This window comes from Procambarus clarkii, chromosome 80, assembly GCF_040958095.1.
Source record: "Procambarus clarkii isolate CNS0578487 chromosome 80, FALCON_Pclarkii_2.0, whole genome shotgun sequence".
Taxonomy (NCBI): domain Eukaryota; kingdom Metazoa; phylum Arthropoda; class Malacostraca; order Decapoda; family Cambaridae; genus Procambarus; species Procambarus clarkii.
In genome coordinates, this window is record NC_091229.1 from 23455584 (window position 1) to 23599762 (window position 144179).

Genomic DNA, 144179 nt, shown 5'->3' on the forward strand with positions numbered 1-144179 from the left:
TGTTAACATTCTTGTAAAGCCACTAGTACGCGCTGAATCCAGTCTAAAGTCATAAAGGAACTGGCAGAAGAATTATGTCTACCGGTGAAACTACTTTTCACAAAATCTCTGGACCAAGGGATAGTTTCCCTAGATTGGAAATATATAAATGTCACCCCTATTAAAAAGAGCAAAAAACTACAGTCTGATCAGCTTGATCCACACCTGGGGCTTTGTCCGGCTTCATATACTCGTCGAGGCCACTATTGTTAGTGTCCCTCAGGTAAATTCAGGTAAAGGGTGTTGGAGCGCCTGTGTGGGTCCTTTGTATCAACCCAAGTTACAAAGAATTAAAACTTTTCTTTAAATTGTTTGACGAAAAGTTGTGAATTTTGTCCCTGAGAGAACTTTCCTCGGTAACTACATAGTCCAATATAAAATATAGCACTTGCTATTACACTGCTTCAGACATAATACGAGAACCAAATTCAAACAAATGTATCACCACTAAATAAAACCAATTTCAAATAAATACAATATTCTTGTAAAGAATAGTTTTCTTTGGTAAACTAGTAAACTGTAATAGAAAAGTTTTATTTTTGCCCGAAACGCTATGCGTACTAGTGGCTTTAGGTATTGTATGTACTACCTCTATCTTTAAATCTAACAGAATGTCTGTACTGTAACGCTGCAACTATGTATGTACTGTTCCTAAATAAATTATTATTATTATTACAATTTATCCTAAAATTGACAACCAAAGAAAATGGAAACCTAACATGGCCTCACAAGCGAGCGTTTTTATCACAACAATAACAATCTTGGCCTCAGATCCCTCTATCATCGTCGCCTCTCAACCTACAGCATCACGTTCTTGGACATGGCTGGTAGGAGGAAGACCTGAATTTACCTGAATGTACACGAGGTCCATTAATACACTAGTGACATCGACGAGGCTAGGAACCCGGCAGCATGTCTAAGGTCTCCCCATTTGCCCTGAAGACTTATATAACAATATATAACAATTTATGCGTATAGCTGATAACAATATCAGTGCCTAGAGAGGTGGGGGGGGGGGTCTTACACACCAATAAATTTGTTTTTAATAGTAGTATTACCATTTTGTCAACACATTACTGTATTATGACATGTGCATATCTGAAATAATCTGGTAATTAGAAATACAGTTTAAGTGGGACAAAATTGCAATGTTGTGGCTATTGGATTTGTTTTTAAATTGGATCATATACACATTACTGTACAGTACCATATAAGTATGTTCGGTATCTCAGTCATTACCTATTAGTAAGAAGCACTATCAGGTTGGTTGGCTCATGTTGACTCAGCCATTTTAGAAGTGGTTAGCTTGCAGATAGCAGAACATGCAGGGTTATAAGTGTGATAATATTTTGATACTACACTGTTAATGCATTGACAGTAATAATGTTGTTTTAAATAAATGTAATTATGGTAATATTATATACATATATATAAAGCTTGATAATCTTTTTTTTAGGCACGGCAAGCACCAACTATTTGAAGGTCCTCGTTCACCTGCGTAAGACATCTCAGACAGCATACAAGTTAGCCAAGTTCAACAAATGCATACTGGACCACTTAGGACTTTCTGGTGATGGATTTGTTGAGTGCACTTTAGAGAATAATCAGCTCCTGCTTCAGTGTCCAGATTCAGAGAATAGTAACAATACTGATTCTTCAGGACCCAATGAGAAGTCTGTGCAATACAGGATCATGGTAAGTATTACCTGACAATGGTCATGAAATCAGTGTTACAAAACATGCTAAAAGTAAATGTCAGTTGTGAGACCAGAGACTCATCCAGCACAATGAGGAATCAAAATGAACTTTATGCTACATGGCTTCCCTCTAACTCCTGATGATATACTTCATAGGATGCTGACTCCTCAGCACCATCATAGGAGTACCTGTTTAACAGAGTACTCATCCACGTCTTGAGGGAACTGTTCTGATTTGTCCAGGCCAAACAAGGATCAGAGCATGGCTCCAGCATCCCACCGAGATTTCATTCTAGTGCCAACAACTCGCCTAAGCAGATTTAGGTCTTGTCCACAGCGAGACATTAGATTGTATCCTTAGTTTTGACACCGTAAAGTGTCCTATCTATAAGAATTACAGTATTATTTATACTGCAAGCCACATCTGTTGATCCAGAACAAAACTAGCACAAGAGTTCTGCTGGGTGAATAGGTGTACAGCTAAGGATTTGTGCTTAGTCGATCCTTCCCTGCCAGGATATGAACCCAGGCCAAAGCGCTCACGAAATGCAGGGTTAGTGCACTATCACTGCACCACAGGGACTGCTATTAAGCCTTATCTCTCTATTTCTGTAGCATATAATCTATTCAGTAAAACTCCTTTAGTCTCATAAGTCTAAACTACCGAAGATCTAAAATATTTTAGTAATTCTTACTTAATTTTTTTTAACTTGTATGGTCAATTTCATAACGATAGTAAATTAATACAGTTAACAGTATGGCACTCTTCAAATATGTCTAATAATGTTTTTTCTCTGCAGCATCCACCATTCTGCCCCATTCAACACCTGGATGAGGAAGGCTCCGCTGCATTGCCACACGAGATAATCACACGAGGGGTAGATGTTGGTGTAGCAGTTCTTCTGGAGTCCAGCGACAAACACCTGCTGCTAACCAGAAGGGCGGCACACATGCGGACCTTTGCAGGATTATGGGTACCTCCTGGTGGTCATGTGGGTATGTTGTAAATTTGTTCAGTATTAATATTTCTAAAGTGAAAATTACTATAGTAACATTAGCCAGTACAGTACATAAAAGCATGATGTATGAAATTCTGTGTTCTTTATAAATCAAGTTAAAAACAACTTATTATAATTTTGATCCTATTTTATGGGATAATTAAGACTGAGTACTACTGGTCACAGTGAGCACTACACTACAAACACAAATTGGCAGCAAAAAGTAGAAAAAAATATAAGAAAAAAATTGTGAAAAAAGTAATTGCTGAATGGAAAATTTAAGTTTTGTTTTTTTGTATCTTGTTCTTCATATTCTTGTAGTCTGCTCCAAGATGCATAGCAAATCTAGGATCTCAATGTATTCAATATTTTAACCAGTGTGGCTTCATCTTGAAGGATCCACATTGATGAAGCCTTAAGCAAATTTGTTCCTTGCTCTTGTCTGCAATTTTCTTTACATTCATTTAGCTTCTGTATTGTTAATCTAAAATTGTGGCTAATTAAAATCAAGTTGTATTGCAGAGAAAGGAGAGACATTGGAAGATGCAGTATTAAGAGAGCTGGAGGAAGAAACAGGTCTCTTAGTCACACTGGAAGAACGTCAGAATGCTCACATCTTGGGTCTTTGGGAGTCGGTATATCCCCCACTACTAGAACTGGGTCAACCAAAAAGGCACCATGTTGTTATATACTTACATATAACCCTTCAGAGAACCTCAGAAGAGCTTCAAAAACAGTTTAAGGTAATTTAACAATAAAAAAACCTGAATTTATGCATTATGAGCTAATTAAATGCAGTACAAATTTATAGAGGAATATAGAGTCGAGTTGTATTCTAGAGGCCTCCCAGAGTCCCATTTACTTTTTCACTCGTCTAAAAATAATGTGTATTCTTAACAATACGGTATGAATATTACTGTAACTGTTCAAAATGTATAAATATAGTACTTATGTACAATCAAATCAAATCAAAAATCATCTCTAAGAGATGCAGTTGAGGTGATTTTCACATGAAGACTAGGTAGTGACTGTGGAACATTACCGTTCAAGGGTGCAAGTGGTGGTGGATCATTGGGAGTCAAACTCGCCTGATTACTGGCTGGTGTTTGTGGCAGTGTTGCGTTGAGTGGATTTAGCTTTATTGGATTAAAAAATGAACATAAATTGGCTGGTAAGTAGGTGTTTTCGAGCTTGTATTCATGCTGACCAGTGAGTAGTAGACAGGTGATATGGTGACCAGGAAATATCGTTTTAAGGTGAACTGCTTTTCTGTGAATTGTTACTTCTTGTAGGCAACCAAAACAGATTCTAAATTCCTCCCAAACTTTAAATGTTACTCCAAATTTGAATCCATTTAAACCACTGCCCCATACTAGATTGCCAGCTAATGTGAAGAAGTTAGCCATATTCTTTATGATAATCTCATGTAATTCTATATCATTCACATTGCATTCTGTAGCAATATATGTACAGTATACTGTCACCCCTTCTTGTGTGCTATTCAGTCATTCCTTACTTCCTCTCACACTCGCTATGTCTGTATATCTTCTTGAACTTCCTCTTTTCTTCTAATCTTCAGTTTTTTTTTTTTCAAAAACACTCATTGACTACAATCATAAATTTATTCAATATGTCAAAACCATATTTAATACTCAACATAATTTTTTGATTTACTAAATTTTGCAACATGGTTTGCCATTGTTGAGGGACCGGAAAGCTGTTAGATTAATCAAGTTCCCTCTATGCTCGCAACTTGCCTTCCCAAGCATTTCCCACACAACCGTTGAATAACCCACAGATACTTATTTAGTCAGTAAGCAGAGACATCAAGAGCATGAAAATGTACCCAAATGCCTCCATTCTACACACAAATTTAATTCACGACCATTTGGTTGTGAACCAACTGCACTGGAATTCAACAGTGCAGTCAGGTTTACAACCCAAGGTTGTAAATCTGGCTGCACCGACTCGTGTATCTTTTATACCAATGCTAATGATGCACTGGAGAAAAGCTCAATCTAGTCTAGAGTGATCTTGAAGCTTTTGAAGCTTATTAGTATAGCACCTTGAGTGCTTTGCATTTATTAATGCCCTAATATTTAGATAGCTTAGGTTAGTTTGCTTAAAATATATACACACAAAACTGGAATTCAGCTGTATTGGTTTCTAGTAATATTAAAAGAAAATGATGTAGAAAAGCTAGTAGAGTGCACGTTCAAGAAATAGGCATAGACAGTAGAAAATAAAGGTTGATTAAAGATTTTGGGATAATAAGTGTGATTATGTAAGAGTACCGATGGATACTCGAGTTATTTGATTATGAATGTATTGAAGGACAGTATGATGGGGCACACCCTTGGGAAAGCAAGGTCTTGGAGTGGAATATAAAAAAGGGGAAGAAATTACCTAAACAATTATAGGAGTATTGAGCATAGTTAGGAATGCATATAACTATGTTTTTGGATTCCATTCATAAATTTAATTTTCTTAACCAAAATAACATGCAAGTTTATCATTTCTAAGAGAAAATGCACATACTAATTATTTGTTAAATAGCTTACATAAATCAAGTAATCAATTGTCAGAAGTTTTTCTGACAATTACTTTATGACAAGGTACTTTTATTCACACTGTAAAAATCTTTGCAAGTTATGTCCAGAGGAAGTTGATGCTGCTGTATGGATGTCTGTGGACCTCATCAAGTTAGCAGTGTGGAATACCAAGTTTGCAGAGCAATATCAGAGCCAAAGCACAGGGAATGTCTCACAGGATGAAGTCTACATTACACTTGTCAATAAGGAAGGAGGTGTGTCAATAAATATACTTTGCTTGCTGTATTAGGAGAATGTTCTTGGGTTATAATGTTGAAATTTTTTGATATACTAAAAGCAGGAAAGTAATGTTCTTTGATTTTTATGGTTTGATGCTTTGATAGTCTTAATTAACTTTTAGGAACGTAAATTATTGTAGTTGTTATTGAACATAAAATTTTCCAATTCAGTTATTTTAAGTTATTAAGCCGACATTATTGTACTTGTACAGTGATGATAAAATCTTTGAAGTCACTAGTGCATAAAAGGAACACTTTTTTATTTTTTATTTTATATCAATGAAGTCTTGAGTTTGAGGAGGGAGCAAGATATCAGATAATACTAACTACTTTAAATTTTATTTTTGTAGAACATGCTGCAAGCACCATAGCAGCATCTATTCTGAAAGAATCAGATGAAAGCAGTGATCTGAATTTTGAGAGAATTACCACAGGAAGCAGGTTAGTCAATATATTTATGCACCATATACAGTAGGCTCTGGTTCTACATGGTTGAATTTAACAGTCTATTTTTACACATGCTAAAAATTATGCTATTTTTGGGGAGGTAGTTTGGTAAATCTTGAGCAAATATTGAACATGTAAGTTGGGATCGAACCTGCATCCCTGAACTCCGCAGGCACGCACACTACCAAATGGGCCATGATGGGCCAAATGGATATCAATCAGAAGTACTGTACTAGAGTACTTACATGGAATTTGGAAGGCACCATCCAGTAACACAATCCAAGTTTTGAAGTACCAGCTCACACTTGGGTGTTGGCAGTGATGTCTCCATTTTTTTTGTCCCTGTCAATGCACAAATATTATATAAATTGAATTGTGCACTGCATTTTGTTGATAATAATTAACCTTAACATTTGACTGTAATTTTAATTTAAAGGTTCTGTAATTAAATTCTTGGTCATATAATGTATCCTGATTTCCCCATGAAATTCTTAACAGAACACTGTCTTCTGGTTTGATGCGAGGTGTAAAGTGACACATCCTCACATAGAATCAGGAGTTTTCTGGATTCAGATTTTTAATTGCATTAAAGGAAAGGGATATCAGGGTTCTTCCCTTTACTCAAGGTTATATACTGTCTTTGCTCGATAATCTGAATTATATGAGGGCCCACCCACTATTCGAGTTAGCTGGACATTAGGGTTAAATACCTTTTTACCTAGAAAAGTCCAAAAATGAAAAAATTATTCTGATTTTTGATTGGCAGAAGAAATCTCAGTACAATAATCAAAGTTTTTAATAGAGTTGAACAGTCAAAAATTCGAACTCAAATTTATCTGGTTTGCCCGAAGAGTTGGGTTACCGTAATTCCGATTACCGAGCTCTCACAGTATATTTTAGTATAATTCTTGGTCGAGAAGCCAGGTATGCTTTGTCTTTAGTCTACTTCATGCTGTTCTCTTAATCTCTTAACTACCATCCAAAATCCGTGATTACATCAACAATAACCTCATACTTTAGAAACAAGCCAAGTGACAATGTTTTGATCCATCCTGGATTATTATCTGTCAGAACTTATCCAGTACATACCAAATAGTATATCTCTACTGTTTTTTAATGTTTGGATGTACAGTATTGTTTATTTCTGTTACTGTGACTAACTCTACATGATTATGGATTGTTTGGTTCAGTACTTGGTCTTTAGTTTTCATTGATTCTGTTTTTTCTCTTATATGCAATATAAATCCAGTGTTTACTATAATGAAACATGTCTTACTGGTCTCCTCAATGGCTTCCCGGTGCTAACCAGACAGCTAGCATCACAGAACCGGTGAGGGGGTCCATCCCAGAAATACATTATTCAATTAAAATTTCTGGGTTATTCATAAAGGGCTACTGTATAACATTTTCCAAACATTTAAATCCAGAAGTAAGGTATTTTTTTGTTATATTCTATTTTTTTTTAATTTAATGTCTAATTTTAGTAAATTCATTTTGGTTTTGCAGGTTTGCACTGTCCATGTGGCTGGAACAACACTTGAAAGATTCTGGTTTACCTGAAACATCACAAAAAGAGTTGTATAGTAAATATATTTCTCATGTAGTGACTGAAGACAAGTCTACCGATTCATTACCAAAGTTAAGGCCAAAAATGTAATTCAGCAAAATTTGAAAGAATAAAGCATTGAAAGAATTGAGACTTTCCTTTGCTCCAGTACTCTCTCATAAACAAGGACACAAACTATAGTACCACATCCTCTGCAGGTGACACTACATGTTTTATAAGCGTAGACAGTATAGAGGACACGGCAAACCCCAATATGATGTAAGTCAGGTCTTTCAATGGGCCACAGAAAATATGATGTTTAACAAGGATAAGTTACAGCCCCTGCGCCATTGAAAAAACAAACTCTACAAAAATGGAAAACACATAAAACACAGTAAAATCATACTATAAAATGAAAGTGCAATGTAAAAGATCTAGGAGTTGTAATGGACGATTATGTTACGTTGTTGGGTAGATTAGATACACAGAGTTTAGTAGGGTTTCATATTTATTTAGTAGTCTTGGATACAGCAGTGTTGTAGACGTTGAGACGGAGCTTGGAGCAGAGCCGAGTGAGGCCGGAGTCGCAGAGCTCAATGTCGTCAAGCGTGGCGGCTCGATGGGAAATCGTGAGTGTCTAAACTCGATGGGGGTGGCGAGTGTCTAAACTCGATGCGGTCGTAGTCTGCTGTGTGTAGAAGCTGGAGCGTCTTGGGGTCGATTAGAACTGCATACACCGAGTTTTACATTCTTGAGGTTGAAGAGGTGTGGTAACTCCAAAGCGTCTGTACTAAAGTTAATTGAATCACTGTGGAAATTAAACTGATGCCCACTCGCCGATTGATCGATGAAGATTAAGCCACCCGAAAGGTGGCACGGGCATGAATAGCCCATAAATGGTGGCCCTTTGAAGCCATTACCAGTATCAATAGCTGATACTGGAAATCTGTGGAGGCCTACTTGATTGATAAAGATTAAGCCACCCAAGAGGTGGCACGGGCATGAATAGCCCGTACGAGGCCTACTCGCTTCTTGACTGCTTATATTATTGGACAACACCTCAGTTTCCTCTAATAGGATGGAAAGAATGTTACCTGTAATTAGGGAAAGGATTTGAGTAGTCATAATTAGTGCTAATGAGTCTCATTAAGGTAATGAGAGACTGGAGTGAGTAATGTTTACTCGCTATAGAGTAATCATGTAAAAAAAAACTTTTAAAAACACAACAAATAAATCCCAGTGTCCTATTTGCCTTATTTTGAACATTTATGCATTGATTTTTTGGTTTGAAATTCTTGCTAATCATAACTCCTAGATCTCTTTTGCAATCTAACTTCGCAATCTCAACACCATCTAGCTCGTATCTTTTGACTATCATCATTACCAAGCCTCAAAACCTTACATTTGTCAGCATTAAACTGCATCTCCCAGTCTTTTGACCATTTCAAAACTATTGAGATCGTCTTTAAGTGATAGGGAGTCTTTTTCCGATTTTATTTCCCTTCCGATTTTTGTATCATCGGCAAATTTGCAAATATTGCTGCTTAAATCTGAAACTAAATCATTTACATATATTATGAATAACAGAGGCCCCAGGACAGAGCCTTGAGACACTCCACTTACATTTTCCCACTAACTTAAGTCACATTTATACTAACTTTGTTTCCTTTGGTATAGACAACTCTGACTTAATCCCATTTATTTATACTAATCCTTTGTTTCCTTTGGTATAGTCATGCCCAAATCCAAACTATTATAGCAAAAGGGGGCCTGGCACCTGAGTGGGCAGCACTTAGGATTTGTAGTCCTGAGGTTCCGGGTTCGATCCCCGGTGAAGGCGGAAACAAAATGGAGCAGAGTTTCTTTCACCCTGGTGCCCCTGTTCACCTAGCAGTAAATAGATATCTGGGAGGTAGACAGGTGCTACGGGCTGCTTCCTGCGGGTGTGTAACAAAAAGGAAGCCTGGTCGAGGACCGGGCCGCGGGGACGATAAGCCCCGAAATCATCTCAAGATAAAGGTTCACGGTATTAGCGGTTATCTTTTTAATCAATCTTTCATGTGGCACTGTATCAAAAGCTTTGGTAAAGTCAAGGTAGACAACATCACAATCATTACCACTATCAACTGCCTCAACTATACTGGTTATAAAATGATAGCAAATACATTCTCGTCACGTTAAAAGGACATGCTTTCGCTGGTTTTAGTTTACCTAGCCACGTTCGTTGATAATTTTCCTGGAAGGAGTCAAAGGACATTACAAACCTTTCCCAGTAGTGTGACGCGTTCGTCATCTGGCTGGAACCAGCCCTCAAGAGTTGCCGGTGACGTCAACCTTCCCCACTAGATTAATACCACTTCTGTTATTTTTCCGTCTTGCTCATTTACCAATTTATATTCTTTGTTTACACCTCGGAGTCCTTTTCTATTTAATCGCGTAATCGCGCTGTGTTTTTTGTTTATAATGTTTGTATGAAGGATATATTGCTCTCGTTAATTACAGTTTTGTTGGTTCAGGAAGGTTGCTTCCGGTTAGATTCCGGGGACTCTTCTCACGGCCGCCCTTACCAGACACTCCGGCGCCTCTGCCGGGCCGGAGAAAGGCAGGTGCTTGGGAGAGAGCTGGGTGTTACCAAGAGGATTAGAACGTTGCTTCATATCAGTAGGGTGACTTGTTTTAGATTCAGCTACTTGGAACTTTTGTTCCACGTATAGAACTTGGGTAGAGTATTATTACTGTAGCTGCACCCCTCACTACCACGCATCATCATTGCCATGCTCCCACTACATAAGAACAAAGGTAGCGGCAGGAAGGCCTGTTGGCCCATATGAGGCAGCTCCTATTTATAACTACCCAATCCCACTCATTGGGTGGTTATATAATGGGAGTGGTTACTCCCTCTCTAGACGACCAAAGTCAACAAATATCCTCCCGTGATAGCCGATGAATTTCCCATATAATTATCTTCCTCTTATCTCTCTTTATCAGTGGTGTACCGAACAAGACACAGCCGGGGTGTTATCAGGAGGTCCGGGAGGCAGTCTGAGGGCAGGGTACCAATGTCTTGGGGTTTACTGATAATGCTGAATCTAACGACAGCAGTGGACTGGTTCCTCTGGACCAGTCATACGCTAAGTACGAATTCCTGGGGCAAAGGACTGGTGTACCGGGACCGTCCTCACCATCTGGTCACCATTTGGTCCGGGAGACATCTCCCGTCACGCAGGGTGCAGTCGCACCTCCACAGATCTCCAGTATCATCTATTGATACTGGTGATGGCTCAAAAGGGCCACCACTTACGAGCTATTCATGCCCGTGCCACCTTTTGGGTTGCTTCATCACATTAACACATTCATAAGGGAGACATCTCCCGTCACGCAGGGTGCAGTCGCACCTCCACAGATCTCCAGTATCATCTATTGATACTGGTGATGGCTCAAAAGGGCCACCACTTACGGGCTATTCATGCCCGTGCCACCTTTTGGGTGGATTAACCTTCATCAATCATCAATCGGGACCGTCCACATGTCGTAACGGAACACTATAGGGCAGGGAGCTATATAAGGCATTTCCTATTTAAATCTATCCATTTTCTGTCACATAAGTTTTACAAATAGGACAAACAGTTATTTAACTGTTAGCCTTAGGAAAGTTAGCTGGTAATTTCGAACCAATTACCGCGTAACGTGGTGGAGGTGGGGTCCCTCGATTGTTTCAAACGTGGGTTGGACATTTATATATGAGTGGGACTGGGTGGTTATAAAATGGAGCTGCCTCGTATGGGCCAATAGGGCTTCTGCAGTTACCTTTGTACCTATGTTCTTAATTTGGCCTATTCATAAGAACAAATGTAACTGCAGAAGGCCTATTGGCCCATACGAGGCAGCTCCTATCTATAACCACCCAGTCCCACTCATATACATGTCCAACCCACGCTTGAAACAATCGAGGGACCCCACCTCCACCACGTTACGCGGTAATTGGCTCCACAAATCAACAACCCTGTTACGGAACCAGTATTTGCCCAAGTCTTTCCTAAATCTAAACTTATCCAATTTATATCCATTGTTTCGTGTTCTGTCTTGTTTTGGTCTTGTACTTGATACTCAAGTCGATTGTGCACTCATGAGAATGAGAGCACAATCACAATCGACTTGAGAATGGTCCAGGACAGTCCGAAACGTCGTCGTCCCTTCATTTTCTAGTGTGTGGTCTGGTCAACATACTTCAGCCACGTTATTGTGACTCATCGCCTGCATTATATAGAATGGACAAAGACTCCAGAGAGACAAAACGCAGAAATTAGTTTAGTTCATTACGTACCACGTGTATCCGTTCTGTGGGTGGTGGTGAAAGGTTACAGAGGCACGCAAAGGTCTCAGCAACTGAACCCTATTCTTCATTGGGTTAAGCAAATTGCAGTCTTGGTAAACTATAGTTACATAATTTAATGTATATATCAACAATAAGATCACGAGCTGAACCACAACAGTCTCTAAGCTACGCAGTTTACATTTACGGTGAGGTAGCTACATACAATATGATGTTCTTATAATGCCCCCCCACACACCCAGCTGCAGCGGTGGAAAGTCCAGACTCACGTCCATACACTCCCTAAAGTAAACAAAGTTAGGATATTTGGTCACGATTTCTGGTAGAACAAAATTTAGAATTAAATGCACAATTGATTTCTAGTATCGGGGACCTTTTCTACGAAGATTGAGGTCTCATTATGTACTCGCTAGAGACGTAGGATAGGGGGAGATATGATCCAGGTTTTCAAGTGGATTAGGTTAGCGGCATAAACTAGACATAAACAGAGGTCTGAAACTCTCGACACTGACCATCTTAAAACTCTCCTCCTAAGAGGAGAGTTTGGGGGAGCTGGGCATTACATCCCCTGCAGACGAGGCGGGGGAGATATGATCAAAGTCATCAAGGATGTGGGGAGGCATCAACACGGGAGAGAGAAGATCAAGGTCTTGAAATTATCAGATCAAAACCCGTACCAATGACAATAAGTAGTTCAGATTCAGGAAGGACATGGGGAACACTGATTTAAAACGGTGTAAAAGACGAGTGGATTAGAACACAAGAATGAAGAATGAACTTAAGAACGAAAATAAGAGGGGATATTAATAGGGTATTAAAAGTATCAACACAAGACAGAACACGAAACAATGGGTATAAATTGGATAAGTTTAGATTTAGGAAAGATCTGGGTTTCGGTCACAGGGTCGTTGATTTGTCAATTACCGTGTAACCGCGTAACATAATAGAAACAGGATACCTTGATTATTCCAAGCGTAGGTCAGACATATATATGAATGAGATTGGGTGGATATAGTTGACCAGACCACACACTAGAAGGTGAAGGGACGACGACGTTTCGGTCCGTCTTGGACCATTCTCAAGTCGATTGTGAGAATGGTCCAAGACGGACCGAAACGTCGTCGTCCCTTCACCTTCTAGTGTGTGGTCTGGTCAACTTACTTTAGCCACGTTATTGTGACTCATCGCCTGCATTGGGTGGATATAAACAGTAGCTGCCTCGAATGGGCCAATATGCCTTCTGCAGTTATAAGAACATAGAACACAAAATTAAAGGTAACTGCAGAAGGCCTATTGGCCCATACGAGGCAGCGCCTATTTATATCCACCCAATTCCTATTTATATCCACTTAATTGTTTCAAGCCTACGCTTGAAACAATTATGGAATATATTATTCTTAATATATTAGACTATATAAATGTATATATTATATATAATGTATACATTATATGTATATACACATTATATTATATACGAGATGCACCATGCACTTCCATGTATACACACACAAACATCAGACACTGTACCTGTTATCAGCCTCTTGCGACAAGTCCGACGTAACTGATATAAGCACACAATGTAAAAGCTTAGCTTGTGTGTACAATCCCAAGAAAATCTTAGCTCTCCAATTGATCAAATTCCACCGGGCAGGAAATGCTGGGCGTCATTGTATTCATTGAGTCTGTGGAGTTTCCATATCCGACAGTGACTGGTTTTGTGGAAGGTGGTGTGGCTCGCGCTCCGGTGAACAGCAATCACGGCGCGTCACTACACAGGTTCAATTTGAACGAGTTATTCAAGAATATACAACATTCTTCATCCTTGCAAATACATTAGTCAAAGGGGGAAAATTCCGTTAATATGTGTTAAGCTCCCCGAGTGTGTTATCTCAGCGTCTGAAGTCTGTCTGGTAAGCCATGACCGGAGACTTCAAAGTCCCCGGTCACACGTCACCTTGACGTCACAGAGCCGGAGGATTTCCACCGGCTAAGGCCAATATAAGCCCCGGCCGGAGTGAGGGAGCGTACTTCACCTCCTAGAGTCAAGCAAGTCGGACGAGCTATGAGCATATAGCTTTCATCCAGACTCTGAACATACCACCCACCATCATCAAACTTCAACATGGTCTTCACAGCCGAGGACTCGGTCGACAACGTTATGGAGGGACCTAAGTAAGTCAACTTACTCAACTGTTCAACAAACCCAAACTCTAATTAAAGTCCCAGACCCTCACCTTGTGAGGGTCTGGGACTCTATAACTTGAAGATATTTCTTTATAACTTGAAGATATTTCAAGTTATAAAAGTATTATAATAGAGAAAACTAAAGCTTTACAAGGCCTATTGCAAGGCAGCCCATATGTATACCCATCAGATGTTGGAGTATTTTTTATTGTAAATATTTTATGTAAACATCTTAACGCCCACACACTAAAAATGTTTTATGTACATATCTTTCATGTCAAACGACATAACTCTCATTACTTCTTGGTAATGAACTGTAATTTATTACTTGAATTATTACTGTTTTTATAACTAGAAATGTCAATGATGAGTCTCAAACGTGTTACAAGTTTGCTGGGGCATGTAATATTGAGTTAGGAATGAAGTAACCCCTACTGGGGCCTTCGATACAATCGGTTACTCTATTAAGTAGGAATAACACTTACAACGGGGATTTAGGTTGCTAAACATTCGTGTTACTTTGTCTCAGGCTGAATAGCGTGCTGATCGAGGCCTCCAGGGTGGCTTCCCAGGCAGCTAAAGTGAACCTCGACATCGAAAGTTTCGAAATCCTAGTCATCCAGGGCCAGCTCTCTGACCTCAGCTCTAAGGCGAGTCTTTACTTCAAAGTTCGTCCCTCAGTCAGTCTGTTACTTTTAGTCATGTCTGGGGCAAGTCAGATTATTTACAAGTTTTACATTAATTTAAATAGTTTATCGTTATCAGAATAGTGGGATTTTTTTTCGATCAGCGTATTTTTTATACAGTATTTTGGTAAAAGAATTGTGAAGTGCAGTTTCTGACCCCTACTGCAATTCTGTAAACTTCCCACACATTGAATAAGCTATGGAGGCTATAATAAAACTCTCATTTAACAGGTAAGAAATTTCGTGGAGGTGAGCGCCCGTCTCTGTCGGCCGGCGAACTTGCACATCTGTGATGGCAGTGAACGTGAGATGAATCACCTGCTGAACGTGATGCAGCAGGCCGGCATGATCGAGTATCTCCCCAAGTACAAGAACTGCTGGTTGGCCCGCACTGATCCCGGAGATGTTGCTCGCGTGGAGAGCTAAGACTTTCATCGTCACTAAAGACCGAAGAGAGACCATCCCAACACCCAAGGAGGGCGTCAAGGGCCTCCTTGGCAACTGGATGTCTCCAGAGGATCTAAAGACTGCGGTACAAGAGCGTTTTCCCGGGTGTATGGCCGGCAGGACCATGTACGTAGTGCCCTACTCTATGGGTCCCGTGGGTTCTCCACTCTCCAAGATTGGCGTCGAGGTCACGGACTCTCCCTTATGTTGTGGCCTCTATGCGAACCATGACGAGAATGGGCAGTAAGGTGTTGGAGGCTCTGGGCGAAGATGACTTCGTCAAGTGTCTTCACTCCGTCGGCTGCCCTCTGCCCCTTAAGAAGCCTCTAGTCAACAACTGGCCTTGTGACCCTGCACGAACCATCGTCACTCACGTGCCTGACACTAACGAGATCATTTCCTTCGGCTCCGGTTATGGAGGTAACTCCCTGTTGGGCAAGAAGTGTTTTGCTTTACGTATTGGTTCTACCATTGCCAGACGGGAAGGCTGGTTGGCTGAACACATGCTCATCCTGGGCATAACCAATCCTGAGGGCGTGAAGAAATACATTGTTGCCGCGTTTCCTTCTGCTTGCGGCAAGACCAACTTGGCCATGATGACGTCTTCACTGCCAGGCTACAAAGTGGAATGTGTGGGAGACGACATCGCCTGGATGAAGTTTGACGAGGACGGAGTTTTGCGTGCCATCAACCCCGAGAATGGGTTCTTCGGTGTGGCTCCCGGCACTTCCATGCAAACCAACCCTGTGGCCATGAAGACAGTAATGTCTAACACGATTTTCACCAACGTTGCCAAGACAAGTGACGGAGGCGTGTTCTGGGAAGGGATGGAGAAGGAAATATCTAACAATGTGACCATCACATCATGGCTTGGAGACTCGAACTGGAGTAAAGAATCTGGCAAGCCAGCTGCTCACCCTAACTCCAGATTCTGTACTCCTGCTGGCCAGTGTCCCATCATTGACCCTGCATGGGAAGACCCTAAGGGCGTCCCCATCTCTGCCATTCTGTTTGGAGGAAGACGTCCCCAGGGAGTGCCTCTAGTGTACGAAGCTTACAACTGGAAACACGGCGTGATGGTAGGGGCAGCTATGAGGTCAGAAGCAACTGCAGCAGCAGAATACAAGGGCAAGGTAATCATGCACGACCCCTTCGCCATGCGACCATTCTTCGGCTACAACTTCGGCCACTACCTGCAGCACTGGTTGAGCATGGAGACTCGCACAGACAAGCCTCTTCCCAAGATCTTCCACGTGAACTGGTTCCGCAAGAGTGAGAAGGGGCGCTTCCTGTGGCCAGGTTTCGGGGATAACGTGCGTGTATTGGACTGGATCTTGAGGAGAGTTGACGGAGAGGAGGTGGCCGAAGAAAGCGCCATTGGACTCTTGCCTAAGGCGTCTTCCATGAACTTGTCCGGGCTCGAGGAGAGTGTTGATATGGACGAGTTATTCAGTATTCCCAAGGAGTTCTGGGAACATGAAGTACGCGACGTCGCTAAATACTTTGACGAGCAGGTTGGTGACGACCTCCCGAACGAGATTCGTGAACAACTCATGTTGCTGGAGAAGAGGGTGGAAAAGTCGTAATAAGCTGTTGGGGCTCGCAGTGGACTCATCACTGGATATGAGTTACTGTACGGAGCATTTATTTCCTAACGCCAACCAAGTTTTCATTATTTATTTGAATCTTTAAACTATTTTGAAAACAATTTAATACTTTATTCACCAAAGAATATGATTTAAGAATATATCTTTGTATTTACATATTTGTAAGACTATCATCGATATTTATTACATATTAAGATATTGTTTACGATATTTGTAAACTGAACGCATATGTGTTCATGGATTTGTGTTTCAGCTGTGCTGGACATTTCGGGGCAATGTGTCAATATATATTTTTGTAATAACCGAGGTTTGCTTTTCTTATTGCCTATAAATAAATACAACTAAATATACGTCGATAGTAAACTTTGACTCGATACTAAATCTTCATTGATGATGTATTCGACACTGAATCTCACTGATGCTGTGGTAATTCAACCCCGAGATAGTATTGATAAAGAGAGTTTATCTATACATCAGATAAGCTATATCTGACTATATACTTCAGGATATAAGTGCGAACAAGCCTTATAGTATAGTATATTATATAAGTATATAAATAAGATTTATATAAGATAATTACGATTTATCTAAGATAAATAAGATTTATATAAGTATATAAATTTACATAAGTAAACTATACTTATGTATATCAGTATTATGTATGATTTAAATTATAATTTAATCTAAATTAGTATAGTATATCTAAATCTAGATATCTAGTATATCTATACTGATGTATATATATACTAGATTTATCTAGATATACTAGATAAATGCGATGCATAGAGATGCAGACCTCTGTAAAGAGCCTCGGTAGAGAGAGGGAGACCCCGGGAGACCAGGAGGGGCCGGCCACTAACGTCACAATGAGCGCCTCTGGGCAGTTGCCAGGGCCGTCTGGCGCTCGTACCCACCCAACACCTTGGCAAGCTTCACTATCCTCTCTTATTTTTATTTAGTTCATTTTATGCACCCGATACCCATCCTGTGGTCGATAGTGGATCCCATACCCATCCTGTGGTCGGTAGGTGATACCATACCCATCCTGTGGTCGGTAGTGGATCCCATACCCAGCCTGTGGGCGGTAGGTGATACCATACCCATCCTGTGGTCGGTAGCGGATCCCATACCCATCCTGTGGTCGATAGTGGATCCCATACCCATCCTGTGGTCGGTAGGTGATACCATACCCATCCTGTGGTCGGTAGGTGATACCATACCCATCCTGTGGTCGGTAGTGGATCCCATACCCATCCTGTGAGCGGTAGTGGACGCCATAAACATTCTGTTTTTTTTCTACCGTGGTTTTCTACAGTGCTAACCAGCATATATAAATTCTTATGTGGACCTACTAACATTTTCTTATGTTAGTAAACATTTTCTTCCTACATACCCATCTTGTGGGAGGTAGTTTCGAAGGTTTAGAATGAGCTCAGACTGAACCCCAAAATTACTCTTTCGAGAATCTTGCTAAAATTCTCGAATCTCGAGGCAACTTGCTAAGCTAATCTAGTTGCACATTTTATTGTGTATCTAGTCTTTCATAACACATGTCAACCAGCCCCTCTCGTGTTCCTCATTCTCTTAACAGATTCTTTCGCCGTTTGATAAATAGCTACTTTGTGTTTCACAGCAAATTAGGTAAATTGCTGCATATTGTTAGAGACTAACTTAATATATAAAAAATTAAGCCAGAGTATACATAGTTGTACTGAATTATTAAGGTGGTTTACTATCAACAGTCTCAAGGTCATTGGTACTACTCTGGAGCGGGGGTTAAAACATATCTCATAATCTATACAGTCAATGGAAAACACTCCAAGGTCTGGTTCTAATCTACACACCAAATGATTGGTAATACAATCGGTTTTCTCTACCCGCAATCGAGAATTCGGGGTTCGAATCCCGGGCGGGACAGAAATGGTTGGGCACATCACCTAATGCCTTTCTTCACCAAGCAGTGAGTAGGTACTCAGGAGTTAGTCAGCTTGTTGTGGGGTTGTAGCCTGGACGGGGTCAGTAATTCGGTGGTGAGGGCGAGGGGGGGGGGACCGGGGGGAGGGTAAAAGCCAAATGTCTATGTATACACTTTGGCTTCCTGCCCCCTGACACAATGAATTATTATTCAATTTTAAAAATAAAAACTTATTATAGATATGGTTGAGAACAGGCCTCGTGAGGGGGTCCAGGTGAATATATGCATCAGGGAAAATATAGTCCCAGCTCACAGGGTGAAAATTACAGTGAATTTTCTTCCTATTGGTGGTGGTAGTGGTGATGGTGGGGGGGGGGGTTGTAGATGCTGCTACAGCTTAACATTAGAAGCTATTGACAATCATCTTCAAATTCTCAATCCGACTGAGCCTTTACTGATGGCTTTGTGCAGTATATAAAGGGAATGAAATGATCATGTCTAGTTCACAGAGATTGAACAATTGGGCAAGCACGACACAGACCGAGCTATTGGGCATTTATCTAGCCACTGAATACCTTAAGCTCAATGGTGGTAATAACAATGGAGTTATTTTCTGTGACTCTAAAAGTGCTCTGCAGTCCTTAAATAACCCATCACAATGCATGTCGGAAGTAGTTTGTAATATTAAATGGAATGTAATTTTTGCCAATGATAATAACTCTTGTATAAAATTTGTGTGGATCCCGTCCCATGTTGGAGTTGGACAACATGACTTTGTAGATCGATTGGCCAATGAGGCTTGCAGGAAAGAAAACAATGATTATGACTTTGGATTATCTAATGCAATTATTAGAAACATACAAATTAAAGAAATTAATTCAGATTTAGAAGAACTAAGAAATGCACAGAGACCTGAAAGCTGCAGTATTAAAAGTTATGACAAGTTTTGTAATAATAGGTATTTGTATGGTCAGCACAGTAACCGGACCAGGCGGTTGTCTATAGCGAATTCGCCTTGGCTATAGACACATCTGGCAGGTTAGTGAGGCTGAGCCACTACCAGAATACTCAGATTGTAAACTCTGTGATAAACCTTTAATGCATTCACTAGAACACTATATTGTTGAATGTGAAACCGTAAAGGATTTTAGACCTCCTGGCCTCTTGTACCACCAACTGTGTAACTATTTTATTGACTCAAGTGTTCTGGACGACATCCTAGCAATGTATCCAAAATTTTCTTGTCCATTTTAAAGAATGAAGAACAATTTTTATTTATATTACTTCTAAGCTGCATCACTTATGAACCCATCCCTGCCCTTGTGTGGCAGTGCGCAATAGAAAGTTTTCACATATCCATACAGTAAAACATTGATTGTAACCATGATATATGTACCTCCGCCTACAGTCTAGACCTATTGTCTTATGTATGACCCTCTGTCCTGCGTGACAGTGAATACCAGCATTATCCTCACTTTAATAAGACTTAATCGAAATCCTCAGATTAGGCAAAATTGTAATTAATTTTGTCAATAAAGATGTTAATAATAAAATAATCCACCTGTCACAAATGTGGCTCCACCTGCCACAAATGTGGCTCCAACTGCCACAAATGTGGCTCCAACTGTCACAAATGTTGCTACATATGCCCCTCGAATGTGGCTTCAACGTTCAGTGTATGAGCTTGTCTTGGCATCATTCACTGACGGGTCGCCAGACATCACGGCGCCTCCTGCATTAGGTGGGGTCCGAGGGAAGGCGCCCGCCACGCGATGGGGAGGAGAGGGGGGGAATGTGCAGGTGGTCAGCAGGGGTAGTGCGCGTTGGGGGTACTGCTACCTGTTGGGGAGGGGGACGGTGATGGAGGGTGGGGGAGAATGTTCTCACCCGTGACGGTTGTGTGGCATCATTACTATTACAACTACCTACTAATAATTGCATCGTTTTAACTCTTTTTGGGAGCGGAAGCCAAACGGACAGGGACTTAACAAATCCAACAGCCTAGTATATTAGTCACCTAAGTACCACAGAGTCACTATGTCACTTAGCAACCCAAGATCTCTCATATAAATCTCTCCCCAGTACTCCCTTCCCCACCTTCACTATTATCCACAAGTTACAACTGGAGACGTGTCGGTAATACAGGTTGCAACTGTATGCAATGGATAATGCAAATAGCAACTGCACCCATACATATATTAGCGTAGTTGCTATATTTAGCCACCAAGATATATTTTTTTTTTTACATGCCACACGGACATGATTTTTCTTTACTAAATAATGCAGCATTGATATAGTGCCTCCGGCTCCATGGTTCTCTTGGCAACAGATACTTGTTCTCCGGTTTAGTGGTGCGCAGTCCCTTGGCCAATCACAGCACATCTCGTGGTGGGCACGCCGCCTCGCCAGCCAATCACAATCATTCATGAATATCATGAGTATTTTTAGTACAACGGTGCAAAGTCATACAAATATATATATCTGAGATTCAATTGTTTTTCCTATTTTCATCATCCAGCCATAAATGAAGACTTAGGCTGTATTGCGTAATAACTGAGTGTACCATTTCATAATCTCTAGCCGGGTGAGATAGAAGCATGGGCGAGCGCGCAATACACAAAGTTCATCCCGGGCGCGCGTGACGACAAGGGGCCGAGGGCGTCACCAACTGGAGGCCAATATAAGGTGGGGGCAGGCGACCGAGCGTCACTCTACCACCAAGAGTCAGACGAGGCAGAAGAGCTATGGTCATAGCTTAGTAACCAACATCACTACTACCTCATTTCCATTCATCTCCAACATGGTGTTCTCCAGCAACAACTCCGCCAACAACATGCTCGAATCAAAGTAAGTACCTCATAAACCTCCAATGTGTCCACATTCATGTGCTATCAGGTGTTTGCCATTTAAATGTATTTCAGGCATTGACTGCTTTTCGCAAATTTCTGATGCAAATATGTTTTTTGAAGATACCCATGTAGGCTATGGAATATTTGCAATTCCTGCAGAATGTTCTTTGTCTTTATTTGCAATTATGCAAATAGAGATAAAGTTTGTTGTCTTCAACTTATTAAAGTTGATTGTCTTTCTCTCAGGTTGACCAGCGTGCTGAGTGAGGCCTCCAAGTTGGCCTCAGAGGCCTACAAGAAAAACCTTGACTTCAGCAGTCAGCGCCTCTCAGTTGCTTACGGCAGACTTTCCGACCTCAAGCCCAAGGTTAGTTTTAAAAGCTACAACTGCATTTACTTTATGTATAATACATATTCTTGATATATGTATCCGATGTGTAGCTTCGTCAAAAACAATGACAAAACTGCCTTTAGCTATTAAACTACTTTGCAACTTATTTGCTTTGTTTAGTGAAATTAATATTTTGTTTATTGTCAACAGGTGCGAAGTTTCGTGGAGGAGAGCGCCCGTCTCTGTCGGCCAGCGGACGTGCACATCTGTGATGGCAGTGAACGAGAAATTAGACACCTGCTGAACGTGATGCAGCAGGCCGGCATGATCGAGTATCTCCCCAAGTACAAGAACTGCTGGTTGGCCCGCACTGATCCCGGAGATGTTGCTCGCGTGGAGAGCAAGACTTTCATCGTCACTAAAGACCGAAGAGAGACCATCCCAACACCCAAGGAGGGCGTCAAAGGTCTCCTTGGCAACTGGATGTCTCCAGAGGATCTGAAGAGTGCGGTACAAGAGCGTTTCCCCGGGATGTATGGCCGGCAGGACCATGTACGTAGTGCCCTACTCTATGGGTCCCCGTGGGTTCTCCACTCTCCAAGATTGGAGTCGAGGTCACCGACTCTCCCTATGTTGTGGCCTCTATGCGAACCATGACGAGAATGGGCAGTAAGGTGTTGGAGGCTCTGGGCGAAGATGACTTCGTCAAGTGTCTTCACTCCGTCGGCTGCCCTCTGCCCCTTAAGAAGTCTCTAGTCAACAACTGGCCTTGTGACCCTGCACGAACCATCGTCACTCACGTGCCTGACACTAACGAGATCATTTCCTTCGGCTCCGGTTATGGAGGTAACTCCCTGTTGGGCAAGAAGTGTTTTGCTTTACGTATTGGTTCTACCATTGCCAGACGGGAAGGCTGGTTGGCTGAACACATGCTTATCCTGGGCATAACCAATCCTGAGGGTGTGAAGAAATACATTGCTGCTGCGTTTCCTTCTGCTTGCGGCAAGACCAACTTGGCCATGATGACGCCTTCACTGCCAGGCTATAAAGTGGAATGTGTGGGAGACGACATCGCCTGGATGAAGTTTGACGAGGACGGAGTTTTGCGTGCCATTAACCCCGAGAATGGGTTCTTCGGTGTGGCTCCCGGCACTTCCATGCAAACCAACCCTGTGGCCATGAAGACAGTAATGTCTAACACGATTTTCACCAACGTTGCCAAGACAAGTGACGGAGGCGTGTTCTGGGAAGGGATGGAGAAGGAAATATCTAACAATGTGACCATCACATCATGGCTTGGAGACTCGAACTGGAGTAAAGAATCTGGCAAGCCAGCTGCTCACCCTAACTCCAGATTCTGCACTCCTGCTGGCCAGTGTCCCATCATTGACCCTGCATGGGAAGACCCTAAGGGCGTCCCCATCTCTGCCATTCTGTTTGGAGGAAGACGTCCCCAGGGAGTGCCTCTAGTGTACGAAGCTTACAACTGGAAGCACGGCGTGATGGTAGGGGCAGCCATGAGGTCAGAAGCAACTGCAGCAGCAGAATTCAAGGGCAAGGTAATCATGCACGACCCCTTCGCCTATGCGACCATTCTTCGGCTACAACTTCGGCCACTACCTGCAGCACTGGTTGAGCATGGAGACTCGCACAGACAAGCCTCTTCCCAAGATCTTCCACGTGAACTGGTTCCGCAAGAGTGAGAAGGGGCGTTTCCTGTGGCCAGGTTTCGGGGATAACGTGCGTGTCTTGGACTGGATCTTGAAGAGAGTTGATGAAGAAGATGTGGCCGAAGAGAGCGCCATTGGACTCTTGCCTAAAGCATCCTCAATGAACTTGTCCGGTCTCGAGGAGGACGTCGATATGGATGAACTCTTCAGCATTCCTAAAGAGTTCTGGGAACAGGAAGTGCGCGATGTCTCAAAATATTTCTGCGAACAAGTTGGTGACGACCTTCCCAACGAGGTGCGGGAACAACTCAAGCAGCTAGAAAAGAGGCTAGAAAAGTCGTAACCGAGCAGCGAAGCTCATCAATATCATTCCACGGAGCATCCGACATATACCAACACCGAATCTGATTTTTATATGCTTCCCAGCTATTATAATTTAATGTATTTGTTGGTTTTGCTGACTGGATTCATCACGTCTTAAGCAAACATTTTACTGGTGTTCATGCCACTTATCTCAGCTGTGCTGGGATAGTTTTTTGCGTGGGTTTTACCGCGCTCATTTATGTGATATCAATTATATAAAGAGTAATATATATTTTGTACATGAACGGAAGTTTTTTTTTTCTAATTATTTAATATATTGACTAAAGTTACAAGTCTTGCTCGGGTCACTCTCGCCACACACAAAATACTAGATACGGATTATTATAGTCACAAACTTAACAGATGGCAGTTTGTAAGGAGAAGCTAACACGAACCAAACAAACTTTCCACTTAAGGCCCTTGAAAAGGTAGCTGGAGTAACTACCGGGTTACGCCAGGAATGTCTAGTTCACGCTAATCAACGACCAAATTACCCACGAATATGTTCAAGCAAGCAAGCCAGCGTCTATTAACAACATTGCTAGGAAACGCATAATACAAGCCAAACTAAATCATTTGCGTGACTTTTGCAATAGAAAATATATCTTTTTATATTGTAATTAACAGCGTGAGACAACTCCCAAAAACATGGTGAATGTTTTACAAGACTTGGACAATATTTATATATACAAATCTTCAAATAATCTCAGAAAATAACTAACAAGAGGAAGAACGAAAATACAATTAACTGAACTAAATAATACAAGTAGTTTTATCGAGACAATAAAATATATCTCAGAGGGACACAGTAGTTTAGGGTATTATACCCACTATTACGAGTCCTTTAAGGGGCTAGTTAAGTACCGAACTCTGATTGGTAACTATGAAATGTTGGTCAACGTACAGGCGAATATATGACTATTCTGAACAAATCGTCAGATAGTTGTTACTACTCTTCTATTACAAGTCCATCAAGACACTCAGATAATCCTAAAGAGTGCATACATTCATGTAAATAATAATTATACATTTCTTACTAACTAATTTTGTACTATACATTACAATTACATAAATTCATACGTCCACAACATCTAAGGTCGTCCAAATCAATAATTCCGGTTCACACTCCACCTATAATCAGTTACTGCTCTCCGTCCGTCACGTCTTCCCAGACACTCAATATAGACTGACCTGGGAGGTAGCTTAAGTGTTATAGACCAAATGGTGTGAGGTAGTTTGAGCTCTGTAATTAATACATTTACGAATATTGGAAGATATTCTTGTGCTCTACCCAGAGTGTGTTAGTGCAGGCTAATAGCCTCGTATCTGTCATTTTCTCCTTATTCCATGTATTGATGATTATAATTGTTGCCGTCAGAGGCAGCTAGTTTATTGTGCACCCCATACTCCTCCTGAGAGCACTAGCGCAGAAAGGAGAGTTGTGATACTTTCCACTAACTCTACTGACGGTCTAACCAGGTCACCTTCCCACTGAAATATGCCTCCATAAATTCCAAAGTTACTAGCAGATACCTCTTCTAGTTTCCTCTTATTTCTAACAGCGTCACCCACCAAGTCACTCATAAGTTGTCAGAGTTTCAAATTACCGGCGAAATTGCTGTTGCTAAACTTAATTACTTCCTTTGACCAGACCACACACTAGAAGGTGAAGGGACGACGATGTTTCGGTCCGTCCTGGACCATTCTCAAATCGATCGACTTGAGAATGGTCCAGGACGGACCGAAAAGTCGTCGTCCCTTCACCTTCTAGCGTGTGGTCTGGTCAAACTACTTTAACCACGTTATTGTGACTCATCGCCTGCTTAATTGTTTCCATTTCTTTGGCGAATATAACGCTGCATTATCTAATAACGCCTCACTTGACAGTAACAACCCGCAAGTTGACCAACCTTGATAGCCTGCGATGCTGTAGGAATACTTGACAACAAGAATGTATACATCCTTGGCAACAGCACGTTGGGACGCTGCTGGCATTCTTAACAGCCCTCACGATGGGCAACAACATCTACAAAGAGTAACATTGACAACAACAACACTCCACGACAGGCACGGGTGTAAACAACAGCTTAGCTAAACGAACTATGGGCTCTATGTGCCTCTGTAACCCCTTTCCACCACCGCCCACAGGATGGGTATGGGGTACATAGTTATGCCAGCAGAGCAACAGCCGCAGTGGTCAGCCAGTTTAAGCCGGTGTAAGGAGCTAACTGCCTCTGGGCTGTTGCTAAGCCTCGCTGGTACTGGCTAGAAGAGCGCCCATTTTTAGATCTGTTCTGTACTTAGCTTGCTGCATTTTACATACGATTATTTACACTATATTCCTCGTTTTTTTATCATTTCCATCTGGTTCTCTACTTGCTGTACCCAGTTTTCTATCTTTTGTAAGTTTTTATCTTCTATCGTTTGCTAACTTTCATGTCACTTTGCTGCCATTGTACCTTTTTTCTCTTTTAGCCTGTTCTGTACCCTAGTACTATCTGCCTTCATTATCATGTTCCTTACCTGTATAATCAGATTATAAGCAATTTGTACCAAGTTCCTTGCAGAATATTTTCGGTTATCTGCTATATGCATTCGGTTTTGTAGTATTTATATCAGACACTGCTATATGCATCCTTTATATCAATTCTCTACTAATTGTTTTTGGTAAACTTACTGTACCTCGTAGTTTGCTCACAAGGCTTTTTTTTAGTTTGCGATTGTTGAAGAATGTCACTAGCCAATTCCTTAGTGCCAATGACCCTGATGCCTGTGTCTTGCGTGCCACAGCGCCACCTGGCACTGAGAAGCTCCGTGGTGTAGTGGTAAGACACTCGCCTGGCGTTCCGCGAGCGCTGTCATGGGTTCGTATCCTGGCCGGGGCGGATTTACTGGGCGCAATTCCTTAACTGTAGCCTCTGTTTACCCCAACAGTAAAATGTGTACTTGGATGAAAAAACAATTCTTCGCGGCAGGGGATCGTATTCCAGGGACCATAGGATTAAGGACTTGCCCGAAACGCTACGCGTACTAGTGGCTGTACAAGAATGTAACAACTCTTGTATATATCTAAAAAAAAAACAGCAGCAGCCTGTGGCCCCTCATCACTCGTCATTGAAGCTTGTGAGGTGCCTGGCGGTCACCTGGCACAGACGTAGCCAGCAGGTGTCCTCCAGCACTTGCTTGAGGGACGTGCAAGGGGTTCTGAACTACTCGAGACATTGGGAAGCGTGATGACGGAAGTCTTAACGGAAATGCTTGATATAAGCATTACGGATGTGTTCTCGGTTACTAGTGAATGTGTGAAATAGTTTATATATTCACACGCACCCGCGCGGAACTCATCTATAATGCTGAAGGAACGTTGATGTTAATATTCTGAGTGTGTGCGAGGTGGTCCAGAGTTACCAGAACCCGCCCAGCAGTAATACCATTAGTGATGGTTCAGGGGCGGGAATAATGTGGCGATTTCGAGAAAACCATTTTATTTTGCATGCCTACACATTGTCTTATGAGCAGCGCTTAAAAAAGTGTTTCGTGCCATTTGTCTTTAAAATATTTTGACAGAAACAAGAGGAAGTCGACCTTCCTTTCCCAGAACACCGAGCTGTGGCCGCGTTCTTCTATATATATTCTTTCGCGATGAAGGCTAAATATAATTCAAATCTCTGAAATATTCTCGACCTGCAAAAGAGCAATGTGCCGGTGCAAAGTTGCTCTGTGGCCACACGATACATGCAATATGGCCGAGCGATACTTGGTATTACAATCATAATCCTTGACCAGTAGGAAAGCGCAATGAAAGCTGCCTAGCTATTGGCTACGGGGACCGCGATAAGTTTTGCTGGTTCCCTGTCCCCATTAATCTGACGCCGGCGTCCGTCTAATTACCCAAAGCTTTCTGGCATTACGTAAGTAATGAAGAAATATATTTTACTCTAATGTTGGTGCTCAATGAAGAACATGGAAATGACATTTTTTCTCTGAAATAATTTCCATTTTATAACGAAATTAGACGAAACTAAGTGGGAAGTGACGCCACAGGAAGTCGACGATCCGAGCGACAATGTTGTGGCTTTGGGTTATTAGATGGACCCAATTTCGTTATACAATTATATTATTTCAGAGTAAAAATATGTTATTTCCATGTTCTACATTCAGAGCCAACATTATAGCGAGTAAAGATATCATAGTTCATTACTTAGAGATTTGATATGAGCATCCTATACTAATCTTGCGAGCGGTAGTGCAAAAAGGATTACAGAGGGCACAAATGGTCTTTATCAGACCTCGACGGAGATTATTACATTAATAATTTCATCTATCCTTCACACCTTATAATTACAGTGTCAGCTAGTTACGGAGAATTTCAAGAGCTGTACATTTACAGTAAATCATTATACAGTAGGTCTTGTCGCTAATACATTATAATATCTCCATTGCTCAAACAATTGAGTCATAGAGAAGCTGTTGTTATTATTCACAATACACTACTTGCTTCATAACCTCTCATGTCGTTTATCTACTGGAAGCGAGGAAACTTTGGGTAATTAGACGGATCATAATACGTAATTAGGTAGGACAGAAAATCAACTAGGATAACTGCGACTAGCCAGTTACACAGGTAATGCTAGCTACGACAGGTACACCAGGTAGGGCTGGCTACGACAGGTAAGGAAAGCTACTGGCCTGCCTCTCATTGAAGGTTGAGACACCAGCCAGACTCCTCGGCGCCTGTGACGTTGCCAGGGCGGGTCCCCAGCCCGTCCGCCTAAGGTTTGGGGGGTCCCAGGGGTGGTGGTGCGTGTGTGGAGGGCAGGGGTGGTCGAGCTGGCTTCCACCAGTGATGGCGGCTCCGGGACGTGCGGGGGCCGCGCCTCGACAAACTTTCCTTGTGTTACCAACTTATAACATCAACTTCAAGTTCAGTCCACAAGGATAGCAGGATCTATATTTGCTTTCATGTCTAATGGGACTCTGTGCACTTGCGCACCTCAAAGATCAGAGCGGAGGCTACTGCCTCAGCTTATGGTTGTGTATGTTAATTGGACTTTGTACAGAGGGAGATAATATAACATCGCCCTACGCATTGCGATGAGAGTTTAATTACCTATAACCACTTTGCCATAAGTATCGATATCCCAGCCTAAATCTTGCAAATTCAATGTCACACTGGTAAATGTTGTGTGCAGCCCGTACATAGTTCTTAGTCTGCCACCAGGAGGTCGTCTGCTCCCGCCGCCAGTATCAGAACCAACTCTAGTGTATGTACATAAGAACATAAGAACAAGGTAACTGCAGAAGGCCTATTGGCCCATACGAGGCAGCTCTTATGTAACAAACTTGGACAATAACAACGGCAGTAAGCGCACCATGAACCACTGAGCGAGGGAAGACAATGTCCAAGAGCATCGGCAGCGTTGCGAATATGGTTAAAGTCCACGACCCTTCACCGTGAGAGGGGCACAACCTTGACTATCTCCTGCTTCGTCCAGTCACACTGCCTCAGGTTTTTACCACACTGCCCCACTCTCAACGGCGCTAACTTGGCTTTTATCATGAAGCTTTTCTCTACTGTATTAACCCTGGTGTTCCTCTTATGATGCTGATAGTTCTCCATTATCTTTTTCCTTAAGACACCGGAAACCAATTTATTAACATACATAGTACATGATCAATTGTTTGGATCAGTTTGGTTCTGACTTCTAGCAAGACGAATATTAGGTGGTTGGTTGGTTATACTGGCAGTGCTTGCATATTGTTCAAGTATCATGTGATAATTAGTACAACAAAGTTTATGATAAGTAGAAGTTATGTAGCCAGTTGTATTATTTATGAGCCCCGTTGAGTGAGCACTTGCAACAGAGCATTAATAGCCTAAGCTACTCTGGTCTTATGTGTGTTTTATCATCTCTATGAACCTACTTAAAGGCGAACGTTGGCTGCAGGCGACTGCAACCTGTCATCCTAAGAGAGTTAGTTAGTTTAGTTCATTTATTATGCACCCCATACCCATCTTGTGGGAAGAGAACGTCCCCTTTTAACAAACACTTAACCTCAAGATATGTAATCTTGAGGTAATTTCGGGGTTTAGCGTCCCCGCGGCCCGGTTTTCGACCAGGCCTCCTATTTGTTACACACCCCAAGGAAGCAGCCCGTAGCAGCTGGCTAACTCCCAGGTACCTATTTATTACTAGGTGAACAGGAGCATCAGGGTGAAAGAAACTCTGCCTATTTGTTTCTGCCTCGGCCAGGGATCGAACCTGGAACCTTAGACTACGAATCCCGTGCACTGTCCACTCAGCCGTCACTGACAGCCAAAAGTACTAGAAAATAGAAGATAAGTGTCCTTTAGTACAACGGTTTCTTGACGTCGTGAAACCTTAGGTGGACGGTTGGCAGGCGAGTCAAGTGACGTGAGACGGGCTGCCTGACAGCTGAGTGGACTGCGCATCGGATTCGTAATCCTGAGGTTCCGAGTTCGATCCCCGGTGGAGGTGGAAACAAATGGGCAGAGTTTCTTTCACTCTGAAGCCCCCTGTTACCTAGCAGCAAACAGGTAACAGGTACCTGGGAGTTAGACAGCTGCTACGGGCTGCTTCCTGGGGGTGTGTAACTCAAAAAAAAGGAGGTCTGGCCGAGGACCGGGCCGCGGGGACGCTAAGCCCCGAAATCATCTCAAGATCAGCTGGAAGATAACCCATGGCAAGACCGAACACCCCTGGTAGTCTTCTGTCAAAGTTACTCACCTATATGTAGTGTTCCAGGTTATATGACTAAACCAAAAATGTAAATAAAAATGTAAATAAATGTAAATATGTAAATAAAATGTAAATATGTAAATGTAAAATGTAAATATTTATATTTACATATAAATATTTATATGTAAATAAAAATAACACTTGAAAGTGTCTACAAAACTCTACAATGGTCGGCCGAGCCGGCCGGCCGAGCGGACAGCACGCTGGACTTGTGATCCTGGGTTCGATCCCAAGGCGCCGGCGAGAAACAATGGGCAGAGTTTCTTTCACCCTATGCCCCTGTTACCTAGCAGTAAAATAGATACCAGGGTGTTAGTCAGCTGTCACGGGTTGCTTCCTGGGGGAGGAGGCCTGGTCGAGGACCAGTCCTCGGGGACACTAAAAAAAAAGCCCCGAAATCATCTCAAGATAACCTCAAGATATGGTCAAACACCATCACTAGGATCTGACTATGACCTTTTGTGCCCTCTGTAATCCTGTTGACCTACCAATTACAGGGTGATTATGTGAGCTAAAATTAATTAACACTTTATTGGAGAATCAGTGTCTTAGAATCTTATTTTCAAGCTATATCTCTTATGAACCCCATCTCATCCCGAGTGTGGCAGTGTACAATAGAAAGTTGGATTTACATATTCATAAATTGAAACATGTATCCTGTCTAATGTAATTGATTGTAACCATGTTGTGTACACACATATGTACACACGTACATATAAATAACGAGTTTCAGCCTACAGTTTAGACCTATTGTTTTGAATATGATCCTCTGTCCTGTGTGACAGTCAATACCAGTATTATCCTCTAATCAGACCAAATTGAATTCCTCAGATTAGGCAAGCTTGTAATTAATTCGTGTAAATAAAGATGTTACTAATAATAACTTATAACACAAGACTTATGCTCTCACATGAAGGCGCTACGGAACCTAAATGACAGACTCATCGTCTCATTAAATAAAGCATACAAGGCTGTTGCATCAACACAACGCAATGAATTGCATAACGCAGTAACGCAACGCCGCGTGTTGCTGCGTTAGCGTTCGTTATTTATAACTTCTCCAAGCAGTGAACAGCTTGTCAGGTCGCTTGTGAGGTGCTTAGAGGGTCAACCGGCCCTGATGGTTTATTAAGAGTGACGTCAGAGGTCAGGTTAAGTGAGGACACAACACATCTTATGATTTAGATCAACAATTTTTGGATTTTGAGGTTTAGAGTGAAGGAGAGAGAAAGAGCAAGAGACTGATCTCAAAATAGTGTGGTACCACATCAAATTATATGGCTGTGTGAAAAAAAATCAAGAGCTATTTAAGCGTCGCAACGTGAGACAACAGAAATCAAAGTTAAATTCGATGGGATAATTCTCACACGAAAACGATTGGACTTCGGTGACAATACTAATCAATCGTTCTCAAGAGAATACGTGAGGTTATGAACACTGAGCCTTTCCCGGTTTCAATTTCAATTCAATTTCCCGGCTTCTGTGTGTTTGTGCATTTGAGAGTATACACAAGTCCTGAAGATAATCCAGCGCTGAAGTATATATGTTAGTCATTGTAATTAAACTTCGTTCACAAAGCGTCTCCACATCACACAGGCATGGTACCAGTGCTGTTGGTGGAGAGACGCCTGGCGGCCTGAGTTCGAATCCTCTGAGGGGGGGGGGGGTCACAGAGTTAGTGATATAACCACCATATCGTGGATAACATTTCATCCACTTTGACAGCGTATATTAGCGTGTTGACACTACACATGCGTGTGATCACTTGACCAATAGCTGTACCTTTCTCTATTACATTGTACACCCCGAGTGTACAAGGTGTAGGTCGTAAGACAGCCCTGACTGTGACCGTCTGGGAAGCTGTCCCCGGCTTAGTGTCCCCGACCTGACCTCCGACGTCTTGATGGGGGGGGGGATGAAAGTATACCTGTATCCTAGTGGAATAGGATGACATCCTAGAGCTGAGAATACTGTGCAACCCTCTACCCTCGTCGCTACTTGTTTAAACAAATCTAACCTAACCAATTTCAGTCACCAACCCAACCTATCCTAACCGAACTGAACGAAAAGAAGATATAACATTATGTTTTATATAGTGTATATATTGCAGGAGTCTAGTGCTGTCAACGTCGGTGCAGGTTGTGCATCCTGCTGCCCCACAGGCCACCTATATAAGCTTCCCCTCCCAGGCAGGACACCAGTCGTCACCTGGAGCTGCCTAGCAATGGTCAGTGTTTCTCTGTTCGTACACCACAACAAGCACCAACATCAGTCACCGCCAACATGGTTTTCTCCACTAGTTGCTCCCCGGTGAACATCAAGCAGGAGGAGAGGCAGGTGTATGGCTTTATTATTGTCTCTTAGTTCCTTCAGAGAACCGCCATCTTATACTCGTGTCTTAGTATTCACATAGTTGTGTTTTCCTAGTTGCGAACACTAGGAACGGATTTTTTTCCCCCCCACACACCCCCCAAGGAAAGCAGCCCGTAGCAGCTGTCTAACTCATAGGTACCTATTTACTGCAAGATAAACAGGGTCATCAGGGTGAAATAAATTCTGCCCATTTGTTTCCGCCAACGCCGGGGATCGATCCCCGGCTCTTAAGATTACAAGTCCCGAGCTCTGTCCACTCAGCCGTCTGGCCCCTTAAAATGTGTTTAAGCTAATTGGCTGTCACAGCCATTAATTATGCCTGCAATTTTACTTTGTAAGGTTAAAGTGTACATATATTATTGATATTAGAAGAACCACATTTGATCATGGTTTGTGTGTGCATGTGCTGTGTGTTTTGTTTTTCGTCTGTGTGTGTATTACATGTATGAGTATATTTTGTATATCTGTATTAACTCACTCGTATGGCTCTTCTATTTTTCAACGTCACATTCTTAACTTTTACCCTCTTGTTCTATTAAAATTTACTGTGAACGTTTCCTCTTTTCCCTCTATCAATTCGCCTAAATATTTATGTCTATCATGGTATAAATTTTTCTTCCTAGTGATGCTAGCTACAGCCCAGTCCTCGTAATTCTGGGAAGGTCAATTTTGCACGCCTCTCTACCTTGTCCAGTTTCCTTGCGGTTTTTGAGATGCATGTTGGGGCAGTAATTTCCAAAACCTGTCTCACGCAAGTGGTGAACAGTGATCTGAATGCTTCCAAATTCATGTTTTCGAGTGATGTTCTGGTTTGCCGGTGAAGAATATGCTGCTGACGTTGTCTAAATCCTCGAGGGACTCGAGGATTCCTTATGTCAGACTGCTCGCTCTGTGTCACTGTACGTCACTATGACTTATCTATGCTCCTCGCTTTCTCCCTCTTCTCTCACAGGTTTTAGAAGTCTCTTGCGAGGAACTGTCAATACCACGTTAGTGGTAATACGCACTCTGCCCATTCTTTCGTCATGCTTTAATTTTCGATGCTTTATCATAGAACTTCAGTAGACACGTTAGGCATGATTTAACTTCCATAAAGCTTGTTTATGTTCGTATATGTAACCCTCTGTTTAATGCGCGGGACAGGCGAGCGAGGAGGGGAAGGGCAGGCGAGCGAGGAGGGGAAGGGCAGGCGAGCGAGGAGGGGCGATTTATGTCCTACAGTGTTCGAGGAATCTTTTTACATAGTGTCATTAATGTACGTTTACAAACGATCAAATTCCACAGCTTGTAATGAAAGCCTTGTTATCCATCAAATTTATCTTGTCATTATGATGAGTTATGAGTTATTGTGTAGTTATGAGCATCGTAATATAGTTTGGATTTAAACTGTCTTGAATGTATAGTGTTGTAAGACTGTTTAAATCATCAGAGGTCTGAAACTTCCAATTTAAGAAACATTTTGCATAACTCAATTTATATTCTGTAGACCAGCGTAGAGTAATGCCGGACGTGACTAGAAAAATTAATGTTAACACCGACTAGGAGGGACTCGTGGAACAAGTCAAGTGTATCAAACTCGCTGACAAGTTTGAAACATTGGCTGGTCAAATACAGGAATGTGAGAGGCTGGCTATAGACAGGATGTTGCCTCGCATGGGTCAAACCGGCAACTGCTCATGTTGACACCTTAAATTTTGCATCATCAAGTAGGTAATTATTGCTATAAACTTCCGACACACAAGAACTACCCGTTGACGCAATAATGTAGTTGGACAGGATGGATAAAAATACTTTAATAAGAAAGGAAGGTCCCGCTCCCCACGTCCCAGACAACGAGGTCCCAAGAGCCAACAACTACCACACGGCAACACCTGACCCTGCTGATGTATGCCTTGTAAACACCTTCCTGCGATTCCTGCTGTGTTAATATCGAGCCGAGATAAAACAAGTTGAATTTTGTAGTTCGAGAACTCAGGTGTAGTGGGTTAGGAAGGCGCCCTGGGTACGTGTCAGCGACGGGGCTGGAGGTTAAGTTGCACCAAGTAGCTGATAGCGGGTATCAGCAAGTCCCCATCCCGCCATTATCCACATCAGTGATCTTTACGCCTGGCTGAGTGTCGCGGGGGAGAAGGTTCAGTCAAGAAGCTAGTCTCACCTGGTCAGTTGTTGGACTCCCGCGCCTCCTGCCGCTGGTGTCGCCCGTCGCCTCGCTCACACCACTTCCTCTACACACCCCGGGTTCACTTCTTGAAGAACCACCAGCTACCTGCCGCTATTTCTTGACGAATAGTTTAAGCAAGTATCTGGAAAGTCTGTAGGTACCCAGTGGTACATAAGTGGGTGCCAAGTGGTACAATACAGTAGGTACCTAGTGGTACAATACAGTAGGTACCTAGTGGTACAATACAGTAGGTACCTAGTGGTACAATACAGTGGGTGCCAAGTGATACAATGCAGTAGGTGCCAAGTGGTACAATACAGTAGGTGCCAAGTGGTACAATACAGTGGGGGCCAAGTGGTACAATACAGTGTTACAGTCAATACTAAGTGATAGAGAGCACGCTGAGCAGTACGGTGGACGCAAAGTGGTACAGTGGAGGCTACAGTGGTGCGGACCGTTCGTGTACCCTGGCACCGCCCATCAAATGCGCACACACTGGAGGCTCCAGCTTGCGAAGTGACGTCATGAGTGCGGACGTGCAGGTGGGGTAGTAGCCTGACCAACGCTCGGGTGAGAACAGCCGACGATTATCAGTTGTGCGCAAGCGCGAGTGGCTTCACTGTGGGGCTCCGGGATCTCACAAGCTCGTTTGAGGCTTCGTGCTGTGCTCTCAACAACACCTTGAGGCTTCATTGCTCACTCACAAGGACCTCACAAATAAGTGAAGCTTTAATTTGTATCCTCCCATCATGATGATCTCCGCCATGCGCAATCGGACCTTCTTCTGCCTCAGGTAACTGGACGCTTAGTAACACCCAATGTGTGTTTCGAGTGTTGATTTATTTACTTTTCTTCTCAGACGCAACCGGTGTGTTTCTTTAAACGGGGGTCCGTGTACCCTGCACCAACTAGCAGGGTCATTATATAAATAGCATTATGCAGATTGCTTCTGCATTATGCTATTTGACAAATAGTTTTTGCTTGAAAGCAAATGTTTCATTGAATATCTTACTCATTATATTTCGAGTGGTGTCAAATATTTGTTGCTTTGTTTATTTCTATCTTTTGTGGGTGTGCTTTGTTATCTACTGTTTGGTTATTTATTTGCTTGTTAGATACGTTTTTGTAAGTCAAATACTTTTTTTAACTTTGATACTTTTTTTGTAAGGTAGATAAGAGGTATTGGAAGTATTGATATTGAAGTAAATAATGGAAGTATTACCAATGTTTCCTAAGCTTATCTTCACTTAACAGACTAGGGAGCGTGCTGAATGAGGTCACCAAGACGACCTTTGATGCAGCCAAGAACATTAGAATCCTGAGTAGAAGTCTGTCCGTCTTATATGGCGAAACCTCTGATCTTAAACCCAAGGTCGGTACCAACATCTTTTGATCATGTTTTTGTTCAAATATTTACGAGTGAATTTGACCTTCGATAAGAAGATTAGATACCAGATATAATTAAAGTTGTTTTATGGTTAACAGGTGCAAAGCTTCGTGGAGGAGAGCGCCCGTCTCTGTCAGCCAGCGAACTTGCACATCTGTGATGGCAGTGAACGAGAGATGAGTCACCTGTTGAACGTGATGCAGCAGGCCGGCATGATCGAGAATCTCCCCAAGTATAAGAACTGCTGGTTGGCCCGCACTGATCCCGGAGATGTTGCTCGCGTGGAGAGCAAGACTTTCATCGTCACCAAAGACCGAAGAGAGACCATCCCAACACCCAAGGAGGGCGTCAAAGGCCTCCTTGGCAACTGGATGTCTCCAGAGGATCTGAAGAATGCGGTACAGGAGCGTTTCCCCGGGTGTATGGCCGGCAGGACCATGTACGTAGTGCCCTACTCTATGGGTCCCGTGGGTTCTCCACTCTCAAAGATTGGCGTCGAGGTCACCGACTCTCCCTATGTTGTGGCCTCTATGCGAACCATGACGAGAATGGGCAGTAAGGTGTTGGAGGCTCTGGGCGAAGATGACTTCGTCAAGTGTCTTCACTCCGTCGGCTGCCCTCTGCCCCTTAAGAAGCCTCTAGTCAACAACTGGCCTTGTGACCCTGCACGAACCATCGTCACTCACGTGCCTGACACTAACGAGATCATTTCCTTCGGCTCCGGTTATGGAGGTAACTCCCTGTTGGGCAAGAAGTGTTTTGCTTTACGTATTGGTTCTACCATTGCCAGACGGGAAGGCTGGTTGGCTGAACACATGCTTATCCTGGGCATAACCAATCCTGAGGGCGTGAAGAAATACATTGTTGCCGCGTTTCCTTCTGCTTGCGGCAAGACCAACTTGGCCATGATGACACCTTCACTGCCAGGCTACAAAGTGGAATGTGTGGGAGACGACATCGCCTGGATGAAGTTTGACGAGGACGGAGTTTTGCGTGCCATCAACCCCGAGAATGGGTTCTTCGGTGTGGCTCCCGGCACTTCCATGCAAACCAACCCTGTGGCTATGAAGTCTGTCCTCTCGAACACAATCTTCACCAACGTTGCCAAGACGAGTGACGGTGGCGTATTCTGGGAGGGATTGGAAAAGGAAATCTCCAATAATGTGACCATCACATCATGGCTTGGAGAGACTAACTGGAGTAAAGAATCTGGCAAGCCAGCTGCTCACCCTAACTCCAGATTCTGCACTCCTGCTGGCCAGTGTCCCATCATTGACCCTGCATGGGAAGACCCTAAGGGCGTCCCCATTTCTGCCATTCTGTTTGGAGGAAGACGTCCCCAGGGAGTGCCTCTAGTGTACGAAGCCTACGACTGGAAGCACGGCGTGATGGTAGGGGCAGCCATGAGGTCAGAAGCAACGGCAGCAGCAGAATTCAAGGGCAAGGTAATCATGCACGACCCCTTCGCCATGCGGCCATTCTTCGGCTACAACTTCGGCCACTACCTGCAGCACTGGTTGAGCATGGAGACTCGCACAGACAAGCCTCTTCCCAAGATCTTCCACGTGAACTGGTTCCGCAAGAACGAGAAGGGGCGCTTCCTGTGGCCAGGATTCGGGGATAACGTGCGTGTCTTGGACTGGATCTTGAGGAGAGTTGACGGAGAGGAGGTAGCCGAAGAGAGCGCCATTGGACTCTTGCCTAAGGCGTCTTCCATGAACTTGTCCGGTCTCCAGGAGAGTGTAGATATGGATGAACTGTTTAGGCTTCCAAAGAATTTCTGGGAGCAGGAAGTGCGCGATATTGGTAGGTACTTTGACGAACAGGTTGGTGATGACCTTCCTAACGAGGTGCGGGAACAACTCAGGTTGCTGGAGAAGAGGGTGGAGAAGATGTAAATATTCGTTGGGAATGAAATACGGTTTACGACTCAATGGCTGTGATCTTTTGTTTACACTGAATAATGCAACTATATGGATGAACTTGCCTTCTGATATTATGCTGCCGTTTGAAATATAGCAAGAAATCATTGAATAGCTATCATGTATTTCGAAGATTTCAACCCATTCAATTTTCATAATATCAAAGATTTTTATATAATGTCCTTCATATCACTAGATAATGCAACAAATATATTTTATATGTAAATAATCTGTTGCTCTCTTGTATGCATGTCTGGGTGAGCTGTGTTCTTGTTCCTGTATATCATGGGAAAATTCAGGAACGGGTCTTTTTTCTTATTATGTATGTGGCATGGAAAAATGTTTTATTTTGACCAGTGAATAGCTTAATATAATTTTTATAAAAATGGGATTTGTTTTATTTATATTTATTAAAGAATAGTTGACCTTAGGCTAATTGAACCAATTTGACCCAGTGTGGCCCCTAGGCCCACCGTTGGACCCCTAGGCCCACCGTTGGGCCCCTAGGCCCACCGTTGGACCCCTAGGCCCACCGTTGGTCCCCTAGGCCCTCCGTGGGACCCCTAGGCCCACCGTTGGACCCCTAGGTCCACCGTTGTACCCCTAGGCCCACCGTTGGACCCCTAGGCCCACCGTTGGACCCCTAAGCCCACCGTTGGACCCCTCGGCCCACCGTTGGACTCCTAGGCCCACCGTTGGACCCCTAGGCCCACCGTTGGACCCCTAGGCCCACCGTTGGACCCCTAGGCCCACCGTTGGACCTCTAAGCCCACCGTTGGACCCCTAGGCCCACCGTTGGACCCCTAAGCCCACCGTTGGACCCCTCGGCCCACCGTTGGACTCCTAGGCCCACCGTTGGCTCCCTAAGCCCATCTTTGGACCCACAATTAGGCTACGTTGAGAAATAAGAAATGCCTTAAGGAAAAAGTGGGAAGACGATCTGTATGATCATTGACATAAATAAAATTCACGAATATTAAATTATCCTACACAGTCTTTACTTATTAATCTTATCGATTTCACCGGCAAGATAGACAGATAAAGAGAGACTATAGTATTTATGTACTTGAATCTTATATATTTTTTTATTAAATAATATACTAATATGAATTTGTTTACAATCACAATAACCAAACAAAGAAATGTCTAAATATTAAATAACTTGTATACTTCAATTTCACGTGTGACTTAGCTCATTAAATAACATTAATAATGGTTATTAAATAACTCTAAATTTTGAAACATAAATACACTAAGTAATGGTTGCATTTATCAGCCAATGCCAGACCTTCATATAGTATACAAAGTCTGGCATTAGACAAGTCTTAATTGGTGTAAACCAGCTTACGAATGGCTGAAAAAATTAAGAATTACTAAGAAAGTTTGAAAAGACACAAGATACAAGTTACATATGGTTTCACTGCTGATCCCAGGGAAGTTCACATGGGTCACTGTTGTGATCCATGTCTTGTACAGTCTTAGGGAAAAATACATGATTTATTTGGGTCTTTGAATGTCAACACATTCTATAGTAGAAGTGACAAGTTTATATATATATATATATATATATATATATATATATATATATATATATATATATATAATATGATGTCGACATAGCTGCAGACATCGACATGACTGCAATTGTTGATATAATTCCAAGCATCGAACCAACTGTTAGACATCATTACATATGTAGGTGTCTACATAATGAACTGTCCGTCAAGAGCATCTCTCCTGTCCCGTTCACACCATCATAAACACGCCACAACCCGTGTCTTTGGGCTTCGTCAGCTGAAAGATCAACGCAAGAGGCTCACTTACATATTTCTTGACTACTTGGAGGAATTATGACGTCTAACTACCACAGGTATCTCTGAGAGCACACAGACACATCCTCTCCTCCACCTCTTCCCTCGCACCTTGGAGATCAGTTGCTCGCATCGACCGGCCATGAAATGTCCGCATCTCCCGCAAGACACGCATTCCAGTTGAGGCAGCCGCCATTTGCCCACCTTCAGCTCCCCGCTTATTTTGACGGTACACAAGGAGTTGGCGTTGTGGACGTCGACGCCGTCTATGGTGGCGGTGTAGGGTGCGGCCCCGAGCACGGTGCCCAGGAACACCAGCCACCCCAACACAAGGCTCTCCAGGGGTGCAGTATGCATGTTGTCGAAGGTAATGGCTTCTTCGAGCGGTTCCTCTTCTATACTTCCTCTTTCGACGAGCATTCAATCACGTGACGACCCGGATATTCTAACAGGGTGGACGAATGGCTGTTTTATCTCTGCCTATTTTTGAAAACTGGCATGTAAGAGATTCGCTGGCAACAATAACTGGCGCTTCACTTCCAGAAGTAGAGTCGTGTGCAAACAATGTTTTCAAGTCCGCTTTCTCCAGCAGTCTATGGCTCTTGGCTTCAGGAAGGAACTACTCCAGCGCCGCGTGTGGCCCTGCGATTATATCCTCGAGACACTCTCTTGAGATGGAAAATATTTCTCGACCGCGACAGTGTTATGATCGAGGGTCAAATGGAGATCTTTTCCTTGGCCACAGCCTTATATATATTCATTCAACAACACCGGGAAATGCTGCGAGGGGAAGAAGCAAGAATACTATGGGAAAGGAGTAATGTCTTTCTGAACAGGAAGCAGGGACGTTGGACATAAACAAAAGGTCACAGGAAAGCTAACTCTTCCCACAGTCACAGGAAATTAGTTCTGCTAAACCCGCCAAACACACACCGAAACTACGACGTTGGTACAACGTTCGAACAAGTTTTAACACCTCCTAACCAGTTATAACAACCAATATAGCAAGTTGTAACAACGTTCTAATACGTCATAAACACGTTAAGCCAAGATGTAACAACTTTATTGCAAGTTGTAACAAGCGGAAAATAGAGACAGTTTCGGTTTGTGTTTCCAGGGAATGGAGTTGTTTGGTAAATGTTTTTTACATATAAAATTCCTCTCCAAGGAATGGCAAAATGTCATGCGTGGTGGGAGAGTCACTATAGATGATAAAAGTGCTTTTCCGCTTGTTCCCGGGAAGTGAATCATGACTTTGAAGCGTCTCGTTGCTGCTGTTGATCGACTACCCACTCTCCTCCAGTGCCTTGTCATATCCTCTTTTGGAGTCGAGGTTCCACTGTTTTTATTCAGGTTATTCCACTAATTAACTCTTCTCCCACTGAATGGACTCCTGCCAATACACCTGTCTGTAGTTGCCACTTGTGTGATCGTTAAAGTTTCTCGCATTCTAAATACATTGTCTCATCCTCCATAAAACTGTAAATTTATTCCTCCGTTGACTCTATAAAAGGTCACTTCAGACCAAGTAATATGCAGATATATAAGTTTTCCAGGTATAACAACTATATGAATCTAGTGTTGACCAGACCACACACTAGAAGGTGAAGGGACGATGACGTTTCGGTCCGTCCTGGACCATTCTCAAGTCATTCACAATCGACTTGAGAATGGTCCAGGACGGACCGAAACGTCGTCGTCCCTTCACCTTCTAGTGTGTGTGGTCTGGTCAACATACTTCAGCCACGTTATTGTGACTCATCGCCTGCTTATATGAATCTATAAGCCCCACAACTGATAATCTATCTTTACTCAAACTTTAAATTAATACTTACTTCCTCTCGGGTGGTTGGTCCAAGTTCCCCAGGCGGAGAGTGCGGGCCTAACACAAAGGGACCAATTTTTTTTTATTATGCACCCAATACCCACACGCTCAAACATTATACTCTCGTTACAGGCTTAAATAATGTAGCTTACCTTCGCTTGTTGAACGCAATAATGTTAAGATTGGTTAGTTTCAGTGTGCTCCTTCTGGCTTCCATAGCTTGTCTGAAGTGTGGAAGGTTTGGAGAGACAGGACCAAGAGTCATCAACCAGTTAAACAAGTACTTAATTAAACAACTTTACAGTTAAACAAGCGGTTTTGTTTACATGTATTAAACAGTTACGAGCGCCGAACCACCAGGAGGCTGTTAACAGTAACATTTGATTTGTTAGTTTTGAAGCTAGTAAACTGTTTAGTAAGTGGAAAGACTGAGAAAATGATTTACAGGTTCCTAAGTTGATTCATAAATACCTGTTGAAGCCTGGCCCAGCTATAGTAATGTATTTTTTCAAGTAAAAAAATAAAAAAACAAGTACAGTATTTGATTATTATATTTGCTTGATTTAGTTTTATATTAGTACTCTTAGAGCGCTGTAGCAGAGTGGACCAAGTCGTCGGCTCAAGCAAGGAGACCCGAGTTTAATCCCCGGACAGGACATACGTTTGGCCGCGCTTCCTTCCGCCTGATGCCTCTATTTACTTGGCCTTAAAATATGTCCCAGGGAATTAGGCAACTGTTGTGTGTTGCGTCGTGAGGAAGGTCAGTAGTCGGCCTAAGGAACCTCAATAAGCCTAAGTATAGGCCTCCCGTCCGACAACAGGATTTACAATTTGTCAATTATATAGCGAGACGACCTCAAAATAACAGCACATTGCTATTAAGGTCTTTGAAGCACAAGTTATTGAAAACTTGTGATTATTGCGCAGGCTGAGTTTATTATAACCCCCCCCCCACTCACCCCCTAATGTGTAAGTAAGAAATTATCAAAAGAAGGCACCAAACCGGGAAGGCTATGTATCACTATCAAATGCGCAAAATAATCAGAGGGCGCTAAATATCACCAAGGATGCCAATACGAGAACAAAAACGCATAAGGCGAACGATATCAAAAGTATCCGAGCCCCTAATGTGTAACTTTGGACCCTCCCCCACGGCCACCCCTGTGGGGTAACAGTGCATAATTAGTAGCACAATGGTCTCTTAACACGTACATCAGAAAAATTTAAGGAAATTAGTCCCGATAACTTTGTACCTAGCTAAATAAAGCAGGATTTAACACTTTCCATTACCGAAATAAGTATTAGAATTAGGCACCAAGCCAGGGTACTTTTCTCAATTATATTTAGAGAAAAGACCTGGCTGGATGCCTCAGTTCCCAACCCTCCTGTCTCCTCACCTAAAGGCCAGAATAATCAAAGCATCGTATTTTATTAAACCATTAACAATTACCCTTTATTATTTTTCCCATGAAGCCATCAGTTATGAGCACAATCAATAGGCTTCAATAGCACTAATGTAGAACACCAAGTGCTTCCAATAAAGTCATTAAAGACATACCGCTTCTCTAGCTGTTGGGCTTTGTCGCCAGTGTTTGGGGGGGGGGGGGAAACCTCACGCTGGCCCCTCACCAGTACTCCAGCATACAGTTTAAACCATTTCCATGGTGCGCCATCTTAAAAAGAATATTAAACCAAGATTATGTCTGACCAAAATATTTAGAGGGGGCAGAGGATGAAAGGCTTATCTCTGCAGCTTCAGATTAACGAAGAGGTCTGCTCCCAGTTTCATAATTCGACACTTTCCCTCATTGTCAGACGTTTCAGTCACCCACATTTCATCAAACTCTTACAGTTTTAGGTTTGTTTACAGCCTGGTCGAGGCTCTAATCGAGGCCAGGTCGCGGGGACGTTCAGCTCGAGACCGCAAGGCAGGAGCCTGGAACGTATTCTTCGATTAGCAGCGTGCCACACCAGTGGAGAATTACCTACATTTGTGCGAAGGTTAACGCGGAGCAAAGTAACGCCATTTAATATCCGAGATAACCCACAATCAAGGGGCTCCCTGTCGCTCACCTGACAGACCCTTTACAAGCCGGACTTCGTAACAAGTGTACCAGCACGGCGTAACAAGTAGTTACACAGCGGTAATGTGAGCTGCTGGGAGTGTGTCACGGGTTCGACCCCTCAGTTCCAGCCGATCCTCATCGATATGATATCTCTGTACATCTCTAGTGTGATTTGTGTGTAATTCCCTCAATATCATAATACTCACCACAAGAGTACAGATCTCAGTTATGAGCAAACTGTACCGAGGTTGTATAGTAAAACTAATGTTTATTTTATTCAAATGTATCTAAAAGACCAAAATAAACCAACCGGTTATAAAAATGATTTTATTCTTTATGCTGATGAAAGTCAATATAAAAGACCAGGCGCAGTAAAACCCGCGCACATCCGTCGTCCAGCACATTATCAAGTTAAAATTTGTCCGATGAAAAAAAATCTATTAAAACTTACAATAGAGGGTTAAAAAAAAAAATTGGACATTTAAGAGAAGACCTCATTAAAGAGGCTCGCCAACATACATAAAGCCTTAGAGACTTTCCAGAAAACACTACAAAATAAAATTCCTGCGAGAAAATTTTGCAGTTGTCTGGTTAACATCTTTATCAGGCTAGTTTTGTCATTACTTCATTGCTAAACACCCTAACTTATATTTTTTCCAACCTCTTTTCTAGTTTTTTCAACTGTTCTCTCACCTCGTTAGGGAGATCGTCACCAACTTGTTCGCCGAAGTACTTTGAGATTTCGCGTACTTCTTGTTCCCAGAACTCCTTGGGAACACTAAACAGCTCTTCCATATCAACATCCTCCTCAAGGCCGGACAAGTTCATGGAAGATGCTTTAGGCAAGAGTCCAATGGCGCTCTCTTCGGCCACCTCCTCGCAGTTAACTCTGCGCAAGATCCAGTCCAAGACACGCACGTTATCCCCGAAACCTGGCCAGAGGAAGCGCCCCTTCTCACTCTTGCGGAACCAGTTCACGTGGAAGATCTTGGGAAGAGGCTTGTCTGTGCGCGTCTCCATGCTCAACCAGTGCTGCAGGTAGTGGCCGAAGTTGTAGCCGAAGAATGGTCGCATGGCGAAGGGGTCGTGCATGATTACCTTGCCCTTGTATTCTGCTGCTGCCGTTGCTTCTGACCTCATAGCTGCCCCTACCATCACGCCGTGCTTCCAGTCGTAAGCTTCGTACACTAGAGGCACTCCCTGGGGACGTCTTCCTCCAAACAGAATGGCAGAGATGGGGACGCCCTTAGGGTCTTCCCATGCAGGGTCAATGATGGGACACTGGCCAGCAGGGGTGCAGAATCTGGAGTTAGGGTGAGCAGCTGGCTTGCCAGATTCTTTACTCCAGTTCGAGTCTCCAAGCCATGATGTGATGGTCACATCGTTAGATATTTCCTTCTCCATCCCTTCCCAGAACACGCCTCCGTCACTTGTCTTGGCAACGTTGGTGAAAATCGTGTTAGACATTACTGTCTTCATGGCCACAGGGTTGGTTTGCATGGAAGTGCCGGGAGCCACACCGAAGAACCCATTCTCGGGGTTGATGGCACGCAAAACTCCGTCCTCGTCAAACTTCATCCAGGCGATGTCGTCTCCCACACATTCCACTTTGTAGCCTGGTAGTGAAGGCGTCATCATGGCCAAGTTGGTCTTGCCGCAAGCAGAAGGAAACGCGGCAGCAATGTATTTCTTCACGCCCTCAGGATTGGTTATGCCCAGGATAAGCATGTGTTCAGCCAACCAGCCTTCCCGTCTGGCAATGGTAGAACCAATACGTAAAGCAAAACACTTCTTGCCCAACAGGGAGTTACCTCCATAACCGGAGCCGAAGGAAATGATCTCGTTAGTGTCAGGCACGTGAGTGACGATGGTTCGTGCAGGGTCACAAGGCCAGTTGTTGACTAGAGACTTCTTAAGGGGCAGAGGGCAGCCGACGGAGTGAAGACACTTGACGAAGTCATCTTCGCCCAGAGCCTCCAACACCTTACTGCCCATTCTCGTCATGGTTCGCATAGAGGCCACAACATAGGGAGAGTCGGTGACCTCGACGCCAATCTTGGAGAGTGGAGAACCCACGGGGCCCATAGAGTAGGGCACTACGTACATGGTCCTGCCGGCCATACACCCGGGGAAACGCTCCTGTACCGCACTCTTCAGATCATCTGAAGACATCCAGTTGCCAAGGAGGCCTTTGACGCCCTCCTTGGGTGTTGGGATGGTCTCTCTTCGGTCTTTAGTAACTATGAAAGTCTTGCTCTCCACGCGAGCAACATCTCCGGGATCAGTGCGGGCCAACCAGCAGTTCTTGTACTTGGGGAGATACTCGATCATGCCGGCCTGCTGCATCACGTTCAGCAAGTGTCTAATTTCTCGCTCACTGCCATCACAGATGTGCACGTCCGTTGGTCGACAGAGACGGGCGCTCTCCTCCACGAAAGTCCGTACCTGTTAAACATAAAAAAAGTACTTAGTATCTTACTAGAATAAAATTCATTTACAATTTATTCATGACAATTTTACTGTATTAAGAATATATTTACTAAATACCTTTGGCTTAAGATTAGAGAGTTTGCCATAAATGACAGCAAGGCTCCTTGTCTGTATGTCCAAGTTCTTTTTGGCCGCTTCTGCTGCAACCCGGGAAGCCTCGCTCAGGACGCTCGTAAACCTGTGGGGGTAGAGACATTAAACCGCGTGTAATGTGAAAACTTCCACATTATACAGTTATAAAGCGATACATTAAAATAACATTACCAAGGGCCGTGACGAGGGTTCTAACCTACATCCTGGTAGATGCCAGACTTTACTGGAGGCCAGCAGCACGCCAGGTTGCTATTTTTTTTTAACCCTGTCGTGGTGCAGTTTATCAATGTGCGTCAGGGATCATACAGATTGTAGGTTCGAACCCTCATTAAGGCCGTTGTGGATTTAGCCATACTATGTAGTCTAAATTTAGGTAATCTTGCTACCCTTTAGTTTAGAATAAATGTATACAAAGTCCAGATACACAAGGCCATACGGTTATTTAGAAACCAAGGTGAGCAAGTAAGAGCCTCGTCTTTTTTGGCCAAGCTTAGAACACTTATTTACATAGAGTTCTTCGACAATGTTTATATGAACTATGAAGTACAGTTTAAAAAAAAATTAACTCTTTACAAAGTTTAGGAAACTTACGTAAACTTATCTAATTTTAAGTTTATAAAATAGGGAAAAATTTAGTAGAACTCCAAGTACTGTACAGTAAACAAGGCAGGCCGCAGTCTAAGCAGTTTCATAAACACCTGTATTTTTGCTCTTAAATTTAATGAACATTATATGAACCAAAACAAAGACATCAAGTATATGCCAATGCTCAATAGAGCAGTGCACGTCATCCAAAAAAAAAATTCCTAACCCCGTAAGAGACCAACACGAATAAACGAAAATTACCATGTTACAGACTCGTTACCTGGAACAAAAAGTTCCAAGTAACACGGCAATTGTAATATGGTGAGCCCGTAGTGCCCGACCACGATTATTAAAGTTAAAAACTTTAACCACAGTATAAGATAGTTACAATATATGCCTGATATATCGCACACAAGTCACCCACCTGGTCTCCTGCATATTATTGGCGGTCGAGATATCGCTGGAGTAAACCATGATGGAGATGGCTGGTGGTGGTGTTGAGGAGTGTTGGCGAGCCTCGGGTGTTCAGCTATGACCATAGCTAGTCTGCAGGAATTGACAAGTGAGGCCAAACCACGCTCCTCCGCCCCTTATATTGGCCGCGCACAGCTGACATGCGCGTACTACCCAGTGACGTCACATGATATCAGCTCGCGAACTTTGAGCTCGGGCGTATCTTGACGTATCACAGCGGCCGGCTAACACCAGTAATCTCCTAACGCATCATTCAAATAGACGTGTGACAAACTTACAAAGATATGAGGCATGTCATATCGTAATAATAATTCTGTATCATTGAGTTAATGCATAAGAACGGACAACAAGCAGTGGAAACTGCCAGCCAGCAATATTCCACATCAATAGTTGACGCGATACGATTGGCTAGGGGCGAGCCGAGCCCCCCGCACACTGCACGGTGATTGGCTGAGAGCAACACACACCCCTCTCGCTGCGCGGGGCTGACGCAACCTCCTACCTGCCTGCATAAGCCTTGCCCGCTGTCTCTTCAGAACCTAACACTAAGGCAGGACCCGAACTTATCACTAATACAGACAGAAACTAACAACCTGGGCTCTTTGGATAATTATATATTACATAAAGTAATCCGGTACTTTGCACTGTGGTGGTAACCGCAGTTACAAAGTACCGGATTACTCATTGAGGAATATTGAAGACAATTGCGGCTTGTGTGTTCAGTCTTCACACTCGTCTCCTTTCAAATTACATCACAAAAATGCATTAGTTTTGAAGAAATAATTTGACTAAGAAAAACGAAACACTAGTAGTTCTACTAGCTAGGTAGCCCAAAGTAGACGGGGTCCTATTTACACCGTATAAACAACAATAAAGCAAGCTGAGCAGGATTGAGTGACCCATATGAGACAGGTCCTGTTTATACACAACCCAATTCTCTCCTGTACTTCTCCAGCCTCAGCTTCAAACTTTCCAGGGTGGTGAAGTAGGTGGTGATGCCTGGCAACCCCTGCCCGCACCTGTACTCTTCTCCTGGACCCTTTGTGTCAACCTCTCTCTCTCTCCTGGACCCTTTGTGTCAACCTCTCTCTCTCTCCTGGACCCTTTGTGTCAACCTCTCTCTCCTGGACCCTTTGTGTCAACCTCTCTCTCTCTCTCCTGGACCCTTTGTGTCAACCTCTCTCTCTCTCCTGGACCCTTTGTGTCAACCTCTCTCTCTCCTGGACCCTTTGTGTCAACCTCTCTCTCTCTCTCTCTCTCTCTCTCTCTCTCTCTCTCTCTCTCTCTCTCTCTCTCTCCTGGATCCTTTGTTTCAACCTCTCTCTCTCTCTCCCCTGGACCCTTTGTTTCAACCTCTCTCTCTCCTCTGGACCCTTTGTTTCAACCTCTCTCCTAGACCCTTTGTGTCAACCTCTCTCTCCTCTGGACCCTTTGTTTCAATCACCCTGGTCAACGTACACAGTTGAAGGGTGACCGTTCCCCCCCCCTCCCCTTCATACCCCCATTCTCTAATCATTCACAACTTGTTGTGATTTAGTTTCCTACAAATATCAAACTAATAAATAAAAACAATAAGGAAATGCACGAATAAACGCCAATTATAGACAATTATAGTAACCCAGTGTATTTTATAATTCGAAAAATAATTAATCAACGCCTTGTAGATCATCATTACTATTTCCCCATGAAGAACCGACCTAATTGGCAATTAACGGTCTGTCGTAATTGGGTTCAACTTGCCCCCCCCCCCTCTCGTCCTCATATTGTTAAACATGAGATAAACATTAGTATCAGTAACTAACCAATAATTTACCTGAGTTTACCTACTTGAAGGCCACCATCGTTTTAGTGACCTCGACGGTGACAGGAAGCCGCCAGCTTGTCGCTACCACGAACTTGCTATTAGACTACATAAGAAAACTAATAAATAGATGAAAATAATTGAGATTGAAATTATTGAAGACCAATAAAAATAGAGATATTTGCCTGGACGGGGGCCATGGTTGTGTGGGATGGGAACTCTTTGTCTTACACTCACACCGGCCCGGGTTCGATTCCCGGTCGAGGCAAAAACAAATGAGCAGAGTTTCTTCCACTTGATGCCCCTGTTCACCGAGCAGTAAATAGGTACATGGGAGTTAGACAGCTGCTACGGGCTGCTTCCTGGGGATGTGTGTGTTGAGAGATAAATATATGTAATGGATATGACTGAGAAAATTAGGTCGGGAGTAAGTACATTAGACAACCAATGGTTTGAAAGGCGGGGTCTAAATCTCTCTCTCTCTCTCTCTCTCTCTCTCTCTCTCTCTCTCTCTCTCTCTCTCTCTCTCTCTCTCTCTCTCTCTCTCTCTCTCTTTAAAGTCTTCCTATCTTTCCTTCTTCTCACAATCTCTCTCTCTCTCTCTTGCATTCTCTCTGTTTTTCTACTCATTTTGTAGACCCGTATACAAAGTAAGCCTAGATAAACAGGCAGACAGCAGTGACAGCAGACACCACTGGAAGAAGACAACGGTGAGAGAAGACAGCAGCGGCAGCAGACGACCGTGGGAGCAGAGACAGTCCATAGAACTACACAGGCAAAATACTGCGTAGGTATCCCAAACAGCGGCTGTTTGACGGGGTACTGCGTAAAAGGTCTGGCCAGTGGGGCCAGAGCAAGGGAGCCGTGGGTGCATGGGAGGTCTGGAGGATTTCAGCATGGGAGAGGCAGCTTTAGTCGGAGTTGTGAGGCTGTCGACGTGGCCACTACGCAACTCTGCTGTGTCCGCTGCCTGGCTAGCGTCAGGCATTACGGGAGTCTTCTGGCCTAGCAACACCACCATCCCTCAGGACTCCTAGCCACACCCCTTTGATCATTCAGAGTCCTAGCCTCACCCCTGCACCACCACCACCACTCCTAGCCACTGCTAGGAGCCTCTCTTTCCTCAGAGAGAATAGAGAGGGACAGGTGAAGGGAATAGGCTGTAAATGGGAAATACAAAATACAGTGAGGGTTATGAAAGCAGGCGGGCTGTCCGCCTTGCTGACACCATGTGTGGGTGTTGGCAGCTAAGCTAAGCTGGCTCTCTTTTGTCAGGGAGCTGTATAGGTACAGGTACTGTATAGCATTAACATATACACACTCAGATGCTTCCACACATGTTTGATGGTCTGTTTAAGGATATTTTATTATTATTTTATTTTCTTTATTTTTAAGAGGGAGGAGAAGTTTCTGATCAGCATTTCATCTAGGAATTATGTATCGTGAGGCTTGGTGTCCTCGGAACTGGTGGGGACGCGGAGTTCTCCCTCATTCCTCCTTCCTACCTCTCATCTCTCTCTCTTTAACCCCCCCCCCCCCTCACCCACTCCATACTCCTCCCGACCCCTCCACGCAAGCGTAGTCATGACAGTTCTCTGAAACTGAGGAATATTCCGCTCCTTGTGTAACAGGGAGGTTCCCGCTCCCTCGCACTCCTGTTGTTGGTAGTGCAGTAGTTCTACGTGGGTGTAATTACCTGGCTTGTAGTTACCTGGGTAGTTACAGGAAGAGAGCTACGCTGTGGTCGACCATCTTTCCAGTACTCTGCCATACGACGATTTGAAACTACAACTCTGGTTCTACAAGGATTCGAACCTGGACGGTCAGAGATCACCTGGATCACCATTGGCTACCAAGTGGTGTGTGTGTGGGAGAGGCCGAGATCTAGCTCTGGATAGAGCTTTTTAACTGCCGGTCGACTGGCCAGATTGGGCTTTATTACACCTTGAATCTGTGGGTGGAGTCCACCCGGACTCTAACCTGCAAGTTCCTTGTGCTCGCTACCCTCATGTATGTATGTGTGTGTGTGTGTGTGTGTGTGTGTTCAAAATCCTTGTTAAGTTCAAGGTTAATATTATTATTACAATTAATCACAGAATCAAATTCAGGTGTGCAACTTGAGAATCAATTCAGAAAGCATGAATGCCTCTTGGTATAACTGCGTTGAGAGGTATTATGATTGAGAATTACACGTTAGCGTATTGTGGAACAGTGGTCCAAGGCGTGCAGCTGAGGTACTCAAGTTGCTGGTTCGAATCCCCGGATTGCTCAAGTTGATTTTCTCATTGATATTAAGTTAGTGTGATTTCCTTGTGAAATTACGAATCAATTTGCTACATCCATGACAACGTTTCAGTAATAAATAATGTATCTATTTTTTGTTCTCTTTCTCCCCTTATGTTCAGTTATACCATTAACCAGCGGGTGTCGAACCCGGAATCTTAGGACTACGAATACCGAGCGCTGTCCACTCAGCCGTCAGACCCCTGAGTGTGGGGAGGGGAAGGTCAGCAGATGACTTAACAGGGAGTTCGATAAGCCTAAAGACAAGGAGCAAGATTCACAAAGCAGTTACACAAGCACTTATGAACCTGTACATCTTTCCTCAATCTTTGGCGGCTTTGTTTACAATTATTAAACAGTTAATGAGCTCCGAAGCACCAGGAGGCTGTTTATAACAATAACAACAGTTGATTGGCAAGTTTTCATGCTTGTAAATTGTTTAATAAATGTAACCAAAGCCGTCAAAGATTGAGGAAAGATGTGCACGTTCATAAGTACTTACTTAACTGCTTCGTGAATCTGGCTCAAGGCTTCCTGTTCTTGACAGCGGGGATTAGCTCACACTGAATGGAAACAACAGTTGAGCAGCGGAGTTGCCGAATCTTTGATGAGAGTGACGGACACCGCCTTGACCACTACCTGAGAAAGTGTGGACATCTAAGAGTCATTAGAAATGTGTAGAATAATAAACCCCACATTGTTTGAGTTAGGAAAATACTATTTGTCAAATATAGATACTGTTCTTAAGAGATTCCCCCCATTTGGCACCCGCATGATGGCGTAAAATTTAGGGGTTGACGAATGTTTATCTTCCTGTTTGATAAGCTGTTCACTTGAGACAGTTAAGCAATTCCCAGCTGTGTCTGTGGTACAAGTGACAGGATGAACAACCCAGCGGGTTTTCTCCCTATTGGGGAGTGTTGTACATGTCACTATGGCGGTGCGCCCACTCACAGGATGAGTGGCGCTGCCCAATAACCTCACCCTTCGGAGGAAAATTGAAAATTAAGTAAAATTATTATCCCGACGCAAGAGTCACCACCCGGGTCCAACCTTGCCTCGTGGCCCTCCCTTACCATGCTGGGGCAGAAGGGTCCATCATGATAACTGGTTTGTACCTGACGAATAGTTAACTGGTGGCTCGAACCCTGGCCCCCTACCCGCCAGCCCGACTCTCTCTCTCTCTCTCACACACACACACACCATCGAGCTATATATATATATGCTTCCATTGACATAGAGACCGGTACCTATAGGTAGGAAGTCTTAACCAATATAGCAACAGTATATGCATTATACATATAATAACAGTCATCTTGTACACCACACCAAACACAGCTGAGTACTTGCTATCACAAATGGGGCAAACAAGTCGACTGTTCTAAAGGAGTGTGTATTGTGTGGTGGTGGAGACGGGGGGAAGGGGGGGGGGGGGGGGGCGGGGGATACAAGCTGTCATCTTTAAGGACTCCTTCAACACTAACACAACTACCACCATCACCACCAACACTACCACCACCAACAACAACACCATCAATACGAACCACCTCAATAACAGCTGTTCAACACCTGCAAAGTGGGGGGTTACAACTCTCCCCTGGGGAACCCACACGGGGGAACCACACAAGGGAACCACACAAGGGAACCACACAGGGGAAACCGCACAAGGGAACCACACAGGGAAACCACACAGGGGAACCACACAGGGGAACCACACAGGGGAACCCACCCTCTGGAGCGGGCCCGGCTGGCTGCAGGAGACGGTCAGTCAGTTTATTATTGATCCGGGATATAAATCGGGTTACTGACACGTATTACACACACACACACACACACACACACACACACACACACACACACACACACACACACACACACACACGTCACATAAAAGCAGAAGTTGTGATGGTGTACGCAAAACCGTGCGTTCACGCCACACGCACAAGCCCACAGCGTTTCCATTCATCTGATGCCTCTGTTCACCTAGTTTACCTCCGCAGGTGGAGGTAAACTGCACCTGCACGTGTGAGAGTGTATATTATAACGTTCAGAGCCGCGCTGAGCACACGATCAAACAACACAATTAACAGAGCCAGATGCTAACAATCACTTCTTGTGTCAGGGAGACAAAGTGTGTGTGTGTGTGTGTGTGTGTGTGTGTGTGTGTGTGTGTGTGTGTGTGACAGAGAGAGTGAGAGTGAAAGAGAGGTCCGGCCTGGTGTAGGTCTTATGACGTTCTTGTCCACAATGGGAATCAACCCGCCTCTCTTCCAGTCGCTACAGGGATGCGCGCCAGGGTAGCCACGCCCATACCCACCACGCCCACACACACCACACCCACCACATCAAGAGCCATTTTCAAATTAAGCATGTAGGGGTGGGTGGGGAAATAGGGTCGGGTGTAGGGGTAAACATAGCTGTATTGAAATAAGCCAATGGAACACATAAGGAGGATAGGAGACCCTAGGGGAGATGGATAGGAAGGCTAGGCAGTAGAGTCGAGGGTGCCAGTCTGTTCGGACCACGTGTTCGGACCACTTGTGTAACCAGCTGCAAAATGTGAAGTTTTCCCTGACCATATCAGCCCCACCACGCAGCTAGTCGCCAGGCAAGGATTTAAATTGAAATTGAAATAAGTTTATTGAGGTCAAATACACGCAAAGGAATGAGGTTGCTCAAGCTATTCTTCCCCCGTTCGGTACAACGTGTTCATACATATATATAGACACACAGCACAAACCATAAACATATTACCGAACATTCTGAGAGATAAACATACAGAATGTTCGGTAATATGTTTATTGCAAGGAGGTACAGACAATACCTGAAGCTCTGTCCTTATGAACACAGCCATACAGGCTGTGTTCTGCCTGTATGGCTGTGTTCACAGACGTCAACTAGCGTCTCCTGGAGCACAATCCGCCAATCACTCCCAGTTACTAGGGGACGTCTAGGAGGCTGTCATTGGCCAGTGAGTGACAGTTAAGGTTGTTACTGAAACCACGACCCCGTGCTTGTTATCAGTGCCGTGTCCCCTCCTTCCCATCTACCATTCTACCCTGTCTTACCTGTCACTCGTCTTTGTCTTATCTACCGCACGACCCCTTCTGTCTACCACTCTACCCTGTCTTATTATTAATTCTACTTCCCATCTAACTTTCTACGCCCCTCTCTCTCCCAGGCTCGCCCTTCCCCCTTCACCCCTCCCCCTTTGCCCCTTCCTGACCTTCACTTCCCCCTTCCCTTGCCCCTCCCTCCCCCCTTGCTCGTGGCCATCAGAGATGTGGCGCCTGATTGTCTGGCTGTACTGATGGTCTGATAATGTCATCATTTTTGTTTGTATATATTTGCTGGTGCTTGGGCCAGCTGACTGCGTTGATGTATGGAGAGAGAGAGAGAGAGAGAGAGAGAGAGAGAGAGAGAGAGAGAGAGAGAGAGAGAGAGAGAGAGAGAGAGAGAGAAGTGAGTCATCTCTACACTACCAGGAACTGACTAGTGCTCTTACATATCTCACTGTGTCAGTTGTCTGGCCACACTGATCACTGTTATGACCGGGATTTGGCTACGCTGATTACTGTCATTCACGGGGTGTGGTAGCTATGACTAAGCTCCTGGTGTCCGGCTTCATCTGGCCATAGTGACAGGACGCGTCTCGCGCGAAACCAGACCGGCCCTGGCCTGCGTGTACTCACCTTGATCGGACCCTATCCACTGCTGCTCCCAGGCGCTCCACTACCAGTAAACACACGGCTGGTGAACACACGGCTGGTGAACACACGGCTGGTGAACACACGGCTGGTGAACACACGGGTGAAGTGAACATGAGTCATGCACAGTTCACCAGCTTCTCTGTGTGGCTGGCTTGTGTACACCAACACACCCAGGTGACCACAGCCGCACTCCGGGAGCCGCCTGCACAAACCCTCTCTCTACTGCTTTCCTTCCGGGTGTAACCGATATTTATCCTAGTGTGTAGGCCTTCCAAGGCTTAGATGGGTGTAGGTCTCCTGAGGCTCAGTTGGGTGTAGGTCTCCCGAGGCTCAGTTGGGTGTAGGTCTCCCGAGGCTCAGTTGGGTGTTGGTCTCCCGAGGCTCAGTTGGGTGTAGGTCTCCCGAGGCTCAGTTGGGTGTAGGTCTCCCAAGGCTCAGTTGGGTGTAGGTCTCCCGAGGCTCAGTTGGGTGTAGGTCTCCCAAGGCCAACCCGTTCTCGCAAATTTAATAAGTCAATATTGACTTATTAGTGGCGTGCATAGGTGACATACTAAACATAATAGTTTCCCTTGAAAAGCTTCATAGAAAACACCGACCTTACCTAACCTACTTAGTATGTTAAAATAGGCATCTTATAGCTTCGTAATTGCAATTGTTACTTAACCTATTATAGGTATAGGTTAGGTAATAATTGTAATTACGAAGCAATAAGATGCTTATCTTAACATACTAAGTAGGTTAGGTAAGGTCGGTGTTTTCTTCGAAGCTTTTCAAGGGAAACTATTATGTTAAGTATGTCACCTATGCACATATTTAATAAGTCAATATTGACTTATTAAATTTGCGAGAACGGGTTGCCAAGGCTCAGTTGGGTGTAGGTCTCCCGAGGCTCAGTTGGGTGTAGGTCTCCCAAGGCTCAGTTGGGTGTTGGTCTCCCGAGGCTCAGTTGGGTGTAGGTCTCCCAAGGCTCAGTTGGGTGTAGGTCTCCCGAGGCTCAGTTGGGTGTAGGTCTCCCGAGGCTCAGTTGGGTGTTGGTCTCCCGAGGCTCAGTTTTGTGTAGGCCTCCCTGAGGCCTCCTTGCCAACACAGGAGCCTAGTGATTACAAAATGTGATAAGATTAGCTTTATCATAGTCACCACGGGGGACACCTTGGTCCGTGGCGTTGACTATTGGGAAAGTTGTGTAGCTGCTGCTACTTCTGCTACTGCTACTGCTGCTGCTGCTGTTGCTGCCGCCATTGCTGCTGCTGCTGCAGTTGCTGCTGCGTGCCTTACTATTGTTTTCTAGCTCTGCGATACACTTCTAGAACAGCACGATTGGGTTAGTTACAGCACAGACGTCTTGAAAACGGGACCAAACATGTCATATAAGTAAGATATAGAAAGAGATTCCAAATAATATATAATACCGATATACCTGTACTGCTACTACTACTACTACATCTAATTCTACTATCATCACCACGTCTGCTTCAGTTATCAACACTACAACTACCGCTAACTACAGTGACTACCGAGGGGGTTTGCGCACGGGACCAAATTAAGTCGTTCAGGACCTAACCAGAATTCTGTGGCTGCTGTTGCCTAATCTGTGAGGCCTGGACGCTGGCGGGGAAATCTGAGGCAGGTGGTGGGGGAAACCTGAGGCAGGTGGTGGGGGAAAAACAGACAGACAACGACACAAGTCTCTTGTAATATACAGTAAGCTACAGAAACGTCAACCTGTCAAAATTACTAAGGCAAGAAGAACTCTCCACTTATGTCACCACAAAAACTCATCGTTCTTAATAGAGACCTTCATAAGCTACTGGCTTCCTTGATAATCCGTGCGCGCGCACACATACACACACACACACACACACACACACACACACACACACACACACACACACACACACACACACACACACACACACACACACATTCATTCACACACGTGACTCAGTCGAAAGAATGTATTAAATCAATTATGTAAATATAGACTTCTTTTAATAGCGTCAGAAGAGTTATTCTTTTCCTTATGTACTTATTGATCCACATATATTTCTCACAATGTTTATGTCACTATTAACTAAAAATATTGTACTCTCCACTATCTTTCCCCTCACACTCCTCACTCCACCCCTCCCTCACACAATACACTACACCCCTCCCTCACACAATACACTACACCCCTCCCTCACACAATACACTACACCCCTCCCTCACACAATACACTGAGGTAAACAGACAAGGTGGCCAAGAGAAGTTTCTTCAGATAGAAAGACAGAAGGTGGAGGACAGGCCCTAAATGGAAACCATTTTTTGTTATTAATACACTAGGTACATGTGCATTTATGCAACTGCCCCTTGACTATATGAAGGGGAGAACAGTGTGTCAAAATATGATGCTAAAAAATGATGCTAAAAAATGATGCTAAAAAATGCTCACGTGATGCTAAAAAAAATGCTCACGTGATGCTAAAAAATCCCCATCACACAGGATGGTTAGTCATACAGAGGCATGTGATAAGTAGTCTACACTGGCAGACTCTGGGTGCATTATGAGGATATCATCAATATAATGGGGAATGGATACCTAACATAATGGGGAATGGAAACCATAAACACATATGAGTCGAAGAAATCTAAGGAAATACAGTATGGATAGGTGAAATACACTAAAAGAAGAAGCTGTAGAAGCCCCTTCCGTCCGCAGCAACAGGCGGGGCATGGAGAGGTGGCCCTCATCCCACTGTTAGGTAAGTCCCTCTAGCCACAGGATAGGTGAAGGACGGGCTACCTGTCAGGGACTACCCAGCATGGGCAGCGTGTCCTTGTATCCCGCTACTTCATCCCTGTTCCACCAGGCCTGCACCCGCCCTGCTCCACCAGGCCTGTACCCGCCCTGTTCCACCAGGCCTGCACCCGCCCTGCTCCACCAGACCTCCACCCACTACTACTGGGTGACACTAAGTGTCTAATGTTAGCTACAAGGAAACTGTTTACTGTGTTTCTGTTAATATAAACGTTGTTAAGGATTGGAGGGCGTGTGGGGGTTAGTTATACCAGGTGTTAAGTTCCGGATGGGCCAGGGAAGATTGGTTAAGTAAGGTGTAAAGGATTGGTTAGGTTATGTGTTAATGTTTAAGACCAATCACTTGACGGGTCCATAGCTAGAGTCGACTGGTGACTGTGTAGTGATGGTTCACCAAAGATATTTAGAACTAACTCAACCTATCATTAGCAAACCTATCACAACTTAACCTAACCTAACCTATTATTACCTAACACAACCTATCTTTTTTTTTCACGGGAGACATCTCCCGTCACGCAGGGTGCAGTTGCACCTCCACAGATCTCCAGTATCAGCTCTTGATACTGGTAATGGCTCCAAAGGGCCACCACTTACGGGCTATTCATGCCCGTGCCACCTTTTGGGTGGCTTAATCTTCATCAATCAATCTATCATATTTTGGCTTCATCTGCCATATGAAACACTTTGTATCTAGCAGTAATTGAGTAATTGAGTCCTATTACAGTTGAACAAAATTGGTGGTTGAAAGAATATATTTGTTTGTCCACATATATTTGCACATATTTTACAACTTTCAAAGACCAGGTAATTTATAGAATATTATCCAATATGTCTGTGCTCACCTTCCCGATTATACAAAGAGTATTCAATGACCTCAAACGATAGTGCTCAATAACCCCAAACGCCAGTGCTTAATAACCCCAAACGCAAGTGCTCAATAACCCCAAACGCCAGTGCTCAATAACCCCAAACGCCAGTGCTCAATAACCCCAAACGCCAGTGCTCAATAACCCCAAACGCCAGTGCTCAATAACCCCAAACGCCAGTGCTCAATAACCCCAAACGCCCGTGCTCAATAACCGCAAACGCCAGTGCTCAATAACCCCAAACGCCAGTGCTCAATAACCCCAAACGGTAGTGCTCAATAACCGCAAACGGTAGTGCTCAATAACCCCAAACGCTAGTGCTCAATAACCCCAAACGCTAGTGCTTAATAACCCCAAACGCTAGTGCTCAATAACCCCAAACGCTAGTGCTTAATAACCCCAAACGCAAGTGCTCAATAACCCCAAACGCCAGTGCTCAATAACCCCAAACGCCAGTGCTCAATAACCCCAAACGCCAGTGCTCAATAACCCCAAACGCCAGTGCTCAATAACCCTAAACGCCAGTGCTCAATAAACGCAAACGCCAGTGCTCAATAACCCCAAACGCCAGTGCTCAATAACCCCAAACGCCAGTGCTCAATAACCCCAAACGGTAGTGCTCAATAACCCCAAACGGTAGTGCTCAATAACCCCAAACGCCAGTGCTCAATAACCCAAATGCTAGAGAGCCCGATACTGGGCCCAAGAGACTAACATTCAGTCGACGTTCCTACGAGAGGAAAGTCCGTGGGCGTCGGGCCGCGGCTCTCCAAGGTGACCGTTGGACAAAAACTGGCGCCCAGAAGGTCTTCAGACCCAGCACCAGCTCGGCTCCCTCGGACCTGCCCGGGTATAGTACAGTGGTGCCCGGGTATAGTACAGTGGTGCCCGGACCTTGCTTGTGACGTCAGGTCCTTGTTTTTGTGACGTCAGGTCCTTGTTTGTGTCGTTAGGTTCTTGTTTGTGACGTCAGGTCCTTGTTTGTGTCGTCAGGTCCTTGTTTGTGTCGTCAGGTCCTTGTTTGTGTCGTCAGGTCCTTGTTTGTGACGTCAGGTCCTTGTTTTTGTGACGTCAGGTCCTTGTTTGTGACGTCAGGTCCTTGTTTGTGTCGTTAGGTCCTTGTTTGTGTCGTCAGGTCCTTGTTTGTGACGTCAGGTCCTTGTTTGTGACGTCAGGTCCTTGTTTGTGTCGTTAGGTCCTTGTTTGTGTCGTTAGGTCCTTGTTTGTGTCGTTAGGTCCTTGTTTATATATATATAAGGCCTAGGATTGGCTGGACAGGTTAGTGGGTTTAGTGGCTTTTAGCACGTCACTTGGACTAATGTAGCAATACAAGACGTGAAATTGTTTGGGTATAACAGTCCATTTTTGTACGTTTGAGGGAAATAGTTGCTGTAAGAGGTGTCATTTTAGAGGGACGAACTGGACTGACAGACTGCCTGAGTTTTACACATGTCGGTATGTTTTTATTCCTTAGAAATTTAATAATTAAGTTAAATGTAGAGTTGCTGTTGCTCTTGCAGCCAGGGGTATAAACAGTGGGTATATCTCCAGGTGTATATTATACATACTGCTAGCAGATGTATAGTATACATACTGCTAGCAGATGTATAGTATGCATACTGCTAGCAACACCGGAGATGATGCAACAGACATGTGACATTTAAATTGACGGTGTGCATGTTCCAGTGTGGGGGAGAGAGAGAGAGAGAGAGAGAGAGAGAGAGAGAGAGAGAGAGAGAGAGAGAGAGAGAGAGAGAGAGAGAGAGAGACAGAGAGACAGAGAGACAGAGAGACAGAGAGACAGAGAGACAGGGAGAGACAGAGAAGGTAGGCAAATGGAACCTAATAATAGTTACCTAAGAAAGGAGAAACACGCCACAACGCTGGAGAGACCCCGCGGCCTTGAGCCTAATCTATACATTCAGACGTTGCCTTCTTAGGTTAATCTTTCTGTCCCAAGGAATTGTGATGTTTTATGCGACCCGTCGCAGTGGGGGCCAGGGTACCGTAGTACTGGGTTCACGGTATATTTAGAATGTTGTTACTGCGAGGCAGCCATAAGGCCAGTCACTTGGACTGGTCGCTATAGTGACAACCTTGCAGAGTGGCGTTCGATCCCCGCTGGTGTGTGTGTGTGTGTGTGTGTGTACTCACCTAATTGTACTCACCTAATTGTGCTTGCGGGGGTTGAGCTCTGGCTCTTTGGTCCCGCCTCTCAACCGTCAATCAACTGGTGTACAGATTCCTGAGCCTATTGGGCTCTATCATATCTACATTTGAAACTGTGAATGGAGTCAGCCTCCACCACATCACTTCCTAATGCATTCCATTTGCTAACTACTCTGACACTGAAAAAGTTCTTTCTAACGTCTCTGTGGCTCATTTGGGTACTCAGCTTCCACCTGTGTCCCCTTGTTCGCGTCCCACCAGTGTTGAAAAGTTCGTCCTTGTTTACCCGGTCGATTCCCCTGAGGATTTTGTAGGTTGTGATCATGTCCCCCCTTACTCTTCTGTCTTCCAGTGTCGTGAGGTGCATTTCCCGCAGCCTTTCCTCATAACTCATGCCTCTTAGTTCTGGGACTAGTCTAGTAGCATACCTTTGGACTTTTTCCAGCTTCGTCTTGTGCTTGACAAGGTACGGGCTCCATGCTGGGGCCGCATACTCCAGGATTGGTCTTACATATGTGGTGTACAAGATTCTGAATGATTCCTTACACAGGTTCCTGAACGCCGTTCTGATGTTAGCCAGCCTCGCATATGCCGCAGACGTTATTCTCTTTATGTGGGCTTCAGGAGACAGGTTTGGTGTGATATCAACTCCTAGATCTTTCTCTCTGTCTGTTTCATTAAGTACTTCATCTCCTATTCTGTATCCTGTGCCTGGCCTCCTGTTTCCACTGCCTAGTTTCATTACTTTGCATTTACTCGGGTTGAACTTCAACAGCCATTTGTTGGACCATTCACTCAGTCTATCCAGGTCATCTTGTAGCCTCCTACTATCATCCTCTGTTTCAATCCTCCTCATAATTTTTGCATCGTCGGCAAACATTGAGAGGAACGAATCTATACCCTCTGGGAGATCATTTACATATACCAGAAACAGTATAGGTCCGAGGACTGACCCCTGCGGGACTCCACTTGTGACGTCTCGCCAATCTGAGACTTCACCCCTCACACAGACTCGTTGTCTCCTGTTGCTTAGGTATTCCTCTATCCACCGGAGTACCTTCCCTCTCACTCCAGCCTGCATCTCCAACTTTCGCACTAGCCTCTTGTGTGGCACTGTATCAAAGGCTTTCTGACAATCCAAAAATATGCAGTCTGCCCACCCTTCTCTTTCTTGCCTTATTTTTGTTGCCTGGTCGTAGAATTCAAGTAACCCTGTGAGGCAGGACCTGCCATCCCTGAACCCATGTTGATGCTGTGTTACAAAGTTCCTTCGCTCCAGATGCTCCACTAGTTTTTTTCGCACAATCTTCTCCATCAGCTTGCATGGTATGCAGGTTAGGGACACTGGCCTGTAGTTCAGTGCCTCCTGTCTATCCCCTTTCTTGTATATCGGGACTACGTTAGCTGCTTTCCAAATATCTGGCAGTTCCCCTGTTGCCAGTGATTTGTTATACACTATGGAGAGTGGTAGGCTCAGTTCTCTTGCTCCTTCCTTTAGAACCCAAGGGGAGATTCCATCTGGGCCTATAGCCTTCGTCACGTCCAACTCTAGTAAACACTTCCTTACTTCCCCACTGGTAATCTCAAACTCTTCCAGTGGTTCCTGGTTAGCTATTCCCTCACTTACCTCTGGAATTTCTCCTTGTTCTAAGGTGAAGACCTCCTGGAATTTCTTATTCAATTCCTCACACACTTCCTTGTCATTTGTAGTGAATCCTTCCGCCCCTATCCTTAATCTCATAACCTGTTCCTTTACTGTTGTTTTTCTCCTAATGTGGCTATGCAACAATTTAGGCTGAGTCTTTGCCTTGCTTGCGATGTCATTTTCGTATTGTCTTTCTGCCTCTCTTCTCATCCTGACATATTCATTCCTGGCATTCTGGTATCTTTCTCTGCTCTCCAGTGTCCTGTTATTCCTATAGTTTCTCCATGCCCTTTTACTTTGCTGCTTAGCTAGCCTACATCTTTGATTAAACCATGGGTTTCTCATCTTCATTTCTCTGTTTTCCTTTTGGACTGGGACAAACTTGTTTGCTGCGTCCTTGCACTTCTGCGTGATGTAATCCATCATATCTTGGGCCGTCTTTCCCCTGAGCTCTGTTTCCCATGCTATATCTGTTAGGAATTTTCTTATCCCCTCATAGTTTCCCTTTCGGTATGCTAACCTTTTGGTTTCGGTATCCCTCCTCGAGTTCAATAACCCTTCTTCAATCAAGTACTCAAACACCAGTACACTGTGGTCGCTCATTCCTACTGGGTCCTCAAAACCGATTTCTCTTATGTCGGAGTCGTTCAGAGTGAAGACTAGGTCGAGTCTCGCTGGTTCGTCATTGCCTCTCATCCTTGTGGTTCCCCAGTGTGTGTGTGTGTGTGTGTGTCCTTGTGTGTGTGTGTGTGTGTGTGTGTGTGTGTGTGTGTGTGTGTGTGTGTGTGTGTGTGTGTGTGTGTGTGTGTGTGTGTGTGTGTGTGTGTAAAATCTCAAGTAATTCCCAATGCCACATCATAATACAATGCCACATCATAATACAAGGCCACATCATAATACAAGGCCACATCATAATACAAGGCCACATCATAATACAAGGCCACATCAATATGGCTTCCAATGATGTTTTACGTTCCTGGGGAACTTCAGCCATCGTGTACTGGCCTTGGACACGGTCCCAAACACTAGTGATGGAGATTATGTCTCCGCTGATAAGAGATCAAAACAACATATGAGATATCGGACACACCAACATGGAGTTAGGGGACTGTTACGCCGGCCTCTTGAACCTTGAGAGGCCGGCGTATTTGAGGAAATAGAAAGAATAAATACACACACACACACACACACACACACACACACACACACACACACACACACACACACACACACACACACACACACACACACACACACACACACACACACAGACGTTAGAAAGAATTTTTTCAGTGTCAGAGTAGTTAATAAATGGAATGCACTAGGAAGTGATGTGGTGGAGGCTGACTCCATACACAGTTTCAAATGTAGGTATGATAGAGCCCAGTAGGCTCAGGAATCTGTACACCAGTTGATTGACAGTTGAGAGGCGGGACCAAAGAGCCAAAGCTCAACCCCCGCAAGCACAATTAGGTGAGTACAATTAGGTGAGTACAGGAAGAAGCCTAGATGAGCGAAAACAATGGCCCCAAATGCCTATTAGAGATTAACTCAAGTAAGTGGAATATAGTGATTCTGGATGTTGGGAAGAAGAGGCAGGAAGAAGACATAAGGTACTAAGGGTGGTAAAAGCCTTCGAGACTCGAGCAGAGAGAATGACTCGCTTGAAGATATCGCACCGAACCTGTTCCCAGAACTGAGAGGTATTTGTGACTAAGAAAGACAAAAGGAATTAAACCTCTCGTCACTGAAAGATAGAAAAATTAGTGGAGACATGTTCACCACATACAACTTTCTTTTCGGAACTGATAGGGCACACAAGGACAGATTATTTGGGATTGATGATTAACCCGTCCTCGACTCAAGTCCATTACATCCAGCGGTCGACCCCACAGACGCATTCATAAATTTTAACATGCTGTTCATTCAAACCGGGAATTTTCTCAAATATAAATTAATATTATAATATATTAGCATATTGTGCATATATAGGTTAGGTGTTTAGGTTCTGTTGGCGATTATTTGTATTTGCAGTACGTGAGTGAAGCATTTATAGCGTTGTGGTTCGAACAAAACTCGTCAGTGAAGCACTTGTTCCGGAAGTGTTCGAACGAAATCAGTTGTGAGTCGTGTGTAAACCGCTTTTCATTTATAAACAGGGGGTTTGGCGGGTGGATGGAATCACTTTTGGATCTTTGTTTGGAGGACGGGCTGGATTTATAGCGTTGTGGTTCGAACAAAATTCGCCAGTGTTCGAACGAAATCAGTTGTGAGTCGTGTGTAAACCGTTTTCATTCATAAACAGGGGGGGGGGGGGTTGGCGGGTGGATGGAATGGACTTTGGGCCTTTGTTTGGAGGACATTCTGCGTTAAGACCTTGACGAGAACTTTGGGGCGTGAGACCAGGTGCTCGTAACGGTCCGGCGCGCCTGGTAGAATATAGATCATAGGCTTTAACAAAATAATAGTCGTCCCTGGGATTGTAGAATGGCGGTGGAGTGTGTGTGGTGGGGTGTTTGTGTGGTGGGGTGTTTGTGTGGTGGGGTGTTTGTGTGGTGGATGCCTGTGTGGTGGATGCCTGTGTGGTGGATGCCTGTGTGGTGGATGCCTGTGTGGTGGAGTGTTTGTGTGGTGGATGCCTGTGTGGTGGATGCCTGTGTGGTGGGTGCCTGTGTGGTGGGTGCCTGTGTGGTGGGTGCCTGTGTGGTGGGTGCCTGTGTGGTGGATGCCTGTGTGGTGGATGCCTGTGGGGTGGATGCCTGTGTGGTGGATGCCTGTGTGGTGGAGTGTTTGTGTGGTGGATGCCTGTGTGGTGGATGCCTGTGTGGTGGGTGCCTGTGTGGTGGGTGCCTGTGTGGTGGATGCCTGTGTGGTGGAGTGTTTGTGTGGTGGATGCCTGTGTGGTGGATGCCTGTGTGGTGGAGTGTTTGTGTGGTGGATGCCTGTGTGGTGGGGTGTTTGTGTGGTGGGAAGGGTAGTGAAGGGGCTTGCAGTGGAGGAAAGGTTGTGTGGTTCAGGCAGGATATGACACCGAGTCTTCAGGTAGTCTGCCCACCCGAGCATTACGTCTACACCTGACCATCCGGGCAAGTCAATAAATCCAAATCAGAGTTGTATTTTACGGAAAAATCGTCTTTACTGCCTGAGGTTCTTCTGCTGACGGGGAGGGCCAGGCTTGGCGGGTCATCACTGCTGACACACTTAATATGCTTCTGCTGTGCTTACCATCCCCCTTCCATCTCTCCTTCTAGCTCCTCCCTCACTACTTCCCCTCCCTCACTCCCTCCCTCCCACGCAACGCAACACAGTGTTGCATCAGCGGCTGGTTTTAAGTGAGGAGGAGGTCGGGGTTCTGGGGGAAGGGGGTGTTGGTCCGGCGTCAAAGAGATCACAGGTGTTGTGGGGGGTTACTACAGGTGTTGTGGGGGGGACTACAGGTGTTGTGTGTGGAGGGAGGGGGCTACAGGTGTGTGGGGGGCCACAGGTGTTTGGGGTCCAGGATTAAGTGTATAAAGTGGAAATAGTTAAATAATGTTTTATAGCACGAATCGGTACTTCTGGCAAGTTTATAATGATAATAATTTATTGACATCGATCTTGTTGACTTTGTATTGACCTATTTGCCTACTTGTGCTTGCAGAATTGAGCTGTTAGCTCTTGGACCCCCCGCCTTTTGGTTGTCTAATATACTGACATCCGACCTATTTTCTCTATCATCTCTCACACACAAATCTCCAGAATGCGACCCACAACAGATATATAAATCCCAGGTGCCTCTGTACTACTAGCTGAACAGAGGCATCACGTGACGAGAAACTCTAGCAACTTGTTTGCTATCTCGACCGGGAATCGAATGCGCGTCACTTCGATACTGAGTCGAGATCGCTGACCAGTAGACCATGAGACCTTGTGTGTACTTACTATTTGAATCTATTTATGGGTGTATTTACTATTTGTATCGGCAGGGACAATTTCTTCAGGCTGTAGAGACAAGGACAATTTCTTCAGAAGGATGTAGAGACAAGGACAATTTCTTCAGGAGGATGTAGAGACAAGGACAATTTCTTCAGAAGGATGTAGGGACAAGGACAATTTCTTCAGAAGGATGTAGGGACAAGGACAATTTCTTCAGAAGGATGTAGGGACAAGGACAATTTCTTCAGAAGGATGTAGGGACAAGGACAATTTCTTCAGGAGGATGTAGGGACAAGGACAATTTCTTCAGAAGGATGTAGAGACAAGGACAACTTGAGACACTGTATGGCTCATATTAAAATTCCACAATGTGCATATGCCAATTAATATATATTTTTTCTTCTCGTTTTGTGCGATATTTTAAGAATCTATTTTTGTATATGAAACTATAATAGCATTTGTGAGGCGGAACGCAATGGTAATTGTTTTTTGTCAAGCTTGTCTTTATATGTAGTTGACTATATATGATATTCCTGGCATACGGACCAGTAATACCGCCCTTCGTATTATGTTAATTTATATTGCCTGACGTCCTCTGCCAAGCTTGCGAATTTATTGCTTAAAAAATATCACCTTTCTGGGTAAAAAAAACAGTTTTATTGAGAATGAAATAAAATAATAAATTGTATTTGTTATACGTATATTTAGTGCGCCTACTTCGCCTCTAGGACAGGCCTATAATGTATACAAATCATTGTCTTACACATCCCTCAGTTATAAACCAGAAAGTTCAATACATCGTACAAATAACATTAGCCGGAAGGTCCTTATTTTGGGGGATATGAAACCTCCAGATACACGAGCTTCCTGGCACAATCACCGAACAAGAACAAACCTATTTTTTCCCACAGACAACGACGATTAGTCTCACATTTATGTAAGACTCTGATGTCAGTGTTCGTAATAGCTAAGGGTAAAGTTCATGGCAACATTTATCACTAAGATATGGCCTCCTGGTGGCGTCGGTCGAGCGGGTGACGACAATCCTATATCGAAGAGCTCTGTTAGACCGTGGCTCATTTGTTGTTTTCCTGTCGACGCGCACACACCCCTAGCTACACGGCGTTTGATTGGTTGTCGCTTTTGAAGCTTCAAGTTGATTGGTTCCTAGATAGAAAGCTTCAACAGGATTGGGTGTTACCAAGCACACACCCACTAGGGCCCGTGAGCTCCGTCACAACTAACCAGATAAACAGGTTTGCAACGGTTGCACAATCTACATGTAAATATCTCGTGTGTTGTGTGTGTGTGTGTGTGTGTGTGTGTGTGTGTGTGTGTGTGTGTGTGTGTGCGCGTGTTCACGCGGATGCTATTTTAAATGACAACCATAGAAGGCGACTTCTTAAGTTCTTGAGTAAAAAAAAAATATTAACAATTAAAACTTAGCTGGAATTATTTGATGTGAGTTGACAACTAAAAATATAAAAGAAATCGCTATTATCACATCTTATATAAATAGCAATAACAATAATAATCTTGTATTTTGTTGCAAAGCCAACTGTTGAATCAGACTTGCAGGGAGGTGGACCAGAAGGTGGGCTTGACGACGACAAGGTCGAGTCTGTGGAGCTGGAGCCTGACACGGTTTGACGGCTGGGACGTGACTTTCATGCACCTTATTGGAACTTTTCTGTGTTTTCGAACTTTCATTATATTATCTCTATGACAAAATATGACTGGCAGAGTAGCAGGAAAACTCTCTCTTAATCGGCTACGATCAAAACATATATTTTAATTTGTCAAAAATAATTATTATAAAGTGTTCAGTAATATAAAAAATTATATAATAAAAGGATAAGCACTTCTAGTAACCAGCACCATCAACAGCAAGGGCTAAATACACCTAGAAGTATACCCCGCTTATCGGTGTATATGTTCCGAGAGGTTAGTTTAGTCCTGAACAATGCTCAGGCCTAGGCTAAGTCAACGTGCTGGCCTTGATAACCTGGTTGATAGGCCATATACCCAACAGCAATTGCAATCTGATTATACTGCCAGGTATGCTTGAAGACAAAAGGACAAGGACCAGATGTGACAACACTGCTGTTGCAATCCTTGGACAAAAATCAGATGTCCTGGACTTTACACGTGATTTATTCTCCACATTAAAAGGATTTATATGTAATTCTTATCTGTTAAGGTATTATCTATGTCACAAGCGAGGGGTCGCAAGCTGCCTTCCTACTGTCCCACCTCTGAAACACCTGCGTCAATCACAGCTGTTGCTCCCACAGCTGCTTCGTGACGTCACGCAAGCCTCGCACCGCACAGAGCGGCTGTCTTGGATTCTGATTGGTTGAGAATGATGATGTTTTTGCTGAATCCTAATTGACCATTGTGCTGCTCCTGCTGCGTGTCCAGTATTTACTTACCAGTAATTATATAAGAGAATTTACAGGATCAAACTTCAGTTACAAGACACAGGCTTTCTAACCACTGCTGTGACTCTACTTCTTCGTTGCTAAGCTTAAACACATTATCTTTCACCTATTTTATCGACAACTCCAAGTATAGTATATGTCTGGATCATGTCCCATCTTGTTCTCTCTTCCACGGACGTTAAATACCACTTGTGAAATGGCTTTTGTGTATGAGTGTACATTTACTATTTGTATCTGCAGAATCGAGCTATTAACTCAACAAAATACAATTAAAATTAGGTTTCAGTCTTTTTTAACAAAACTAATTTCTTTAAAATGTAACTTTTCGAAAACTTATGCAATGAGAGCTTTGTTCGGTAAGTTGAGCATAATATGAATTTGTTTTAGTAAGACAAAATTACTTTAACAAATTAATGTAACCTAAATATGCCTACACTTTACTAAATCTGCCTAGCACAGGTAAAACTAGGCCACAGTAAATGTATATTTAAGAAGAAGTCTACATTATTTGATTAAGTGCATACACATTCTTGGAGAATTTATTTATCTGGTAGATCGACAAAACGGCCCTTTGCATACTAGGCCAACATTTACTAATTACTATATAAAGGGGCTTTTAAATATTTTACAAATCACTAAATAGTTTATCATAAAGTACTCAACACTAATTTGGGCTTCCTGATCACAGACATCTAAACAAAATTGACCAGACATTTTACGAGGATTAATTCCACCGATTTTTACCAATGGTATACTTTCAGACTCTCCCACACCGCCCTTCTCGCAGTACACGTCTTCAATGTAATGTAATAAATCAACGTCGATCTTTCGTTCATTTGACGCACCTTGACGTACGCTGGGCGATATCTTCCGGGACAAAGCATGGGAAAACGATGTTTATGGAACAATGAATCACCTGGGATTTATTATTAGTGGAGCATGTTGGTGGAGCTGCGACTGTGTGTACTTGGCAAGGTCTATTGTCTGCATATCCAACACTTACAGCGTGGGTACGGCTCTCCCTCAAGCACAAGCCGCAGCGCAAGAGACGATCTTCCCATTGTACAAAAACAACAGTTTCGACGCTGGTGTCATCGAGAATACGCTTTATTATTATGGTTCTTTTAACATGACGTTCACAACCAAAAAATTATAATTCAAACTTCTTGTAAATGAAAGATAAATAACAACTTTGACCCTGCCCGAAACGCTACGCGTACTAGTGGCTGTACAAGAATGTAACAACTCTTGTATATATCACACAAAAAAAAAGCCTTGCCAAGCAATAAACAACGAGTCTACCCCTCACTGGTAATGCGACCTCTCCTCTTGAGTAATATATCGTATTTTGACGCAAAAATCCCACAACGTCAAAGTATGGTGTACTATAACTCACAGCGGCTCGCAAAATTGACGTGTTCGTGGGTCCTCGGTTAGGTTCGTGCAATTTAATACATCATTTTAGCGACGTTGTGAATGCTCGAGAACACGGGCTGGATAACTGCCCAGAAAATGTGTTGTCTAAGGCTACAGTAATCAAAATCGGACAATTAAAAAATGTATATATATATATACAAAAACAACAAAATAATAATGAAATTTATATTTAGAATCAAAACTATTGCTGCGACATAACTATTATATGCTAATGCTAGGACGTGATAATAATACCGAAAACGTTCCAAATAAATACATAACCGCTACTCAAGCCCTTGTTGATAGCAGAAAATACGACGTTACCAGGTTATTGCGTCAGAGACAAAGGTCAGAGTCCAGCCGCTGCTGCGTAGGTGTGCGTCTGAAGAGGGTTCGGGCGGCCAGGAGAGGAACCATGTACTGGGGAGGGACCAGCAACCCCCCCCCCCCCCACCAGGCACACCGTGACGTCAGGGCGGCCGTAGCGACGTCATAGTGACGCGCGGCAGCGGCCATGACTTCGGTCAGGCAGAAGAATGCCTCCATGCGCCTTACACCTGAAGAACGGCTGGCGTTCCACTTCTCAAAACAAATATATCTACTAGGCCCAATAGCCTGGCGAAGTGGTTATGTGCGGGTCATTAGTTCAGTCAGGATAGCATTCCTCTTGGTTAGGGGGAACCAAAGCAATTTTAATCAGAAAAAAATTGTAACGAAATAAGGCGAACAAATGACATAATATCAAAATATTAAGTCAATAATATGCGTGCATCGTTGACTTCATTTGTCGTGATGCGACGTCAATGTTCATCTCGTTTCGTTATATAATTATTTTCCGAATAAATGATGTATTTTTAAGTTATACATTAGTTGTCATTATAATATTTCTATTTAGATTTATTTACGAAATTATAAAGATAATTTGGGAGGGTTTATTTATGTAGTTTACGGTGGACGATAAACATATAATGGATCGTCTAGAGTCTAGACGGTCCATTGTATGCGTCTAGACGGTTCATTATATGCGTCTAGATGGTTTATTATATGCGTCTGAACCGTCCATTAGATGCGTCTAGACTCTAGACGGTCCATTATATGTGTCTAGACGCTGAACGATAGTTGCTCGTCGCCAATGATGCAACGCAGCCTCCTGATGGCGCCTCACTCGTCATCACTGCGTACCCTGGACCCCTTCAGTGTCCCAGCACCGTACCCTGGACCCTCTTCACTATCCCAACACCGTGACGCTCTCATGGTTATCTCCAGGGAGGTGTGTACTATGTATACTCACCAAGTTGTACTTGCAGGGGTTGAACTCTGACTCTTTGGTCCCGCCTCTCAACTGTCACTCAACTGGTGTACAGATTCCTGAGCCTACTGGGCTGTATCATATCTACATTTAAAACTGTGTATGGAGTCAGCCTCCACCACATCACTGCCTAATGCATACCATCTGTTAACTACTCTGACACTGAAGAAATTCTTTCTAACGTCCCTGTGGCTCATTTGGGTGCTCAGTTTCCACCTGTGTCCCCTTGTTCGTGTACCCCTTGTGCTTCCAGGTCCAATACGGAACGATTGGGCACCTGCATGCCTTTCCTCCGTAAGGTAGGGGTGGGTGGGTCGGTAAATAGCACTTATAGACGGGAAGAAGTGGAGGATAGAGATCAGGTTGGTTTGCTCAAGTTATGGCTCCAAGGCCACGCGTGGGAGGGGTTTAAGGGAAGTGGGAGGGACAGGTTTACTGGAGGAGGGACGACGGGTAATGAGGGACGGGGGATGGGGGTGATAGGAAGGGATAGCAACAACGCGCCGTGACGAAGGCTTCAGCTCGTCCCAGGCCGGTAAACACACTAACCACTCCACACCTCTACAAGCACTCACTCACCACCTCCATAACAGCACATGTAATACCAGTCTTCCGCTTCCGTGTACACCTTGCACAGGTGTGGTGTGTACGGCCACACAGGTGTAGAGTGCACGGCCACACAGGCCATGCATTACACATAATAATAATAATTAATTATGTCGGGGGACAGGCAGCCAGTAGTGTATTCATACACGTTAGGCTTATATAAATAAATAAATGTTTATTCAGTACATACATACAAGAGGTTATACAAAAATTGATAGATTTATAGATAGAGCTAGTACATACAATGCCTAAAGCCAAAGCAAAGCGTTTCGGGCAGAATATCATGGCCACCCGCCCTCCCTCCTCCAGGTCGAATTACTAACCCCGCCCAGGATGCAACCACCCCCCCCCCTTCAACAAGCCGACTAACTCCTGGGTACATACTTGAGATATATACAAGAGTTGCGACATTCTTGTACAGCCACTAGTACGCGTAGCGTTTCGGGCAAGTCCTTAATCCTATGGTCCCTGGAATACGATCCCCGCCGCGAAGAATCGTTTTTTCATCCAAGTACACATTTTACTGTTGCGTTAAACAGAGGCTACAGTTAAGGAATTGCGCCCAGTAAATCCTCCCCGGCCAGGATACGAACCCATGACATAGCGCTCGCGGAACGCCAGGCGAGTGTCTTACCACTACACCACGGAGACTGCCGACTGTCACTTGCTGCTAGGCGAACAGGGGGCATTAGGTAATAGGAAATGTGCCCAACCATTTCTGTTCAGCCCGTTATTCCAACCCGGAATTCTGGTTTATGCGTAGAGAACGAACCCGAGTGTACTGTCTGAACCCTCAAATGTCCGTACATCAGTTACAGCCCCGCTCCCGTGCCAGGTAAGTCCACTATGGGGTCGCCATAGCCCGTGCTACTTGGAACTTTTTGTTCCCAGTACCTGAATCTAAAACAACAACAACAGCCCGTACAGCCTCTCAACCTCACCGGCCGGCAAGTGAATATACCTCAAGGTCCCAATTATTATCTAACATAATACTGAACACATTCACTAACAATATTCATTGTTTGAACGGGATATGCTCAATTCCCTTGTACGAATCCCTTAACCATCGTCCCCAAGTACCAAGTCGGATATCAGTGTTTTCAGATCAAAATTGTTACATGCACTTGACTGCGGTACACATAGAGTGTGTTAGGAGTGGGAGGCTTACCTGCACCAGCGAGGCAGGAGCACACACACGCTCATGATGACGAGGGCAAGAACACCGTCACAGAAGAGGGACGCTATACACTTGTACCATCAACTGAACTCAGTCGACGTTTGGGACGCGGGAACATTGACCCTCAGTTGCCGATGAGAACATTTTAGCCAACGATTAATTATATTCATAACACTCTTAAGCCGTGCATTAACCGCCTAGTATGTCTGACTGACTAGACGTCAAGCGTGCTTCTACTTCCTCGACGCGGTAACTAGGGAAGACATCTTTGACTTTCCGAAAACCGCTGGTTATCGGTACTTTTTTCTTATGTCTTTTCCAGGAGGAACACGTAACTTTTGGTGACGTCACTTACTGTGAGGACCAACCCTGGCAGTGTACCTATCTATGGCGCTCAGGTACCCATATACACGCCCAGGTACTTGACTCTGGGAACCTAAGTAGTTGCCTATGGGCTATACACGGCAAAGTCTAGGGTTCAGGTCACAGTATGAGGTTGTTAATATAGATCAGAAGTTTATAGAAGGCAGTTAAATGGTTAATTTATTGTGTAACCCAAATCTATCCTGTGGGCGGCAGCGGAAAAGGTTCCAGGGGCACATAATGGGCTCAGGAATTGAATCTCTAAATTTATTTTGCTAAGTTACAGTCTTGATAAGCAAATTATTTAATTCAAAGTTATCTACTGTCACAACTTTTAGCCTATTCTATAATATAATAATAATAATTTTTATTTAGGCAAAGGTACATACATAAAGAGAATTTACAAAGTTTGTTGGCTTTATAGATAGAGCTAGTACATACAATGCCTAAAGCCACTATTACGCAAAGCGTTTCGGGCAGATTCTCACCAATTTACTGAGTGTAGGTGTGCATACCAGTGAGTAGAACCTCTCCACCGCTGTCCAAGTTGGTAAATTCGGGTAATGTTTAACATGACTGCCTCAACTCTCACTCTTGAGGCGATATTAGTTGAATAAACCATGACGATACCAACAGAAATCACAATAGCGTGATAAATCACATGAACAAATCCACAAGAGCCGTGATGAGGGTTCGAACCCTCATCACGACCCTTGTGGATTTGTTCAACTATAGCAGATACTGTTGATTATTGTTATAATATATAACTAGCTCATCCTATAATTTGCTTAGCTGAACATTCTGGGGTTTAGTTCCTGAGCACATTATGTACTTCTGAAACCTTCCACTATCGCTCAAGGGGTCGTTATTAGGTCCACTGTAGCTTATATTATGGGTATGGAGCCCCGCAACATACTAGACAGTAGCGACAAGTGATGTGTTGGAGACAGACTAAGTTTCAAAATGTAGATATGATAAGAGCTCAATTAGTTCAGGAACCTGTACAGCAGCTGATTAACAGTCGAGAGGCGGGTCCAGAGCCAAAGACGAACCTCCCACAAGCACAGTACTACTGTGTTTGTACTACCGAGTACAGGATGCGAGTAATATACCGCTCACAGGATGGGTATAGGGTGAACTATAGTATAATACATGAACAAATCTAAAAACGAAAATGTATCATTTCATCATCAAAATCTGTACGGACATCATCCATTGTACATTCTTGTGTATACTAGTTGAGTATATATATCAATCTTGATATATATATACTGTACATTTTTAGATATAGATAATCGGCGCAGCCGGGTCCCAAACGGAAGTTCTTGGATTCGATTATCTTGGTCGAAAATTAGCGTTTGAGCAAGTTTTCCCTTTACCTGATGCCTCTGTTCACCTAGTAGCAGATGGGAACCCGAGAATCAAATGCGAGTTGCACCCTGGAGGTCAGTAGTTGCCTTAGAAGGAAATAAATAACCCTAACAAGTTTTCTGGCTTAAACTATGGTAAACTAAAATAACTTTTAACAATGGTTATCTAACAAGGATTAATATTTGAAACGAAACATTAAGAGAGAGGAGGGGGTGTAGCTCAGTGGTAGAGCGTTCGCTTTGCATGTGAAAGGCCCCGGGTTCGATCCCCGGCACCTCCACAACCTTGGGGATGTAGCTCAGATGGTAGAGCGCTCGCTTAGCATGTGAGAGGTACGGGGATCGATACCCCGCATCTCCAGGTTTTTATACTACTGCAGAACCATAACGTTACTAAAGTACCAATCATCACTTTAAACCCGCCAGTGTACAGCGGGAAAGAATCCTCAGGAATAATAGTGATTTTCTACATGTCGCCGGCCGGCATCTATACTGTTATTCCCCATATAGAATAGCATAGCAGCACGTAGCTGTGTACCAAAGGTAATTATAAGGAGAGAGGCCATATACCAAACCTTCTTAAAAACAAAAAAATCCAGCGCGGCAGCTACGCGTGGGGTGAGAGCGGTTATATACCGGTATAAACTGGACTCTGAAGAAATAACCAAAGCTACTCCGTCTTTTTGGGATGTATTGTATTATCTCAATACTATCTATAAATCCATCAACTTTTGTATCTTACCTTGTATGTATGTACTTTACCTGAATAAATATTTGTATTTTGTATTTATTTACTTGAAACCAAATTACAAAATTTGTTAGAAGCGACGGTCCGTATTTGTGGTTGTTGGCACATTTAAATGAACCAAAGAAAATTGGTTGGGTATTGTTCATTGTCTGCTCAATTTACCTGAGCGTTTCCAATAAACCCAGCAGAAGAAAAACATGGCCAGACTTGTTTTACTATTAATTAATCATATTAATCTCAGAGTCGAGTGGTAACCAACGGATGATGGAACATTGTGCATATTATTTGCTCGCAAAGAATCTATAAACTCGAGTTTGGATAAAATTAGGTTAGTGATGTTACACATCTTGCGCACACGGCATATAAAACACACCATTTTATCATTCATTTATCCAGTACTCGGATCTCTCTCCCTCCCATTGGGCAAAACATGCTCAAGTAACACTGAATCAACACAATCGATGGTGGGTCGTTAATGTTAATACTGTAATATGTAATAATTTTTCCCATGCTTGACTATGTAGGTTTCACGATAAATTTGGACATTTTACAACTGGCGGAATATACCCAATGTATTGCAACCTGTAAGGATTCGTCACAGAAATCCACATTTGCTAATTTTGCCTATGCTGCTGATTTTATTATTGACAATACATGCCACTGGTATTATATCCAGTCTAAAGTTAAAAGAACAAATCCACAAGGGCTGTGACAAGGGTTCGAACCTACGTCCGAGAGGATCCCAGACGCTGCCTTAATTACGACATGGTAAAAGAATTGCAACTGGGAAATCATCCTGATCTACCACGGCTCCTGCAACCTCTCCGAGACACAAACCAGGGTTTTACGCAAAGACAAAGGTTTGTAAGGGCGAAGAGGTAGAACAGTCTATTGGCAGAGCTCGGGTGCATGAGAGAATTGCGTAAAACCCTGGTCTGTGTCTCGGAGAGGCTGCAGGACTCACGGTAGATCAGGATGATTTCCCTGTTGCAATTCTTTTACCATGTCGTAGCTCAATCGATTAAGGCAGCATCTGGGATCCTCTTGGACGTAGGTTCGAACCCTTGTGGTTTCGTTCATTTGATGCATCACACTATTGTGATTTCTGTGTGCAATGAAGTAAGGGCAAAGAGGTAGAACAGTCTATTGGCAGAGCTCGGGTGTACGGAGGAATTGCGTAAAACCCTGGTTTGTGTCTCGGAGAGGCTGCAGGACCCGTGGTAGATCAGGATGATTTCCCCGTTGCATTTCTTTTACCATGTAGCTCAGTCGATTAAGGCAGCGTCTGGGATCCTCTCGGACATAGGTTCGAACCCTCGTCACGGCCCTTGTGGATTTGTTCATTTGACACCTCATGCTATTGTGATTTCTGTGTGTAGTCTAAAGTATCTTTGTGAGACCCTTCAGTGATACTGTTGTGATGACACAGGTGGGATGAGGTTGTTCCAGGATGTATTTATTTATTTTTGTGAGGGTTGGCTTCAGCTCTCGAACTTCACTTTCGCCTGCAGGATTGTACTCACCTGCTTCTATATGCAGAGGATTATCCATGGCTCCTTGGTGATTTATGTTCACAAGATGGGAAAGAAGGTGAAAAGGATGGGGGGAGAGAAATTAAATTACAAAGAAGGATCTTGTTTAGGTGTTTGGGGGGGAAGGGGGGGGGGAGGAAGATATAAAACTACAGTATAAGAACCAGGAGCCATATGTTCAGCATAGTGAACTTGATAACCATTCAGAATCTCTCAGGAAGGCTGAATGATGATAGCGACAACACCTTGAATTACAGCAATTATGAAGAATTTGCAACATTTAAACTTATTATTGTTTTACAATTGAAAATTTACATATGGTGTAGGAATGAGAGATGTTTAAATGTGTTACAATAAAATCCTTGACTCAAATGCAAAATTTCCTTGGGCATTCATGACATAAGAGCAAGTGTTTTAGGAATGTTAGTACAGCCTAAGCAGGTGATGAGTCACAATAACGTGGCTAAAGTATGTTGACCAGACCACACACTAGAAGGTGAAGGGACGACGGCGTTTCGGTCTGTCCTGGACCATTCTCATGTCGATTGCGAATCTCGCAATCGACTTGAGAATGGTCCAGGACGGACCGAAACGTCGTCGTCCCTTCAGCTTCTAGTGTGTGGTCTGGTCAACAGTACAGCCTATTCTTAACCTTTATTTCAATAATATTCAGTCTCACCAATGATACCTTGTTAATTTGGTTCTAGACTCTGCCATTACAGGGGCTACAAGGTCAATAAAAGATATGTACTGTAAAATGGTGTTAAGAAGGTCCCCAAGACATTATTCTTCTAAGAGGATTTTCCCCAGATATTGCATATGCACCAGAAGTACTGTACAATGAATTTTTTGGTTTCCAAAATATAAAATGGGATATCATGTTCCGTCATGTCTAAAGCAATTGATCCTATTTTTTCCAAAAGTTATTAAAATTAATTTTAACCCTTTTGTGCTTATTATGGTTCAGTTATTACAGCCTGTACCTGCAATCTCATAGGCATGAATGAATGCATAAAACGTACACACACACATTTACATAGATAAAAAAAATTAAGGAAAATAATATGTACAACATATGGTACAAGTTAGAATACAACTGCTGATGTTTTTTTTTTTTAAATGAATAGGAAATAAAATGCCTTTTAAGTAAATTACAGTATATTTGAGGGTGTTTCCAACAACAGTTTTTTTGTATTCATTCTATCATTCAAAATATACTCACATAAAATGAAATACTGACCAAGATAAACCGTAATTGGTCTACAGTTAAGTATAAACAAACTAACCATGAAAGATCAACACCAGCAGCAGTAATAAACAGTTTTGGTAAAATATTACAAACATTACAAGACGACATCCAACATGACTTCAGTGACCCCAAAATGCAATACAAAAACAGGAATTCCAAAATATAAAAATACACAATAAGAGATCTACAAACAGTAATGTAAAATTACAGGATATTTTTTTTTAAAGTAACAATTAAGAAATATGTTGCGATTTTCACGTTAAATGGACAAGTAACGATAAACATAATACAAACTTTTTTAATACCTTGACATAAAACATAAGATCAGAGTAATAAAAATATTTCATAACATGATTTTTTTTTTAGAAACAAATGACTCATGAAATTTATTACAGAAATAAAGAAATATTACCTACATCAAAAATTATGACGAAACAAATGTAGTAGCGTAGCCTACTCTGTCATCGTATCCATGGTGATATAGTGATGAAGGATAATGTTCAAGTTCTGTATCACATTTGTGTTAACTATATGTAACTCTACCGAGAATAACAAATGTGCAGAGTTCTTGGTGTGCGCGTGTAGGATATATTACTATATACTAAGCATACTGTCACTATCTACTTTACAACATTTGAAACCAAACTTTATACCAAAGTGCTTTTAACTTAAGAGCTGTGTTCTTATTGTTTTTATGTCGTTACTTAAAATAGGTTGTTTATTATACATGGTACTTTAAAATAAAAATACAGGAATATCCTTTTGCACAAATCATTCCACTTGTCATGGCATTTTTATTCCAACTTGTCATTATTGGATTCTGTGGATACATTTCATTCTATTACATACACTGTATCCCACTTTCCTCAGATCATACTGGCTGTACATGTAACATATGTCCCATTCATATCACTTTGATTAAACTGTCACTTTCTTCAGTTACATTAGAAAAATAAAACAAAGCAATCAAAATTCCCTATATATAAAAAAGTTTTTCACATATCTGCATCATCAAACTGCCCCATATCCATGGCTTCCTCACCTTGTGTGTCTCCATTGGTCCCCTCATTACCTCCAACACTTCCATCAGGCACTACATGCTCCGAGCCTGCTGCTGAAAGTAATCAGGAGTCCAATAGATCACTGCTGTCATATGCTGTGATATTAACAATTATAAGAGTAGCAGCAACAAAATATGAAAAAACAGCAACATAAAAAGCTATGCTCAAGAGAGAAAAACAAAACAAAAATTGCATAACTGTCAACTCGTCTCGACGATGCACATAAAAATGATCACAGACTTATTTAGTATAAAAATCGAAACCATTGTCTAGCGACATGCAGCCAGCCAGGATTGCAGCACCTCTTTGAGGTGGTGATATCTTGTGCAGCATGATGCTGCTGGACCATCAAATAACATTAAATCCCAGTACCAATAGGAGTACCGAGTTTTCCTACATATACAGTATACCACGTACAGTATACTGTATAAATAAATAGACCAAGATCTTAAGGTATTTGCCAGCAGGAGACACTCAAGGAATGGAAATACGCAGAAAGCTTGGTGGTGATGATAAGATTTATGCATGCAGCAAGATCAATGGTCAGAACAAATTAAGAAGTTCAGTCGGTAATGGAATAAAGAAACGTCTTGATTAAAATAAAACAGTGGAGAAACAGTGTTACTATGAGGAAAGAACCAACACAATATTAGCGTCCAGCAGACACACCAGTGGAGACGAGTTGTGTGTCAAGTGGGTGAGAGTTGATTATTTCCTTTTTGCGTGTCAATGAGATACATTACTGGATATTTTTCAACTTCACTCGGCCATGTTCTGTTTTCCATCCCAAACTTTACCCTCAATGTTCATGAATAATTCAGAACCAAATTTAAACAAACATTCTTTCACAGTAAATTAACAGTAATTTAATGTCAAGTTCTCCATTTCTTGTGAGAATGGAATACCGAACCTTGTCTGACATTTCAAATGTCTCTTAAGGGTTATAACAAAAATTAAATAAAAGCTTATCCAAAATCAAAATATACTTTTCCTCAACGCACTGTAGTCGTGAACAATTACAACTGACTCTCACCTCCTTCCATGTTGTCTTCAGAGGAACCAGGCATATGGTACCCGTTCTCACTCACTTCATACTCTCCTTCATCTTCGTCATCCTCTTCTCCAACATCTGAAAAACAACATCCAGGATTACCAGCGTGCAACAAAATTGGAAACTGCTTTCAAACTGGTGGGTTATTCCTCCGTTACATTGCAGTTACCTTGCGATGACAGTGGGGCTTTGTGTCCGCACGGCCCGGTCCTCGACCAAATGTTGGTCATATGAAAATTCCAACCCATCCTCTTGAAATTATTGTACTTGTAGAAACTATTTGGTTGATGTGCAATTATCGACATCGATAATGCTGTGATATTATCAGTAGAGAAAATTAAAACAAATCCATAGGAGCCGTGATGAGGGTTTGAAGCTAGTGAAGGGTGAGGGTTAGCTAGCGCGCGTGTCTGGGAACGCCCATCGCATAGGTTGAAACCCTCTCATGGCTCCTACGGATTTTTTCATTGTTGCAGTCACGTTAGTGTGATTATTCTCTGTGAATATAGCATGTAATAGACTTAGGATTGCATGAGGTTTGGTATTAAATTTATGTTGCAGTTAAAAAGTATCCAGCTTGTCCAAAATCAATAAAAAGTCAACTTCTGGTGGTCCATCACTACATACTGGTACTTTCAATCAAATTCATGCTATGAATAATTTAATGTTAGGAAGATGGGCTGCACAGATCAGCAAGCAGCCTGGTAAAAATGACTTATATTTTAAATGTAATTTATGTTTTTGTATAAATTTTTGTCATTAAAGGTGTATGTTAAATGGGTCCTTCTCACTGACACACTGTTCAGAAGAAAAACTGAACTGTAAATATATCCACAAAAAGCAAATAACTGAATGGTTATACTAATAGGTCCAAAACAAATCGTCTGTTTCTCTTCCAGTAGCAGCATGTATTATCATTAGTCTTACAAAGTCATCAGATGTCCCAACATTTATATAAAGCCTATCTAGCTGATGGTCCTCTTTTACACACAAACACACACACTGAATTAGTAAAGGTTCACACACACACATATATATATATAGCAGTAAATTTTACAGGGGGGATGAAAATTAAAAAAAAAAAAAAAAAGTTTTAGAATACAGTATTATTACTTTCATCAGACTGCTGATCTTCTGGGTCAGGGTGGAGGAGCTGGCAGTCATTAAGGGCCTTGTACATCGGTTCTAGTGAAAAATGGTCTGAGGGAACAAACCGAACTTCAGTCATGGCAGATTCATCATCATCATCTTCCGAATCGGAACCATCACCGCTCATCGCATTGGCTGAAATTATTAGTGATTTGCAAGTAAACATAAATGCAGTTAGGAAACCAGGAGATTTACCCTCTCCCCCATCCACAAAAAAAAAACACCATTCACCATGCACTATAGCTTTACATAAAAATAAGCTCATCCACTCAAGCAAATTATGCACAGCAGCACCCAACTGCTTTATAATATTAAGTGTCCACAGTGCTCTAATTATGCACTCAAAAATAGTACAAACACATCCGTTCACTTTTCAAGATTGGTTGCAACAAAATAATCCTTCACAATAATTCCCACTCCAGGTCTGCCAATCATTTTTCTAGAATTTCTGTACTACTACTACTACCCTTAAATTTACTAATAATTTCACTCTTCACTAGTCTATCATCATTCATCTATTTTAAATGCTCTAGCCAATTGGTACTCGTCACTGACTTTTTGCAATCTACATAACTTTTATAATCTATTTTCATAATAATATGAATACTTCTGAAGCTGTCCATTTTTACAGGTCTAAATATTTATTTTCCTATGTTCACACCACACGAGTGTCTCAACGGTATACAAATGAAAGCACTATACTCTTCACATAGCTCTCTGGCTGCATCTGCCATTTTCATAAACGAGTATTCTACATACTGCATCAGTCACTTTCTTACCCCAACTTTGCTAGCACCATTTCCTCCCTCCAACCCCTGATCACACATACCAGGTATTTAAACAACTTCCATTCATATAGATTGTTGTATATTTACTGCCATAACTAAACTCCATCCACATCCTAACCCCTCCCCCATACACACTAACAGAATACCGATTTATTGGTATCTGCTCACTTTTGCAGTATCATAATATTGGTTTAGGTACACCTCTAATGCCATATACAATACAGCTCCTGATAGCTTCTACCCATCTCATTGCAAATATCTGAGCAATATAACCTCTAGCAGTATTGAAACCATCTTACTTATCACAGACAAATTACCCGAATTATATATTTACTAAACCCTTCTAATTACAATACTGTCATATACAACACTACTTAGTAGTCTATAGCAGGCAGCATTTATCAACCTTGGTAACCTGGAAATAATTTAGGGTAGTACTTTAAATTAACACAAGGATTTCATTGTCAACTAACTGCAAGGAGATGATGTGTCTCTTCTCTTGATACTGGTTCAATCAAAATAATTAAACACAAAAAAACTCAAATACATTAGTATATTATTAGATTTAGCCCATTTATCTCTCTCTCTCTCTCTCTATTGCAGAATCCCAGTTGTTAAATGCTGGTCTGCATTTATTACACAATTCCATTAATCTTCATTTTTAAATAAAGGTACAGTCACAGTGCTATGCCAAGTATCTGGCTTGGAACTACTTTCTCATGCTCTCTGGCTAATTTTCTACACCAATATGAATTCCCTTTTATCTACTGTATTTCATAAGTTAAACATACCCATCACTAATGGCTGCAGGTCCATCACCAATGGCTGCAGGTTTACCATATTTCTCCTAATTTACCGAGGTGCTAATATTATCTATGAAAAGGCTTTATCTTTTGGCATTCAATTTTACGTTCATTGCACACCAATAAAATGAATGGAATGGAAGTCCTACAAATGTTGCAGAAAAAAAGGCCAAGGCACTCTTCAGTCAAAGAAACATCAGATACAGTAATAAAAAAAAAAAGTTACAAAATTACAGCTAAAATTAAATCAAATATTCCTTACTTGGAGTTTCTTCCAATTTTGCATCTACCATGAGATACAGGCAAGGATGGGCAAAGCTTGATACATCTCTGCTGACAGCATGAATGGCAATGTGTGGGTACTCTAGAGAAAAACCTTCATCGGCACCGTCTTTGGCCCAAGAAACTCGGCTGTTGTGAGAAAGAGAAAGAGTTAGTGAGCATGTAAAAAACACTTGGAAAACATTAGACAGCAAAAACAGGAATAGAAGGGCAGATTAAGTCCTAATAAATGTTATAAGATCCAATAAAACAGACGAGTCTCTCCTGGACAACCCTCAAATTGTGAGTCGGCAAAAAGCATGAGGTGCTAATAGTGTGATAAAGGAAATACTATTTATGGACAAGTCATTATTCCAAAGATTTGCTTAAGGAAAATTTGCTTCCTAGTTTGGCAGATATATTCTACCTTGATCATCACGGCTCCAGTGATGGAAATTGGGTTTGGTTACCAGGAATAAATTGGTTTTGGGAACCAGGTATACACCAAGGATGAAGCAAGGATTTATGCTCAGGGATAACATTCATCCATAATTATAACAAATAAACTACCAATTTAAATTGGTAGAAACTTTACAAAGATTAACTAATACTGTAAGTATCTTTTGCATAAAAAAATAAACTGGAAATTAAAAAGTAAATTTGAGTTTCCTCCCACATTTTATTACTGCACGGCTCCATGCTGTCCTCTTGATGACCACGAGCCCGTTGACAGTGATAATAATTCATTTGACTATGTGGTATCATAATGCCTAGGGATGGAGCATAACATGGCAATCAATCACATCACATGATGGCATTCCAGCTAATATCTTGACAGATATAGCAATGGCACATTTTCAGCACAACATCACACCTGAACCATTCAATCTATCTGGTGACATGTCATGCACGCTGGGATACACAGTTGGCCTGTCAAAAATTTAACTCGTACAGACCCGAGTGATCTTTCCCAACGACATAACTTGGGTATACTGAATATAGATTTTGCTCATCTAAGAACTGGGAGCACCTGCCCAGAAGTTGGCTTACATTGTTTACAGTTGTCAGCTTCTCCATTTTGCCAAGAGAATGGCATTCTACCTCCAAGGGCGAAAAGGTAGATTGGCCTATTGACAGAGCTCGAGTGCATGGGGAAATTGCGTAAAATCCTGGTTTGTGTCTCGGAGAGGCTGCAGGGTCCAAGTAAGGGCAGTAGAACTTCTGGTTGTAATTCTTTTACCATGTCGTAGCGCAGTCGATTAAGGCAGTGTCTGGGATGCTCTCTGATGTAGATCCGAACCCTCGTCACGGCCCTTGTGGATTTGTTCATTTGATGCATCATGCTATTGTGATTTGTGTGTAATCTTGGGATTACTCTCATGACTTCGTTTTCTACCTTCTCCAACTTGTTTACTCTGCCTTCACCAAAACAAGAAATGACAGGGGCAGCATAATCAATAAGAGATCTCACAGTATGTCCTGTGATTACCATTGTAATGTGAAATATATAATATGATTAATAACTGGTGTACTGTATGGGTTTGTGAGCCCTTTGAGGGACCTTATATAGACGAGGGTAGAAATAATCTAAGCTACTCTATCCTTTTGAAATGTACTTCCTTTTCTCAATAAACTTATTTGAACTTGAGAGATAAGGGGGCCTAGGATATATATACGGTTTTAAATTTTTTGTTGAAAATGGGTTTAGTTGAAAGTCTGTGTACGATTTGGCAATGTCCACCTTCAACCATCCACACCAAAATATTGTAAATAATACCCAAAGACAAGGCAGTGTTTGTAAAAGTGGAGCTTGAGGCCTCAATAACCTATACCTTTCAGCGATATAGAGGGTCCCAAAGCCCAGTTCCCGCTGGTTCATGAAGGCCTGAGTGTTGCACTGGCGGTGGCGGATACCTTCCTCCGGAGGCGGCAAGTTGGGAAGCAACATCCTCTCTGGCTCACACAAGTCACCACTTGCTCTCTTCAAAATGCCAAGTGCCAGTAATAGCAGTTGTGCGAGATAACTCGGGCGGACACACGCGGGCTAACGGTTGTTGTTGTTAGTAGGAGATGGACTACCAAGACGGGAGACTCCCAGGCGGCGGCGCCAACACGGGGACGTGAGAGACGCCATCACACTCTGCCCCCACACCGCTAGATGGCCTTGTCACACACCATCTGAGCCCCTGACTCGTCTCATATATTACATCAGAGACATATTATGTCAAAATATAAAGAGCTATAACCGACAATTATATGTACAGGCAGCATAAAACATCCTCTAGAAAGTGTGACATTGTAATTGCCGGAATTAGGATGGGATATCGATATCTATGGCAGCACATTCTTTAATGGTGAACATTCCTATTGTAAACTATGTAAACAGGAGCTGGGACACACTCTCCAACACTATATCTGTGATTGCCCTGTTATCAGAGACTCCAGGACAAATGGTACCCTTACTCAAATCTCTGAATATGTTAAATATTAAGTCACTGTATGTGTATTTTATATATATAAAACGCTGAACTGTAATGTCAATCCTGACCTTAAAAGCTTCCTAGAAGGTTGTAACACATCCCATGAGCACCACACCAGAAAAAATACCTATTTGATATTCCAAGAGTACGACTTAGTCAAACTAGAAATGCTTTACAAATCAAGGGACCCAGAATGTGGAACGACCTTCCCAATTATGTTAAAAACTGTACCTCTCTCAACCAGTTTAAGATAAAAACTAAGTACTACCTAATTAACTCCATGTAACTTACCTCACCCCCTAAATGTCAACCCATGTCTTCTATTTTAAACAATGCTGTCTGTTGATCAAATTGTATATTTGCTATTTTTTCTGTCATATTCCTCCCCTTTTTCTTATTTTTTTTATTTTCTCAACACAATTTATACTTTAATCTCAATTAGTATTAAGTTTTAGTCTTAGTGTTTTTTCTGCCCGAAACGCTTTGCGTAATAGTGGCTTTAGACATTGTATGTACTAGCTCTATCTATAAATTCATCAACGTTCTGTATCTCACCTTGTATGGAAAGCTTATGTACTTTACCTGGATAAATATTTGATTTGATTTGGTATTTGGTATTTTGAACACTGTAATTACTTCATACTCTCAAAAATATTGGAAGATATCCGTGTGCTATACCCAGATTTTGCTCATGGAGGTTATCGCGAGATGATTTCAGGGGTTAGCGTCCCCGCGGCCCGGTCCTCGACCAGGCCTCCTTTTTTTTTTGTTACACACCACCAGGAAGCAGCCGTAGCAGCTGTCTAACTCCCAGGTACCTATTTATTGCTAGGTAACAGGTGCATCAGGGTGAAAGAAACTGCCCATTTGTTTCCGTCTCCACCTGGAATCGAACCCGGAACCTCCGGACTATGAATCCGAAGCGCTGTCCACTCAACTGTCATGGAGGTTAATAGAACAGCCTTACATTTTATGTTCTCTCTTGATTCTCTATATAAGTTCCTTTGCAATTGGGAATGTTTTGTCAGTAGCCAGATCTATTAACAAATGTCATCACTGCGCATATTCAAGAAAAACTCTATTGTCTCACAAACACGCGAGTGATTGACTTGCACATTTTAAAGTTACCGTAAAATAAATTCATTTTCTTTAACCATGAGAGAACGTTTTCCTTATGACTAACACTAGTATTAACGTTGCATTCTGGAAATGAATGTAATTATATAAGAGGGAAGAAAGTTTTAATCCTGAGAAGATTTAATTAATAATTTTATATACACTTATATCTATACAGAAACTTATAACATATATAAACCAAGATATCACTGCAGTTCAAGCATCAGTAGCGTAAATATCATCAGGAAAAATGGGGAGTTTCGACAAGCCGCCAGCTTCCTGAACCTTCCGAGGCCACTAGATAGATGGCGTCCCTCAGGTAAATTCAGGTAGTACTTTATGCCTAAATATAATCCAATAGCAAAGTAAACGTTCAGTGTATATAAGATGATAAGCGATGCACACCATACATTAATTATTAAAATTATTATATATTTCGGTTGTCCCTCATAGTAATTTGTTTTTCTATATTCACTCTTTCCTGTTATGCACACCTTTACAACCAGGCCTACTGTAGTTATCTGTTGATATAAAACCTTGCTACAATATACCTTTTCGTCTTACCTGATATATGTTTGATTAAGGACCTGCCCGAAACGCTATGCGTGTTAAATAGTAGCTTTGCACGAGTGTAAAGGCATTCATATAATAATAGCACTCAGAAAAACGTTGGACTCTAAATACATATGAGTATTTGCTTCTCCTACCACCTCTTTTTATGCTAGTATATACTTTATTATGCAAAGTTATCAGTTACATAACTAAATAGTCACATAATGTGTACATTGAGAGGAAAGCAAAGAGAGTTTGTTCCCTAGAGGCTGTAGATTTCTTCGAACTCCCCCGACGCTGGGCAGGAACCGAGGATGGCATTCCCCCTCTGGATCACCACCCCCGAGACGCTGGATAAGGAAGTTCGCCGCTTTCGAGTCCCTTGTTGTTTCAATGAGCTTGGAACCCAGGGCCTTAAGAAACCTTCTTACACGTTCTCCCCCATGGATCAAGCGCCTCATTACATAAGATTACAGTCTTATGTAATTTCACCAACCCAATATTATATATTATATATTATATATATATAATATATATATTACTGGAGTCAAAAACGAGTAAGGGTAAAGGAACGCAACAGTTCCCATGGCATCACAACACTGGAATACTCAGTCAACAAAGCCAGAGTGTACACTGGACCTCTCCCTAGCTACTACACTGGCCGTCGCTCTCTCGACGAAACTATTCATTTGCTTCCAAGTGGTATTCAACAATAATGCATAATTCCCATACCCGCATGAAACCAAAAAATATTGATCAAATATTAGCAATTTCCATTCCATATTGAACGAGTTTGCTACCCTACGCAATCGATCATTGAACACCTTTGCACGTGTTGACCGCTGAGTATTGATCTTGCTGACATTTGCGTATTATGGAGGTATATTTGTGGTGAGTGAATTGTTGTGGTGTAGTGACCTATGCGTTTGTGCTGACATGTGGGAGCGGAGAGTGGCTATAGTTACCGAAACACTACAAGCACAGGTGAGTAACATCTCATGAACTTTGCATGATAAATGCCATCATTTCTAACCTCGTCTGTGACACGCTCTCACATTGTACTTACACATATTATAACACTCAATAATAACGCTACTATTTTTACTACTACTACTAGTAATTAATAATAACTGAATAGGGAACAACTGTTACCAGCGATATAGTAAATATGACATACCAAATATAACAAATTTAAGAGAATCTGGATTTAATAAAGCTTTTGTTGCCGAAACTTAGCTTTAATAAAGTTGCTCAGTAAAGGTTCATTTTCAATAAGAAAATTTTAAATTTTAAATTTTCAATTATCACAGTGCACGTCTTGAACAAGACACAGTGCTGACGGTGAAGTAGATATATACCAAAGTAGGAGTAGACTTGATCGTAGAAAAGCCTTATAGGCAAACTGTCATCTTCTATAAAGTCTACTGTCTACCTTTTTCTTTTTACTGTACCAAATCTGGAGAAGACTTTTGTGGATAATAACGTTGGTTGTGCGAACTGTCTTTAGATAGAAACGATATCTATCGATATCTATAAAGATATCTATCTTTAGATAGATAGAAACGTGTCGTCTCACAGCCCCAAACAGTTCACATCTTCATCAGTATTAAAGACAGACCTTTCTGACTGTGGTCCTGAGTAGCGGGAACCAATATGCTATGACATTTACAGTTCAAAGTGAATATATACACTCATGAGGTGTAATATACAGAGTATACTTTGGGCCTGGAGTATATTCAGTACTAGAGTATACTTTTTAGTTGGTCAAAAAGTTCTTGTGGTGGCCTTAATACCCACCCCGCGGTTGTTGGAACTTAACACCTAACACCATCCACTTTACTGCACTTTATAGGGAACAAAAAAGAGATAACATGAATTAACACACGGACTACGATCAGCGTGCTGGACAACCCGTGTCCGGTCGACGTCGTGCAGCGAGGATAGCCAACCCGTGTCCGGTCGACGTCGTGCGGCGAGGATAGCCAACCCGTGTCCGGTCGACGTCGTGCGGCGAGGATAGGCAACCCGTGTCCGGTCGACGTCGTGCAGCGAGGATAGCCAACCCGTGTCCGGTCGACGTCGTGAGGCGAGGATAGCCAACCCGTGTCCGGTCGACGTCGTGCGGCGAGGATAGGCAACCCGTGTCCGGTCGTCGTTGTGCGGCGAGGATAGCCAACCCGTGTCCGGTCGACGTCGTGCGGCGAGGGTAGCCAACCCGTGTCCGGACGACGTCGTGCGGCGAGGATAGCCAACCCGTGTCCGGTCGACGTCGTGCGGCGAGGATAGCCAACCCGTGTCCGGTCGACGTCGTGCAAATAATTAAACTGAGGTACTGACAGAACAATGACGAGGGAGTATCGTGAAATACAGGGCGAGTGAGAACTGTCGGTATCCACTGTCTGTCATGGCCCAACGTGGGTGCTCATGGCCATTAACCTCAAGCCATGAGTTTCCCTGCTTCGTCACCACCACCACCACCAGCAGCATCCATCACCCGCACGGTGGTCCACGCGAGGAAGAAGCATCATGAGGGCTTCCAGCCGGCGGAGTTCGGCCGGTGTCTCCTTGACTACTTCGACATTCACGACGATTTTGGGCGGGTGGAATGTTGGCTTGAGAACAACATCGTGTACCTCCAGCCCCCGTCACCACAGGGAAGGGCGCCTAACACCACCAGTGTTGACCAGCCCGTGGCCTTCAGGTTCCAGGTAAGGCCACCTACCCTTAGACAGTTTCCTCCTTTTTATAACTAATCCAATACGGTCATGATTAACACTTGAATGATCTGTTCACCATGCTCGCGAGCGAGAGTGAACAGCGACATTGATAAATAACATGCACACGCTAAAGTAAGGCGGGTAACAGACGAAGAATGAGACGAACAAGTCGAGAGAACCTAAAAATTATTTTATCATTAAATGCAACTTGGAATATGTATTTTAGTGCCGACGAGTGCAGGGCTGTAAGCCTGAGACATGAAACAGCGACATATGTCAACTAGACACCAAGTAAACCTCTAAGACCCCTCTAAGACCCTCTAAGACCTCTAAGGTGTGAGATTTGTCAGTTAATACGAGTCTGAAACCAAGACTACAGTTCACTAACGTTCGGAATACGGCTTTGGGGTACCCAGAGCATAGATTCGAATCCTTCTCATGGCTTCTACTAATTTGCTTATAGGCAACTCATGCTCATGCTCAAATCTTAGGGTTGCATGTTTGCTATTGCCAAATGCATGGAATGACAATCTGTGCATTACATTTGTTATGAATTTAGTTTAAAATTTGTAAACAAATGTGCATTCTATACCGTTCGTACATCCTCAAAACATAAATGTATGTCTCCATATTTTACACAAATATTTTACAAAGGTATTTTGCTCATTATACTGTAAAAAAAATTAATGGGAATGAAGACGAACTTTCCTAGTGAGGTATTTCGTCATGCTCTTCGTCCTTCCTGCAGCACCCGCCCTTCTGCGTCGCTCACAAGATCAAGCCGGAGCAGAAGAAGGCCCTTCCCCCGGAGACCCTGGCGCGGGGTGTGGACGTGGGTGTGAGCGTCCTGCTGGAGGCTAGCGACGGACACCTCCTGATGACCCGCCGGGCTCAGCACATGAGGACCTTCCCTGGGGTGTGGGTCCCCCCTGGCGGCCACGTTGGTAAGTCAGGGACAAGGGGCAATACGTAGGGGAGAATGGGGGGAGGCGGAGGTTTCAGTGGGATCCAGAGAAGAAAACGGAGAAAAATCAACACTGAATAGGGAGAGGCTTGCTGGAAGAGGCATCAGAGGAAGGCGGGGGCTGTCATCGATATATTTGGACGTCTCGCATGTTACAATTGTGTCTTGAAAGACATTCACAAGGATGACTCGGGAACATGTCAAGGCCCTGATCTACCACCATCCCCTCATCTCATACTACTTACATCATCCCAGTTTGCTACACCTTCTCCTAATTCATCTCAATTCATCTATGATTCTACGAGTTTAGGTTCATCTCTTCATACATCAGTATATACCTCCCTCTATCCTTACTCTCAACTTCTGTTTTGCATAGTCTTCAGTTCCTCAACTTTGAGTTTAATTCTTCTTTTTTTCACTATTCCATTTGTTTACGGTTTCCAGAGGAAGGCGAGACACTGGTGGAGGCGGGCCTGCGGGAGGTGATGGAGGAGACGGGACTGGAGATGCTGCTAAAGGAGGAAGAGGAGGAAGACGAGGAGGGGATAGAACAAACGTTGTCGAAAGAAAAGAACGAAGCCACGCAGAAGGAGAAGGGTAATCCATCGTCGTCTCCACCCTCAGAAGGAAAATGCCGAGTGTTGGGTCTGTGGGAGTCGCTGTACCCGCCTGTCCTCTATATGGGGGAGCCCACGAGGCACCACCTGGTGGTCTACCTCCACATCAGGGTACCTCTCACTGCCTCCGACCTGCAGAGGAAACTCAAGGTGCGTCTAGGGAGGAAGGGGGTTGAAGGGGGTGGAAACTTAGACTAAACCCATGCTGAATGCTATTTATAAACCAGAATAAGTCTCAAGTTTATTCCTATATAGTAATAGTAGGCATCCATCAGTCTCAGGAGACTATGGAGTTGCGCTCTGGTTGTCGGTCTGGAGTAGCCTCACCAGCCTCCTATATAACAAATGCATAAATAGTGGTGTAAACAAAGTTGACTGGAAATGTCAATTGTAGGTCTTGCAATGTTTAGAAATAAGTCTTTCGAGACACACACTAGCAGTTTAACAGTCTAGGAAACTGAAATCTCTCATTCTAGAATTTTGAACTTTAGAAATGCCAAGATTCACACAACATTTGCGTGTCCATTCCAAAGATCTGTACCTCTGTTACTCATGGCGGCTTAGGTGGTATTTAATCCCAGTTTACGAACTCCGAAGCGCTACGAGGTCGGCCTCAACCCAGGGTTACTGCTATGGATCACCTCGTAGCGCCTCGGAGCTCAAACTATTTAGTAAGTACCGAATAATCTCTGCGAGCGAGATAAGAGGTTCAGATATCACAAGTGGACGCGTAACTGCTCTGTGAACCTTGGCCAAACCTCAATGGCGGAGAAGTGGTTCACCTACCGTGCCTCCGTCAGCTGGACAGCAGCGAGGTGGACGCGTGCCTGTGGCTGACGCAGGAGATGGCGGAGGTAGTGGTCTTCGGGTCCAACAGACCCTCCTCAAGGGACATACCCATCACACTAGTTAACACCGAGGGAGGTAAGAGCCCCTCTTATGCAGACGATGAGTCACAATAACGTGGCTGAAGTATGTTGACCAGACCACACACTAGAAGGTGAAGGGACGACGACGTTTCGGTCCGTCCTGGACCATTCTCAAGTCGACTGAGAATGGACCAGGACGGACCGAAACGTCGTCGTCCCTTCACCTTCTAGTGTGTGGTCTGGTCAGCACCTCTTATGTATACCAGGGCCTGTTGAATAATTGTATTGCAAAGAAGCAGCCTTTTCAATAGTAGTCTGGCACTTGCCGCCATGCAACAGCAGTTTGATAATATCACGGTTCTCAAATAATAATACTGAAACCATTTCAATTCAAAACTTCAAATAAATACATTCAAATAAATATTTTTTCTCGGCCATTTCGTTCCAGTGCCGAGGAAAACATTGATGGATTGTTGCAACAAACTTTTTAATGACACATTTTGTATAAATATTTTGTTCGATTTCACTCTCGTTCGCACCGGATGCTCTCAGCTTTGTCTTCCACTTAACATTGTGGAGTCGAGTGCATATTAGATTACTCTGTGATAACCTATAATGCTGACAACCATTATAATATTCATGGCATATTTCTCCCTGATTATGGGAGAGAACTACCATATTGTAGGTAGGTCTGGTTCACTCTCCTTCCCTTACTGTCTCTGTCCCACTCCCTGTTCCTTAGTGTTCCCGTTTCATTTCCCTCCTTTAGTTCACAGTCCCATTCCGTCGTCTTTACTTGATGCGTCTTATTCCCTCTTTCCTACTATCTCCGCCCCACTCCTTTTTATTCATGGTGTCTCATTTATCTTTCTTTACTGTCTTTTTTTTATCACCCCCCTTCGTAATACTGTCTCATTTCTCTCTCATTCTGTCCCCTCACTCCTTCGTTCTTACTCTCCCGTCTCTCGTCTCCCTTCCCTTCCCTCCTCTTCCCATGCTCCCTGTACCTCTCCCTAGACCAGTCACTAACCAGTCCCACGGGACGCGGGTCTCTCAGAGCACGTGACTGGGATCCTCAACCCGAAGACCCTCAGGAAGAAGATGCCGGAACCGGGCTTCGAGGTGGAGCGCCTCACCACAGGAACCAGGTCAGGAGGTTAAGGGTCTGTCTTTAGGTCGAGGTCAGGAGGTCAAAGGGCAGGTCAGGAGGTCAAAGGGCAGGTCAGGAGGTCAAAGGAAAGGTCAGGAGGTCAAAGGAAAGGTCAGGAGGCAATATAAAGAAAACCAAAGCCAATATACAGTAGTTGAATTCTGGTCAAGCATGATTACTTTTTAAAATACAAAATTTGATAAATCATGCGTATTTACTAAACATTAAAACATGGATAAGTTGCAGTGCAACATCCCAGTGGACACAATATCCAGAAGAAACGTTGAATCAACATCGTCTGGGTCATCAGTATGGGCCATACAGTATGGGCCATCACTATGGCCCAGACCTAACCTAACCTAACCTAACCTAACCTCGTCTGGGTCATCAGTATGGGCCATACAGTATGAGCCATCAGTATGGCCCAGACCTAACCTAACCTGATTGTGGCAGGTACGCGCTCAAGCTGTGGCTTGAACAACGACACGGAAGGGATGAGATGCGAGGTGATCAGGTCAACTGGGGTCACGTGCAGGTCAGGAGACGACGCAGGAACGCCCAGTTGCCTGCTCAATTACGTCGCAGAATGCCCACCCAGCGACGGATCTTTACAACTGACGCGCCAGTTACATCGTCGGGAGCCGTAACAGACAGTTGGTAGTCAGTGCGGGTTTTACTACCTTCTCTCGCCAGCCTGTCACCCGGTCATGCTGTCTCCTTCCAGCCTGTAGCTACTGAAAACTCCTTTCTCCTTCCCTCAGTCTTAACCAAGGCAGGCTTCAGCCTTCGTTTCTGGCCAGTTTTTAACTATAGCAGTTGTATCCCTCCAGTCTATGGAAGACTGTACTTGCCTTTCATCTAGCCTGTGGCAAAACGCTAGCAGTTTCCAGACCAGGCTGCATTCAGACCAGAATGCAGCCTGGTATGCAGCCTGGCCTGGTCTTTGATTTCAGCCACATTCTCACAATCGACTTGAAAATGGTTCAAACCCTGTTTGAACTGCATTCAGACAGGGGTTGCATTTAGGGCAGTCAGAGATGGTTCAATTCGGAGTAGGCTGTATTAGGAGCAGGCTATATTCAGAGGAAATTGTATCCCCAAGGCAGGGCACGTAAACACTAATGAACACTGCAAGAATAAGTGAAGAACAGTGAAGAACATTATGAACTGCTGCAGATTTCAACCCACCCGTCCTATAGCCTCTCCACCTACTGTACAAAACTTGTTTACAACACACCAATAACTTTCATATTTTATAGTCACAAAACACTAATTAAGACTGTCTAAAATAATATATTTTTAATTCATTTGCAATATAAAGAGTGCAGTTTGTTATTATTATATATTAAAGTTTGTTCCTAAGGAAGAATGATTTTTATTCTCCTTATTTTAAATAAAAGAGTAGAATCCATTACACAGCCTTTGGTCCTGTGTAAAACTGACTTATATCTGATGGTCCTGTAATCTCTGATATATATGCAACATATAAATATCTTGCAACTTGTATAAACGTCATAACAACACAGTAAATTAAGTAATATTAAACAAATCAAGGAGCTATACGCAAGACGAAATATTTAGTTTACGAAAATATTTTGTTGTTTGTAATAGAAATATCTATTTACGAAATACATTGAGTGAACTGATGACCTCGTAGTGGTCTTGAACACCAAAGGTCATCGCTGCTTCACGCATGTCCTTTAAAAAGGATCAATATATCTCTCAGGAAAAACAAGCTATGAAAATACAAGTAACACAACAATATTTATCATGACCATAAGATTAAATACCATAAACTATATTCGCATCGAATTTATGAAAACAGTTTATTACTAATATTTAAACCCGTTCTCAGGCTAAGCTTTACCAAGCTGCGGCCGACCCTCCCAAACCAGCACACTCCGCCCTGGCGTAGGAGACTTTACTTGTCAGTTATCAAGTCAGTTTACTTGAAACATCTTTCGTGAGCACTTGTCTCACAAACCATTGACCAGGTGACAAGCAGCTTGCTTAAGCCCCGTCACTTTCCCACTTAAGTCAACTCTCCTCCACCTATTCCCCTCTCTTCCCCGCCTACCCATTGGGGAATATATACTATATATATAAGCCTAAGTCTAAGCTAAGCTAGTCCAAGCTGCGGCCGACCCCCCACCAGTTCATCCTCAGACTATGCTGGTCCAAGCTGTTGTAGGGGACACATTATACACACCAGTTTCAAAATCTAAATAGAAAAAGGAGGTACAATAGGCAAAAAATGGTCAGCCAAGGTCTCATCTACGGTCTGTGAAGGTGAACTGTAGCGGGCGAGACGGTCCGTAGCTGAGCTTGTTGACCAGGTGGACGTCCCCGTACTTGTAGTCCACGTCAAGCTCACTCAGCACCTGCGCACAAGAATAATACTTGTTGACCAAACCACACACTAGAAAGTGAAGGGACGACGACGTTTCGGTCCGTCCTGGATTATTCTCAAGTCGATTGTCAATGGTCCAGGGACATTCTCACAATCGACTTGAGAATGATCCAGGACGGACCAAAAACGTCGTCGTCCCTTCACTTTCTAGTGTGTGGTTTGATCAACAGATTTCAGCCACGTTATTGTGTCCCCTCGTCTGCAAGAACAATACTTTAGACTGATAAAACGGGGACAAGTCAGGGATGCTTGAAGCCAGAATAAGTGGAAACACTTGTAGATTTATGTAGCGAGAGGCATAGAAACAAATATCCCACACTCGCTAACTCGACCACACTTGCCAACACTCCCACACGGCGGCCGAGAGGACAAAGTTTGGGAGTCACACCCGCATCCTCCCACTAAGTGAGTACACACACACACACACACTCTCCTCCAACACACACACACTCTCCTCCAACACACACCCTCCCACACACACACACACACCCACACGTAAGTCTCACCCTGACAACGAGGCAGAATACTTCCTGGTAGGCGATCCTCCTGCCAAGGCACATCCTGGGGCCGTAGGAGAAAGGCAGGAAGGAGAAGTTGTGGCGCGGAGCGAGGCTCGACCCCCTCAGGAACCTCTCTGGCAGGAACTCGTGCGCGCGTGGGAAAACATCTTCCTGATGGTTCAGGAGCAGCGTCGGTGCCACCACCTCCCACTGTGGGGCAGAGAGGGCAGGGGTGAAGACGGAGAAGCGAGAGAGAGAGAGAGAGAGAGAGAGAGAGAGAGAGAGAGAGAGAGAGAGAGAGAGAGAGAGAGAGAGAGAGAGAGAGAGAGAGAGAGAGAGAGAGAGAGAGAGAGAGAGAAAAAATAACAACACGCTTCAACTCACCCCTTGAGGCACCAGGTATCCGCCCAGCACAGCATCACGGTTGAGGCGTCTGACGATGCCAACATTCACAGGCATCACTCTGAGGGATACGGACACACTCGCTCATCATTGAAACAAATCGTACATGAATAATAATATAATTATTGAGAAAATTCAGACTGAACAAGGTCTAGATAGACAAGGAAGCATGCATAAACATAAGGCCCAATTTTCCGCCCATACAGGGGAAACTAACCAATATTTTGTGGCGAAAGAGTTGATGTTCCAGCTGTTCAGCTTCGCCATGAACACTAAACTATACTAATCTAAGTAACTCTTTTATAGACAAGCTCAGGAGAGCTAGTCCAAACTATCTTCTTCAATAAAAGAGCCTGGAAAATGGGACACTGAGAGGTAGAGTAATCTCGTCTCACCTGAGCGTCTCCCTGAAGACAGCCTTGGTGTAGGTGAGGTTAGCCAGGTGGGCGGGTGTCAGGTGGTCAGGCCGGCCCACCACTTTGTCGATCTCTTGTTGCACCTTCTGCCTCTCCTTCGGGTGCTTCGCCAACAGGTACAGGAGGTTGCCCACGGCGTGGCTCGTCTGGGGAGGGGGAAGGTGACAAGCCGAGAGTTACGTCTTCTCCTCCTCCTCTCTCTCTGTCTCTGCATCTCTGTATGTGTCTGTCTCTCTCTCTCTGTCTCCTGGGCATTATCCTAGAGAGACAGACACAGAGAGGTAACCTCAAGGTTATCTGACCCATTAGAATAATTATTTATCACTAACAACTATTTTACAAGATAGAGTAACCTTTGGACAGGGAGAGTGATTAGCGCCGGTCCAGTGTTGACGCGCGGCGCCTGCCACTCCCATTTTTCAGTTTCTCACTTTTATCACCTTGAAATCTTTGCCCAAATGTGTGCCTAATGTATTCCATCCAGTGTTAGTGGTGAGATGTAGGGGTGTAGGGGTGTCTGGGTGTAGGGGTGTCTCGGTGTAGGGGTGTCTGGGTGTAGGGGTGTCTGGGTGTAGGGGTGTCTGGGTGTAGGGGTGTAGGGGACACAACACCAGAGCAGCATGTACAACATTCCCCAATAGGAAGAAAACATGCTGGGTTGTTCATCCTGTCACTTGTACCCAGATACAGCTGGGACGTTATCCTTAAAATCTTACGTTATCTTGCGGGTACAAAATGGGGGAATCTTTTAATAACATTATCAAGGCATTTTTAACTTTCTGATGTGTGGCGTGGTTAACATGAAAGATATACATTATATACATGTATTCTAGACCCTTATTTAGCTTCTGTGTCACGAACCAGGAGTGTTTATAAGTGCATCCAAGAAGAACACACAAATCTGTACATTAAATTGTTTGTTGAATGTTTGATTTTGTAGTGAACTTGGTACAGTATATAAAATCACACTACATAATTACTAGTCATTACTTGGTCCTATATACTGGACCGGTGCACTTAAAATTAGTATATGTATGTCTGTATGTTGTGTATGTGTATATTGTACTGGTGTATGTTGTCATTATACTGGTGATTTCCATGCGAGTTTGTATGTACTCACCCAATTGGGTTTACAGCGTTGAGCACTAGCTCTCTAACTCCGCCTCTTTCTAAATCTTTGGGTCTATTACTGCAATAACTTTCATTCCTCTCTAGAAAGCTTAGGATGCATTTATCATTTTGCATCATGCATTTTCTGCACTTTATATCTTGTCAATTTATATCTTGAAAGCAACTTAGACAATAAAGGCAATCATTTAAGATGAAACAACTTCGCTGGACAGCTCACAAACTGCCTAGATGCGAAAAGGAAAAGGAATCTCCGAATTTTGCATCCATTCTGCGTTACCCGAACGTAAACATGAATCCGGATTTGGTACGAAATTATAACTTTTTTCCTTTTTCATATCTTAAGTTTTCACGAGTAATTAATTTCAACGAAACTATAAATTTCCAGAAAAGAGACTGGCAAACGTTCATGGTAGTTGTATACGGATGCAATCCGAATTGTTACCTAATTTAGTTATGAATTATCTAAGACTACAGGACGTTCTTTTAAACAAAATCTTTTGTATAGCGCATTTTTGTTGACCGCTAAGAAAAAAACGGACATTTTGATTGAAAAGATTTCTTTAAGATAGTGGTCATATCATTTCCTATCTATTGCATTATAAAGGTCACATTATGTGCCTGACTGGGAGTCCAGTAGGTTCGAATCTTCTGCAACGGGAAAAATTACAGTTTTTAATTTGGTTTAGGATATTTTCCGGAGCAAGGGAGCCCTCTGGCGAGGGATGGGGGAACTACGTGAGTGGGAGCCCTCTGGCGGGGGACGAGGGAACCACGTGAGTGGGAGCCCTCTGGCGAGGGACGAGGGAACCATGTGAGAGAAGGCGTCTTACATCTTTCATGTTATTTTCTGCCATTACTTTCGTCCCACCGCCACCAGGAATTTGTGAGTTTCCAGGACATTGCACAAAGGAAGAGCATAATGGGCGACATTATAAAAAGGAAACATGGGGGTCTGGAGAATGGTTGACCTGTCACAGCCGCCACCGCCATCTATTGCCTTCCTCTGTAACTGTTGCGGACGCTGCTGTTGTATTCGCCTAGTTTTAGTCACCTAGTTGTGCTTGCGTGAGTTGAGCTCTGGCACGACTGGTGCCCAATCGTTCTTCCCTACTTGGCCTAAGCTGACCTTGCCTTCTCACCGTGTCAATGCCAGTTGATATCATATCCAGCAGGAAAGTGAGGACGTCCTCCCTGGAGAGTCCTGGGGTCCCCAGCAGGGTCTCCAACAAGCTGGCTGTCTTCCCATCTTCCTGTTGGTGGTGTTGGAGCGGGCAGGAGGTGTTCATGGTGCGGTGACCTGGACGAGCGCCCAGGAGCCGCTCGGTATCTCGTATGGCCTCAAGAGCTACGCTGACGGTGGGAGAGGAAGCCATCAAAATGGGGAAACGAAAATCACATTCAATAATATAATTTTTCCAGCATATAAAAAAGTGTGAGAAATGTTTATGTCATGATTGTAATGCGACGACTGTAAAAATATTCCATTCAGTTCTTTGACAGACTAATCACACCGTTCAGTTCCCCGTACTGAACGGGGTACTCTTCACAAAGAATTATAAGTTGAATGAACAAATCCACAAGGGCCGTGACGAGGATTCGAACCTGCGTCCGGGAGCATCCCAGACACTGCCTTAATCGACTGAGCTACGATTAAGCTTCGTAAGAGAAGCTTAAGAAGATTAAGAAGAAGAAGATAAGAAGAAGAAATTAAGAAGCTACGAGCTTCGGCCGTTGTGGATTTGTTCATTTGATGCATCACGTTAGTGTGATCTCTGTGTGTAATTATAAGTTGAAGTTCGACTCACTCTGTGAAGACCTGGTGTGCCTCCTGAAGTCTCCTGATGGAGGCGGTAGGGAAGTACTGCCACAGCTTCACGTTCTCGGTCTCGTGCAGCGCCCCAAGCAGCTGCTGGGCCAACTCAATGAGGCGCAGCGGACGAGTAGACGAAGGAGACGACGTCGTGTCCTCGAAACATCCAAGACGACGCTCCAGCGCGATGGTGCCCAGTGCTAATCCCAGGTACAGTGCAGGTGGGGGGTGGTGCAGGTGGTGTGGGTAGTGCAGGTGGTGTGGGTAGTGCAGGTGGTGGGGTAGTGCAGGTGGTGGGGTAGTGCAGGTGGTGTGGGTAGCGCAGGTGGTGGCACAACACGGCGAAGGCACATAAAAGAACTTCAGGCAATGTACCAAACACTCTTAAACAAATCAATATAAATAGACGGACGACCACCAGCACAATATTGAGAAATAACAACTAGAGATAAACAAATTAACACCCAGACGTACTGAAAATTATATGGACCACAATGTAAAATTACAAGAAAGTAGGACTTGAGACTTACACTCTAAAGCCCACTTGTATAGCTCACTGTTGAAGCTCTCTGGTACCTCGTTCCTGTCGTCTCTCATTGTTCGAATTCTGCAATTAGTGAAACAATTATATATCTATTTAATATGCTGTTGACCGCGTATATGAATATATATGAGTCTTCAATATACGAGTGTAAGTTGGGAGGCAAACAGCCTACCTATAATAGAACTCCATTGCTACTTGGTTCATATGAGGCAGGTGCTAGTAGAGGCAGGGCCTACCTGTGGACGAACTCCTTGGCTACTTGGTCCATTTGAGGCAGGTACCGGTGGACGATGTCGGGGTTAGTGAGGGGACGTTGAACACGGCGCCTCACCCTCCACCACTCCTGACCCTGTCTGTGGCAAACTTGCTCAGTACGTCGCCAGAGGTGATTTCTGGTCATCATGATCTTTGATCATTCTTCTTTGAAGAAGTCAATTTAAGAGGGAAGGTAACTGATTACATGATTTTTGAGGGTAATGAATGGCAACTATTGACCGAAATCTTAATTAGAACTCTAAATTAATTTAGAAACATTAAAATACTCCAGCACAACATTCATCTTTACATTATTACCTTCAGCAACTCGCTCACTTCATATACTTGACTGCAACACCTAGCCCTTAAACTCTTCAGTCACGTTAGTACACCCCAACACCTTCTAGCCCTCAACACCACCCCTTTCCTCTAGTTCGAACACCATGCCACCATCGACCAAACACAAACACCAACGTACTCTGCCAGGATGCCCGCCTTGCCCCTGAAGATGTGGTCGTGGAGTCGACTGTGGCCGTCTGCTCCTCCTTCACTTCGGATCCTTTTGAGGGAAGCCATCCCTGGCCTGACGGGGTTATACATGGTGGAGCGCAACAGGGTCTCCAGGTCCTCGGGCCGGGTGATGAACACCAGACAGGGGTGACCTGGCATGTCCTTCCTGAAGATCGGACCAAACTCTTGCCGTACAGCCTCCCAGAACAGGTACACGCGCTGGGGATCGAAGTCTGGCGAAGAGACACAGATGGTAATGTGACTTATCGAGAGAAATACAGAGTAAAACTAAATATGTTTTGGTCTGTTAGAGGAGAAGTTGCCGCCAAAATGTTAATGAATGCTTAAATAAAAATACTGCTGATTACCAACCTTCTTTTGGCCCAGTGCTTACTTCAGTTTATCTGAATCAAACAGACAATTCCTGCATTATATATTACAATGATGTCTAAACTTTTAATTTTTTAAAAGACAGTTCACTGCCAATATCTAGTTTCGGAACATTGTGATCACTCTGGAGTGCCATCAACTGTCACAAGTAATTGTCATCTCTAAAGTGTGTGTATTCGCCTAGTTGTGTGTGCCTGTGTGTGTTTGGGAGGGTGAGGGAGTGAGAGGGGGAATGCTTCCACCTGGCCTTGGAACCTCACCCTTGTGTGTGAGCATGTATGGAAGACAGCCCACAATAGGCCAGGAGCGGGGGCCGGGCAGCTGGGAGGCAGGACGCGGATGGCTTCTGTCCTCGGCCTCCGCTATGTAGTTCCTCTCACTTAACATCGTCTCCGGCTCGAAGATCATATCCGCGTTCTCCTCCATCAGGTTGTAAGCCTCCAGGTATGGCGTGGCATACGGAGAGTGGGTATTAATGCTTGAATCTTCATGATATGGTGATGGGTTGGGGTCTCTGTTGTCATTACTGCTGCTAGGTGGGTCGTTCTGAGCAGTCTGACACTGTGACACACCTCGGGTCATGTGACATGTCGGCCTTAACCCTGGAGATGTTCCTCCAGTCCTCGAGGTCACCAGCCAAGTTGAGGACCTCGCTAGCAGTCTCCATGCTCTCATCTCTGAGAGAAGGAAAATATATTAATTAATAATGAAGATATGAGCAAAGGAACTTCTATTTGACTTTTATAATTTGTTCAATTTCGCAGAAAATTACAAAATCTGCAATGGCGTCGCTCATACATATTACGACACATTTCGCAGAGATCCTCGCTGCTTCTGAGGCAAATATCGTTTTTTGTGACATTATACTGGCGGAAAATCACTCTGGATGAAATATGGCAAACCTCTTCCAGCTATCAAATTCAAGGTCACTGCTCCTTCACCAAAAAAACAATGTTTCAGATATTCTCAATGCAAAGTTTCATCAATATAGTTTGAGTCAAGTCGAATACTGCTAGATTATCACCTTAAACTCTATGTATGTTAGTATGTTATTATTTTACATTCCGGAATGAGAAGAGGAAAAAGAAACAGCTGAGGGACAATGAGAAAGCGGCGTTAAAAGAAGAAACCTCTTAAGTCGAGGTCAAATACTTACTTTTTAAGAGTAAGCAGCTAAAACACTGTCTTCAGGCACGTCCACAGAGTTGCACCACGAGGGAGATATGCGCTAAGAAGTCCACCGACAGGTACACCGAGAGGAAGAGACGTGTCAAGACAATCTCGTGCACAAGAAACCTACGCTGACTGGTACTGCTCCACTGCTCCTAGAAGCAAAGACACCAAGCCTCTTGACAGTGAAGTTAATCATTTGAATCTTATCACGTCGGCGAGTGCTTAAGATGATTATATACTCATCACCATTGTAATCGCCCATACAGCAGCCTTATCTGCTGGGTAGGGTCGAGCTGATTGGTTCATACTACAGAGAGAGAGAGAGAGAGAGAGAGAGAGAGAGAGAGAGAGAGAGAGAGAGAGAGAGAGAGAGAGAGAGAGAGAGAGAGAGAGAGCTAGTCTAGGTACAACGCTGCCTCCACCACACTATACAATAGGAACGTATTCAGGTATCTAATCTGCCAGTTCTGTGGCCTCAGCGACATCAGTGGAGGTCACCAAGTGACACTGTCAGTGTTGTCCACTAACGATGACATCTACAGGTAACACCTACTGCTAGGTCCGTTAGGCGTTTGTTCTTATATTATGAAGAAATATATTTATTTATATATATGTTAAAATTATGTATAGGTGAAGTGTTTAGGTTCTGTTGACGATTATTTGTATTTTGTAATACGAGGGTGAAGCATGTACAGAGTTGCGATACGAACAGCGGTGTCAGCGAAGCACTGATCGAGAAATCTTCGATCCTTATCAGTCGTGAGTCGTGTATAAACCGCTTTTCATATCAGCCCGTCCTCGAAACAAAGACCCAAAGTCCATTCCATACACCTGCCAAACCCCCCTGTTTATGAATGAAAAACGGTTTACACACGACTCACAACTGATGACGTTCGAACACTTCCGGAACAAGTGCTTCACCGACAAATTTTGTTCGAACCACAACGCTGTAAATGCTTCACCCACGTACTATAAATACAAATAATCGCCAACAGAACCTAAACACCTAACCTAACTTATGCCTATATATATATATGCACAATATGCTAATATATTATAATAGTAATTTATATTTGAGAAAATTCCCATTTTGAATGAACAGCAGGCTAAAATTTATGAACGTCTTTGTGGGATCGACCGCTGGATGTAATGGACTTGAGTCGAGGACGGGTTGTTTCATATGTAAACAAGGAGTTTTGTGGGTGGAGTAACGCACATTTGACCTTTGTTGACGAGGACGAGCTTGTGAAGCATTAGGAATGATGCGGTTTGAAATAGGCAGAGAGCAAAGCACTGTCCAAAATTTATTATAGCTTAATCAGTAGCCAGTCCTCATCAACAAAAGTCAAATGCTCGTTAATCCAGCCGGCAAACCCCTGTTTGTGTATGATAAACGGTTGACATACGACTCAAAACTGACATTGAAACATTTTTCGAACAGTGCTTCAAACACATACTGTCAATGTAAATAATCGCCAACAGAACCTAAACATCTAACCTAACCTATAGGTTCGGTAACCTATACTGAACTATACATAGGACTCTAATGCATAATATTGATATAAAATAAAAACAACTTTTTAATATACAAATAGTTATAATTGATATCTTTGGTGAACAAAGAAATGAAATTAAAATGGTCTTCAGTCGGCCGCGGTTTTAAACGAACCTGGAATTAGAACGTTTTTTCCAACTATTCCATATTTTATGCTAATTCTCTGGCTCTTGACCCCAATGGATAAGCAATGTAAACAGTGCAAAATATTCACACTGTAGTAATTTAGATTTGTTTACCACAAAGATTTCTCTTCAGTGATACACTTAAAAGAAAATGGTTTTAATGCAGGGTACACTTTACAAAAACAATTATTGTTGCTCCCAAGTATATACATATATATATATCGGACAGTGTATTCCGCTAAGCATATACTTATATATTTTACTTGTTCTAAACTATGATTATAACTAAAGTACACATATAATTGGCCAATACGCTATAGTGACTGCTTAAATCACCCTTCAGAAATTGAAAGGCCTTCAGCTCAGCACCTAACCAACGGATTCCTGTGATTTAATTCACTTCTCAGTGGTCAACTCGCACAGGTCACGGGTTCACTACTCACGTAGAGTGGCTAACATTTGGGCAATTTATGTACCCAAAGGCCTAAACTAATTATTAAATTATTTAAAAAAGTTACCCATTTATTAAAGTAATTTTCTTTGATAAAATATGTCAATGAAATGTTACTTGTAAATTAATATATATTTAATTTTATTCGTTGGAAATAATTTAAATTAGCTTATATCATATTTTTAATGGTAAAAGTTTGGATTTAATGTCGTACAGGTAAAAAGTATTAGTTAGTGTTTTTTTGTGAATATGCATTTTAACTGACAATGAGGTGTCTTGGAGGACTGCAAAGCATTATTACTAGGTGTTATTGTATTATGTTTGATAACATACATTTTGTATTTAGTTAAATAAAACTTAATTTTCTTAATTTGCTAATCTTGAATGTTTTTTATTTTGAAGGTTCCGTATATTTGTATAACATTTAATATCTCTTAACTTAAATGATTATAATTAATTATAAAATTTTAAGTTAAGCAGGATGTTAAATAATTATGCACATATAATTGAGTTCATAAACTGAAATCCTAGTGTGACTGCAACTTTCCGGTCACCACCCACACGATGGTAAAGGTCAATAATAAGAGGACTTTTGTTAACAATATTTAGTATATAGCAGTGTAATATTGTATTGCATACGATGAGTTAGTGTAAGTCAAGAGGTGTAGCTAGGTTTGCATAATATCGTCGTTCATAGGATGGTTGGTTATACATGGGAAATCGTTTTTATAATATCAGTTATCTGGAACAGGAAGCCTATGTATATATAATAATAATTGTGTAGACAGGCAGCCAGTGTGTGTGTTTATACACATTAGGCTTACACTGAGGTCCCCCCCAACCCCCATCCTAAGGTCGAACTACTCAATTTCTTTCTTTATTATGCACCCCATACCCATCCTAAGGTCGAACTACTGACTCATCAGGATGTAATCCCCCTTAAACAGTTGCTTAACACCAGGGTACATATTTACTACTAGGTGAACAGGTACATTATATAAAAGGAAACGTGCCCAACTAGTTCTGCTCCAACCAGGAATCGATCCCGGGATCCCCGATTGTGGGGGATCGCGTCCTAACCTGTCTATCGTCAACCTGACCCTCGCCTTCAAGTGATCCCCATCTTTAAATTGATTTATCTGGTAAGATAATTATATGTGGCTTTGATGGATTTAGTGGGTCTGTTTTGAAATTAATGGGCTTAATTAATGCATTTAATGGGTATATATATTTTATGGTATATTTAATGGTATAAACCATATGATATACAAGTGGAATATTGTATGGTATAGTGATTAGTATTCTGGTACTGTGTAAATTTGATATCTGGTGAATTTGGCAGTGTCTGCAGTGGACGGGTACGTAGATTTGCGATTGATTTAATTTTACTTTAATGGATCCCATGGGGGATACAAATGTGGGGCGATTTGACGGTTTTGGAGTATATGAGGACTCATGAGGATGAATATGCCACGGCCTCGATGAGCAAGTCGGCGGCTTGACGCTGCCAGAGGTGAACTTAATGAGGTTGCTTCAGCACTTGGTAGTATTATGCAAAAGAGAGAGAGAGAGAGAGAGAGAGAGAGAGAGAGAGAGAGAGAAAGAGAAAGAGAAAGAGAGAGCGAGAGCAAGAGGAGGGGGCGGCGACTGAGCACTGAACATTCCGGGAGGCAAAATACGACCCCAAAAATGGAGGATTTCCTGACCTCGTGACGTTTACGGCCAACTGACGACCCGACCTCGAAACAACAACATAATAAAGTTTTCAGATACCAGGGAGGCTGAGGGGAAGCTCTTCTCCCTTCCCCTGTGTCAGGAGCCGTATATGGGGGCTTGGTGGGCCCAGGAGGAGCCGTAGGTGGGGGCTTGGTGGGGTCAGGAGGAGCCGTAGGTGGGGCCAGGAGGAGCCGCAGGTGGGGCCAAGAGGAGCCGTAGATGGGGGCTTGGTGGAGCCAGGAGGAGCCGTAGATGGGGGGCTTGGTGGGGTCATTAAGAGCTTCAGGCTTAGTATTACCAGAAGCTGAAGGAGTTGTCTTGGTGTGCCCAGAAGGAGCTGTAAGTTGGGAGGGGGTTGGCTTTGCGGGGCAAAAGTTCTTTAGGGCTTTGTTATGTCCTAAAGAACAATTGGGAGGGGGGGGTTAGGAATGGATGTTGAGGGGGCGAAGGTGAATGTACTGAAGGTGGGCTAGGGGGTGGAAGTGGGTCGAAATCTTAGTAAATTCGTGTTGGCTCTTCAGCAGGTGCTCAAGACTAGAGGATCAGAGCCAACTTCACCCCTCAGTTTCGTTAATTTATTTCTCCAGATGCAACCCGGGAGAGATTTCTTCACTGTTTGTACAATCGTGAGTTCCATTTATATACGACGACCCTGACTGGGCTGAATCATTTGGTCTGTTCTGACGACAGATCCTTGCTAAGGTGTGGTCAATGGGAATGATGGATTTTGGATCAAGGGCTTTATTAAAGAAAAATTGCTTTTTGTTTTGGTCAAAAGTTCTTATAAACGAATTTGGCCAATGGCACTGGTGAAGGTTTTTTATGTGACCTTGGTAGACGTTGTGGTTAGGGACATTATGTGACCTTGGTAGACGTTGTGGTTAGGGACATTATGTGACCTTGGTAGACGTTGTGGTTAGGGACATTATGTGACCTTGGTAGACGTTGTGGTTAGGGACATTATGTGACCTTGGTAGACGTTGTGGTTAGGGACATTATGTGACCTTGGTAGACGTTGTGGTTAGGGACATTATGTGACCTTGGTAGACGTTGTGGTTAGGGACATTATGTGACCTTGGTAGACGTTGTGGTTAGGGACATTATGTGACCTTGGTAGACGTTGTGGTTAGGGACATTATGTGACCTTGGTAGACGTTGTGGTTAGGGACATTATGTGACCTTGGTAGACGTTGTGGTTAGGGACATTGATCGTTGTTCTTTATCAATATATCTCGTCAATCATTTTTTTTATCTGGTTTCTGCTTAGTGTTTATAATACTCATATCTTGTTAGATATTCTTATGCAGATTTCTAATCTGTGGTGTTGGTAAAGAGCTTTCGTTATGGTTTCAAAGAAAAAGTTCTGATTAAACAGCAATCATCAGCTGTGGTCGTGAACATTGACCAAGGGATCTACATCAATTCACCGGTCTCACCAGCCTTATAGTCTTTAATTGGATTGGTGCGTCCACGGACCCCATTCCCAAATCTCCAGTATCAGCTATTGATACAGATAATGGCCCAAAAGAGCCTCCACTTAGGCAGTTACAGCCCCCCTCCTGTGCCAGGCAAGTCCACTACGGACTCCCCATAGCCCGAGCTACTTTAGAACTTTCGTTCTAAGTAGCTGAATCTAAAGCAACAGCCTCCACTTACGGGCTCACCATAGCCCGTGCTACTTGGAACTTTTTGTTCCGAGTAGCCGAATCTAAAACCACAACAAAGGGATCTAGTCGTGGGCCTTGTCCAGAGGGTCTGACGAGGCGGTTATGATCAGGGGCTGTGATCCGGGGCAACTTGTGGTGCAGACAACAGATGGCGCTGACAACCGGAAGAAAAAATCTTAATTGGGAACCTTCCAGCCACAACTTCGTTCATTAATTTCCTTCAATTTTATTGCGTTTTTACGATTTTCGTATATTTCTCTCTAATTCCATAATTATATATACTAAATATATATATATATATATATATATATACATTTATATATAATAATATACGTGTTAAATTTGTAATCATGTTTTTAGTTATCTACTCATGGAGTACATGTTTCAAGTACCATTAATATAACGTTAGTTTTGTTGGTATCCTGAGCCAGAATGTCGTGTGTGCGTGTGTCTTAGTCTGTCTTCCCCGCCCTCATTACCGCTCCTCGCCAGCTGCAATAATCGCCACAATAACAAAACACATTAAAGACGGAACAATATAAATCGGAAAACTTGAGCTTCTTGACGGTGCCGCCGCCCACCCTCGCCGACTGCTCTTCTTTCCTCTCTTCCTCCTACTTGTCTCATCTCCTCTACTCTCCCTCCCTACAACCTGCGTAAGTGATGATGGGTTGTGGGGTGAATTTCAAGAGGATCCAGTTCTTTGGGAATGTCATTCCTTGAGGAATCGGTTGGTTCGTTTGGGGAAGAGAAGGTGATTTGATTGATAAAGCTTAAGCCACCCAAGAGGTAGCACGGGCATGAATAGCCCGTAAGAAGAGAAGGGTATGGTTCCTGGGCATATCATGGAGAGGGATGGTATGGTGCCCCTTGGTGGGACACAGGAAAGGTGCCTGGCTCCTTGATGACGTTATGATGCAAATGGCCCCCTGGTCGTGGCCTCATTTACCCTATCCAACATGTCGAGGAAAAAAAAACACTAATTAAAACCGGAAATTAGCGTCAACAACGGAGCTTTATGGAGCAAATGATTGAAACCCAGAATCCAACGCGTCAGACAAGGATTACCAACTTTTAATTGGCAGCGTAACACCGCCCACGACCAGCAGGGGCGGCCCAGCACCGCCCACGACCAGTAGGAGCGGCCCAGCACCACTCACGACCAGCAGGGGCGGCCCAGCACCGCCCACGCCAAGCAGGACAATCGAAGAGGGTAGCAAGTGGGCGGACGGGAGAGACTGGAGCGGGATCTTGCCTAACAAGGTGAAAGGGTAAGGCTTGGCGGTGTTGGTGTAGAGTTAGCGACCCGGAGTGGGTATCGACAGGCAGTTAGTCGGTGGAGGAGAAGTTAACTTGTGTTGCGGACTATCTGATGTAATTTGTCGCGAGTTAGTCGACAGGAGCTGCTTCGGTCTCCTACACTATGCCACTTGCAAGCCAGAAGTATAGGGAAGTGGACAGGAGAAGCAGGAAGCAGTGAGCCAGGGTGGATAGTGGGAAGAGAAGTTCCCATATCTCTTATTCACGGAAAATTAACAGATTAAGAGGCTTATCGGGTGACATGTATGTGAGAAGAGGAAGAGCAATAATGAACACACTTGTGCTGACGGAGAAGCAAAACATTACCTTAACAAACTAGATGTAGAATACACACAGAAATTACAATAGCGTGATGCATCAAATGAACAAATCCACAAGGGCCGTGACAAGATTCGAAGCCTCGTCACGGCCCTTGTGGATTTGTTCATTTAGATGTACAATAGTTAACTAGAAGAGATCAGTCATGGAGACTAATTAAACAAAACACTTTACCTGCTTGATGGGGAGGTAGGTTGACAGTTGTTCTACTCCAAGTCCGGCTTGACTTGTGAGAGTTTGGTCCTCTAGGCTGTTGCTTGGAGCGGCCCGCAGACCCACATATCCCCCTACAGCCCGGTTGGTCCGGCACTCCTTGAAGAAAACTACCTAGTTTTCTCCTCAAATTTGAAGATTATCAAGTGGTGAGAACGAGTCGACTGAAGGAAAATGTGGGGGGGGGGGGGGTAGACTTACCATGATGCCTGGAACACAAATAGATAGAATAACGAATGTGGTGCTCGGTAAGCTGACTAATATCCGGATAAGCTCCAGGAAAATAGCCTTTGGAGAAATATATATATAATATATATATATTAAAACCTAGAAGAGGTACCACCTCTGGTGCAAGTGTAGGGACCCATAGTCTCGGAGAAGAAAATAAAGAGTACTCAGAGAAGACCTTGTGGATCCTCACTGAACACTGATATTTTCTTCTACCACCCCTATTCTTTTGGTATGTATGTATATTATATATATATTATATATATAACTTACGTAAGACCCATCTTTGTATCTGCATCCCTAGAGAAGAGATCCAACCAAGAAAAGCACAAACTTTAAATTTGAGGAGACTTAGAGGAGGGGAAATATGGCAAGTGTGTGACAGGAGGTGGCGTGGAGCGCGCGAGCACTCGTGTGAAGCTTCAGCTCACACAAACACGCCTCACACATTATACATTCCTCTCTTGTGCTCCGTAATTTTCCTCGTCTTGTTTTGCTACGTTTTCCAGGGAACTTTGTTTACGTTTTTTTCCCCCTCAGTCACTGGAATATTAACATGTCCAGCCTGGGTGAACTTTAGTTGGATGATGTTAAGCTGGATTAATTTGCGTTAACTTAAGCTTGGTAAAATTGACCATGGAGCGTGCAGTTTTCCTTGTACAGATGACGAAACTTGACCTCGACAAAAACAATCCGAAAATAATAGCCAGTAAAGATATTAATTATATAAAAAGTGACTCTCAGAACTTTCAAGGTCAGTTGGCAGACAAACTAATATTTCTGTTTTATTGTGGAATATCAGTGTTCCACGTCACGCCATTCAATCAATGGACAACTGCACAAGCCTTATGCATACAAGTATTTAATTTACACGATTTAAATAAGGTCGTTTATCACTCGAAATGATGATACTTTTAGCCATAAAATAATACGACAAATTAATGAGGAATACAGATATCAATGGTGCTCTGACTGGGACTCCGACTGGGGCTGCGACGGGGGCTCATATTCCTCGGTTTATTTCAGAGTTCGCTTTAATAGCTTGAGAGGAAATGTTGCTATTAAGTCCCACTCGTAACGTGTCGCAATATTACAGGAATTACGAGAGTGAAATGAATGATGAGCAAGGGGGAGAGAGGCCATGGAAGTGGCTCTTCAGTGGGGTCTCGAGAGCAAATGGGTAAAAGTGGCCCTATCTGAGGGCCATGCTCGTGGCCCTGCCGGAGAGTGCCACAAGGGTAGCAAGAGTAGCATCACCAATCAGAAGGTGAAACGTTCCGGCAAGGAAAAGTAGTCTTGGTAAGGGGTCTTGTTATTGTGTTCCTTCTCGTCTCCATTCCTGCTAGACTTTAAGAACCCTTGACAGGGTCTGAAACCAGGACTATCCATAATCATGAGCGCTCAGGACTATTCCTGCATTTCAGATCCTGCTAAGAGCTTCTACGGTTTAGCAGGACTGGAGGCGAGAAAGAATAAGGCATAAAGTTCTGCGAGTAATTGACAAAGTAGACAAAAAAAAATCGAACAAGGAACAGCAGAACCAGGGGGACACCAATGGAAACTTATTTCAGAAAGCTTCGTGAGTGCCATAGTTGTAAAAGAATGGGATATAATATAAAAATGGTTAAAGCTAACCCCATAAAGTTTAAATCAATGTCATTAACGATTATATAGTTTGATAGATAGTTGCGTCCCTCCAGAGATAATATTTGACCTCACAAGCACCGCCCAGATCAGCTTGACTAGACGAATACATCACACGCACACCAGATTAATACAACGAGTAGTCACAGCCTCTTCTGTAAGAGATAACACCCCCCCCCCCTCCACAATCGCCAGACTCTTGTGTAGCCCATAACATCACTTAATACACATCAAACAAGCTTTACAAGAGATTAGTGCCGTTTACGGCTGAAAATGTCCCGAACTAACTTTTTTAATGGCATGGCTTAAGAAGTTAGGGATGGGGGGTGACCAAGGGTAGGTGGGGGAGGCAGTGACGTTGGGGGTGATCAGAGGGTAGAATAGGGTGGTGGTGGGGGTGGAACAGAAGGTATCTTAAAGACAATGTTGATGGAGGGGAGAAGAAAGTTAACAGGAGACAAAGATCAATCAGACTATGCCACTTCTTCCATCACTCCCCGTTAACAACTCCATCCTCTGCATGTCTGTATGCTCTGTGTATCCCCAGTACCCCTCGCCCGTGCATGCTCTGTGTACCTCCTACCTCTCGCCACTCCCCCCTGCCTGTCTGCTCTCCTCCCCCTGTCCTTTGTCGACTTAGCATAACTCGCAAGAGTATTTTCAAATGAATTTAGCGTCTGATCGTCTGTCGTATTTATCGGAATTGGCGACCCGTTCCCGGGAAACCTCACTCAACCGTATGGTGGCCGGACCTCCATTATAAATACATTATCATATACATAGCGAGAGAGCAGGGGGGGGGGAGGGGCTAGTTGCAGACGTGCATGGGGTGGGTGAAGGCAGAACCCCGCGTGCACTCATATATATATATATATATATATATATATATATATATACACACACGTGTGTGTGTATATATATATATATATATATACACACACACATATACATATAAATGTGCACTTATACATATATGAGGTTGAGACAGGGTCCTTTGCTGTTGAAGGAGGCTTACCAGAAATGAGAGGGAGAAAAACAGTAGCCGATCATTATGCAATGAGCAATAAGTAGTGTTGACTACAATGTTCACGAAAGACCATTACGAGAGTAGACTTCAGTTTTAGACGACGTATTCCACCTGGTACTTAGGACTTTTTTGTAATGGGGTAGTTGGCTTTGATGTTGGGTTTAATAATCCTCCTGCGCTTGATAGCCCTTATGAACGAAGGCCACCACATTGCCTTACTGACCAACCTACACGGATACTTTACTCTGGAACGTGATTCAGAACTAAAGTAAACTTTCAGTGTATGGAGAGTGAGAAGAGATAAGCCTCTGTATGCACCTTTTTTGAGGTAGGAGGTGAGGCCCGATGGCTGGAGGTCAACATGACATGTTTATGTGGACGGGAGGAGACGAGAAACGCTTGGCTTTACATAATCCTGCAGCTGATAACTGTATTGAATTTTGTTCAACTGACTCGCCACACTTTTGGCCTTTTACAGTTTTTAAGTACATTTTGAATGTGGACGAGGGATGTTGGATGATTGAGGAGTGTGGGGGCGAAAAGCGAGGGGTATAGGATCAAAGGAAGGCTTTCCTGGAAATCCCCCGGCTTAACAATCATCTATAATTCTATACATCTCCTGCGCGACTACATTACCCTCTGCCAATACTGGTTGGCTTCCCCTCTCCACTTTCTGCCCACCCAACACACCCACCACACGCCCATTCCCCCACTCCCCTCCCCTTCCCCCGCCCTGAACCCTGCGATACACCCTCACATATCTTCTGCCTTCCTGATGAAGTGAACCTCAGACCCGTATTACCGAGCCGTGATTCCTGCAGCATTGTCGGCTGGACTGGCAGCGTGGGCCCCGGCCAGGGGGTGAGGCATGCCGGAGAGTCCATGATAATATTCAGAGGGTCTGGAAAGGAATTGTTGGTGGGAAGATGTATGCGTGGAGGTAGAGGAGAGGGAGGAGAGAGAGCAGGGAGGCGGCATCATGTGTGGAGGCGCTACACTGCCACATATCTAATAACATGATCATAACCCCATCCAGCAGTCTCTCGACATAGAGTTGTACCTCTGGAGGCAACACACATTAATCTGCTACTAATGCTGAAACACCAAGACACAATTTCGCGTCTTGGCGAGGCCTGAGGAGCTCTGGCAACAACTATCTTGCTGCGATATTTTTAATTGCAAGGAGTTGTAATCAAGGCTTCCCCGGATTAGGTTGCTTTGCTGGCAAAGTAACGTATTAACTCTTAGCTTGACACGTTCGAAGCCCAGAAAAGCATAAAGCTGGCATCCTCAAATGCCAACGATATGACATTTCTTTAATACATTATTTATATCACATCCCAGAAGGATTCGAACCCAGACAGCCAGGAGCACTATTCACCATGGCGTACCCGGTTCTTTAACCACTCGACCAACCGTGACTGTACAAAAGACATTGGTAGCCGAGGCTACTTCCTCCAACATCCGACAAAACTTTGTGGTAAGCTTGGGCATAGATATTTCATCATATAACTTCATTTTGTGGGGCCACCTGAGCAACACAAACGCCATGGCGCATAGTGCTCCTGGCTGTCTGGGCTCGAATCCTTCTGGGGTGTGGAGGTTTCAGTTGCATATTGGCTTGGGACCATTCAAGCTTGTTCGCATATATATGCAATTGACGATCACGAAACACTGATCATTTGTGTACGGAAAATCCACATAGAAATGGCAAAAGGAAGATGAACGTTTCAGCCTATCAACACCGTTGTCAACACCAGACTGTTGTTGACAACGGCTTTGATCAGCCGAAACGTTCATCTTCCTTTTCCATTTCTCTGTGGATTTTCCGCATACATATATAATATTAGTGCGTATGAATGTGGCGATGGGGGGGGGGGGGGGATTAAAATAAAATATAAAAAATATTTGCTAAAGCACTTCTGGTTTATCACACAACACATTATTCTGCAACCCGTTCTCGCAAATTCGTAGAGTCAATATTGACTTTTTAACTACGTGCATAGGTGATATACTAAACATAATAGATACCCTTAAAAAGATTCATAGAAAACACCGACTTTACCTAACCTTGTTAGTATCTTAAGATAAGCATCTTATTGCTTCGTAATTACAATTATTACTTAACCTATACCTATTATAGGTTAGGTAATAATTGTAATTACGAAGCAATAAGATGCTTATCTTAACATACTAAGTAGGTTAGGTAAGGTCGGTGTTTTCTATGAATCTTTTTAAGGGTATCTATTATGTTAAGTATGTCACCTATGCACATATTTAATAAGTCAATATTGACTTATTAAATTTGCGAGAACGGGTTGCACACCCACGGGCTGCGGAAGGATCCGCTCTTGCCAAGCCCCAGGTGTAGTGGGAAAGGGGGGAGAATCAACCCCCTTACCCTTCCCGTTGAGTAACAGGTGGGATGGTGTGGTCCACGGTGATAGGTGAAATAATTTAAATGACGGAATAAATAAAATAAAAACAACTTTAAAGCTTCAAAAGTATGCAATCACCCGTCAATTATGCTGAAATAGTACTCAAGCATAATATTTCCAATAACCATCATAGTTTTCCCACTGCAAGCCAATTTGGGTAAAATGCATAAAATCTCCTTTTTCTGTTTTGGTCTAATGTCGTTATAAAAATATTATATTTAACACTAAAAAAATGTGTGCAATCATCTTCATTTATGCTAAAAAATAACACGCAAGCACTATTTCATAACACTATTTTGCACTCAAGCACAAATATCGCTATTTTAATTAAATATCCATTTTAATTTTGGAACTGCGTGTTAATTTGGGTAAAATATAAAAAATCAAAACTTTTTCTTATAGTAAAATTTTCGTATGAAAAGTCTTAATTTAAGCAAAGTAAAGACACCATAACCTAGGCACGAAAACACAGCAACTCTTATACAAGGCTATAGTCCGACCGCATCTCAAATATCCTCCATTGTTGTTGTTTTAGATTCAGCTACTCGGAACAGTAGTTCCAAGTAGCACGAGCTATGGTGATCCCATAGTGGACTTACCTGGCACAGGAGCAGCAAGTAGCACGAGGTATGGTGATCCCGTAGTGGACTTAACTAGCACAGGAGCAGCACGGGGTATGGTGATCCCGTAGTGAACATACCTGGCACAGGAGCAGCACGGGGTATGGTGACCCTGTAGTGGACTTAACTAGCACAGGAGCAGCAAGTAGCAAAGGCTATGGTGATCCCGAAATCGACTTACCTGGCACAGGAACAGCGAGTAGCACTGGCTATGGTGATCCCGTAGTGGACTTACCTGGCACAAGAGCAGCAAGTAGCACGGGTTATGGTGATCTAGTAGTGGACTTACCTGGCACAGGAGTGGGATTGTAACGATGATATTCTCTAGAACCACGAAATACCTTGAAAACTTAAACCCATAACAACTAGAAACAGTGCAAAATAAGCCACTAAGTAGAGCAGGAAAACACCGTCCACCACGTTCCGAAACAACTCAGGAACTCTATAAACTCCTTAATCTACAGTTACTAAATATTAGACTACAAGACACTCGCAGTTATAGAAAAAAAAGAGAAAGCTTAGCCTAGCTACCAAACACTCATGCATGGTGTCAGCAAGGCGGACAGCTCGCTCTCAACTCTATATCCCATATTTCTTATTTTTATTTCCCTTAATCTGCACCTCGTCATCTTCGGGTAACAGGTGGGTCTGACGTGGACGTGGTAAAGTCTGGCATCTCTCCACACTTACCAAGACTGAGTCGTGTTGGATAGAGGCGGGGCGATGCTCAAAGAGACTTCAATTTATTTAATCGTGTTTTGCTTCTTCATCATATCGTCTTTAAGTTGTTCAGAAGGCGTCTTTCCAGGCCACACTCCTCTTGTAGAGTATACTCTGAGGCTGGGTAGAGGAATGGTCGGGTGTGGGTAGGAGAATGGTCGGTGTGTGTAAGGGAATGGTCGGTGTGGGGTTGGGGGAATGGCCGGTATGGGTAGGGGAATGGTCGGTGTGGGTAGGGGGAATGGTCGGTGTGGGTAGGGGAATGGTCGGTGTGGGTAGGGGAATGGTCGGTGTGGGTAGGGGAATGGTCGATGTGTGTAAGGGAATGGTCGGTGTGGGGTTGGGGAATGGCCGGTGTGGGTAGGGGAATGGTCGGTGTGGGTAGGGGAATGGTCGGTGTGGGTAGGGGAATGGTAAGTGTGGTTAAGGAAATGGTCGGTATGGGTAGAGGAATGATCGGTGTGGGTAGAGGAATGATCGGTGTGGGTAGGGGAATGATCGGTATGGGTAGAGGAATTGCTGGTGTGGGTAGAGGAATTGCTGGTGTGGGTAGAGGAATGGTCAGGTGTGAGTCGAAGAATGATCGGTGTGGGTAGAGGAATGGTCGGGTCAGTGTGGGTAATGAAATGGATGGAACTGTGGTAATTGCATCATTCAACTGATCTCGTGGAAACAATTCCCTCAATAGGGTTACCCAATTACAACTTTTTTCAATTATCAAATTAGTTTTTTCTGGCGTTATTGACAATGAAATATCAATTTTGATTACCTAGTTGCGTTAATTAAGTTTTTGCAATGAATCTCGCACAGAAAAATGGTTGGGGCTAGTTCGGTCTGAACGGGTATCTCTGGGTCACCCGGAAACACATTTGGTCAGCTAAGGGTTATCTTGAGGTTATCTTGATATGATTTCGAGGCTTTTTAGTGTCCCCGCGGCCCGGTCCTCGACCAGGCCTCCAACCCCAGGAAGCAGCCCGTGACAGCTGACTAACACCCAGGTACCTATTTTACTGCTAGGTAACAGGGGCATAGGGTGAAAGAAACTCTGCCCAATGTTTCTCGCCGGCGCCTGGGATCGAACCCAGGACCACAGGATCACAAGTCTAGTGTGCTGATGCAGACTGAAGGCTTCAGACTGAGTCGGGCTGATGCAGACTCAGGCTGAATTAGAGAGCCATGCAGAGTCATTTAAAGTCAGGATGGATGAGAGTGAACCAGGCTGGGTGACGCTAGGATGAGTACCAGGCCCAGTAATCGGGTGGTTCCTGGTTTGATTCACTCTGAAGAGGATATGTTATTTCAAAGTCGGGTTAAGAAAGTTTCCAGAACATAGTTGCATTTCCGGCATGTGATGCTATGTCGCCACGTTGACAAATATCCAAGCTAAGGTAATAATAAGAGAGAGAGAGCTAAATCTGTATAGCACGCTAAAGCCACAATCTCCCTAGTGGCTTCGATGGGGACAGGAAGCAGGCGGCTTGTTAAAGGTCCCTTAATTGTTCCTAAGGATTTTTAAAATGAATCTTGTTATCGACAACAGTGGGTAAGCGGTTCCATTGGTTTCAATTGGCGCATCTTGTCCTACGAGATGGCTACCTTCTAAATGATTCAGTCTCTTATATTGCTTGCTCTTTGTTGGGGACTTTGTCCTTGATCTTGGGTACATGTGGGTGAGAATGGTCAGCGTTAACGGACCATTCTCACCCAAGTTAAGGGATCATTCTCACCCGAGTTAAGGGATCATTCTCAAGGGACAGTCGGAAAGGCCCCCGACACGGTCAATTAATCAGACAGGGTAAAATGAGGTCAGGGCAGGTCAGGAAGACCAGACAGAATCATGGGAGGTCAGGATGAGCCAGAGGGAGTCATTCTAACTTAGAATGGGACAGTAGCGACGTCAAGGTGGCCTAAATACCTGAGGCCAAGATACATCACACTAAGGAAAATCGTACTGGAAGAGATTTCGGCGATTTCCGTACGTCACAAGACGTTTCATGGAACTCAGGGGACGCATTATCCCAGCTTCCAGACGTCCAAGGAGTGATTAACAAGTTGTTAAATATTCATCCAACCGGTCATTAGCTCCGTGGCTCGTTAGTCTCTGTTCCCGTTTGAGACTTTTGTCTTCTGGTATTGAGAGGAGGCGGAGAGGGTAATAGCAAGTGTCCGTGTGTGTATCTGTCAGTGAATGTGTCCTTACCATTACACAATGCACAGTTCATTTATGTCGACAACTGACACAGGAAAACGAGACGTTAAGCAGAGGCAGGCTGCTGGAATTGCCGCCTGTGTACTGTGGTAGGTGTGTGTGCTGTGGTGGGCGTCTGGGCTCTGTGGTGGGCGTTTGTGTGCTGTGGTGGGCGTCTGGGCTCTGTGGTGGGCGCCTATGTGCTGTGGTGGGTCAAATTTTGAATTGCTTTAGAGAAGAATTTAGTTGAGTATATACTAGTGGATATAACTATGCACTGTTAGTTCCAGTTGAACTAATGCACTAATAAATATCAATATTCCCCTCCTCAACACAACCACTGAACTCTAGCAACCCAATCATCATGCAATACCCTAATCCCCCAGCACGCAATATATTGATGAACACCATGCATGTAACATATCACGCAATACCACAGTCCTGCAGGCAACAGAACTATTGCAACACACGCCCCTCACAGCCTTAAAACAACACAGCACAAAGTTGATGACATACATTGTAGAAAGTTGAGGCAGTGGGGTAGTTACAGCACACTGAACGACCGCCTGTTCTACTGTCAGTGAATGTCTGTCTTCTCCTGTGACCGAATTTATGCTTGAAGAGTCCCGGTAGTACTCGTAATCAGGAATTCTGGGTTCGAATCCCGAGGTGGGCAGAAATGATTGGGTGCGTTTCCTATCAGCTAACCTAATGCATTTGTTCACCTAGCAGTAAATAGGTACCCAGGAGTTGGCTTGCTGTGGGGGTTGTATCATGGGAAGGGTCCCATGATATAGACTATTATGTTTGAACAAATCCACAAGGCCCGTGAAGAGGATTAAGGCAGCGTCTGGGATGCACTCGGACGTAGGTTCGAATCCTCGTTACGGCCCTTGTGGATTTGTTAATTTGATGCATCACGCTATTGTGATTTGTGTGTGTTACTATTATATTTGTTTTTTTGTGTTTCTCTGTTCCTGTTTGTCTCCTTTATCTTGCCATGCGTACCATACTTCCGGAAATGAGATCGATATAGTGAGAGAATCAGAGTGTGTTCTATTTGCGAATGTGTGTCCACACATTCAGGTGTAGAGTAGTGTCTCTGAACACAACACCCGGTGGTCAGTAATCCTGTCACATGTACACCCCTCTCAACACCCTTCCCGCCGCCCCCATCCCCACCACACACACACACACATACCATCCCAGCACCTCGATAATTCATATTTACATATCGGCCTCCCTCGTCCATTGGTGTTTGTCATGGGAGCGTGGGAGTCTGGGAACCGCCCGGGTTCTGTCAACGTTGGTAGTGAGGCAAGGTGGCTGCCGTCTTGAGGACTCCTCTGTTGTTCTTAAAATGTTTTCCTCTTTTACTGTTCTATTGGTGTTTTACAATGGAGAAGGCGTTTTGGAGTGCACGCCTGCGCGCGCACACACCATACTCACAATTTGTCCAACAATCAACACCTCATCTCTACAGTCGCAAAAGTTAAGCAAATCCTGTCAGAGTTTACCCCTTGTGGTTGTTGTAAGACTGTTGTATTGCCTCCCGGGGCCTCGCCTGGCTCACTCATATCACTAACTTGGCTTTGTGACCCCTCCTATTCCTCCTCCTTTTCTGCGTCACCGGAGGCGCTTTCCAGCCAAATTCCTGGCCTCATTTACTATTATTCCAAGGGTGATTGCTTTCGGAAGTCGCGGGGTCTTGTTCGTCCGGCTCCTGGATTCTGCAGCTGCAGTTTAGATGAGTTTCAGAGCCATAACTGAACGAGTTGTTGGTGATGCAGAAGGAAATATTTCTTCCAGGGATGGAGGAAGGGAAAGGAAAAGGGGGGGGGGGGGGCGCGAAGGAAGAGGAATAACGCCAAAAGTAGAAAGACTATTCATCAAAATTTTCTTCGGACTGAACAAAAATGCTTGTTTATATGTTAAAAATATCATTGTTGAGCAGTCATTAGTGTCGATGTTTTGTGTCTTAGACTCGTTTATATTTGTGTTGTCCTCAGTGTATGTTAGAGGTTACACACACTGGTATAATGCTCCGTCTCGCCCATGGAAGATACAGATCGTATTGTCCACATTAAGGGCGCTGGTGGCCGAGTGGATAGCACGCTAGATACGTAGTTCTGTGGTCCGGGGTTCGATTCCCAGTGCCGGAGGAACCAAAAATGGCACAGTTGACAGACGCATCTGGGATCATCCCGGGCGTAGGTTCGAACCCTCATCACGGCCCTAGTGGATTTGTTCTTACGTATACTTTGATTTTTAAAAAAATCTTTTAAAAGTAAAAATATTAGCTCGGAGATTGAACACTGAAAATGCGTGCATCACCGTATTTTGTTCTAAATTTTAATAAGCTTAAATTTAATTGGAGTAGAGTGATGTACTTAACGTCTTCCTAGAATTTCAGGCAATTCCCCCCTCCTTCCATTATTTTCTTAAGACATTTTTAGTTTTTTTAGTGTCGACATTTGTCTAGTCTTAGTCTCTGCCTAAGACTAGAAACAGTTTTATAAGTGCATATTTGTACGGAAAAGTAATAGTTTAGAGATCTGTTACTCTTAATACTGGGTCACTATAGAATGCTGATATTTCTCTACGAAACTGCAAAGTTACTTAGTTGTCCAGTTAGAATGGGTTTGAATATAAAAACTTGTGAACTTTTAGAACACTGGAGAGTCGAACCAGCGTTAAAGCTCCTTTGACAGTATCTTTTAAGTAATTATTGAAAGGCACCAAACCGGGAAGGCCATGTAGCACCATCAAATGTGCGGGATAATCAGAGGGCGATAAACGCAAATACGAGAACAAACCCACAAGGCGAACGATATCTAAAGTATCCAACTGTCAAAAAACTCAGGACAAGTGTCATTCTTCTTATTACTACTATTAACATCTTTATTGATAATATATAATTACAATTCTGCATAATCTGATGAATTCAATCAAGTCTTACAGTGAGGATAATGCTGGTATCCACCGTCACACAGGACAGGTCATACACAAGACAATAGATCTGAACTGTAGGCTGAAGCTCACACAATGGTTACAGTCAATGTACAGTGAATATATACATACATCTTAGATACCTAGCCCGGGGGGGGGGGGGGTTACATGTAGTGGTTCACATACCCACAACTCCCCCTGCATTGTTCCAATTGCTTGTTATTTGTACATGAAAGTCACAAGTCATTAGTTTTCCTTAACCGAATAGTTATGAGAAGTATAAAAAAAGGCACCAAACCGGGAAGGCTATGTAGCACCAGAGAGAAACTAACGACACTTCAGGTCCTTGGTGGCAAGTTGTGTAGACACGAAACATTAAGAGACACGATTAAGGTATTCAAGAGGATTATGAGCTGGTGTAAATTTTAATATTTTACAATTGTACCATTCATGAAACCAGGCCATTTTCTGGCAAAAAACACATATCAAAAGCTGGTCTCAGTTGAGAGACTTTACGTGGTGACAGGCAGTGTGGTGCCACTTCACGCCTCTGTTATAGATGTTCTTCAGTACCCCGAGACAGTCCTCGTTGCCTTGTCTGGCTGCGATCGTCCAAGCCTGGGGACGGGAGGGGAGAGTTATCAATTATATTCCTTAAAATAATAATTCTTAAATCTTTAAGATAAACTTTACCGTTACAAGCCTCTTTACAGCCGTCTAAGCCGTTACGAGTAACCTGCACTTAAAAAAAATTTCCAAACACCGTATGTTATGACAATTTGAGCTGCATGACAAAGTAATACAGTAAAACAAGCCATACTGACCCTCCAGTGAGAAATTATGTAGGACAATATACCAGGATGACCACCACCAGGTCGTCGTGCCTCGCTCGTTGCCGCTTGTCACATGACCACCACCAGGTCGTCGTGCCTCGCTCGTTGACGCTTGTCACATGACCACCACCAGGTCGTCGTGCCTCGCTCGTTGACGCTTGTCACATGACCACCACCAGGTCGTCGTGCCTCGCTCGTTGCCGCTTGTCACATGACCACCACCAGGTCGTCGTGCCTCGCTCGTTGCCGCTTGTCACATGAACAGGATCCCACCTAATTAGACAAATTATGTAACTTTAGAATTTTCGCCAATTAGTAAAATTCTTAGGCCAGCAGGCTGAACATATTTAAAGTTTAAGGCACATGTATATCAACTTAAAACACTAATAAACTCACTTCTGGCGATAACTGAAGTCGTCCTTGTCTTTGCTACTAACTAGCTGGAAGCCTCTGCCATGACTAGCAGTAAGAGTTTGCTTGATACCAGCTGTAGGCATTAGTATTCATGCACCCTGAAATGTTTTAAGTGCTTTCCAGCCCTCGTTTCACGCGTCTGAAACAGTAAAATTAAACTTATCCCAATTCACTAAAAGTTGACAATAAGCCATGCTGAGGAGTCTAACCTGCATCTTTGATACTCAAAGCACATTACTAGTTTGGTTAGGTTAAAGTAAAATCTTACAACATTTTACTACGTTACCAGGTATTCCACAGGATGGGGTGTATAGTTTGCTGTGGCCTTTACGGCCGAGACTTAAGCTGGGGCTGAGGGGCGAGTGGAAGTTGGGATACCTTCAATGCAGGAATGGGTTGGAAGGACAAGGGTGACGCTTGAAGAGCGAACTGTTAGACGTATTATGGAACCGAAAAGAAACTAGTTTGAAACCGGTGTCTTTGAAGAACTGTAGAGACTTCACCTGAAGGATGACTTGGGGAAGGGAGATGCGAGACGGAAACTGGTGCAAGCAACTGGTTTTGCTCAGGAGACAAGAACACCAGGGAGCCGTCTGGGGCCATGTAGTGGTCACCGGAGCCCTCGCCAGCATTTAGCAAAATCATTCCAGAATCTGAAATAAAATCATTTAAGACTAGAGTGCATTAGAGACTTAACCCTGTTGCAAGAACATGGTTAATAAGGCAAGCCAAAGTAAAAATTATGAAAAATTTTACTATCTTCGTAATAATTACACGGACAAGTTAAGCAGGATATTCGATTCAAAGTTAAATTAGTAACTGAAAAAAAGATACTCAAATCATTTGTTAACGCTCTAGGCTAGGGTTGTAGATAGTCTAAAAGCTTCTAGGTTACCTTCAAAATCAGAGGATGCGATTAAATTTTTTTTGGGGTGGAGCGTTTGCCAAGCAAAAAGACCCATACAAGAAGCATTAATACAACTTTCCTTGCCAAGTAGTTACCCTTTTACATTAAAATAAAAGCTTAACCGTCTACACTTTACAGAAGTGTTAACATTGTCCAAAGTAACTGGAACAAACTGTCAACGTGCACGACTACACTGTACATTACTAAAACTTTCAGCTGCTAAATTCACTGTGGGCGAAGTGTCCGGAGACTAGCATCTGAATTTTACTTACGGCGCGTTTGTCAAGCTTCTGACTGCCTTGTAGAGACCCCCGCCGGGGCGCTGACAACTGCACCACTACGATCCGGGAGTTAACCAAGCTTCTGACTGCCTTGTAGAGACCCCCGCCGGGGCGCTGACAACTGCACCACTACGATCCGGGAGTTAACCATCTGTTAAGTGCAATGGTCAGGAATTATTCGGTTAATGTTTTTTAACCGAGAAATTTACACACCTACACTGAAGTCATGAATTATATAAATCTACCGAAATGCTACGCTACTTTAAGGCAATTTCACGATTAATATATGCGACAGGAAGTTAAATTAGCGTTGATTGGGGGGGGGGAGGAAAACCATGGATGGACATTGCAAAATATTAACAAACCTTTGTAGAACAATTTACAAGTTACCATTACTAGAACTACATCTATCCTGGTGAATTTAAGTAGTCATGTTAAAACTAGATGGAAAGTTTAATTTGTTTTAAAAATAGTAACCCCCTGTACACATTTAATATACATAACCGATTTTTTAACATTGATGGCCAGACATTAAGAGCTAGCCTCTCACATGATACAAGGGGGGTAGTGCAGCGTTGCAGGCCAAGTTCAGGACTGCTACAGTGCCACACTCAGTATTATGCGCATTTTACCCAACCTTCAATTCGTCAAGGCAAGTCTGAAATGGTAGTTTTCCCCCCCATGCACCTTACTAGTTCCAGTAAGAGGGACCAGGGGCGGGGAAGGGACTAACAATGGGGTATAGGGAGGGAGATGGGGGACGCAACAAGGGGGGGGGGGAAAGGAGTGGGATGGGGACGCAACAAAAGGGAGGGGGGGGGGGGGGGGAGAAAGGAGAGGGACGCAACAAAGGGGAGTGGGATCCCCCACATACAGCTCACCTGCAAGAGACGAAGCTGGAACTCTATACCAAAAGTGAGGTAAAACACACTGAAGTGTAGTTTGTCTCATCGTCACTTTTATATCTAACAGGCAACCAAACCCGGCCGCTGATTGGATGACATTCACCCTAAAACTCACCCCCCATTGGTTAACATTTTGCGAGTCTGAAGTGTCAATTAACAATGGCCAACAGCCACTCCTTCACTTCCCCAAATACGAACGAGTCTCTAATGAACCAATAATAATTTCCAGCTTGAATGTTTGAAGTTGTTAATTTCAAAATATAATTCACAAACCAAAACACAACATTCTATTGTAACTGTTGCAACAGAACAACGGGTACAACAGAGCCACATTTGCAATATAATCGCCAGTGAAGGTGTAATGGCCCGTCAGTCAAGAACTGTTAATGGCCGCTCGACAACTACAATATGCAATATATACAATAAAGGACTAAGAAACCCAACAACCCAAAGTTCCTGACACAACACTGGATGATGTTAAATATTTGCTTTCAATGGACTTAAGATATTGCTCGTTAATGGCAAATTAAGTGATTTTAACTCATTGAAGTGAGAAAATTTATGCGTTATAATAACTATTAACGTCCAGGATAACATTGTTCAGAATATTTTTCTGCACAAGTAGCGTCCACTACCACCAACAGGTAGCAGTGGACCCCATAAACATCGTGGGATTTGTTATAGACCCTATGTCCATCCTATTTGCAGTAGTGTACCTCTTAGACATTCCAGCGTCACATAGTTTTATGTCGACATTCCTACAATCCATTCTCTAAGATTTTCAAAGCTTACACTATTGTATATAATATTGTTTAGCAAAAGCCTCATTATTATATGTAATAATTTATGGAGTGCTTATTACAATTTACTGAGAAACCCCTTAGCTATCTCCTAAGTGCTAACCTTTAACAGGGGAGGCACTGTAGAATAGTGGTTTAAATCATGGGTTGAAACATTAGTTGACACAGAATGGAGACTTAATATAATTTTTTTGAACTATTTTCAGTAAAGAGTAAACTATTTTAGTAAAGAGTATTCATCCGTCAACAGCTATCATCTTCGCTGAAGACTTCACTACAATCTTAATTATTAAGCCATAAAACTATCCAAAATACTAAAATAAGGAGCCATAGGTGGTAGCTATGTATTCCATAGGTGAACTGTAAATCTAAATTAATAATTTTAATAATAATTCTTATTCATTATTTAACGTTACCTCAAGTCAACTAGATTTTCTTGATTTTCTCGGGAAATTTCTGCCCTCACGCTGCTCAGAGGCAATCAAAGATAGCAATTAATTCTCTCCTTACGAGCAAATGATTTAGCTAAATTTGGATCAGTCATCTTAACCTATCAAGTTCTCTAGCACGCTCTCATGCGTTAGCGTGCGTGTGCGTGCGTGAGAGTGCGTGCAGCGTTACCTGTCCCTCCCCCCCCCCCCCCACCGCCAACTAGCCAGGGTGCTCATGCAGGCACACGACCCCTCCCAGACCTGCACGCCAAACACTACTTGAAGTCCATATAGAGCGTGTGTGTGTGTGTTTGTGTGTGTTTTAAAGCTTTCTCTGAGTGCTTGAGTCCAAGCACCAAGTGTGTGGCCGGGTATGAAAAGTAAAAGGTTTTCATGTTATATTTATATGTCTGGCTTTACGAGTAGGAAGGAGGGGGCGGGGGTGCGCGCGCGCGCGCACACACACACACAATACAGGTTCAGGAACCTGTACATTAGTTGATTGATCGTTGAGAGGCGGGACCAAAGAGCCAAAGGTCAACCCCCGCAAGCACAACTAGGTAAGTACAACTAGGTAAGTTGTACTTACAATAAAGTTGCGTGAGATGCACCTCACGACACTGGAAGACAGGAGAGTAAGGGGAGACATGATCACTACCTACAAAATTCTCAGAGGAATTGACAGGGTAGATAAGGATAAACTTTTTAACACGAGTGGTACGCGAACAAAGGGACACAGGTGGAGACTGAGTACCCAAATGAACCACAGGGACGTTAGAAAGAACTTTTTCAGCGTCAGAGTAGTTAACAGCTGGAATGCATTAGGCAGTGATGTGGTGGAGGCTGACTCCATACACAGTTTCAAATGTAGATATGATAGAGCCCAGTAGGCTCAGGAATCTGTACACCAGTTGAGTGACAGTTGAGAGGCGGTACCAGAGAGCAAAAGCTCAACCCCCCCCCCCGGCAAGTACAACTAGGTGAGTACACGCACACACACACATTTTCTAGGCCCAGATAAAAGATAAAACGTATCAAGAAACCTCCAGAACAAAAATAAAACTGGAAGAAAAGCTGCACATCCACTCCGCGTTAGACCTCTTGGAAAATATGAAATCATATCTGCCCTAAAAGCGCCGAAAACCCGAATGAAAGACAGCAAAAAAATAGATCCAGCAAGACCACTACTCACACACACACACACACACACACACACACACACACACACACACACACACACACACACACACACACACACACACACACACACACACACACAAACACACCCGCTCTCTCGATATGATTGAAGCAGAGCGTACAAAGGCTGCCCTGGAGGTCAGGCCATCGCGGAAATACACCATGTTGAGCTAAACGAACGAATCCCCCTTAATGAAATTGGAAAGGCGGGTCGAACCAAAGTATAGATATACTTTTTGTACCCGCAGATTCACGTCTGTCTTCAGTGCGCCGTGAGAGAAAACAGACAAGAACACCAGCAGGCGTCAGCAGCAGTAGCAGGAGCTGAGAGGCAGCAGCAGCAGCAGGAACCGAGAGGCAGCAGCAGCAGCAGCAGCAGTCAGAAGCGGGCAGCAGCTGCAACAGACACGAGGAACATCGTAATCATGAGCAATAAAAGCCACGCTGAAACGTTATGCCGCCTCTTTTGTCTAAAAGAGCCAAATAACAAATGAGCGTGTATATGTGTGAGCGTGTGTTTACAGCGCTCATGCTGCCCTGAGCGCCACCAGGAGGCGAGGACAGGCACTAACCAGGATATTGAATCAACAGTATCTTGCCCTATCGCACCCGATTTGGTTCCCAGAGAAGTCTGCTTCCCAACCTCCGCTGGTGTGAGTGTTCTCCTTCGTCCTCTGTCTCGTTCTCGTGTTTGCATTGTATATTTTTACCATCTTCATCTCCTCAGTACTGAGCCATCAGGCGTCTCAGCCATTCCTCGAGGCTCGGTTATTTCCAGTTGCTTGAAATCAATAACTTCTATGATTTCCTTCATTGTTAAGTACAGTTAACTTATTCCCTCTGTCCCATTATTTTGCTAATTTAATTAACTTTTACCTCATTATCTTGTTTGATGTTTTATTTGCTCTCTAACGTTCTCGCAATTATCAGATTTTTTAAGCATTTCCACCATCTTAAACTGGTTCTGGGTCCTAACATACGTGTTGCTTCAACTATTTGTCTAATACTTTTTGCGTTATTGACTTAACTTTGCTGCGGCTTGTTCGCTGGGTCCTATACTCCTATTTCTGAAGTGTTTGATCCGGTACTTTCCGAGTGTCTTATTTATTTTGATTTTTATGTAGTTTGCTTAACTTGGGCACATCTGTATCCTCGTTGATCATCTTCGACACTAAAATGAGTTATTGAAATTGAAATTAGTTTATTGAGGTATAAATACACACAAAAGGGTGAGGTAGCTCAAGCTATTATCACCCCGTTTCAAATTAGTTTTCGTTTAAGATTAACGTAAACAATCATCTCCAACCACACCCCAAGCTGTTGTGAATACGTGTGTATGAGTGTTTCTTGTATATATGAATGCATGTTTAAATGTACGAGTGTGTGTGTGTGTGTGTGTGTTTACGCTTATGAGAGTGTATGAATGCGTGAAGATGCATTTGTGACCTTTTCGTTAAAACAAAGGCAAAAATGTAGCTTTCTAAAAGAGCCACAACGCTCTTGTGGCGACTTGCACTTGCGTTATTAAGAGAGAAGCGACGCGGCCGCAGCTCCTGACGGACCCAACATCGCATTGTTCCCTGTTTGCTCAGGGGAAAACCACGTGACTCAAATAATATTTTTGAGTGCTTTGAATGCATCGTTTTACTAAGCGACTTAAAACCTATTCAGGAAAACATGGAATGGAACAAATATTATAACAACCTGTGCGCCTCTCTAAGACCGTGCGGGTGTTAATTGCCAGGTGTTGTTAAGCCTTTGTTCTCACGTTATTGGATCCCAAGATAGACGTTAAGCACCGAGTTAGGATTGTGTCCACTAACTGTAAATGGGTTACTAACTCGTGACTATCCCTTTGTGACCAGGATGGAAGTGAAGGGCTATACCTGTTTAATTAACACTTTAACTGTTTGCAGAGTTGAGCTTCGGTTCTTTGGTTCCGCCTCTCGACTGTTAACCATGTGGAGTACAAATTCCCGAGCCTATTGGGCTCTGTCATATTTACGTTCGGAACTGTGTATGGATTCTTCCTCCACCAACACCGCCTCACTTCTCAGGGCATTACATTTGTTCACTATGAGACCGATTTTTTTTTTAATTCCTGCCGCTCATTTGGGTACTCGGTTTCCACCTGTCTTCTCTTGTTCAAGTGCCATCCGCGGTGAATAGTTTCATTATCTGCTCTGAGAATTGTGTACGTAGTAATCATGTTTCCGCTAACTGTTTTGTAAGGAGGAACGGGTGAAGGGAGTGACCCATTAGGGAGGAGAGGAGCTGGGAGAGAACGTAAGAAACGTATCGAGTGTGAAGTTACCCTTGAGTGGAGCAGAGAGAGAGTGTGAGAGAGTGTGAGTGAGTGAGTAAGGGGAGGGGGCAAGGGACAGTAGTGAAAAGAGAATAAGCCAACAACACACCAGGGTAACCTAACACGAGGGGCTGGAAACCAAATGTACTTTCAGTCCTGTGGCAGTACATCCGCCCCTCCAGCTCCTGCAGAAGGGCTGGAGGAGCGGGATAGGAAGGCTGGGGGACTGGGATGGGAACCTGTAACAGGCCACTAAACCACGTTCGAAATTATAACTCGAAATCTAAATCAATATTTATTTACGCATTAACCCCTCAATAATATGAGAAAAATCATACTAAAGATTCATCGCGTTGTTAGCCGCGTTAAATACTGACTTACGAACATGTTAACAAGTCGGAATGAGACTTTGAGCCCTGGAAGACTTGAGTCTTGAGTCTTTGAACGAATCTCTTCAGCCCATCATAAACAATGGCTAATTGATCGTTAATCCAACCAAGTTCATGAATGACAAACATCCTATACACGACTTAAAGCCAATTACGTTCGAACATGAACAGTAGTTTGCTCTTTTCCTGTGTTCTAAATGCTACATCCACAAACTCTATATACAAATAATAACTACAGTCAGAACCAAACATCCTGACCTATCCTAGGCTTAACTATATAACAAATTATTATTTTCTATACATGAAACTATGGCTTATGGCTACACACGACTTTTAAATTTCTGAATGTTTGGGATCAGTTGTAGACTGGACGAGCACAACATGTGGAGGGCTTGATGTTGTGTTGTTGTTATAGATTCAGCTACTCGGAACAAGTTCCAAGTAGCACGGGCTATGGCGAGCCTGTAGATGACTTACCTGGCACAGGAGCGGTCCGGCTTGATGTCTTACTGTCTTAATTTATACCGGGGACGGACGGACGGACGCACGAAGACGGACGGAGATATGGATGGATGGACAGATTGACTGTCTGTCTCTCTCTCTCTCTCTCGCTGTCTCTCTCTCCCTCCCCCTATATCAATCATCCTTTCCGCGCCAGAATCTGACCGATCTCCGCCCAAATCATTACCATAACCTACTTATTTCCCCCCCTACCTGGGCGCTCTTGTGTAAATCTGTGACGGCTGCGCATCTCTCCTCTCTCTTGCTCTCGACAAATTTTTACATATCAAAGATTTTTACGGCCATCCTTGAAGTCTATTTTCCAGGGAATCATCGATCTTCATGAAACTAGTTTGCAGCCTCAGCGTCACGTGGGGATAAGTCAGCGACCATCCTCCAGTCCTCGCTATTAAAATCGTACTGAACGGCGAGAATTATTGGGGAAGTCGTCAAAAAGATTTTCTTATGAAATTTTAACATTTGTGATACTGTTAAGTCAGTAAATGTAGGGATGGAGGGAAGAGAGAGGGAGGGAGGATGGGAGGGGAGAGAGGGAAGGAGATAGGTAGGTTTGGGTAGATAGGTGAGGTAATGGGGATTATAGGTAACTATGTCTTTGCACTTGGTCCATCCAGCTTTAAAATTGTGCAAAATGTTTGTAACAAACAAAATATGATATACGTTAGATAACTGTCAAGATGATCATAAAATAAACTGTTTAAGAAAAATATTTCTAAGACAAAATGGTATATTTTGGTTACATATATATATTCTAATATTCAAAGTTCGAGGATGGAGATTTGGATAATGAAGCAACAGTGGGAGGCGGCAAGACTTCTTCTGTTGGGAGTGAGAAGGCTAATGTCTTACAGTTTATAACAGGCAAATTCTAGCACGTGGAAATCAAATTCTCCTAAATATATTTATTTAGAAAGAGGCTGCAGATTTAATGACACCACGAGCATAGCTTTTGGCATGTAACTACACTTAGGTAATCACACACACACACACACACACACACACACACACACAAACACACACAGAGGACTGTTTGAGGCTTCAAGAAGACCTAGACAAGCTGAAGGAATGGTCGAACAAATGGTTGTTAGAGTTTAACCCAACCAAATGTAATGTAATGAAGATAGGTGTAGGGAGCAGGAGGCCAGATACAAGGTATCATCTGGGAGAGGAAATTCTTCAGGAGTCAGAGAAGGAAAAAGACTTAGGGGTTGATATCACGCCAGACCTGTCTCCTGCAGCACATATCAAGCGGATAACATCAGCGGCATATGCCAGGCTGGCCAACATACGAACGGCATTCAGAAACTTGTGTAAAGAATCATTCAGAACTTTGTATACCACATATGTCAGGCCAATCCTGGAGTATGCAGCCCCAGCATGGAGTCCATATCTAGTCAAGGATAAGACTAAACTGGAAAAGGTTCAAAGGTTTGCCACCAGACTAGTACCCGAGCTGAGAGGTATGAGCTACGAGGAGAGACTACGGGAATTAAACCTCACTTCGCTGGAAGACAGAAGAGTTAGGGGGGACATGATCACCACATTCAAGATTCTGAAGGGGATTGATAGGGTAGATAAAGACAGTCTATTTAACACAAGGGGAACACGCACAAGGGGACACAGGTGGAAACTGAGTGCCCAAATGAGCCACAGAGATATTAGAAAGAACTTTTTTAGTGTCAGAGTGGTTGACAAATGGAATGCATTAGGAAGTGATGTGGTGGAGGCTGACTCCATACACAGTTTCAAGTGTAGATATGACAGAGCCCGATAAGCTCATGAATCTGTACACCTGTTGATTGACGGTTGAGAGGCGGGACCAAAGAGCCAGAGCTCAACCCCCGCAAACACAACTAGGTAAGTACAACTAGGTGAGTACACACACATTGTATTCGCCAGAAAGTTGAATAAAAGAAGCTCTATAAAACTCTTGCCCGAGCACCTTGTATATCCAAATTCGCGGCGGACATCAATAGTTGCGAAAGTTCGCGAATTTCACAAGTTGGAGCGCAAAAAGCGCCATACTCGACCCGCAATATTTCACGCCCTTGTAATATGCATTTTTGTGGGCAGGAAATTTAGATTTATTATTTTGGGGGTTTTGGCGTGATTTCTCCAGAGGGTACCTTGCCCACTCCAGGGCTCTCCAGGGACAGGTGTCCCTCCACCATCCAAGGCTCTCCAGGGCCAGGTGTCCCTCCACTATCCAGGGCTCTCCAGGGCTAGGGGGGTCCTCTCTCATCCACCCTTCAGGGCCACGCATTTACCCCCACTTTCCAGGGCCAGACATGTATCCCATCTCCTTCCAAAGTCAGGCGTTCGTCCCCCATCCCACAATATTTGTCAGGGCCAGGCGTCCGCTTCCCATCCTCAAGGGCCATCCATCCGTACCCGTCCCTCACCCCTAAGGGCCAGGCGCTATAACGCCCCCCTCTCCTCTTTTTCGACTCCAAGACAAGATTTGTAATGTACCTGTGCAAGATTATTATCATTTATCCTGGATGAGTCGACACCCAACTGATTACCTGTTGGTCCTCAGCCATTGTGTTCTCGGGTGTAAGGTAGTACAAGACTACCCATAAGCGTCGACATGCGAGTGCTTGACAGTAGTTCATGGTGTCATTGCAACAGAAGACCTATTGCGTGTAGGAAGATAGCGTCTTATGAAAGTTTACATTTACTTTAAGTGTGATCTTGATTCACTTTGATGCTTCGCTGAATGTAATTCACCAGGAGTCCCCAAGTAGTTACACAAGTAGTTAGGAACCTGTACATCTGTTCTCAATCTCTGGCGGCTGTGTTTACATATATTAAACAGTCACGAGCTCCGAAGCCCCAGGAGTCTTCGGAGCTCCGAAGCCCCAGAAGGCTCCTGGGGCTTATAACAATAATAATTTACTAGGAAGTTTTAATGCTCGTGAACCGTTTAATAAATGTAAACAAAGCCGGCGAAGGTTGACGAAAGATGTAGAGGTTTGCAAGTAAGTTCTTGTTGACTCTTTGATCCCCTGAGTCATGCAGACGACTCGCCTGCCATCTGTGGCTTACCATTTAATGGGTTTGGGTAAGTTAGCATTAAGATATTGTGAGGCATTTTGTTCATTTACTCGTATTTCCTTCGTGAAGCGTTTAGCAATTTCGATAGAGTCAAGTGACTATTATCACACACAGAGATCACACTAACGTGATGCATCAAATGAACAAATCCACAAGGGCCGTGACGAGGATTCGAACCTGCGTCCGGGAGCATCCCAGACACTGCCTTAATCGACTGAGCTACGACAGGGTAGCTACGACTACGACTATTATATTCAATCAAGAGCGAGTGGAAATGTGATAACATTTCTTGAAGAGAATGTGAGCTAAAGCCACGGAGCTACTCGAAGGCAAGCCAGGACTTCATTCAACAAAGCCAGGATCGGCTTACGTGATCTTATAAATCCCAAAAGCCCCAAAGCCGCAAAAGTCTTTGTAGGCGGTGGTTGTGTCGGCGCTGCCAAGGAAGTCTTCCCAGTGTGCGATAATCCGTCAACTGATCATCTTGGAGCACAATATCTTAGAAAACTTTGACACTCTCCGGATCTCTTATTGCTACAGTTACACAGATAGGAACGTGGGTGGCCGTGACCCCCTCACCCACCAGTCGTGGGCTGGCCGTGACCCCTCACCCACCAGTCGTGGGCTGGCCATGCTGGGGGACAGGATCGATTGCAGAATATTGCCAGGAAAAATTAATGTGCACTAATACCAAGGAAAACCTACTTCCCCTATGAGAGAATTGAACTCAAGCTAACCATAGTGGAAGAGTTTCTGTGTTAAATATTCCTTGCGAGTTTCTGCAAGTTTGTGGTGTATATGGGCTCGAGTTTTCCCTAGGAAATATGTCGTTGTTAACTAGTCGTTGGGAATTGGGGGTCGTGGAATAGCCGTCCGACTTCCAGTTCTTTTAACAAGGTGTATAGCGTATTGGTTAGTGTATTGGCTTGCCACTTGGTTAGCTTGAGTTCAATTCTCTCATAGGGGAAGAGTTTATATATATATATATATATATATATATATATATATATATATATATATATATATATATATATATATATATATATATATATATATATATTAATTGCAGCAGTGTGTGGCGGGGGAGGGGGCCGAGGTGAGGGTTGGAGGAGAGGTGTGGTCGGAGGATAGTGGGGGTTGGGACAGGGAGGATGAATGTGGAGGAGAATGGGATAACTCATCAAAGGAAAGAGATAATTGGCGAGACGCATGACTGAGGCTGCACCCTGATATGTCATCACCAGGGGAGGGAGGTGTGGGGGTGTAGGTAAGGTTGGGGGAAGAGTATGGAGGGAGGGGAAAACGAAAGAAGTAAACATAATAAAAGAGTAGAGTAAAGATAGGGAGAGGAACGAGTATAGATGTAAGAAGATAGAATGAGGAGAACGAAACAATTATTTTAAAAATAGAATGTTGTGGGAGGGTTACAGGTTGATGGATGGGAGGGAAATATATGGTCTCTACAGAATGTATGGTTATGGGAGGGCGTGGAGACAGGTGGGAGGGAGGAGGCAGGTAGGAGGAAGGAGGCAGGTAGGAGGGAGGAGGCAGGTAGGAGGAAGGAGGCAGGTAGGAGGAAGGAAACACATTATGTAGAGACACAAGACAAACGGGAAGACGCTAAATCAAGGAAGAGAGGCAGACTCAAGTAGTGAGCTAAGGAATGGGAGAAGCAAACAAAGATGAGTGTGTGAGAGAGATGCGCCACAGATGTATGAGCTGTGCAATAGACGGCTGAGATGAGTGTGAGGACAAGCCATCAAAGAGAAGATGGGGGAAGCTTTAATTCATCAGAAGCTGTGAAGCTTAACGCCAGAATAATTATCATTCCATTTTATAATTCAGCTCCACAGTTTTTTGGGAAGAAAACGACATTTTCTCGAATATAAATTATAGTTTATATTATAAGTTGGTGTAATAGCTAGATTTGGTTAGGTGTTTTGGTTCTGTCAGCAATTATTTGTAAATATAGGAAGAGGACGAAGCACTGCTCATGAAAAGTTCACATACACATTCTCAGCCATGTGTAATGTGTCTTTCATTCACTATCATGGGGGCTTATTGGATGGTTTAACGAGCATTTGGTATTTGTGCGTCGTGAGTAACGCAGGTGAACGTCGTGAGTGACGCAGGTGTGCGTCGTGAGTGACGCAGGTGTGCGTCGTGAGTGACGCAGGTGCGCCTAGTGTACCACCGTGTTGGGCCATTCGTTACAACTAGACAGTTTTAGAGGCCCTTAACTGCACGTGTTCTGAGTGCAAATGTTACTGAAGGGTTGACTGGGGAAGAGAAAGAGGGGGAGGGATGAGGAAGGGACTGGAGGGGATGGGGAAGGGACTGGAGAATGAGGGAAGGGACTGGAGGATGAGGGGAGGCAGTAGGAGAGAAAGGGGCGGTCAACCATGAGAGAGAATGAGGGTAAATAGGATGAGACGAGCTCTAAAATAATGGGGAGGAGGATGAGAAGGAAGGTAGTCATACTACTTAACAGTTGCTGGATGAGATAGTATGATCACACACAGCAACCTACCGCGTCTGGGAGACAGAGCAAGAGTATGAAAGAGTATACAGGCAAGTATGACGAAAAGCAATCATCACACACTACCAAATGTCACTCTTACATGTACTTTACTCCCAGCTGATGGCAAAACATGTGAAACAATAGAGTTCAAAACAATATTTCTTGTTGAAATAACATTTTGTAATGCCCTGGTGAACAGTGAAGCCACCCGGAGGACCACGGATCATTAAGACAAAATCCTAACCAAAACAAAGTTCACTAGGAATGATCAGCACTAGGGAGGCGTCGGCAACCAGCCTCTAAGAGAAATAAGCAGATTTTTAAAGGTGTTGGTTTCAAGGTATCAACACAAGCTTCTCCGGATGCAGTGGAAGAATATCGGTAGAGGTGCAGGCGATGAGTCACAATAACGTGGCTGAAGTATGTTGACCAGACCACACACTAGAAATTGAAGGGACGACGACGTTTCGGTCCGTCCTGGACCATTCTCAAGTCGATTGTGATGAGGAGGTAGGGACAGGCAAGGGACAGGCAAATGTTTCACATGTCTCTTGCCTATTTATTGCCTGTCCCTACCTCCTCATCACAATCGACTTGAGAATGGTCCAGGACGGACCGAAACGTCGTCGTCCCTTCAATTTCTAGTGTGTGGTCTGGTCAACATCGGTAGAGGTCACACACAGAGATCACACTAACGTGATGCATCAAATGAACAAATCCACAAATCGTAGCTCAGTCGATTAAGGCAGTGTCTGGGATGCTCCCGGACGCAGGTTCGAATCCTGGTCACGGCCCTTGTGGATTTGTTTATCGGTAGAGGTATTATAAGGTTTAGCATCAAGTCAATTTGAAGGTGGTTTTCACAACTGAAATAACAGACGATTGTTGTAATGAAAAAATCAGACTACAGTATAGTCATTCGTTTAGATATTCATACTACATGTATGTCTATATGAATGTATACATGTCTAGACGGTGGAGGCAGGCAGACGAGCGAGAATACATGGAGGAAACAGTTGTTGGGAAACCTATCAGCCAGAACTAGTCAGATGAACAATAGCCAAGACTGAGGCAATATAAAATGTGAACACCCCTAAAGACAAGGGGGTCCAAATACACTTGAGCCAGCCTTCACACTATCCATTCTTACCAAACTCACTCAATCCAACCCAACCCATCCCAATCAATGTTTACCCATCCACTGAATCCATCCGTACACATTCCTTCCTAAACAATTCTAGCCTCATTCACCATTTAAGCCGCTTGTAATCCCCCTGCACCCTGTGTCTCAGACCAGCAGGGTTGCCAACCTACCAAACACGAACATTGTATTGTTAATCCAAAAACTGAGTTTTTTAACTATTATGTAAAAAATAAATATAAAAAATATATGTGAATGAAGGTAATAGAGTGAGTGCCCAGGCTATATTTAGCAGAAGTTGGGGATAATTACCATTAAGGATTCTCGGGTGGCTATTATTTTTGTGGGGTTTTGTGAAGTTATTGTGGGAATACTGTTGGGTGTGTTGTCCTCTAAATTTACTCACCTAGATGTGCTTGCAAAGTCGAGCCGTAGTTCCAGAACCCAGCCTTATCGGTTGTCTAATGCTGTGATGTGCGATCTTCCTGTTCCTTGTCATGTAACATCTTGCAGAAAAAGAGTAACGTGAGTGAAAATAAAACGCCCAACCCACCATTTTCTTCTGAAAATATAGAAAGTGATGAAGTTTCGGGCCGTCCTCAGCCTTTATCAATTCCTGTCAAGAGTCAATAATTCGTAAAGAGTCAATATATAATAAGATAATAATGTAAGGAAATGTGAGAAAGTAAGAAGAAAGCCACAGCAGTAATAGGAAGAGACAGAGGTGAAGGTGGAAGTAGACAAAATAGAACAGCAGAAGAGGGAGAGAAAGAGAGAACCTAGATGAGTAAAAGTTGATTCAAATCAACTTTAAGAAGATTAGAGCATTTAACTCTCTATTGAGAATGAATATGCAAAAATCAACAACATGGGCCAGTAAATATTATTTTAGACGAAGATCTTCTTTTGATAATTACTTACATACTTACTTAGAAAACCAATGTATAGGACATTTTGTCCCTAACATGACAGAAGTGAACATTGTTTGTGTCTGCAGTCTGGTGTTTGGTTTGTGTTTTGCTCCACGTTGCAGGCGGCAAACTCCTCTGGCTCCTAAATTCAGTGCTTACAAATATCGTATTTGCCGATGCTATCCTTTTCCCTCTAGTGCTCCGCGAGAGAGAGAGAGAGAGAGAGAGAGAGAGAGAGAGAGAGAGAGAGAGAGAGACTGAGAGAGAAAGAGAAAGTAAGTTTCGCGGTTAGTTTAGGTTAGCTTGTAACTTGTGGTCCTAAGACTAACTTGCTCCAACTTGAAGTCTCTCTCCCAAGTGATCACACGACGCACCATTATCGGCGCTTCTTTGATCCCTAACTTAAGGGAGAATGAAGTGGAAGGGAGGAGACGGGCAAGAACAGGAAAGGAATGGGAGAGGTACGAATGTGGGATGTGAGGAAGTTAGGGTACGAAGAGGAAGGACCATTAGTGGTCCGTGGTGACTGGTAGCGGTCCGTGGGGACTGGTAGCGGTCCGTGGGGACTGGTAGCGGTCCGTGGGGACTGGTAGCGGTCCGTGGGGACTGGTAGCCGTCCGTTGGGGACTGGTAGCGGTCCGCGGTGGACTGGTAGTGGTCCGTGGGGGACTGGTAGCGGTCCGTGGGGGACTGGTAGCGGTCCGTGGGGGACTGGTAGCGGTCCGTGGGGGACTGGTAGCGGTCCGTGGGGGACTGTTAGCGGTCCGTGGGGGACTGTTAGCGGTCCATGGGGGACTGGTAGCGGTCCGTGGGGGACTGTTAGCGGTCCGTGGGGGACTGGTAGCGGTCCGTGGGGGACTGGTAGCGGTCCGTGGGGACTGGTAGCGGTCCGTGGGGGACTGGTAGCGGTCCGTGGGGGACTGGTAGCGGTCCGTGGGGAACTGGTAGCGGTCCGTGGGGGACTGGTAGCGGTCCGTGGGGAACTGGTAGTGGTCCGTGGGGGACTGGTAGCGGGCCGTGGGGACTGGTAGCGGTAGACTTTGAGACTGAGTATATGAGAAACATGAACAAAAACAGGACTCTGGGGTCTGCAGGGCTCTGCAGGGCTCTGGGGTCTGCAGGACTCTGGGGTCTGCAGGACTCAGGGGACTGCAGGGGTATTCTAAGTAATTAGATTGTGAGTCCTCCAAGGGACTAGAGAGTTTTAGTAGTGAATTATTGATCAAGGTTGTGTTACCTGCGTGGATGTTCATCCCGTGGAGCCCAGCATCCCTCGTATCTCGCTCCAAGTATCTCGAAGCATTCTCCAGCATCCCTCATCTTCTCCTCCCCCAATCTTGCCTTCCATTACCCTATATATACTCACTTCCATCTCCCTCTCAGTAGGTTATGAGATAGAGCACGCGAGAGGGCGCGCCAGAGCCCACTAGTGTTCGTATATATATATATATATATATATATATATATATATATATATATATGTATATATATATATATATATATATATATATATATATATATATATATATATATATATATATATATGTCGTACCTAGTAGCCAGAACGCACTTCTCAGCCTACTATGCAAGGCCCGATTTGCCTAATAAGCCAAGTTTTCATGAATTAATTGTTTTTCGACTACCTAACCTAACCTAACCTAACTTTTTCGACTACTTAACCAAACCTAACCTATAAAGATAGGTTAATTTAGGTTAGGTAGGGTTGGTTAGGTTCGGTCATATATCTACGTTAATTTTAACTAAAATATAAAAAATTGACCTCATACATAATGAAATGGGTAGCTTTATCATTTCATAAGAAAAAAATTAGAGAAAATATATTAATTCAGGAAAACTTGGCTTATTAGGCAAATCGGGCCTTGCATAGTAGGCCAAAAAGTGCGTTCTGGCTACTAGGTGCGACATATATATATATATATATATATATATATATATAGTGTAGTGCTAATGGTAAAGGGAAAGTAACTAAAACCCTCTACAGAAAAAATACTTCAAATATCCCATTAAATCATTGACAATAACAATAAAAAAAAATCCACTGGGAATTTTTTGTTCTTTAAGGTCTGATGAATTTCTTGAATGTGCGAGTGTGCGCGCGCGCGCGTGTGTGTGTACTTATCAAGCAGAGGTGAATGGTCCCCAACCTTTTTTTTTTCTTCTGTGGGTCGTTAGAATCATGGCTTTCCGACTTCGGTGTTGCAAATCGGGTCTGCTGTTGCAACACTGGTACAGTTCGCCTCTAGTATCTTTCCTTCACATTTTTTTTTTGAGATATATACAAGAGTTGTTACATTCTTGTACAGCCACTAGTACGCGTAGCGTTTCGGGCAAGTCCCTGGAATACGATCCCCGCCGCGAAGAATCGTTTTTTCATCCAAGTACACATTTTACTGTTGCGTTAAACAGAGGCTACAGTTAAGGATTTGCGCCCAGTAAATCCTCCTCGGCCAGGATACGAACCCATGACATAGCGCTCGCGGAACGCCAGTCGAGTGTCTTACCACTACACCACGGAGACTGTGTATCATTCATTATTATATTGGGTCTCTGACATGATGCTGTACAAATGCTTGCAGGCGTTGCTGTGGCTCATCTCCGTGTGCGACATTCGTGCAAGGTCTCTCTCTTTCTCTTCTGACTACACCTGAATATTATGCGTGTCAACTCAAGGTGATACCCGTAACTTGTAAGTCTGGATCATGTCTCCTCTAGCTCTCCTCTCTTAAAGCCACGTAATATGTAGTTCCAGTATTCTGTCCTTGTATCTCAATTTCCTCTGTTCAGGGACAAGTGAGAGAGGGAGGGCGGCGGAGGATGAGAAAGGGAGACTTGAGTGAGAGGGGAAACACGAGGTAAAAAACGTAAGAAAATGGGAAAGGGGAGAGTGACGCTAAGGAAGAGGAGGAACGATGATTAGAGGCTCATTGAGAGAGGGGGAGGAAGAGGGAGATAGCACCAAGGGAGAGGGGAATATAGACGACACATTCTGGGAAGCTGATCTGATCCACTGAGGTGAAGCAGTGGCGGTGTGTGGGGTACTCACCTAATGGTGCTGGCCGGGGTTGAGTTTCGGCTCTTTTTCGCTTCTCGAGTGTCAATGTACTGTTGTGCAGGTTCCTGAGCCTACTGGGCTCTATCATATCTACATCTGAAACTGTGTATGGAGTCAGCCTCCACCACATCACTTCCTAGTGCATTCCATTTACTTACTACTCTGACACTAAAAAAGTTTTTTTCTAATATCTCTGTGGATTATTTGGGTACTCAGCTTCCACCTGTGTCCCCTTGTGGGTGTACCGCCCGTGTTAAATAATCCATCCTTGTCTACCCCTGTCAATTCCCCTGAAAATTTTGTATGTGGTGATCATGTCTCCCCGAACTCTTCTGTCTTCCAGCGACGTGAGGTGCAGTTCACGCAGCCTTTGCTCGTAAATCATGCCTTTTAGTTCTGGGACCTTTGAACTTTCTCTAGCTATGTTTTATGGTGCTTGACAAAGAATGGACTCCATGTTGGGGCCGCATACTCCAGGACTGGTCTGATATACGTGGTATACACGGTCCTGAAGGAATCCTTACACAAGTTTCTAAAGGCAGTTCTGATGCTAACTAGCCTCGCGTATGCCGCTGATGATATCTAGATGGTGTGGGGGCGGGCCGAGGAGTTTTTTGGAAGGCGGTGGGGGTGGGTGGGGGGGGGGAGGGGTGTTGTGGGGGAGGAACTGGGGATGGGGGGGGGGGAAACTGGCAGGTTGTGGCTTCAGGATAGTATCAGGAGGCTGAGGTATAAGGAGACGGCTCATTATATCTTTAGGTCCTTGCGAACATACAAGCAAAATGAAGCGAGGGAACACACAACAAGCGAAATAAATCCGAAATACTTGACTGCTGGTCGCATTCAACATATATAACTGTACAAGACATTAACTAAAGCAGATCTGGAGCAGCTTTCGAGACTGGAG

General features: G+C 43.5%; 8 protein-coding genes, 1 long non-coding RNA gene and 2 other non-coding genes across 18 annotated transcripts; 7 read left to right on the top strand and 4 right to left on the bottom strand.

The window, feature by feature from the left end:
• Positions 1-719: 719 nt before the first annotated feature.
• On the top strand, positions 720-7704 carry LOC123746333 (nucleoside diphosphate-linked moiety X motif 17). 2 transcript variants are annotated; one of them, XM_045727780.2, is made up of 7 exons: positions 720-866; positions 1496-1734; positions 2537-2732; positions 3257-3477; positions 5384-5540; positions 5915-6005; positions 7518-7704. In XM_045727780.2, the coding sequence occupies exons 1-7, from the start codon at positions 860-862 to the stop codon at positions 7666-7668; spliced, it is 1062 nt and encodes a 353-aa protein (XP_045583736.1). In that variant the 5' UTR covers positions 720-859; the 3' UTR covers positions 7669-7704. The 2 variants fall into 2 exon arrangements, with proteins under 2 accessions (XP_045583736.1, XP_045583737.1); XM_045727781.1 differs by lacking the exon at positions 720-866 and adding an exon at positions 1327-1368.
• Positions 7705-13903: 6199 nt separating this feature from the next.
• LOC123746334 (phosphoenolpyruvate carboxykinase, cytosolic [GTP]) lies at positions 13904-17121 on the top strand. The gene is given in 5 exon segments (XM_045727783.2): positions 13904-14062; positions 14604-14724; positions 14992-15183; positions 15185-15406; positions 15408-17121. Coding segments are annotated over 5 exon segments (1971 nt in total). The 5' UTR covers positions 13904-14012; the 3' UTR covers positions 16794-17121.
• A 4297-nt stretch (positions 17122-21418) lies between these two features.
• On the top strand, positions 21419-24187 carry LOC123746335 (phosphoenolpyruvate carboxykinase, cytosolic [GTP]). The gene is given in 6 exon segments (XM_045727784.2): positions 21419-21576; positions 21825-21945; positions 22120-22434; positions 22436-22486; positions 22488-23492; positions 23494-24187. Coding segments are annotated over 6 exon segments (1968 nt in total). The 5' UTR covers positions 21419-21529; the 3' UTR covers positions 23923-24187.
• An 8707-nt stretch (positions 24188-32894) lies between these two features.
• LOC123746336 (phosphoenolpyruvate carboxykinase, cytosolic [GTP]) lies at positions 32895-38934 on the top strand. 2 transcript variants are annotated; one of them, XM_045727785.2, is made up of 3 exons: positions 32895-33036; positions 36492-36609; positions 36723-38934. In XM_045727785.2, the coding sequence occupies exons 1-3, from the start codon at positions 32987-32989 to the stop codon at positions 38520-38522; spliced, it is 1968 nt and encodes a 655-aa protein (XP_045583741.1). In that variant the 5' UTR covers positions 32895-32986; the 3' UTR covers positions 38523-38934. The 2 variants fall into 2 exon arrangements, with proteins under 2 accessions (XP_045583741.1, XP_045583742.1); XM_045727786.2 differs by lacking the exon at positions 32895-33036 and adding an exon at positions 35168-36030.
• A 5627-nt stretch (positions 38935-44561) lies between these two features.
• On the bottom strand, positions 44562-47998 carry LOC123746337 (phosphoenolpyruvate carboxykinase, cytosolic [GTP]). The gene is made up of 3 exons (XM_045727787.2): positions 47841-47998; positions 46796-46916; positions 44562-46693 (listed from the first exon to the last, which is right to left on the bottom strand). Exons 1-3 carry the CDS (start codon positions 47888-47890, stop codon positions 44894-44896), a joined length of 1971 nt encoding a protein of 656 aa, XP_045583743.2. The 5' UTR covers positions 47891-47998; the 3' UTR covers positions 44562-44893.
• Positions 47999-75967: 27969 nt separating this feature from the next.
• On the top strand, positions 75968-76039 carry TRNAA-UGC (transfer RNA alanine (anticodon UGC)). Its single transcript has one exon. It is a non-coding gene; the product is annotated as a tRNA-Ala (tRNA).
• A 7-nt stretch (positions 76040-76046) lies between these two features.
• TRNAA-AGC (transfer RNA alanine (anticodon AGC)) lies at positions 76047-76119 on the top strand. The gene has a single exon. It is a non-coding gene; the product is annotated as a tRNA-Ala (tRNA).
• Positions 76120-79178: 3059 nt separating this feature from the next.
• On the bottom strand, positions 79179-86550 carry icln (chloride nucleotide-sensitive channel icln). 2 transcript variants are annotated; one of them, XM_045727789.2, is made up of 5 exons: positions 86233-86550; positions 84402-84550; positions 82513-82683; positions 81382-81477; positions 79179-80398 (listed from the first exon to the last, which is right to left on the bottom strand). In XM_045727789.2, the coding sequence occupies exons 1-5, from the start codon at positions 86346-86348 to the stop codon at positions 80283-80285; spliced, it is 648 nt and encodes a 215-aa protein (XP_045583745.1). In that variant the 5' UTR covers positions 86349-86550; the 3' UTR covers positions 79179-80282. The 2 variants fall into 2 exon arrangements, with proteins under 2 accessions (XP_045583745.1, XP_045583744.1); XM_045727788.2 differs by having other exon boundaries at positions 79179-80401.
• A 3460-nt stretch (positions 86551-90010) lies between these two features.
• Positions 90011-96234, top strand: LOC123746214 (nucleoside diphosphate-linked moiety X motif 17). The gene is made up of 6 exons (XM_045727540.2): positions 90011-91256; positions 92014-92209; positions 92674-92996; positions 93647-93770; positions 94773-94863; positions 95319-96234. Exons 1-6 carry the CDS (start codon positions 90993-90995, stop codon positions 95524-95526), a joined length of 1206 nt encoding a protein of 401 aa, XP_045583496.2. The 5' UTR covers positions 90011-90992; the 3' UTR covers positions 95527-96234.
• On the bottom strand, positions 95007-104886 carry LOC123746339 (cytochrome P450 CYP12A2). 3 transcript variants are annotated; one of them, XR_011225149.1, is made up of 12 exons: positions 104390-104880; positions 103494-103910; positions 102812-103076; positions 102315-102431; positions 102065-102141; positions 101530-101734; positions 100864-101074; positions 98573-98739; positions 98160-98238; positions 97782-97985; positions 95296-97246; positions 95007-95219 (listed from the first exon to the last, which is right to left on the bottom strand). XR_011225149.1 is itself a non-coding variant. In XM_069314974.1 (11 exons), the coding sequence occupies exons 2-11, from the start codon at positions 103906-103908 to the stop codon at positions 97136-97138; spliced, it is 1851 nt and encodes a 616-aa protein (XP_069171075.1). In that variant the 5' UTR covers positions 103909-103910; positions 104390-104880; the 3' UTR covers positions 95007-97135. The 3 variants fall into 3 exon arrangements, 1 of the variants encoding a protein (XP_069171075.1); XM_069314974.1 differs by having other exon boundaries at positions 95007-97246; XR_006771494.2 differs by lacking the exons at positions 95007-95219; positions 95296-97246; positions 97782-97985 and having other exon boundaries at positions 98573-98852; positions 104390-104886.
• An 18764-nt stretch (positions 104887-123650) lies between these two features.
• LOC123746176 (uncharacterized) lies at positions 123651-131871 on the bottom strand. Of its 3 annotated transcripts, none has more exons than XR_011225151.1 (6): positions 131768-131871; positions 126012-126171; positions 125336-125485; positions 124815-124971; positions 124410-124691; positions 123651-124203 (listed from the first exon to the last, which is right to left on the bottom strand). It is a non-coding gene; the product is annotated as an uncharacterized lncRNA (long non-coding RNA). The 3 variants fall into 3 exon arrangements; XR_006771472.2 differs by lacking the exon at positions 131768-131871 and adding an exon at positions 126902-126956; XR_011225150.1 differs by lacking the exon at positions 131768-131871 and adding an exon at positions 126571-126722.
• Between the last annotated feature and the right edge of the window lie 12308 nt (positions 131872-144179).

Coding starts and splice junctions, on each gene's coding strand:
- LOC123746333 (XM_045727780.2), top strand. Junction 3,478..5,383: donor AGCTTCAAAAACAGTTTAAG/GTAATTTAACAA, acceptor AATCTTTGCAAG/TTATGTCCAGAGGAAGTTGA. Junction 6,006..7,517: donor AGAATTACCACAGGAAGCAG/GTTAGTCAATAT, acceptor TTGGTTTTGCAG/GTTTGCACTGTCCATGTGGC.
- LOC123746214 (XM_045727540.2), top strand. CDS start 90,993: ATGAGTTTCCCTGCTTCGTCACCACCACCACCACCAGCAGCATCCATC. Junction 91,257..92,013: donor CCGTGGCCTTCAGGTTCCAG/GTAAGGCCACCT, acceptor TCCTTCCTGCAG/CACCCGCCCTTCTGCGTCGC. Junction 94,864..95,318: donor CGCCTCACCACAGGAACCAG/GTCAGGAGGTTA, acceptor TGATTGTGGCAG/GTACGCGCTCAAGCTGTGGC.
- LOC123746336 (XM_045727785.2), top strand. CDS start 32,987: ATGGTTTTCTCCACTAGTTGCTCCCCGGTGAACATCAAGCAGGAGGAG. Junction 33,037..36,491: donor AACATCAAGCAGGAGGAGAG/GCAGGTGTATGG, acceptor TTCACTTAACAG/ACTAGGGAGCGTGCTGAATG. Junction 36,610..36,722: donor CCTCTGATCTTAAACCCAAG/GTCGGTACCAAC, acceptor TATGGTTAACAG/GTGCAAAGCTTCGTGGAGGA.
- LOC123746339 (XM_069314974.1), bottom strand. CDS start 103,908: ATGAGAGCATGGAGACTGCTAGCGAGGTCCTCAACTTGGCTGGTGACC. Junction 102,142..102,314: donor GCCAAGGAGTTCGTCCACAG/GTAGGCCCTGCC, acceptor CACTAATTGCAG/AATTCGAACAATGAGAGACG. Junction 101,075..101,529: donor GCACACCAGGTCTTCACAGA/GTGAGTCGAACT, acceptor TCCCACCGTCAG/CGTAGCTCTTGAGGCCATAC.
- LOC123746337 (XM_045727787.2), bottom strand. CDS start 47,890: ATGGTTTACTCCAGCGATATCTCGACCGCCAATAATATGCAGGAGACC. Junction 46,917..47,840: donor AATAATATGCAGGAGACCAG/GTGGGTGACTTG, acceptor CTACCCCCACAG/GTTTACGAGCGTCCTGAGCG. Junction 46,694..46,795: donor TCTCTAATCTTAAGCCAAAG/GTATTTAGTAAA, acceptor TATGTTTAACAG/GTACGGACTTTCGTGGAGGA.
- icln (XM_045727788.2), bottom strand. CDS start 86,348: ATGTTGCTTCCCAACTTGCCGCCTCCGGAGGAAGGTATCCGCCACCGC. Junction 81,478..82,512: donor AGATCAGCAGTCTGATGAAA/GTAATAATACTG, acceptor GTTGTTTTTCAG/ATGTTGGAGAAGAGGATGAC. Junction 80,402..81,381: donor TGAAGACAACATGGAAGGAG/GTGAGAGTCAGT, acceptor GATTACTTTCAG/CAGCAGGCTCGGAGCATGTA.